At 44.2% G+C, this 103,269-nt stretch overlaps 1 protein-coding gene across 3 annotated transcripts; it reads right to left on the reverse strand.

Annotated features, from left to right (window-relative positions):
- Nucleotides 1-1,820: 1,820 nt before the first annotated feature.
- Nucleotides 1,821-102,065, reverse strand: tbcelb (tubulin folding cofactor E-like b). Of its 3 annotated transcripts, XM_068054198.1 has the most exons (9): nt 101,975-102,065; nt 86,453-86,606; nt 84,297-84,436; nt 60,725-60,906; nt 57,621-57,877; nt 49,443-49,569; nt 47,768-47,881; nt 42,193-42,380; nt 5,163-5,279 (listed from the first exon to the last, which is right to left on the reverse strand). In XM_068054198.1, exons 2-9 carry the CDS (start codon nt 86,583-86,585, stop codon nt 5,263-5,265), a joined length of 1,158 nt encoding a protein of 385 aa, XP_067910299.1. In that variant the 5' UTR covers nt 86,586-86,606; nt 101,975-102,065; the 3' UTR covers nt 5,163-5,262. The 3 variants fall into 3 exon arrangements, with proteins under 3 accessions (XP_067910298.1, XP_067910300.1, XP_067910299.1); XM_068054197.1 differs by lacking the exon at nt 42,193-42,380 and having other exon boundaries at nt 1,821-5,279; XM_068054199.1 differs by lacking the exons at nt 42,193-42,380; nt 84,297-84,436; nt 86,453-86,606; nt 101,975-102,065 and adding an exon at nt 66,796-67,215 and having other exon boundaries at nt 1,821-5,279.
- Nucleotides 102,066-103,269: the final 1,204 nt, after the last annotated feature.

Genomic DNA, 103,269 nt, shown 5'->3' on the forward strand with positions numbered 1-103,269 from the left:
CCCCAATACCAGGTCCAGTACGGCCCCATCCCTAGTTGGACTATCTACATATTGTTTCAAGAAGCCCTCCTGGATGCTCCTTACAAATTCTGCCCCATCCAAGCCCCTAGCACTAAGTGAGTCCCAGTCAATATAGGGGAAGTTAAAATCACCCACCACTACAACCCTGTTACCTTTACATCTTTCCATCTGTCTTCGTGCAGATGCTTCTATTTCTAATCCTCATCCTCTCTGCTAACTTAAACTCTACTTGGCGGAGTATTGGTCCCACATTAGCAACCCGGAGAGCAGGAGTTCAAATTCCACCATGGCAAATTCTGAAAATTGATTTGACAAATCTGGTAATTTGTCGGTCAGCAATGGAATGTGTCAGACTGCCATCAAAGAAATTCACTGACAATGGGACGTGCCACTCCTATTTGATTTGGCCCATACACGACTTTCGTCCATACAGAAACAGGCTGTTCGGGCCAACAGCTCTGTGCCGGTGTTTATGTTTATGAACCTCTTCCCACTCCATTTCATCTCATCATGACCTATTTCTCCTTCATATGCTTATCTCGCTTCCTCTTCACTGTATCTATTATTTACCTCAACTACTCCATGTGGTAACGATTTTCACATTCATACCACTGTCTGGGTAAAGAAGTTTCTCCTGAATTCCTTATTGGATTTATTAGGGACTATCTTATACTTATAGTCTGTCGTTTTGGACTCCGCCACCAGTGTAAACTGTACATCTTTTCTACCTCTACCATCGTAAGCCACTCAGCTCCTATGGCAAATGCATATCTCTTGTATCACAAATCCTGACTATTTGCCTGTTCAGAGGCATATTCCTCTGCTTTGACTGGGGAAAAGAATTAAATCAGTCAAAAATGCATCATTAAAAAAAAGACATTGATATTGATTCTTCATCAAAAGTGAGATTGAAGCTACATTTCAAGATCATGGAGGGGTTTAGCTATTGGAAAGGGGCTCATTTACTAGTGTGGAGGTATCTGATATAGGGAACTAGATCTGGGCATTGATATGCAAGCTCCTTGATTACCAATTGGCTACAAAGCATGAAGAAATTTTTGGAGGCTGCATCATATTCCAAGTGCTGCAGTGACAATGAGATCCAAACAAGCCTAATATTAACTGGCAATCCTTCTGAGAGGATACAAGGATTGTGACTATATATAATTGGAGGGACTATGATTTGCCCTCTTTAAGAATACTGCCTCAGAATCTAGCCAACTTGCACAAGTCCCTGAGTTTTGCAGCTTACCCCTTCTATCTCTCCTTGAAACATGGGCAGAATTTCTAGAATGTGACCAGATTCTAAGTATCCTCCCTGCACAGACCCTCAGGGCAAGCCCTGGAACCCACTCACAACAGAGAACCCAATGTGTGACATTAATTGACCAGTGTTTCCTACATGGGAACCAACATCTCCAGCACCAAAAAGTGACATACAACAGTATTCGTGACATCTTCAGTATGACTGACAGCAACTAAATCTTGGAGTTACGAGTGGCCATTATAGGATGTGTCAAGGGGCACTCACATGGGTTCCAGTATTTGTCTACTGTATTTTCAATCTATAAGTCTACATAAATACAACACTTCTGGATTCCCAGGCAGCAGGTTCGGAAATTTATAAAAAAAGGCTTATTTTGGTTGATGGTGTGATGGAGTGTAAAAGAGATTTATCCCCTTAGCAACAGAAACAAAATCTACAGGATTTAAAGTAAGGGAAACTGCACTGGTGTGTTTAACCACAATCCTAACACTCAAAAGATCAGTTGCAATCCTTTGTATTGAAATTGAGCTTTTTATTGAACATGATAATTCATTAAGCTGTACAGTACTTAAAATATTCCCTATAATTTCAGTCAGTAATTAAAATTGTAATATGCTCACTCCCTTACTAAAATTAAATTGATTTACATGCAGATAGTTGAGACTGACTCAATAATTCATTAAGGGAAAGCTTTAGATTAATGTTTCAGATACAGAATGAGTTAAGCTCGATTAACATGCAGGTTCTAGAATAACACAAGACAACAACATAAAATACCGAGACCAGTGATGAGACACAGAAATGGATACAGCAATAAAGGCACCTCGAAGAGGCACAGCAATGGATGTGTTAGAATCATAGAATGGTTACAGCATAGAAGGAGGAAGGGCACAAGTGGTATAGTTGCTCCTACTTCCAGAACCAGGACATCCAACTTATAGTAGTAACATCTATGAGGAAGGTGAGCCAAAAATTAAAAAAATTACAAGTTTTACATAGTAAAAGAAATGTTATAGTCTTCAAATCTCCAATTTCATATTATGACATTTACATTTCATCTGGTTAGTGATAGGAAAGAAATGGAAGCTGCTTGAAAGCTGTCTGATCCTTTGACCTATCAGCTCCCTTAACATTCTGCAAGCAAGAAGTAATGTTGAGTGTGAGAGGCTGCACTCAGTAGCAAGCAACAAGGTGATAATAACAGTAGAGTCAGATCCTGACTGGATTCTGGAGCTGAGGGAGGTTGGCTCATCATGTTACTGGACCCTGTATGGAGTATAACTCCAGTGTTCAGCCCAACTGGGAAAGTATCCATGAGGCTATGAATCTTCAGGACACTATAAAGTAACAGTTATTTTAAATGCTTTGAAAGTGCAGACCTTGCCCCTCACTTTCAATACATTAAAATTAACTGCTCAGAGTTATGCAAGCAGACAAAATACTACAATTGGGTGGACAGGAGTTGGACACCAGCTATGAATCAATACCATAACTACTGATTGCAGATGGATGGCTGCAGCCTTGATCTCTGCCAGTTCAGTATTAGTTGCTTGTTGGACATTTCTCTCAATTTTTAAAATTCCCCCTCTGATATCTAGTGACATCATTGCATCACAGCAGAAACCCTCAACATTTAAAATTTTCACAGAAGCAATCTGAGTTTACAGACCAATTCACCTTCAGAGTCCCAAAATGATTGAAATTCTTTCATATAAAGTATTTCAAACATCATTAAGGGGATAAAGTCATAACTATTTACACCAGGTTCCTGATTTCACACATTGTTCAAACAATAAGGTAGCAAATAAATCTTAAAGGTCACAAAAAGGAAAAGTTTTGTCACAGTTCAACATGTGCAAGTATATGGAATGAATTATTTCGGTTTGATCAATTTTATTGCAAACTGCAGCCAAATGGTGATTACTCACCTTAGGTGCAGTTTTCCTTTGAATGTAACAAATTTCCACATACAAACAGCATGTTCTGCATATCTGTATAATGGAAAAGCAACGAGGAACATTGCTCCTTTAACTCTCAATTGCCTGCTTAGGCATCCACCTTGACTTTGCTTTACATGGAGCCTCGCTCCAGAACACAATTCAGCTCCTTCCATTACAGCAAACAGAGTTCCATGATTTGATGAACAGTGACAGGGTAATATTGCAGCATAAACATCTCCCCAAGAAGGCCAAGGACAGCATTATAAAACCATGGGAGAAAATGAGTCTTGAGATGTGATTATCTACACAACAGTCATTCCCTATCAGATGATAACATGGGTCCACACCATCAGCCAAAAAAAGTTACCAAGAGAATTATATTTCTGTGAACAATACATTAAACACATTCGCAAGTAACAAAATACAATATTAAATGGAATAATACAACTTTTGAAGCACGTCCCAAGCCTTTAGCATTTGGTTGAAAATCATGGTGTGAAAACATTTGAGGTTTGTTCTTACCATTTATGGGACCATATGATTCTTTCAATACATTACTGCTCATATTATTAAATGTATGTGTATATTGCACAGTCTACACACTGAATGCAATGCAGAAACCACATACTGCACGTATACAACTTATAAAGTACTGCCGTAGTGTAAATGCAGTTTCTATAACATTGTGGCCAGTGTGTATATATTCATTATGTAGCATTGTGTTCAAGGTGCAGATTAATACTGACTGCCTACTTGGTAAACACTTAATTCAACTACTGTAAGTGCTAAGAAATGGATTCTGTTAAAATGAATTGCCAATGATTCAGAAATCATACTCATTCACGTTTTGGTAATATTAAAATGGTCACAGACAATACAGCACAGAAGAGGTAGCCATTCAGCCCATTGTGCCTTTGAAAGAGCTATCCAATCAGTCCTACTTCCTTGCTCTGTCCTCCAGCCCTGCAAATGTTTTCCTTTATAAGTGTATATCCAATTCCCTTTTGAAACTTACTGTTGAAATTCATAATGCAGTCACGTATCTAAAAACCTGTTTTGAAAGAAGGATAATTCCCTACATTGCTGATGGCAGGTGGTGATGCAACTGTGCGAAACTAATAAATGGTTTAACTTTAGGTCACTATTTCATGTATCAATGACAAGATATTATAAAGTTTTGACTACGAGGAAGAACAATTTTGTGCTCTGTTTCTTACCCCATCTTTCTAATATCCGTAGGTACGTTTACAATAAGCAAACATAAAATCTCACTTGTACTGCATGATACTGATGACTTATGTTCACAAAAGTTGAGTGATTGGTAGTTAAACAAAGTATCACAGGGTGTAATCCTAGATCTGTGTAACCTCATTCAACGTCGATCCTTCATTTCATACATTGCACAGTAATTAGTGATCCTTTACACTGCTGTTTTCAATAATCATATCACATGCCTCTAATGCCAAGAGTGATGGTGATCTCAGGATCTGTTATTACAGGGTTGTGTCATATGGGTTTCTGTGTCCTTCATAGAAACTTTCTTCATTAAAGGCAGGAACTTTGATTGTTTTGTGAACTAGTTCCAGCAATAATCAGTACCTATGTGTTGGATCAATAACCCCTTAACAATTACAGTTGTGAAAAAGCACTGTGACCCAGCAACACTTTCATTAACAACCAAAATACTTGTGTAAAAAGTGCAAAGATTGTGAGTAAATTCACAAGACTATTTTGTTTTTGGTTCTACATGAATCTCATCTCCGTCTCGAATACTAAACGAGTGAAGAGCACGCGTGCTGAATTTCATTTCTTCAGGCCCAAAAGCCTTTACCATGTCTTGATCAATGTAGTACAAGCGCATGTTATTGGCCGGTAACTGTACAACAGTTCGAAGTTGCTTCTTCAGATCAGCCACTGTCTGATCGAGACGAATATTCATGACTTCAACTTTACCTTCAAAGTGAACTTCAACCTTAGCACGGCTCTGGGGTCGAAGGTCAACCACTGCCAATGGTTCCAGCACACCATATTGTGTTACCAGTTCATGGTATCTAGAAAATAAATGCAGAGCAGTTAATTTCAGATGGTAAAAAACCTGCAGTATATTGCATTCAATATTCAAACTCACTGGGATCGAGCCCAAATGTTAGTGCTGACTATTTTAGAACATAATGGCCAATCCGTCACCCAAGGTGCAGCAATCTTCTTTTAAACTAATTTTGATCTACGCATTAAGTCTAGATCCACATTCAGTTTACTGAATCCATTAATAGCATTTGGAACATGTATAGGACAAATCTTTGACTGTAACTTCCTCCTTTACCCATATAAGGCTCTTTTTTAAATTCATTCATGGGATGTGGGCGTCACTGGCCAGGCCAGCATTTATTGTCCATCCCTAATTGCCCTTGAGAAGGTGGTGGTGAGCTGCCTTCTTGAACCACTGCAGTCCATGTGAGGTAGGTACACCCACAGTGCTGTTAGGAAGGGAGTTCCAGGATTTTGACCCAGCGACAGTAAAGCAACGACGATATAGTTCCAAGTCAGGATGGTGTGTGACTTGGACGGGAACTTGCAGGTGGTGATATTCCCATGCATCTGCTGCTCTTGTCCTTCGAGGTGGTAGAGGTCGCAGGTTTGGAAGGTGCTGTCTAAGGAGCCTTAGTGCGTTGCTGCAGTGCATCTTGTAGATGGTACACACTGCTGCCACTGTGCGTCGGTGGTGGAGGGAGTGAATGTTTGTGGATGGTGTGCCAATCAAGCGGGCTGCTTTGTCCTGGATGGTGTTGAGCTTCTTGAGTGTTGTTGGAGCTGCACCCATCCAGGCAAGTGGAGAGTATTCCATCACACTCCTGACTTGCGCCTTGTAGATGGTGGACAGGCTTTGGGGAGTCAGGAGATGAGTTACTCGCCTCAGGATTCCTAGCCTCTGACCTGCTCTTGTAGCCATGGTATTTATATGACTACTCCAGTTCAGTTTCTGGTCAATGGTAGCCCCCAGGATGTTGATAGTGGGGAGATTCAGCGAATGTAATGCCATTGAATGTCAAGGGGAGATGGTTAGATTCTCTCTTGTTAGAGATGGTCACTGCCTGGCACTTGTGGCGCAAATTTTGCTACACATTGTGAAGACATGAAGACTTAGATTAACGCATGCGAGTCTTTTGCAATTATTTGTGATAAGTCCACCGATCAGCAAGACAACTATGTGCTGCTTGCTTTGTTTGATTTTGTGTCTGGTAAGGCTGAAGTTGTATGGTCAGGAAAGCTAACGACAGTGCTCACAAGAACATAAGAAATAGGAGTAGAAGTAGACCATATGGCCCATCGAGCCTGCTCCGCCATTCAATACGGTCATGGCTGATCTTGGGCTTCAATTCCACTTTCCTGCCTGCTCTCCATATCTCTCGATTCCCTGAGAGACCAAAAATCTATTCCAGCCTTAAACATATTCAACATTGGAGCATCCACAACCCTCTGGGGTAGAGGATTCCAAAGATTCACAGCCCTTTGAGTGTAGCAATTTCTCCTCATCTCAGTCCTGAATGATCAGCCCTTATCCTTAGACCATGCCCCGCGTTCTTGATTCCCCGACCAGCGGAAACAATCTCTCAGTTTCTACCCTATCAAGCCCTTTCAGAATCTTGTATGTTTCAATTAGATCGCCTCCCATTCTTCTAAACTCCACAGAATATAGGCCCAATTTACTGCCTCTCATCATAGGACAACCCCCTGATCCCAGGGACCAGTTTAGTAAATCTTTGCTGCACTGCCTCCTTTCTTAAATATGGAGACCAAAACTGCACACAATATTCCAGGTGCAGTCTCACCAAAGCCCTATACAATTTTACATTGCTCGCAGACTGTGGACTGTGTCCACTTAACAGAAGCTGTTAATTACACCAGTTTTCCAAGTGATAAAACTGTTTCAAAATACGGTGCAGATTTTAACTAAGTGTCTGCTTTCATTAGTGACATTGCAACTTACATGACAAAATCTTTCAAATCTGAGCTCCAAGGTGTAATGCCTAATGCTGTCCATATTACATGCAATGCACATATAATTTCTCGTCAGTGAGCTGTGGAAAAGCGACTTTGGTAAAGTTGATAAACTGGACAGCTATTTTAAAAAATCTTCGAACAGTGCCCTAGCTGCTAGCTTGATACAGGCAACACACTACAAATGCGGCTTGAAATTGGGGAACAAAACATCGCCCTTCCTCCAAAGCCAGTAATTACAAATTGGAATTCTTGGTTTTAGGCAGTACAATATCATGCAGTTCACCTGAAATACTATTCAGACTTCATCTCAGAAGAGCTCACAGACACCGAAAACACAGGTTTTAATAGACATTGTAACCTTTCTAGATGATGCCCAGCTTAATGATGAGGTTCAGTTTGTTGCCAAGAATGCTACACACATGATGGACTTAATCATGTGGTTTGAATCTTTACATGTCACGATTCACAAAATTTACAATAAAGTAATGGATGTCCTGTTCTGGGCTGAAGCACAGTCAAATGAACAACACTCTGATGACGCTGAATTAAATGCCGTGCTCAATAGGTGTTTTCTTGCATGGAAAAAGAGCTCAAACAGTATTACTGCTGGAGTGAAGAGTCAAGTAGTGAAGAAAAAGTGGCTCAGAGTTTTCAACAACCTTCTGCGGTGTTCCTGAAAGCTGTGTGTATTGTTGACGCTGCACAAATGCACCTATTGATGATAGATATAAACGCGATTTGATGTGATTCCTGGCCTTCACCAGAACTATAGGCTGGAAATTCCTGCTTATAAACGCATTGCAAAAGAAGCAGATTGTACTTTGCCTGCAGTTTTGGAACTTTGTGGAATGCAGAATTCCCCCACCTTGCAAGGCTAGCATGGCGCTGTCTGACAATTCCAACAAACTCTGTAGATGCAGTGAGAGCTGTGTCTAAACACGGACAGGTGTTCACAAGCGCAGAGACAGGAAATGAAGACAAACACATTTGTAGGTTGCTCCGTACTCACATTCAACCACTGGTAAAGAATGTGACCTGCTTATAGTTAGCTTTTTACAATAGTTTTTGAGTATGAACATACGAACTAGGAGGAGTAGGCCATTCGGCCCCTTGAGCCTTCTGTGCCATTTGATAAGATCATGGCTGATTTGACTGTGTCCTCAACTCTACTTTCCTGTCTACTTGCTATAACCTTTGACTCCCTTATCAATCAAGAATCAATCAATCTCAGCCTTAAAAATATTCAATGATCCTGCCTCTGCTGCTCTCTGGGGAATAGAATTCCACAGACTAAAGACCCTCACAGAATCACAGAATAATACAGCGCAGAAGAGGCCCTTCAGCCCATCAAGTCTGCACCGATGCATTAAAGACACTGACCTGTCTACCTAATTCCATTTGCCAGCACTTGCCCATAGCCTTGAATGTTATGACGTGCCAAGTGCTCATCCAGGTACTTTTTAAAGGATGTGAGGTAACCCGCCTCTACCACCCTCCCAGGCAGTGCCAGACTGTCACCACCCTCTGGGTAAAAATGTTCTTCCTCAAATTCCCCTTAAACCTCCTGCCCCTCACCTTAAACTTGTGTTCCCTAGTAACTGACCCTTCAGCTAAGGGGAACAGCTGCTCCCTGTCCACGCCCCTCATAATCTTGTACACCTCAATCAGGTCACCCCTCGGTCTTCTCTGCTCCAGCGAAAACAACCCAAGCCTATCCAACCTCTCTTCATAGCTTAAATGTTCCATACCAGGCACCATCCTGGTGAATCGCCTCTGCACCCCTCCAGTGCAATCACATCCTTCCTATAATGTGGCGACCAGAATTTCACACAGTACTCCAGCTGTGGCCTTACCAAAGTTCTATACAACTCCAACATGACCTCCCTGCTTTTTTTTTTTCTTTTGTAATCTATGCCTCGATTGTTAAAGGCAAGTGTCCTATATGCCTTTTTCACCACCCTATTAACCTGCCCTTCTGCCTTCAGAGATCTATGGACAAACATGCCAAGGTCCCTTTGTTCCTCGGAACTTTCCAGTATCAGGCCATTCATTGAATACTTCCGTGTCACATTACTCCTTCCAAAGTGTATCACCTCACACTTTTCAGGGTTAAATTCCATCTGCCACTTTTCTGCCCAATTGACCATCCCATCTATATCTTCCTGTAACCCAAGACACTCAACCTCACTGTTAATCACTCGGCCAATCTTTGTGTCATCCGCGAACTTACTGATCCTACCCCCCACATAGTCATCTATGTCATTATATAAATGACAAACAATAGGGGACCCAGCACAGATCCCTGTGGTGCGCCACTGGACACTGGCTTCCAGTCACTAAAACAGCCGTCTGTCATCACTCTGTCTCCTACAGCTAAGCCAAATTTGAATCCACCTTATCAAGTTACCCTGTATCCCATGTGCATTTGCTTTCTTGATAAGTCTCCCATGTGGGACCTTGTCAAAGGCTTTGCTAAAATCCATGTAAACTACATCAACTGCACTACCCTCATCTACACACCTGGTCACATGCTCAAAAAATTCAATCAAATTTGTTAGGCAGGACCTCCCTCTGACAAAGCTATGCTGACTATTCCTGATCAAATTTTGCCTCTCCAAGTGGAGATAGATTCTCTCCTTCAGAATTTTCACCAATAGTTTCCCTACCACTGACGTGAGACTCACTGGTCTCTAGTTTCCCTCAGAAAAAATTTCTCCTCATCTCTATCTTAAATACGAGACCCCTGATTTTTAAACTGTGTCCCCCTAGTTCTGGTCTCTCCCATAAGGGGAAACATTCTCTCAGCATCCACTCTGTCAAGTCCCCTCAGGATTTTATATGTTTCAATAAGATCACCTCTCATTCTTCTAAACTCCAATTGATACAGGCCCAACTTGCCCAACCTTTCCTCATAAGATAACCCCTTCATCCCAGGAATCAGTCGAGTGAACCTTGTCTGAACTGCTTCTAATACAGTTACAGCCTTTAAGTAAGGAGACCAAAATTGTACGCAATACTCCAAATGTGGTCTCACCAACGCCCTATACAACTATAGCAAAACTTCCCTACTTTTATATTCCATTCACCTTGCAATAAATGACAAATGACCTGTGTACTAACATCTTGTGAATCATGTATCAAGACACCCAGATCCCTCTGTACCACAGAGTTCTGCAATCTCACTCCATTTAAATAATATACTGCTTTTCTATTCTTCCTGCCAAAGCCGCCAAGTTCACATTTTCCCACATTATACTCCAGCTGCCAAATTTTTGCCCACTCACTTAACCTATCTCGATCCCTTTGCAGACTCATGTCCTCTTCACAACTTACGTCCCTATCTTTATGTCATCAGAAACTCAGCAACTATAGTCAGTCCCTTCATCCAAAACATTGATATAGATTGTAAATAGTTGAGGCCCCAGCAATGATCACTGTGGCACCCCACTAGTTACAGCCTGCCAACCTGAAAATGACCCAATTATCCCGACTCTCTGTTTCCTGTTAGCCAACCATGCTAATTTGTTACCCCCTACACCATGAGCTCTTATTTCGTGTAGTAACCTTTAATGTGGCACCTTATCAAATGCCTTTTGGAAATTCAAGTACACCACATCTACAGGTTCCCCTTGTTACTTCCTCAAAGAACTCTAATAAATTAGTCAAACACAATTTCCCTTTCACAAAGCCATGCTGACTCTGCCTGATTGCATTAACCCTGCTATTACCTCCTTAATAGATTCCAGCATTTTCCCTATGACAGATGTTAGGCTAACTGGTCTGTAGTTTCCTGCTTTCTGTCTCCCTCCTTTCTTGAAAAAAGGAGTTACATTCACTATTTTCCAATCTCATGGAACCTTTCCAGAATCTAGGGAATTTTGGAAAATTGCAACCAATGCATCTACTATCTCAGCAGTTATTTCTTTTAAGACTCTAGGACACAGGCCATCGGGTCCTGGGGACTTGTCAGCCTTTAGTTTCCTCAGTACCCTTTCCCTGGTGATTGTAACTGTTTTAAGTTCCTCCCTCCCTTTCACCTCTTGATTGACAAGTATTTCTGGGATGTTACTTGTGTCTTTTACAGTGAAGATAAACACAAAATATCTGTTCAACGCTTCCACCATTTCCTTATTTCTCATTATTAATTCCAGACACTCTCTCCAGAGGACCAATGCTCACTTTAGTGACTCTATCCATTTTTACATTTCTAGCTAGCTTTCTATCATACTCTAATTTCCTTCACAATAAATGCCACTTGAACCCAGAAACCTCCTCCTTTTGTTTTAAATAGATTATCATGGTTTGTTGTAACACAGTGAAATTTATGATTTAATTGCTATGACAGATTGGGAAACATTACTGAAAGGGACGATGGTGGAAAGGCAATAGCAAACATTTAAAGAGTGCATGGATGAACTGCAACAATTGCTTATCCCTGTCTGATGCAAAAGTAAAACGGGAAAGGTAGCCAAACCATAGCTTACAAGGGAAATTAGAGATAGCATTAGATCCAAGAAAGAGGCATATAAATTCACCAGAAAAAACAGACCTGAGGATTGGGAGCAGCTTAGAATTCAGCAAAGGAGAACCAAGGGATTGATTAAGAAGAGGAAAATAGAGTACGAGAGTAAGCTTGCAGGGAACATAAAACTGACTGTAAAAGTTTCTATTGGTATGTGAAGGGGAATTTATTATCAGGAATAAAGAAATGGCTGACCAACTAAATGCATACTTTGGTTCTGTCTTCACAAAGGAGGACACAAATATCATACCAGAAATGTTGGGGTTAGTAAGAGAGAGAAACTGAAGGAAATCAGTATTAGTAGAGAAATGGTGTTGGGGAAATTGATGGGATTGAAGGCCGATAAATCCCCAGGGCCTGATGATATGCATCCCAGAGTACTTAAGGAAGTGGCTCTAGAAATAATGGATGCATTGCTGGTCATCTTCCAAGATTCTATAGACTCTGGAACAGTTCCTACAGATTGGAGGGTAGCTAATGTAACCCCACTATTTAAAAAGGGAGGTAGAGAGAAAGCAGGGAATTGTAGACCAGTCAGCCTGATGTCGGTAATGGGGAAAATTCTGGAGTCCATTATCAAAGATTTTATAGCACAGCACTTAGAGAAGTGATAGAATTGGACAGAGTCAGCATGGATTTACGAAAGGGAAATCACACTGGACAAATCTACTAGAATTCTTCGAGGATGTAACTAGTAGAGTTGATGAGGGAGAGCCAGTGGATGTGGTTTATTTGGACTTTCAGAAGGCTTTCGACAAAATCCCACATAAGAGATTAGCAGGTAAAATTAAAGCGCATGGGATTGGGGGTAATGTATTGTGATGGATAGAAAATTGGTTGGCAGACAGGAAACAAAGACTAGGGATAAATGGGTCTTTTTCTGAATGGCAGGCAGTGACTAGTGGGGTACTGCAGGGGTCGGTGCTAGGACCCCAGCTATTCACAATATATATTAATGATTTAGATGAGGGAACTAAATGTAATATCTCCAAATTTGCAGATGACAAAACTGGGTGGGAGGGTGAGCTGTGAGGAGGATGCAGTCAGGCATCAGGGTGATTTGGACAAGTTGAGTGAGTGGGCTAATGCATGGCAGATGCAGTATAATGTGCATAAATGTGAGGTTACCCACTTTGGTAGCAAAAACAGGAAGGCAGATTATTATCTGAATGGCTATAAATTTTTTTTTTAAAAATTCATTCATGGGATGTGGGCGTCACAGGCCAGGCCAGCATTTATTGCCCATCCCTAATTGCCCTTGAGAAGGTGGTGGTGAGCTGCCTTCTTGAACCGCTGCAGTCCATGTGAAGTAGGTACACCCACAGTGCTGTTAGAGAGTTCCAGGATTTTGACACATCGACAGTGAAGGAACGGCAATATAGTTCCAAATCAGGATGGTGTGTGACTTGGATGGGAACTTGCAGGTGGTGATGTTCCCATGCATCTGCTGCTCTTGTCCTTCAAGGTGGTAGAAGTCGCGGGTTTGCAAGGTGCTGTCGAAGGAGCCTTGGTGCATTGCTGCAGTGCATCTCGTAGATGGTACACACTGCTGCCACTGTGCGCCGGTGGTGGAGGGAGTGAATGTTTGTGGATGGTGTGCCACTCAAGCGGGCTGCTTTGTTCTGGATGGTGTCGAGCTTCTTGAGTGTTGTTGGAGCTGCACCCATCCAGGCAAGTAGAGAGTATTCCATCACACTCCTGACTTGTGTCTTGTAGATGGTGGACAGGCTTTGGGGAGTCAGGTGAGTTACTTGTCGCAGGATTCCTAGCCTCTGACCTGCTCTTGTAGCCACGGTATTTATATGGCTACTCCAGTTCAGTTTCTGGTCAATGGTAGCTCCTGGGATGTTGATAGTGGGGGATTCAGCGATGGTAATGCCACTGAATGTCAAGGGGAGATGGTTAGATTCTCTCTTGTTGGAGATGGTCATTGCCTGGCACTTGTGTGGCGCAAATGTTACTTGCCACTTATCAGCCCAAGCCTGGATATTGTCCACGTCTTGCTGCATTTCTATACGGACTGGTTCAGTATTTGAGGAGTCACGAATAGTGCTGAACACTGTGCAATCATCATCGAACATCCCCACTTCTGACCTTATGATTGAAGGAAGGTCATTGATGAAGCAGCTGAAGATGGTTCGGCCAAAGTCACTACCCTGAGGAACTCCTGTCGTGATGTCCTGGACCTCAAATGATTGACCTCCAACAACCACAGCCATCTTCCTTTGCGCTAGGTATGACTCCAACCAGCAGAGAGTTTTCCCCCTGATTCCCATTCATTCCAGTTTTACTCAGGCTCCTTGATGCCATACTCGGTCAAATGCTGCCTTGATGTCAAGGGCAGTCACTCTCAACTCACCTCTTGAGTTCAGCTCTTTTGTCCATGTTTGAACCAAGACTATAATGAGATCAGGAGCTGAGTGGCTCTAGCGGAACCCAAACTGAACATCACTGAGCAGGTTATTGCTAAGCAAGTGCTGCTTGATGGCACTGTTAATGAGACCTTCCATCACTTTACTGATGAGTGAGAGTAGACTGATGGGGCGGTAATTGGCCGGGTTGGACTTGTCCTGCTTTTTGTGTACAGGACAGACCTGGGCAATTTTCATCATTGCCGGGTAGATGCCAGTGTTGTAACTATACTGGAACAGCTTGACTAGGGGTGCAGCAAGTTCTGGAGCACAGGTCTTCTGTACTATTGGCAGAATATTGTCAGGACCCATAGCCTTTGCAGTATGCAGTGCCTTCAGCCGTTTCTTGATATCACGGGGAGTGAATTGAATTGGCTGAAGTCTGGCATCTGTAATGCTGGGGACTTCAGGAGGGGGCCGAGACGGATCATCGACTCGGCACTTCTGGCTGAAGATTGTTGCAAATGCTGCAGCCTTATCTTTCGCACTGATGTGCTGGGCTCCCCATCATTGAGGATGGGGATATTGGTGGAGCCACCTCCTCCAGTTAGTTGTTTAATTGTCCACCACCATTCACAGCTGAATGTGGCAGGACTGCAGAGCTTACATCTGATCCGTTGGTTATGGGATCACTTAGCTCTGTCTATTGCATGCTGCTTATGCAGTTTGGCATGCAAGTAGTCCTGGGTTGTAGCTTCACCAGGTTGACACCTCATTTTGAGGTACACCTGGTGCTGCTCCTAGCATGCCCTCCTGCACTCTTTATTGAACCAGGGTTGGTCTCCTGGCTTGATGGTAATGGTAGAGTGGGGGATATGCTGGGCCATGAGGTTGCAGATTGTGGTCGAGTACAATTCTGCTGCTGCTGATGGCCCACAGCGCCTCATGGATGCCCAGTTTTGCATTGCTAGATCTGTTTGAAATCTATCCCATGAGAGAGGGGAATATGTAGAGAGACCTGGGTGTTCTCGTACACCTGTCGCTGAAGGCAAGCATGCAGTTGCAACAGGCGGTAAATGAGGCAAGTGATATGTTGGCCTTCATAGCGAGAGGATTCGAGTACAGGAGCAGGGATGTCTTGCTGTAATTATACAGGGCTTTGGTGAGGCCACACCTGGAATATTGTGTGCAGTTTTGGTCTCCTTATCTGAGGAAGGATGTTCTTACTATAGAGAGAGTGCAGCGAAGGTTTACCAGACTGATTCCTCAGATGGCGGGAGTGACGTATTGAGTCGGTTAGGATTATATTCGCTGGAGTTCAGACAAGTGAGGGGGGAAATCGCATAGAAACCTCTAAAATTCTAACAGGACTTGACAGGGTAGATACAGGAAGGATGTTCCCGATGGTGGGGGAGTCCAGAACCAGGGGTCATAGTCTCAGGATTCGGGGTAAACCTTTCAGGACTGAGATGAGGAGAAATTTCTTCACCCAGAGAGTGGTGAACCTGTGGAATTCACTACCACAGAAAGCAGTTGAGGCCAAAACATTGTATGTTTTCAAGGAGGAGTTAGATATAACTCTTGGGTCTAAAGGGATCAAAGGGTATGGGGCGAAAGCGGGAACAGGTTACCGAGTTGGATGATCAGCCATGATCATAATAAATGGTGGAGCAGGCTCAAAGGGCCGAATGGCCTACTCCTGCTGCTATTTTCTACAACCATGTTTCTAAATACATGATATTCACAATTCTTTAAATGCTGTGACGGTGAAATTTGTTCAATATGATCGTGAATTTGGTAGATGTTTGAATGGGATGGGAACGAGAACTTCATTGGTTAGATGAGGACCAATCTCTATTCAAAACTTCATGTTTTTAAATAAATGTTGGATGCAGATTGATACAGGATTACCCCATGCAACCGAAAGACACATTAGGACCACCTCTCCTGTCAGTTGTCTTCATTTATTGTTAAACCTTATAATATGCCTTTTACTTGCTGCATTCACTGGATTTCCTTTATCAATGCATTCTTACTTCCTCAGACTCTTAAATTTGTCAAGCACAACTTGCCGTTTTCAGATCCATGCTTGCTGTTCCTAATTAGCAAATCTGAGGATTACATTTATCCCACACTATGGCATCTAAAAGCTTCCCATTAATGCCTGATCATTCCACCATCATAATCCTGAAGCAAAGTTATCATTTTGTACTCCAGTGTTAGTTGACCTCTCATAAGACTTCCAATTTATTTCTTAATCCAAACAATTCCTTCTCTTTTATCTGTTTAGAAATGATTTACTGTTTACCAGTATATACATCCTCATAGTCTCAAATTTGTTTCCCCTTCATATTTTGTATATTCCGCTTGATTTTCTTCTGTAATAACAGCTTTATATTTATCTATGCCTCTTTTTCAAGTTCCATTTCAATTTTTTTTATTCATTCATGGAATGTGTGCATTTATTATCCATCTATAATTGTCCTTGAGAAGGTGGTGGTGAGCCAACTTCTTGAATTGCTGCAGTCTGTGTGGTGCAGGTACACCCATAGTGCTATTAGATAGGGCAAGTCTTCGACAGCACCTCCATAACTGAGAAAATGTTACCCCTGGCTAAGGTATCTGCAATCCGGGGATCATAATTTCAGAATAATGGGTCAGCCATTTAGGACTAAGATGAGAAGAAATTTCTTCACTCAAAGGGTTGTGAATGTTTAAAATTCTCTACCCCAGAGAGCTGTGGATGCTGAGTCATTGAGCATATTAAAGAAAGAGGTCGATTGATTTTTGGGTACTAAGAATGAAGGGAAATGGATATAGTGTGGGAAGGTGGAATTGAAGAAGATCAGCCACAATCTTGTTGAATAGCATAGCAAGCTTGAAGGGCCAAATGGCATACTCCAGCTCCTGTTCCATATGCAAAAACTTTGGCAAGTTGCTGCAGTGCATCTTGTAGATGGTACACACTATAACCACAATCCACCAGTGCCACAGGAAGGTGAGTATTTAAGGTGGTCATAGAGTCATACAGCACAGAAACAGGCCCACCGTGTCCATGCCAGCCATCAAGCCTATCTATTCTAATCCCATTTTCCAGCACTTGGCCCATAGCCTTGTATACTATGGTGCTTCAAGTGCTCATCTAAATACTTAAATGTTGTGAGGGTTCCTGCCTCTACCACCCCTTCAGGCAATGTGTTCCAGATTCCAACCACCCTCTGGGTGAAATTTTTTTCCCTAAAATCCCCTCTAAACCACCTGCCCCTTACCTTAAATCTATGCCCCCTAGTTATTGACACCTCCGCTAAGGGAAAAAGTTTCTTCCCATCTACCCTATCTATGCCCTTCATAATTTTGTATACCTCAATCAGGTCCCCCTCAGCCTTCTCTGTTCTAAGGAAAACAACACTAGCCCATCTAGTCTCTCTTCATAGCTGAAATGCTCCAGCCCAGGCAACATCCTTCCTATAGTGTGGCGACCAGAACTGTACACAGTATTCCAGTCGTGGCCTAACTAGCATTTTATACAGCTCCATCATAACCTCCCTGCTCTTGTATTCTATGCCTTGGCTAATAAAGGCAAGTATCCCATATGCCTGCCTAACCCCCTTATCTACCTGTGCTGCTGCCTTCAGTGAGCTATGAACAAGCACACTAAGGTCCTCTGACCCTCTGTACTTCCCATGGTCCTACCATCCATTGTATATCCCCTTGCATTGTTAGTCCTCCCAAAATGCATCACCTCACACTTCAGGATTAAATTCCATTTTCCACTGCTCTGCCCATCTATATCATCCCGTAATCTAAGGCTTGGTGGATAAGGCGCCAATGAAGTGGGCTTCTTTGTCCTGACCCAGCACCTGGGAGTCTCTACCATGTACTCAAGCTATCGTTGCATTATCTTTTCCCGTGTGAATATATCTGGTTTGCACCCAAATCACCTCCCAATTCAACAATCTCATTCTTTATGTACTGTCGTCTCAATTTTTCTGGGCTTTGCTGTGTCTCAATTTTTGTGTCAAACCTGTTATGGCTTCCTAGATATTCCCCAATATCTGTTATATCACCTGCCCCACTTCTTTTCCTGGAACTAGATCGACCACTGCCTCCTTCCTCATTGGACTAAAAACTTTCTAATCGCGAAAGCAGTCTAGGATACATTGAAGAAACATTCCCTTCTTTCCTTAATTGCTTACATTACTTTACACTTTGGGTTCGGGAATTGGAAGTACAATTTCCAAATTTGTGGGTGACACCAAATTGGGGACTGTAGTTGATACAAAGGAAGATTGTGACAAAATGCAAGAAAACATTAACAAGTAGAATGGTGCATTTTTATATAAAGAATAAGGAGGCCACATACAGCTTGGGTAATTAGTCTAAATGGGGTAGAGGAGCAAATGGATCTAGGGGTACAGATACATAAATCATTAAAGTAGCAACACAGGTTAATAAGGCCATAAAAAAAGCAAACCAAGCACTGAGGTTTAATTCTAGAGGGATTGAATTGAAAAGTGGATAAGTTAGGTTAAACTTGTCGATCTGCAAAAGGTTAAACTTCTAATGAATGCTTTGTACCCATGAATGTCCTTCTCTAGCCTAAAGCTCCTCTCTGCTAACACTATATTATTCCCAGAGAAACTCATGTCTTTAGCTCACTAAATGTATTGACATTTTGTGCATTTACATTGATATATACAAACCCACCTTTTGCCAAAAACAAGTTTTAATCCTTCTTCCTTCTGATGGTTATCCTTTCATCTTTCCTTCATTACCTCTAGACTTGACTATTCCAACACACTCCTGGCTGGTCTCTCACATTCTACTCTCCATAAACTTGAGGTCATCCAAAACTCTGCTGACCATGTATTAACTTGCACCAAGTCCTGTTCCCCCATCACCTCTGTGCCCATTGATCTACATTGGCTCCCAGTCAACCAATATCTTGATTTTAAAATTCTCATTGTTGGTTTCAAATGCCTCGCCCCTCTCTCTCTAATCTCCTCCAACCTCACAAGCCTCCAAGATATTTGCACTCCTCTAATTCTGAGCTCTAATGCATCCCTGATTTTAAATCATTCTACCATTGGTGGCTGCGCCTTCACTTGTCTAGGTCCCAATCTCTGGACTACCCTCCCTACACCTCTCCACCTCGCTTTCCTGCTTTAAGACACTCCTTAAAACCGAACCCTTTGACCAAACCTTTGGTCATCTGGTTTAATATCGCGTTTTGTGGCTCGATGTCATATTTTGTTTTATAATACGAACATACGAATTAAGGTGGATTGTTTTTCGGTCGGCACAGACACGATGGGCCAAGTGACCTCTTTCTGTGCCTTAAATTCTAGGAGCAGGAGTAGGCCACTCGGCCCTCTAGCCTGCTCTGCCATTCAACAAGATCATGGCTGATCTGATTGTAATCTCAACTCCACATTCCCACATACGCCCAATAACCTTTCACCCCCTTGCTTATCAAGAATCTATCTACCTCTGCCTTAAAAATATTCAAAGTCTCTGCTTCCACCGCCTTTTCAGGACAAGAGTTCCAAAGATTCACGACCCTCAGAAAAAAAATTTCTCCTCATCTCTGTCTTAAAGGGCGACCCCTTATTTTTAAACAGTGACCCCTAGTTCTCGGTTTTCCCACAAGAGGAAACATCCTTTTCACATCCACCCTGTCAAGACCCCTCAGGATCTTATACGTTTCAATCAAGTCACCTCTTACTCTTCTAAACTCCAGCAGATACAAGCCTTACCCTGACCAACCTTTCAGCATTAGACAATCCACCCATTCTAGATATTAGTCTAGTAAACCTTCTAATAATGCTCCTCAAAAGCACCTCATCTCACTGTTTCTTTCTTTACTCCCATCATATTAGTTAAATCCATCTTACAACACTAGCGACTTTCATAATGAGGACATTGGTAAAGCCTGAGCATTCTGTACAGGCCACTGTTGCCAGCAATCTGCCCTTCCCTCCTGGACCATCTCTCCAGCCATGTATGTAAATATATTACTCTTACTATTTCTATGCTAAAGAGTAGCAAGAGCAATCATAGAATTCTGTACTTGCGGCAATTGATCACCTAATTATTGAAATTCCCTTTGCAGTACCCGAATTTATTTCTTCTGGTCAGTTCTTGCACAGATGCTGCCTGACCTGCTGAGTCTTTCCCAGCAGTTTGTCTTTATTTCAGATTTCCATCATTTGCAGTGTTTTGCTTATGTTTATGTATGATATTGTGCCATTTTCCTTGTCTCTTCAAAAGCATTTGTACCCTCCCGATGTTTTTCCCATTCTTAGAGTGGCAAGCCATGACAAGGTTTGCCCCTCAAAGATTGGTATTAGGATTACATTTCTTCCAAGTTTGCAAATAGAATGAAAGATGGAGGTACCAGTTAATGTCAGAGAGCAGAAATATGAAAAGGGCATAGATTAATGATGGAAGGTGTGGTACAACATGCAGTGAGACACCACTTTATACGAAAGAACAATAATTGAGAGAACAAACTAAATGGGGATCCAAGTGTGGGGTATGTGAGCAAAGGGGTTTAGAAATTTAGATACACAAGTCATTAAGAGGTAAGGTAAAGAATATAAAAGCAAGGAACGGAGTGTAATTATTCAAGAGGGCTGATCAGATGTCATTTGAAATGTGTTCAGTTTTAGGCATCCTGTCCTAGGAATAATATATTGATCTTTGTGAAAGCCATGGACTATTCACCTTGATATCTGGATTAACAGACCATATTTTGAGACTGGGAAAACATGGGTTATATTCCTTGTAAATGTGGAGGATGAACGGTAATCTGATCAAGGCATTTAACCTAACAAAGGGAGTTGCTAGAGTAGGTTAGAATATTCTTCCTTCTAGTAGGGAATGCAGGACAAGGGGAAACAATCTTAGAATTTGAGCTAAATAGCTTAGGAGCAAATAGAGGAAAAACTTCTTCACACAAGGGCTGAGAATGTGGAACATAGTACCCCATGATCTGCAAGTTAATTGAGGCATTTAAAAAGGGAGATAAATATTTAACTAGGATGTTAAGGAATATGGAGAAAAGGCACAAAATGGTTGAACAAGCATCCCAAACAGCCCTCGCATGAGCAGCACTGGACACTGGAACATTTCACGGTGAGAATGAGTCAGCCCAACAGGCCCCACACTAGCAATCACACAAACAGCCTCAAGACCCAGTTTCAGATACTAAGCACAGCCATAGTGACTGAGCAACTCTGATGTATCAAACAAGATTAAATAGGTCAATGCAGAATGCTAAAACAAAGTGATTTGTGGTTTATGAAAGGAATATAATTTTAGTAACAAATTTGTAATTGTCCAGATAATAGCTCAAAAGTTGAAGATTAGTCCCTGTGCGTTTTAAAGAGCAAGTGTGAGAATGAAACACTGTCTATGGAGTATTCTAATCTGTCCCTGTCCTCGAATAAGGCAATATGAGCAGTTCATGGGAGAATCTGCTTCATACATAGCTGGAACAGAGAGCTGTTGTTTGGCAGGAACATTCCAGCACCTGAGTGAATCTCTGGAGATTTGAACCTGACCGGCTTCACTTTCACTCCAGCAGCACTTCACTAGAAGAGTCAGTCCTAGTTAGAACCATTTGCAGTTTTGCACAATATGAGCTTTCTTTCCAACTCAAAATGGAGATAATCAGCGTCTGAAATGATACCTCAGCAAGCAGTAATTTCCAATTCTGTTAATCAAACCTACTTTGTCCCTTGGCTGATTGCCACTTTCCCAGACTGCTAGCTCTATACCAAAATTCCTAAAAGTGCAATGATCCCATTTGTACATGCATAAAGATTCTGAAAGCAATTCTCTGAAGCTGATTCAGTGCAAATGGAAAAATCTTAAAACAAAAGTGTCTGTGATTTAAAGGATCACTTGAACCATATGAAACAAGAGCTAGACATTTAGCACTGCAAATGCACGGAGTTAAATTGAATCAATCTTAATATCCAAACAAAGTACTAGAAAGTAGATGTCATGCTTTATACTCCAAAATTTGCACAGAGAGCAGGGGCAACTCAATCACAGGACAGTGTGCACCAAAATACAGAAGTCATTGTGCAAGGTTTCCTTGTTAGCGGGATAAGAGCCTGGCCTGCTTGGGAGAGGATACAGATGTGTTAAAAAGGACTAATAGGTCAGAGTAAGCAAGGTTCTAGGGAAACATGAAGCATGCATTACTTTAGCCTTATACCTATACCTTGGTTTAATGCATACTTTGGGTATAGGATGCAATTGATGAAAAGCTTTCTTTTGGCAGGGAATAAAACAAAATTAGGTTTTTTTTGACAAACAGAACATACCATTCTGCCCAATAACCTCATCCTTTACAGATATTAACCATACTACCCACCATTTCATTGCAGACCTCATTCTTTTCTCTTTAGAAAAAGAGATCAATTGTATGCTGAACCCATACCGCTGCTTTAATATTCTTACATTCTAACTTGTACCACAATTCTATGAACTTTCATGTGAAAGATCAGCCAAACTGCCCTTCTTATTCCTGATTTTGTAAACTGACTTGCGGCCCCTGATAATTGAACCATTCACTATAATGAACAATTTATCTAGATCAACTGCTATTCCCTTTCATCATCTCAAAAAAGAACTTCTAGCTCACTTAATTGTCTTTTTCCCCCACAGATAAAATAACAATGATCAAACATCAAGATCCGGCTAAACATCTGTGCTAAAAAGGACTGAATTAAAGGTTATAAGGACTGTTGGGATCATAGTGGAATATAGTCCATCAATGCAGAGCAATGCAAATAATATTTAATTGATACACAGGTGCTTCCATTGGATTGGAAGCAGGACAAATTCCCCCAAATCTTCTCTTCCAGAAGTGACCCCTGTACATAGTGGACATCTTCAGCAGATTAGATAAGTTCAAGCTCCATGACAGTACAAGTGGTAGGTGGTCTGCAGGCAGGAGCAATCTTAATGTGACTTTTATGTTCAGAGCATACATGAGAATAAACCAAGTGATTACAGAGTAGGCTATATTACCTGGTCCTCTGCCAGGCAGACACTGGGCAGTTGAAGTCCTCCTTCTCTAGCATAAGTACCTGATTTAAAGTGCATTCGAATAGTGTCCTGGATATCTGACCATTAAGTTACCATCTGCTCAATTGAAGATTGATTTATATCAGATGAAAATTGAAAAACTGCAGCACTAGACTGCTCCTAAATCCAAAGTGGCAATCACCTAAGTGGAGTTATTTGTTAATATGCAATATACTATGGTGGGGTTTTGTGGAGGGCGGGGATGTGCAAAAATGGGTACTGGCTATGAGACGATAATAGAAAACCTATTTCACGTTCTCTGGTGCCTTCACATTACAAGCCTCCAGTTCAGTTCGCATGCTTGACTCTGAACATCTGGTTACCAGCCATTTTAATTCTCCACCACACTCTCACTCCGATGTCAGCCTACTACACTTTTCTAATGAAACGCAACAGAAGCTTGAGGAACAACACCTCATTTTTCGATTAGGCACTTTACAGCCTTCTGGACTCAACAAAAGTTCAATAATTTCAGATCATAACCACTGCCCCCATTTTCTCAGACAGCAGCAATTGCTAATTATTCTGGAAGGTCAGTAATCTGAAACGTTAACTTTTTTTTTTTTTACATTGTTGGGGTCTCATGGTCCCTCAATTATTAAAACAAGCTTTTTGTTCCTTTCACAAGAAATACTTGCCCAAACTTATAAACAGCTATCAAATGTTTAACAAAACAGCTTTTCACTAAGAAAGCAGAGATTCTACCAACAGTCATAGCCTGTTCAATATAAATTTACTCGCAAAGACTGAGAAAAATTGAGAGTCACATTCCTAAGGTTAAATGTCAGAAGATGACATGTTGCATGACATTAGTATTTTACAATGAATCGTTCCTTTGTGCAATTTACAAACAGCCAGTAGCTGCAAAAGTCAGGATACATTACTTCAGCCAATTACTGTGCAATTCTACTCAATGATAAAGCAAATAATGAGGTGCAGACTTTAAAGATTTGGTAATATTCTGCATCATAAAAAAAGACTGAAACTATTCGTTCTTAAAGACTGTATTTTTCTGGGTTTGAGGGTATTTAGAAACTGTTGAGAGATGCAGGGTACCCAAGTACAAGAATTAGTTATTACTCTCAAGTTATACAGCAGTTCTATTCGAGTTTGATATGAACTACATCCCATTATCACTCACCATCTGCATCAATCTGAGTTATTCATTTAATAACTGACGCAAGAGTTATTTTGGATGGATGGCTAACTGTTGTTACAGGTTATAGTTTAAAAATTCTATTCAAGATCTTACAACCTAATGGTCAGTTAAAAAGACCCAGCATATTTTATCAACATTTCCAGATGTTTTGATGTGGGGCATATGCCACACACTCGTATATAACCAGCTGCTCACTTAGGTCAAAATGCTAATAAAAAACTTGCCACTGTGTGGAGGGGAACATCATGATCGGTATTGTATCAACCTGCTCGATTACATAATATTTGGAATTGGAGTTAAACGTTTATGCAGATAAGAAGGGTATTAGTAATCAGTAACAACCCAGAATTAATAGCATGACAGTAAGGAAGCATCTTGCAAACAGTAGCAATAACATGATAGAATTTGGAATTAAGGTCGAGCAGGAGAATCAAACACTAAACTAAGTAAGGTTGGCTTTGAAGGAATGAGATGTAAACTGAACATGTTAAACTGGGCTGAGCTGTTAATAACCCTAATCAAGCCTAACCCTGCATAAAAACAGTGGGAGGTGTTCAATTAAGTATTTAGACAAATCAAGAATATAGTAAATATTTTTATAAACGTATTAACAGGGGTAAAGGGAGATGCGGGCCATTAAAGATGCAGATACTGTAATAGACAGCAAGGTAATGGCAGATCTATTAAACAAGCACTTTGCATCAGTTTTCAAGAGAATAAATACAGTGGTAGAAGGGAAGTTAAAAATAAATTAAGAGGAATTGATCAGATTCAATAAAAGTTTTCTAAAAATTTAATTACGGGAGAAAATAATGGGACTTAGAATAGATAAATCTCCATGGCCAAATGGTTCTGGGTTTTCAGAGGTGAGGAATTTAGAAGCAGTCAAAGTCCTTTATGGCACAAGAGGAGGCCATTTGGCCCATGCCGGCTCTCCAAGGAGCTATACAGTCAATCCCACTCCCCCACTCGATTCCCATAGCCCTGCAAGTCTATTTCTCTCAAGTGGCCATCCAGCTTTCTCTTGAAGTCATGGTCTCCGCTTCCACTATCCTTGTGGGCACCGAGTTCCAGGTCATTACCATCCACTGCTTAAAAAAGTGCTTTCTCATATTCCCACTGTAACTTTTGCCCAAAAATTTCAATCTGTGATCCCTAGTCCTTGTACCATTTGTTAATGGGAACAATTTTTTCTTGTCTAACTTATCCAAGCCTGTTATAATTGGCATACTTCTACTGGGGGGAGATGGTGGTGTATTGGTAATGTCACTGGACCAGTAATCCGGAGGCCCAGGCTAATTCCCTGGGGACACAGGCTCAAATCCCACCACAGCAGCTGGCGGAATTTAAATTCAATTTAATGAATAAAAACCTGGAATTGAAAGCTAGTTTCATGTCACCATTACTGAAACTATCGATTGTTGTAAAAACCCATCTAAGGAACTCTGTTGTCCTTATCCAGTCTGGCCTACATGTGACTCCAGACCCACAGCAATGTGGTTGATTCTTAACAGCCCTCTGAAATGGCCTAGCAAGCCACTCAGTTGTCAAGGGCAATTAGGGATGAACAACAAATCCTGGCCTTGCCAATGACACCCACATCCCATGGAATAATTGAACTGAAATCTCCCTCAATCTCCATTGCTCTAAGGAAAATAAACCCAGCTTTTCCAACCTAACCGTATAACTAAAATCCTCCCTCCCTGGAATCATTCTGGTAAATCTCCTCTGTACCTTGTCAAGGACACTCACATCCTCCTAAAGTGTGGTGACCAGAACTGGACACAAGACTTCCATTGGGGCCTAACCAGAGCTTTATAAAGCTTCAGCATAACTTCCCTCCTTTTGTACTCAATGCATCTATTTATGAAGCCAAAGATCCCATATGCCTTATAAACCTCTTTCTCAATATGTCCTCCCACCTTCAAAGATTGATACACATGCACCCCCAGGTCCCTCTGTTCCGTTCACTCTTTAGAATTGTGCCATTAAGTATATATTGCCTCTCCCTATTCCTTCTGCCAAAATGCATCACCTCACACTTGTCAGTATTAAATTCCACCTGCCATCTCTCTGCCCATTCAGCGAGCCTATCTACATCCTGTTACAGGCAGTTCATATCACCCTCACAGTTTGCCACACCTCCATGTTTGAGGTCATCAGCAAATTTCGAGATTATACTCTGTAATCCAAGATCCAATTCATTTATATATAGCAAAAAAAAATACAGTAGTCCTAGCACAGACCCTTGGGGAACACAACTGTCTGCCATCCTCCGGTCTGAAAAACAACCATTTACTACAACTCGCTGTTTTCTGTCCTCAAGCCCATTTTTTATCCAATTGGACATTGACCCTCCTATTCCATGAGCCTTAATTTTGCTAACCAGCCTTTTATGTGGTACCTTATCAAATGCTTTCTTAAAATCCAAATAAACAACCACTGCATTCCCTTCATCAACCTTCTTTGTTACTTCATCAAAAAATTCAAATAGATTAGTCAAACATGATCTGCCTTTTACAAATTGATGCTGGTTATCCTTAATTAACTTGGAGCCTCTCAAAGTGTCCATTGATATTTTCCCCGATTGAACCTGACCCATCACTGATGGCAAACTAACTGGCCTGCAGTTACTGAGAGTCCTAACACCCTTTCTTGAATAAGGGTGTCACATTTGCCACTCACCAATCCTCTGGAACCTCCCCTGTATCGAGGGAAGATTGGAAGGTTATGGCAAGCCCTTCTGCTATCATCCCCACTTCCTTTAACAACCTGGGATGCAAGTCCCAAGCACAGCCAGCCTTTTTAGTACCTCCCCCCTCAATTTTTATCTTATTGTCTCGACTCTCTCCACTTCTGATATTTTGTCAGCTTCCATTTCCTTAGTGAACACTGAGATAAAGTACTCATTAAGCATATTGTCATAACCTTTTCAAGCTCTCTTGATTCATGAATTATGATGTTGCATTGGAAATTTGCTAACAACAACTTTTTTTTTTAAAAGAAGGGTGTGGGAAGAGAAAACAGGTAACTACAGGTTTGTCAATTTAACAGCAGTTGTAGAAAACTACTGGAATACATTGTTAGGGATAACTGTCAGGACAGACCCGCCAAAGACTTCATATGCAGGCATTAGATTTAAGCAGTAATATTTTGTAAATGCGGCAGTTTTAGCCATACTATCTTATGGGATTAGGGAATTTAAATTTTATTGAGTCAAATGCATGCAAGGGAATCACTTCATTTCTCTGAAGGATCTGCAGAATGCACCTGGCTGGCTGCCCTCTGTAGAGGCATTCATCTACACCTGGATTCTAGGTACAAAGGAAATGAGCCAATCCCAGCAAGTGAAGGCAGTTCATAACCTTGATGCATATCGCTCTGGACAAAGACCAAGTTGTTTGTTGCCTGAAATTTTTATTCCTAGAAGGTATCTTATCAAAGCTTCAGATGGAGCTGCTCCCAGTGAGTGAGGTGCTAATAGGGGTCACTTTGGCATAGTTTAGCTAGAGTTCCTAGTGCCCTGGGCTGAGAGAAGCTGATAATAAAAATCAACATTCCCCATCTTTACAGACATGACTGATATCTTTCCAATCCTTCATCTGGAACAGTGTATTTACTTTTGGTCTAGGCAATCCTCCCCCGTAGGCAGCTATTAGCACCAAAGCTGCAAAGCGTGTGAACATGGAATCCTGCTGTGAGGGACTGGCTGCAGCATTCCTGGAAGTGACCACACTCTCCAGAGTAGACTGCAGTGGTGATTCCAAGCAAAATTACACCACACAGGCTAGATTCCAGTGTAGTTCCAGTGTACAGGATGTTGACAGTAGTGAGGTCAGGGATAAGGTTAAGGTTACAAGGACGCAAGAGGGCACTGGCAAGCAAGAACTTGGTTTAAAGTGTGTCTACTTCAACGCCAGGAGCATCTGGAATAAGGTGGGTGAGCTTGCAGCATGGGTTGGTACCTGGGATCTCGATGTTGTGGCCATTTCGGAGACATGGGTAGAGCAGGGACAGGAATGGATGTTGCAGGTTCCGGGATTTAGATGTTTCAGTAAGAACAGAGAAGATGGTAAAAGAGGGGGGGGTGTGGCATTGTTAATCAAGGAGAGTATTACGGCGGCAGAAAGGACGTTTGAGGACTCGTCTACTGAGGTAGTATGGGCCGAGGTTAGAAAGAGGAGAGGAGAGGTCACCCTGTTGGGAGTTTTCTATAGACCTCCGAATAGTTCCAGAGATGTAGAGGAAAGGATAGCGAAGATGATTCTCGACAGGAGTGAGAGTAACAGGGTAGTTGTTATGGGGGACTTTAACTTACCAAATATTGACTGGAAATACTATAGTTCGAGTACTTTAGATGGGTCAGTTTTTGTCCAGTGTGTGCAGGAGGGTTTTCTGACACAGTATGTAGACAGGCCAACCAGGGGCGATGCCACATTGGATTTGGTACTGGGTAATGAACCCGGCCAGGTGTTAGATTTAGATGTAGGTGAGCTCTTTGGTGATAGTGATCACAATTCAGTTAGGTTTACCTTAGCGATGGGCAGGGACAGGTATATACCGCAGGGCAAGAATAATAGCTGGGGGAAAGGAAATTATGATGTGATTAGGGAAGATTTAGGATGCGTAGGATGGGGAAGGAAACTGCAGGGGATGGGCACAATCGAAATGTGGAGCTTATTCAGGGAGCAGCTACTGCGTGTCCTTGATAAGTATGTACCTGTCAGGCAGGCAGGAAGTTGTCGAGCGAGGGAGCCATGGTTTACTAAAGAAGTTGAAGCGCTTGTCAAGAGGAAGGCGGCGGCTTATGTTAGGATGAGACGTGAAGGCTCAGTTAGGGCGCTTGAGAGTTACAAGCTAGCCAGGAAGGATCTAAAGGGAGAGCTAAGAAGAGCGAGGAGAGGATCAAGGAAAACCCCAAGGCTTTCTATAGGTATATCAGGAATAAAAGAATGACTAGAGTTAGATTAGGGCCAATCAAGGATAGTAGTGGGAAGTTGTGTGTGAAATCAGAGGAGATAGGGGAAGCGTTAAATGAATATTTTTCGTCAGTATTTACAGTAGAGAAAGAAAATGTTGTCAAAGAGAATACTGAGATACAGACTACTGGGCTAGATGGGATTGAGGCTCACAAGGAGGAGGTGTTATCAATTTTGGAAAGTGTGAAAATAGATAAGTCCCCTGGGCCAGATGGGATTTATCCTAGGATTCTCTGGGAAGCCAGGGAGGAGATTGCAGAGCCTTTGACCTTGATCTTTATGTCGTCATTGTCGACAGGAATAGTGCCGGAAGACTGGAGGATAGCAAATGTTGTCCCCTTGTTCAAGAAGGGGAGTAGAGACAGCCCTGGTAATTATAGACCTATGAGCCTTACTTCGGTTGTGGGTAAAATGTTGGAAAAGGTTATAAGAGATAGGATTTGTAATCATCTTGAAAAGAATAAGTTCATTAGAGATAGTCAGCACAGTTTTGTGAAGGGTAGGTCGTGCCTCACAAACCTTATTGAGTTTTTTGAGAAGGTGACCAAACAGGTAGATGAGGGTAAAGCCGTGGATGTGGTGTATATGGATTTCAGTAAGGCGTTTGATAAGGTTCCCCACGGTAGGCTATTGCAGAAAATACGGAAGTATGGGATTGAAGGTGATTCAGTGCTTTGGATCAGAAATTGGCTAGCTGAAAGAAGACAGAGGGTGGTGGTTGATGGCAAATGTTCATCCTGGAGTTTAGTTACTAGTGGTGTACCGCCAGGATCTGTTTTGGGGCCACTGCTGTTTATCATTTTTATAAATGACCTGGATGAGGGTGTAGAAGGGTGGGTTAGTAAATTTGCGGATGACACGAAAGTCGGTGGAGTTGTGGATAGTGCCGAAGGATGTTGTAGGTTACAGAGGGACATAGATAGGCTGCAGAGCTGGGCTGAGAGATGGCAAATGGAGTTTAATGCGGAAAAGTGTGAGGTGATTCACTTTGGAAGGAGTAACAGGAATGCAGAGTACTGGGCTAATGGGAAGATTCTTGGTAGTGTAGATGAGCAGAGAGATCTTGGTGTCCAGGTACATAAATCCCTGAAAGTTGCCACCCAGGTTAATAGGGCTGTTAAGAAGGCATATGGTGTGTTAGCTTTTATTAGTAGGGGGATCGAGTTTCGGAGCCACGAGGTCATGCTGCAGCTGTACAAAACTCTGGTGCGGCCGCACCTGGAGTATTGCGTGCAGTTCTGGTCACCGCATTATAGGAAGGATGTGGAAGCTTTGGAAAGGGTGCAGAGGAGATTTACTCGGATGTTGCCTGGTATGGAGGGAAGGTCTTACGAGAAAAGGCTGAGGGACTTGAGGTTGTTTTCGTTGAGAGAAGGAGGAGGAGAGGTGACTTAATAGAGACATATAAGATAATCAGAGGGTTAGATAGGGTGGATAGTGAGAGTCTTTTTCCTCGGATGGTGATGGCAAACACGAGGGGACATAGCTTTAAGTTGAGGGGTGATAGATATAGGACAGATGTGAGAGGTAGTTTCTTTACTCAGAGTAGTAGGGGCGTGGAACAGTAGTAGACTCGCCAACTTTAAGGGCATTTAAGTGGTCATTGGATAGACATATGGATGAAAATGGAATAGTGTAGGTCAGATGGTTTCACAGGTCGGCGCAACATCGAGGGCCTGTACTGCGCTGTAATGTTCTATGTTCTATAGATGCAGACTCCTCCACAATCTCAGCCAGCCTGCTGAAACTCCTCAGTACATCTGGAGTTTTGAAAAAAAAAGGCAACAGAGACATCAGAGGAGAGCTGCATGGTGATTGGATGGTGAGTAGCAGCTGTTAGTGTAATTAAATATCTTTTTAAAAAAAGGGGAAAGTTTGTTTTTTGTTGAAAAAAACCTCTGGTTATAAGGTGAGTACGACTAAAGTGTTTTTTTGTTAAGGACTTTAGATTGGACTGGGGAGAACAAGGCCCCTCGTGTAATTAGTATTTTTTAATTAAGGGAGTAACTAATTAATCTTAAGGGTAAGTCATGACAGGAGAGCTCAGCCCTGTGATATGCTCCTCCTGCGCTATGTGGGAAATCAGGGATGCTTCCAGTGTCCCTGACGACCATGTGTGCAGGAAGTGTATCCAGCTGCAGCTACTGGCTACCCGCATTACCCAGCTGGAGCTGCAGGTGGATTCACTGTGGAGCATCCGCAATGCTGAGGACGTCTTGGATAGCACTTTTAGTGAGGTGGTCACACCGCAGGTAATGGCTGCACAGGCAGAAAAGAGATGAGTGACCACCAGACGGAGTAGTAGGCGCAGGCAGGTAGTGCAGGAGTCCCCTGTGGCCATCCCTCTCTCAAACAGATATACCGCTTTGGATACTGTTGGGGGGGGGGCGGGGGGGGGATGATTTCCTAGGGGAAAGCAGCAACAGCCAAGTTCGTGGCACCACGGAGGGCTCTACTGCACAGCAGGGAAGGAAAAGGGGTGGAAGAGCTATAGTGATAGGGGATTCTATCGTAAGGGTTGCAGATGGGCGTTTCTGTGGCCACAAACGAGACTCCAAGATGGTATGATGCCTCCCTGGTGCTCGGGTCAGGGATGTCTCGGAGGGCTGCAGGACATTCTGAAAAGGGGAGGGTGAGCAGCCAGAGGTCATGGTCCATATTGGTACTGACGACATAGGCAGGAAGAGAGATGCAAACTGAATATAGGGAGTTAGGCAAAAGGTTAAAAAGCAGGACCTCGAGGGTTGTAATCTCAGGATTACTCCCTGTGCTACGTGCTAGTGAGGGTAGAAATAGGAGGATAAGGCAAATGAAAGCGTGGCTCAAGAGCTAGCATTGGAGGGAGGGCTTCAGCTATTTGGAAGACTGGGATCCCTTCTCGTGCAGAGGTGACCTGTACAAGAAGGACGGGTTGCATCTAAACTGGAAGGGGACCAATATTCTTGAGGGGAGGCTTGCTAGTACTACTCGGGAGGGTTTCAACCAGTCTTGCGGGGAGGGGGGGTGGGACCCAAAGCAGTAGTCTCTCCGATGAGATAGTTGAGGCAAATGTAGAGGTTAAAGCAAGCAAGTCCAGTAGGCAGGCTGGGCAGGGGCAGGACAAAGAGCGTGGAAGGTCTGGTAGGTTAAACTGCATTTACTTTAATGCAAGAAGCCTTACAGGTAAGGATCGGTACATGGGATTGTGATATTATAGCTATTACGGAAACGTGGTTGAGGGACGGGCAGGACTGACAGCTCAATGTTCCGGGGTATGGATGCTTCAGGCATGACAGAGGTGGTGGTAAGAGAGGAGGGGGAATTGCACCATTGATTAGAGAGGACATCACGGCAGTACGAAGAGAGGATATCCCAGGGGGAATGTCCAGCGAGGCCATATGGGTAGAACTTAGAAATAAGAAAGGGGTGAACACTTTGATGGGATTATACTAAAGGCTCCCCAATAGTCAGAGGGAAGTGGAGGAGCATATATGTAGGGAAATCATAGATAGGTGTAGGAATTATAGGGTTGTAATAGTAGGTGATTTTAACTTCCCTAATATTGACTGGGACTGCCTTAGTGCTCAGGGATCAGATGGGGAAGAATTTGTTAAGTGTGTCCAGGATAGTTTTCTGAAGCAGTATGTGGATGGCCCTACTAGAGAAGGGGCTACACTCGACCTCCTCTTAGGAAATGAGGATGGGCAGGTGGTTGATGTGTCAGTGGGGGAGCACTTTGGGACCAGTGACCATAACTCTATTAGCTTCAAGATAGTTATGGAAAAGGATAGGACTGGTCCTCAGGTTGAAGTCTTAAATTGGGGGACGGCTAATTTCGATGGCATCAGACAGGAACTCTCAAAAGTTGAATGGGAGAGGCTGTTTACAGGTAAATGGACGTCTGGCAAGTGGGAGGCTTTTAAAAGTGAGATAGGAAGAGTTCAGGGCCGATCTGCTCCTGTTAGATGGAAAGGCAAGGCTGGCAAGTTTAGGGAACCTTGGTTGATGAGGGATATTGGGGGTCTGGTCAGGACAAAGAAAGAGGCATATGTTAGGTATAGGCAGCTGGGATCGAGCGAGTCCCTCAAAGAGTATAGGGGATGTAGGACTACACTTAAGGAGGAAATTAGGAGGACGAAAAGGGGCCATGAGATTTCCCTGGCAGATAATATAAAGGAGAATCCGAAAAGATTCTACAAGTATATTAAGAGTAAAAGGGTAGCTAGGGAGAGAGTAGGTCCTCTTAAGCATCAGTGTGGCAATCTATGTGTGGAGCCACGGGAAATGGGCGAGGCCTTAAATGAATATTTCTCATCCGTATTTACCATGGAGAAGGTCATGGAAGCTAGTGAGTTCAAGGGAGGGAACACCGATATCCTGGAGCATATCAACATTACAAAGGAGGAGGTGTTGGAGGTCTTGAAGCACATTAAGGTGGATAAGTCCCCAGGGCCTGACCAGGTGTATCCTTGGATGCTATGGGAAGTAAGGGAGGAGATTGCTGGGGCCCTGGCAGAGATTTTTGTATCATCGTTAGCCATGGGTGAGGTACCAGAAGACTGGAGGATAGCTAATGTTGTGCCTTTATTTAAGAAGGGCAGCAGGGATAAGCCAGGGAACTACAGGCCGGTGAGCCTATCATCAGTGGTGGGAAAGTTATTGAAAGGGATTCTGAGAGACAGGATTTATATGCATCTGGAAAGGCAAGGTCTGATGAGGGATAGTCAGCATGGCTTTGTGCGTTGGAAATCATGTCTCACGAATTTGATTGAGTTTTTCGAGGAGGTGACCAAGAGGATTGACGAGGGCCAGGCGATGGACATTGTCTACATGGACTTTAGCAAGGCCTTTGACAAGATCCCGCATGGTAGGCTGGTCCAGAAGGTTCAAACACATGGGATCCAGGGTGAGCTAGCAAATTGGATACAAAATTGGCTTGGTGATAGGAGGCAGAGGGTGGTAGTGGAGGATTGTTTTTCAGATTGGAGGCCGGTGACCAGTGGTGCGCCGCAGGGATCAGTGCTGGGCCCTCTGTTGTTTGTCATATATATTAATGACTTGGATGTGAATGTAAGGGGCATGATTATTAAGTTTGCAGATGACACCAAAATTGGTGGTATCGTGGACAGTGAAGAAGGTTGGCTAAGGTTACAACAGGATATAGATCAACTGGGAAAGTGGGCAAGGGAGTGGCAAATGGAATTTAATGCAGACAAGTGCAAACTGATGCATTTTGGGAAGTTAAACCAGGGCAGGACATATACAGTGAATGGCAGGGCCCTGGGGAGTGTTGTTGAGCAGAGAGACCTTGGGGTGCAAGTACATAGTTACCTGAAAGTGGCAACACCGATAGACAGGGTGGTGAAGAAGGCGTATGGCATGCTTGCCTTCATTGGCCGAGGCATTGAGTACAAGAGTTGGGACGTCATGTTACAGTTGTACATAACGTTGGTTAGGCTGCATTCGGAGTAGTGCGCGCAGTTCTGGTCGCCGCACTACAGGAAAGATGTGATTAAGCTGGAGAGGGTGCAGAAAAGATTCACAAGGATGCTCCCTGGTTTGGAGGCATAAAGAGAGATTGAATAGGCTGGGTCTGTTTTCCCTGGAGCGAAGGAGGCCAAGAAGGGACATGATAGAGGTATATAAAATTGAGAGAGGCATAGATAGGGTAGATAGCCAGAGTCTGTTTCCCATGTAGGGGTGAGTAAAACTAGAGGGCATAGATTTAAGGTGAGAGGGAGGAGGTTTAAAGGGGATCAAAGGGGTAAATTTTTCACACAAAGAATAGTGGGTATCTGGAATGAGCTGCCTGAGTTGGTGGAAGCAGGAACAGTAGTGACATTTAAGAGGCATCTGGACAGGTACTTGAATGAGCAAGGCATAGAGGGATATGGAATTAATGCAGGCAGGTGGGATTATTATAGATAGGCATTATGGTCGGCATGGGCGTGGTGGGCTGAAGGGCCTGTTTCTATGTTGTGCGACTCTATAAAACCACCTTTCAAGTCCAAAAAGTACATTAGGATTGAAGCCACTTACCGGAGGTGGTGCTAGAGCGTGTCCGACCTGGCCCTGCCGGACCAGAGCCAGAATGCCAGACCCAGAAGTGCAACCCGACCCGAACCCGACACGTCTAGTCCCGTCGGGCTCGGGTCGGGTAACTGGCCTTTAGCGTGCACCATCTATAAGATGCACTGCAGCAACTCACCAAGGCTTCTTTGACACCACTTTCCAAACCCACGACCTCTCCATCTGGAAGAACAGCAGCAGCAGTTGCATGGGAACACCACCACCTGCAGGTTCCCCTCAAAGCCACACTTGCTGTTCCATCACAGTTGCTGCATCAAAATCCTGGAATTCCCTCTCTAACAGCACTGTGGGTATACCTACATGTCATGGACTGCAACAGTTTAAGGCAGTGGTTCGCCACCAACTTCTCAAGGATAATTAGGGATGGGTAAGAAATGTTGGCCTTGCCAGGAACATTCACATCCCATGAAAGGAGGAGGAAAGAAATGTAAGTGGGACTTGCTGAAGCATGTTGTTTTGCTGTGCCTGAAACGATTATGCACAAAAAGGTACTTTGCATTATGTAGTGACATATCTGCAGGAGTTACGGGGTGATATAGCATGTAGTCCCAAAGTTTGTGCTGGAGCCACAGAGAAAGGATTTGTTGGCGGTTTTGGGACACTTGGCCCCTCTGCACAGAGCACGTAACAGGCTCCGAGGAGCAAGAGGCACTTGGAGTTCTGGGCTCGTTCACACTAAGAGCCTGGTACTTAGCAGTTCGGTGCAGCTCTGAGGTCAGAGATTGGGCAGGGTGGTGGGAGAGGGACATTAATGGAAAGACAGTGAGACAGACCCCTGCTCATAAATACTGACTGGAGTGGGTGGTGGGGGGGGGGGGGCTGGGGGGAATGCGACGACTGAGGCTTCCAAGAAGGACTTCTCATACTCCCACTAGGAGGAGAGCACCATGAAAAGAGACTCCCCATTGGTGTGAGGAGGCAATGTCTGAGCATCCCAGTTTCCCTGAGGGGCCCTAAGTCAGGCATTAAGCCCCTCCTTATTCTATGGAAAGGGCCAAACACTCATCTGAGGCAGCCACTCTGGAAGCTTACAAAATAGCCTGACTATATCTCAGGTTGGATGTTCTACAGGCGTCCTTGGGATGAAGGATTTTGGTCGCTGAAATTAGGCCTTGTTAACAAAGAACAAAGAACAGTACAGCACAGGAACAGGCCATTCGGCCCTCCAAGCCTGCACCGATCTTGATGCCTGCCTAAACTAAAACCTTCTGCACTCCTGGGGTCCGTATCCCTCTATTCCCATCCTATTCATGTATTTGTCAAGATGCCTCTTAAACGTCTTGGTACCTGCTTCCACCACCTCCCCCGGCAACAAGTTCCAGGCACTCACCACCCTCTGTGTAAAGAACTTGCCTCGCACATCCCCTCTAAACTTTGACCTCGCACCTTAAATCTATGTCCCCTAGTAACTGACTCTTCCACCCTGGGAAAAAGCTTCTGACTATACACTCTGTCCATGCCGCTTATAACTTTGTAAACCTCTATTATGTCGCCCCTCCACCTCCGTCGTTCCAGTGAAAACAATCCGAGTTTATCCAACCTCTCCTCATAGCTAATGCCCTCCAGACCAGGCAACATCCTGGTAACCTCTTCTGTACCCTCTCCAAAGCCTCCACGTCCTTCTGGTAGTGTGGCGACCAGAATTGCACGCAATATTCTAAGTGTGGCCTAACTAAAGTTCTGTACAGCTGCAACATGACTTGCCAATTTTTTATACTCTATGCCCCGACCGATGAAGGCAAGCATGCCATATGCCTTCTTGACTACCTTATCCACCTGTGTTGCCACTTTCAGCGACCTGTGGACCTGTACGCCCAGATCTCTCTGCCTGTCAATACTCCCAAGGGTTCTGCCATTTACTGTATACTTCCCACCAGCATTAGACCTTCCAAAATGCATTACCTCACATTTGTCCGGATTAAACTCCATCTGCCATTTCTCCGCCCAAGTCTCCAACCGATCTATATCCTGCTGTATCCTCAGACAATCCTCATCACTATCCGCAACTCCACCAACCTTTGTGTCATCCGCAAACTTAATCAGACCAGCTACATTTTCCTCCAAATCATTTGTATATACTATAAACAGCAAAGGTCCCAGCACTGATCCCTGCGGAACACAGGGCGGCACAGTGGCGCAGTGGTTAGCACCGTAGCCCCGCAGCTCCAGGGACCCGGGTTCGATTCTGGGTACTGCCTGCGCGGAGTTTGCAAGTTCTCCATGTCTGCGTGGGTTTTCACCGGGTGCTCCGGTTTCCTCCCACATCCAAAAGATTTGCAGGTGATCGGTAAATTGGCCGTTGTAAATTGCCCCTAGTGTAGGGAGGTGATAGGGAATATGGGATTACTGTAGGGTTAGTATGAATGGGTGGTTGTTGGTCGGCACAGACTCAGTGGGCCGAAGGGCCAGTTTCAGTGCTGTATCTCTAAATAAATAAAAACAAACACCACTAGTCACATCCCTCCATTCAGAAAAGCACCCTTCCACTGCTACCCTCTGTCTTCTATGACAGAGCCAGTTCTGTATCCATCTTGCCAGCTCCCCTCTGATCCCATGTGACTTCACCTTTTGTTAAGTCCAAATGTGGAGTACTATAGTTTTTGTGATGAGCTCTGACCTGTTAAAGAGATTAAGTAAGCCACTAAATGAGGTTTATAAACCAAGTGTCAATCTATATTGGTTTATTTTTGAAAAAAACCTCAATTTTTATAGAAATCTCTTCATTCTAAGATTTTGTCTCCTGATTTGAGATGATAGGGTTGGCATTACTGAGGTATGGTGTTAGAACTGGTGTCATAAACCATGCCAAAGGATGATGTAAATGATGGGCAGCATGTAGATGAGGAAAAAGAAAGTCAAAGATGAATAACAGCACAGATTTTGTTAAAGACAAATTGTGTTTAACTTGATTGAGTTTTTTTGAAGTAACAGAGAGGGTAGTGGGGTTGATGTTATATGGACTTTCAAAATACAATTGTATTGTATTTTAGCAAGGCGTTTGATAAGGTTCCCCATGGTAGGCTCATTCAGAATGTAAGGAGGCATGGGATTCAGGGAAAGCTGGCTGTCTGGATACAAAATTGCCTGGCCCATAGAAGTCAGAGGGTGGTAGTAGATGGAAAGTATTCAGCATGGAGCTCGGTGACCAGTGGTGTTCCACAAGGATCTGTTCTGGGACCTCTGCTCTTTGTGATTTTTATAAATGGCTTGGATGAAGATGTGGAAGGCTGGGTTAGCAAGTTTGCCGATGACACGAAGGTTGCTGGAGTTGTGGATAGTGTGGAAGGCTGTTGTAGGTTGCAACGGGGCATTGACAGGATGCAGAGCTGGGCTGAGAAGTGGCAGATGGAGTTCAACCTGGAAAAGTGTGTAGTGATTCATTTTGGAAGGTCGAATTTGAATGCGGAATACAGGCTTAAAGACAGGATTCTTGGTAGTGTGGAGGAACAGAGGGATCTTGGGGTCCATGTCCATAGATCGCTCAAAGTTGCCACCCAAGTTGATAGGGTTGTTAAGAAGGCGTATGGTGTGTTGGCTTTCATTAACAGGGGGATTGAGTTTAAGAGCCGCGAGGTTATGCTGCAGCTCTATAAGGACCTGGTTCGACCACACTTGGAATATTGTGTTCAGTTCTGGTTGCCTCATTATAGGAAGGATGTGGAAGCTTTAGAGAGGGTGCAGAGGTGATTTACCAGAATGCTGCCTGGACTGGAGGGCATGTCCTATGAAGAAAGATTGAAGGAGCTAGGGATTTTCTCATTGGAGCGAAGAAGGATGAGAGGTGACTTGATAGAGGGGTACAAGATGATGAGAGGCATAGATAGAGTGGATAGTCAGAGACTTTTTCCCAGGGTGGAAAGGGCTATCACCAGGGGGCATAATTTTAAGGTGATTGGAGGAAGGTTTCGGGGAGATGTCAGAGGTAGGTTCTTTACACAGAGAGTGGTGGGTGCGTGGAATGCGCTGCCAGCGGTGGTAGTAGAAGCAGATACATTAGGGGCATTTAAGCGACTCTTGGATAGGTACATGGATGATAGTAGAATGAAGGGTAGGTAGTTAGTTTGATATTAGAGGAGGTTAAATGTTCGGCACAACATCGTGGGCCGAAGGGCCTGTACTGTGCTGTTCTATGTTCTATAATAGACTTATTAGCAAAATTAAACTCCATGGGATTAAAAGGGACAGTGGCAGCATGGATACAAAATTGGCTGAGACACAGAAAGCAGAAGGTAGCAATGAACCGTTGTTTTTCCAAATTGGAGGGATTTATTCAGTGGTGTTCCCCAGGGGTCAGTGTTGGGACCACTTTTTGATATATATTAATGAACTGGACTTGGGTATGCAGGGCATAATTTCAAAGTTTGTACATGACATGAAACTTAGGAAATATAGTGAACAATGAAGAGGACAGTAATAGACTAGTGAAATGGGCACATACAGGGAAGAGAAGAGTGAAGTGATTCATTTTAGTAGGAAGAATGAGGACATGCAATCTGAACCAAATGGTGCAATTTTAAAGAGGTTGCAGGACTGGGTGTGTACGTACACAAGTCTTTGAAGATGGCAGGACAAGGACTCGAGAAGCTGGGATTTTCTCCTCAGAGCAGAGGTTTGGTGGAAGTTTGATAAAGGTGTGCAAAATGATGAAGCGTTTTGATTCAGTAAATAAAAGGAAACTGTTTCCAGTGACAGAAGGCTTCATATCCAGAGGACACAGATTTTCCCCCACAGCCAGTTGTCCTGATCTGGAATTCACAGCCTAAAAGGGTCCTAGAAGCAGATTCAGCAATAACTTTCAAAAGGGAATTCGATAAATACTTGGAAACATTTACATGCTATGGGAAAAGAGCAGAGAGTGAGACTAATTAGACAGCTCTTTTAAAGAGTCAGTAAAAGCACAATGGGCCGAACTGCCTCATCCTATGCTGTATGATTTGATAATTGGGCAACTGCAGGGGACTATGCAGCGCCCGGGAAAGCCATTTCTGGAGATCTGGTGTGACAGGTAGGAGTGGAACCAAAGTTAATATTAGGCGTTTACGATGTCAGACAGGCATTCCAACAGTCATAAGGTCAAGGTGGTAGAAGTGGGAAAGATAATCAACTAAATAAGGGCAGATTATACACTTTCGTCTCAGCCACAAAGGATATTGTTGCCAAGACCAGTGTCTTGGTGCTGGGAGCAGGGGATTCAAGGGACTCCAGGGAAAAAGGCAAGCTTGAAGCTCTGATACAGCATATACAAGGACTGCAGAGTTGAAAGGAAAGTTAAAGATAGTGGGTAGTTGCAGTTGACATGACAGGTGAAGAGTGTGTTTTTTTTCTTCATTGGGTGGGAGGGAAGAGGTAATTATAATGCATTTGAAAAAGGGAGCAAAACCTATTAGCAGGATATAGATCGGTTGGAGACTTGGGCGGAGAAATGGCAGATGGAGTTTAATCCGGACAAATGTGAGGTAATGCATTTTGGAAGGTCTAATGCAGGTGAGAGGTACACAGTAAATGGCAGAACCCTTAGGAGTATTGACAGGCAGAGAGATCTGGGCGTACAGGTCCACAGGTCGCTGAAAGTGGCAACGCAGGTGGATAAGGTAGTCAAGAAGGCATACGGCATGCTTGCCTTCGTCGGTCGGGGCATAGAATATAAAAATTGGCAAGTCATGTTGCAGCTGTACAGAACTTTAGTTAGGCCACACTTAGAATATTGTGTGCAATTCTGGTCGCCACACTACCAGAAGGACGTGGAGGCTTTGGAGAGGGTACAGAGGAGGTTTACCAGGATGTTGCCTGGTCTGGAGGGCATTAGCTATGAGGAGAGGTTGGATAAACTCGGATTGTTTTCACTGGAACGACGGAGGTGGAGGGGCGACATAATAGAGGTTTACAAAGTTATGAGTGGCAAGGACAGAGTGGATAGTCAGAAGCTTTTTCCCAGGGTGGAAGAGTCAGTTACTAGGGGACATAGGTTTAAGGTGCGAGGGGCAAAGTTTAGAGGGGATGTGCGAGGCACGTGTTTTTACACAGAGGGTGGTGAGTGCCTGGAACTTGCTGCCAGGGGAGGTGGTGGAAGAAGATACGATAGCGACGTTTAAGAGACATCTTGACAAATACATGAATAGGAAGGGAATAGAGGGATATGGGCCCCGGAAGTGCAGAAGGTGTTAGTTTTGGCAGGCATCAAGATCAGCGCAGGCTTGGAGGGCTGAATGGCCTGTTCCTGTGCTGTACTGTTCTTTGTTCAATATAAGTAAGCATTAGGCCCAGAAAGGTTAGTGGAGAGTTCAATGTGGAGCAGAACAGAAGCTGAAGAGGTTATGGGAGGCAGGACAAAGGAGAGATAATAGTACTTAAGGCAACTGCACCAGTGATCTCAATATTTGAAACACAAATGTCCACGAGTTCCTTGCACTTTGGTAGAGGGAAGGGTGAAAGTAGGAGAAGGGGTTTTTTGAGTCTCTAGTACTGAAAATAAATCATGGATTGTCCTTACCCTCCAAGATGATGGAGTAGTATGTCACAAAAATAGGGGTAAGGCAAACAGACAGGAGACTGTAGAAAACTTCAGGACATGACATTAGTGAAACAGCGATAGGTTTAATTTGATATGGAGAAGTATGAAGCAATACATTTTGGGAAGGAAAACTAAAGGCCTGCTCAGGTCTGGAAAAAAAACCCAACCTGAACCTGACAGAACAACATCGGATCCGAGCCCGACCCAGCCAGAGTCCTTCCATTTTTTTCCCGCGCCCGACCCGACTATAGTGCACTCACTGTACTTACCACTTTTGAATGGATGGAATGGAAGGAAGCTGCACTGCAGCAGCATGAGCGCGATGATATCATAGAGACGCTTACTCGCTCGCTGCAGAGTACTGTGTCCCCCCGACCCGGACCCGGCCCAATCCCGAAAGAGCGACCCGATCCGGACATGTCGTCGGGTCCCATCGGGTTCAGGTTGGGTAGCAGGCCTTTAGGGAAAACAAGCAACGGGAGTGTATACTGAATGGAAAAACACTGTAGGGTGAAAATGAAGAGACCCCTAGGCTTCAAATACATAATGCGCTGAAAGTTAGAGTGCAGGTAATTGAAACCATTGAAAAAAAGGTCAACAGCTTACTGGATTTTATAAATAGGGCGAAGAGTACAACAGAAACGAGGTAATGAAATGCATCAAGATCACAGTGTAGCTTCCACAGGGATGGAAAACTACAGTGATGGGCGGAGACTTGACACTATTGACATTATGTCCATTGGAGCAGAAAAGGAGATCTAATAGGAGATTTTTAAAATTCTGAAAAGTTTTGATGAATAGGAAAAGACCGTCTCTTACTGATGGATCAGTGATGAGTGGTCAATAATTTAAAATTGTCACAAAGAGTAAGTAGAGGGGTTAGGAAAAATTATCAGAGGGCTGTTGTAGAATCAAAGGTTTTGCCACAGGTATTAGCTGAGAGACTGCAACATTTTTTTAATGAAAAATGGATAAATATTTGAAGGTGATGATGCAAGACTATGGGGAGAGAATAGTTTTGAATTACACTAGTGAAAAGAGACAGCAAAGACACAACTGGCCACATGACAACTTTCTGTGCTGCAAACTTTTATAACTAAGATTTGGTGGTGGGAGAGGAAGGCTTAATATTGCACATGTTCATGTCAGACCTCTCTGTGGACAAAACCAGTCATGTGATAGGTGTACCTGAATTGAGAGATGGAATGATTTAGTAGAGACAAGGGTGTCAAAAACAGAAATGAATTATTTGTCTAGACAGTCAACAAGTGCAGCTAAGTCATTCAGTGCTAGAGGAAGGGGTAGCATGAGGCAAGTTGAGTTAGCTGGTGAGGAGCTAGGGAACAGCATGATGGTAATAGAATTGGAAGGAGGATGGCAAGGAAAACAAAGAAGTGGTCCAAGATAGCCTCATCACCGATCAAGACTACAGAGCTGATGAGATAGGAGGAAGGAGTCACATGTGGATGAGGGTGGGAGATGACGATGTAGTTAAGTAAGAAAAAGTGGGCAAAAAAATCAGAGTAGAGGGGACAAGGGGAATTGAGGTAAATGTTTAAACCACTGATGGGTAATCACTTGGTGCAAAAGTTAAGAAAGAGAAGGGAGATGTCAACAAGGAAATCACTGTGGGACTTGGCACAAAGTAAGCAATGAGGACTTTAAATAATGAGAATGGAAAAGCTAAGGTGCTAATATATATACCTGTGGAGGGACTTAATGAGAGCCATATCACTGCCGTTGGGGTGAGGTACACGTGAAAAAACAGCCATGGACAACTAGAGATTAGGCATAAAACAAAAAGAAATGGCTTACAAAAATGCAAAAAGCAGCACAGATCCAGCCAAATGGGATCGATACAAAGACCAGCAAAGGGTCACAAAGCAGCTTATAAGAGCTACTAGAAGAGATTACGAAAGGAAACATGCAAGAGACATCAAAATCAATAAGAAACTTTATAGTTACATAAAGGGAAAACGGGTGGTCAAGAGCAATGTAGGCCCACTAAAAGCTGAAACTGGAGATATGGTCATTGATAATGGGGAAATGGCAGACATGTTGAACAATTACTTTGCCTCAGTATTTACAGTTGAAAAGGAGGATAACTTGCCGGAAGTCTCGAAAAAATTAATAGCCGATAGGGGACAGGGACTTAATACAATTAACGTAAGTAAATCATCAGTAACAAGGAAATTAATGAAACTAAAGAGTGAGAAATCCCCAGGACCTGACGGTTTCCATCCGAGGGTGTTAAAGGAAGTAGGGGAGCACATTGTAGATGCCCTAACTATAGTCTTTCAGAGTTCCCTAGATTCAGGAATGGTCCCTCTGGATTGGAAAGTTGCACACGTCACTCCACTTTTTAAGAAGGGTGAAAGGAGGAAACAAGGAAATTACAGACCAGTTAGCCTGACATCTGCGGTGGGCAAGTTGCTGGAGTCTAGGTTGACTGAACACCTAGAAAAATTTCAGTTAATCAGGAACAGCCAGCATGGATTCATGACAGGAAGGTCATGTTTGACAAATCGCATTGAATTTTTTGAAGGTGATAGGGGAATGTTATTTATATGGACTTCCAGAAGGCATTTGATAAAGTTCCACATAAGAGACTGTTAACTAAGGTAGAAGCCCATGAAGTGGAGGGCAAATTATTGACGTGGTTAGAAAGTTGGTTGAGTAGTAGGCGACAGAGTGGGGATAATGGGCAAGTACTCCGATTGGCAGGATGTAACTAGTGGTGTCCCGCAGGGATCTGTGTTGGGGCCTCAATTATTCACATTATTCATTAACGACTTGGATGATGGCATAGTAAGTCATATATCCAAATTTGCTGATGATACAAAGTTCGGCGGTATTGCAGACAGTCTAGATGATAGCATTAAATTGCAAGGAGATATTGACAGACTAGGTGAGTGGGTAAAACTGTAGCAGATGGATTTCAATGCCGGCAAGTGTGAGGTTATCCATTTTGGACCAAAAAACGACAGAGCAGGGTACTTTCTAAATGGGAAATGCTGGAACCCACTCAGCAGGTCTGGCAGCATCAGTGGAAAGAGAAGCAGAGTTAACGTTTCGGGTCAGTGACCCTTCTTCGGAACTGACAAATATTAAAAATGTCACAGGTTATAATCAAGTGAGGTGGGGGTGGGGCAAGAGATAACAAAGGAGAAGGTGTAGATTGGACAAGGCCACATAGCTGACCAAAAGGTCATGGAGCAAAGGCAAACAATATGTTAATGGTGTGTTGAAAGACAAAGCATTAGTACAGAAAAGGTGTTAATGGACTGAATATTGAACAGCAGCAAGTGCAAACATGAAAAAAAACAGTGGGTAAGCAAACTGAACAAACTAAGATGAAATGAAATAAATGCAAAAAAAGGTTGCAAAAAATGTAAAAAAGAAAAAACTAAAAATGAAAGTAAAATGGGGGGCTGTCATGCTCACGTGTTGAACTCCCTCCTGCTCTCATGCTCACATCTCTGTACTGGGATTGCTGCAGTGTTCCAGTGAACATCAACGCAAGCTCGAGGAACAGCATCTCATCTACCGATTAGGCACACTACAGCCTGCCGGACTGAACATTGAGCTCAATAATTTCAGAGCATGACAGCCCCCCATTTTACTTTCATTTTTAGTTTTTTCTTTTTTTACAACCTTTTTTTGCATTTATTTCATTTTATTTTAGTTTGTTCAGTTTGCTTACCCAGTTTTTTTTCAGGTTTGCACTTGCTGCTGTTCAATATTCAGTCCGTTAACACCTTTTCTGTACTAATGCTTTGTCTTTCAACACACCATTAACATATTGACCTTTGCTCCATGACCTTTTGGTCAGCTATGTGGCCTTGTCCAATCTACACCTTCTCCTTTGTTATCTCTTGCCCCACTCCCACCTCACTTGATTATAACTTGTGACATTTTTAATATTTGTCAGTTTCGAAGAAGGGTCACTGACCTGAAACGTTAACTCTGCTTCTCTTTCCACAGATGCTGCCAGACCTGCTGAGTGGTTCCAGCATTTCTTGTTTTTATTTCAGATTTCCAGCATCCGCAGTATTTTGCTTTTACTTTCTAAATGGGAAGAGGTTAAGTACAGTGGATGTCCAAAGAGACTTGGAGGTTCAGGTGCACAGATCTTTAAAATGCCACGAGCAAGTGCAGAAAATAATCAAAAGGGCTAATGGAATGCTAGCCTTTATATCTAGAGGATTGGAGTATAAAGACACGGAGGTTATGCTGCAGCTGTACAAAACCCTGGTTAGACCCCACTTGGAGTACAGTGAGCAATTCTAGGCACCACACCTTCGGAAGGATATACTGGCCTTGGAGGGAGTGCAGCGTAGGTTTACAAGAATGATACCTGGACTACAGGGGTTAAGTTACAAGGAGAGATTACACAAATTAGGCCTGTTTTCGCTAGAATTTAGAAGGTTAAGGGGTGATCTGATTGAAGTCTTCAAGACATTAACAGGAAATGACAGGCTAGATAAAGAAACTATTTCCACTGGTTGGAGATTCTAAAACTAGGGGACATAGTCTAAAAATTAGGGCCAGACCGTTCAGGAGAGATGTTAGGAAGCACTTCTTCACGCAAAGGGTGGTAGAGGTTTGGAACTCTCTCCCACAAACAGCAGTTGAAGCGAGAACAGTTGTTAATTTTAAATCTGAGATAGATAATATCTTTGCTTAACAAAATCTAAGGGATATGGGCCAAAGGCAGGTATATGGAGTTAAGCCGCGGATCAGCCATGATCTCATTGAATGGCGGGTCAGGCTTGAGGGGCTGAATGGCCTACTCCTGTTCCTAACTTCCTATGTAGCCAGATGAGAAGGTTCAGTGAGGGGCAAAAGTAGACGCTATCTGAAAATCAGGTTTTTGTCAGCACCAGGATGTCAATGGATTTAATGAGGTCATGGATAGAAAGCAAGCAAACATTCCGGAGGGGGAGATACAATAAGTCAGCAGTTGATAACTTGGTGACAGGCACATTTGCTTGGCAATGCACAGCTATTAATAGCTGCATGCATGCAACTTAAAACCCAATTCAGTGTGGCTGTCTTCTGGCATTGCCTTCACATTTCTCAGTTTTGTCCCGTATAATCGTTGCTCTTCACAGGAGTAGCAATATGACAGGCAGTGATTTCATGTTTTTCCAACAAACATTTTATGCAACTATCATATTCAGAGTTCGTGAGTGGGATATTATATTTTACAATGATTGAACCAGTTGGCAGAAGTTCATGTCAAAATATTATTCCAACTCTAGGGTTACTTTGTCTACCTTGATAGTGTGATCTGGGAAGAGCACCTTTCATAGCAGAGACTGGCAGCATTCTCAAAGCATTTTCTTTTTCCTTCTATTTATTATTATTCTGCGTGCTCATAGGATGGCATTGTTTCATTTTGATGTTCTAGAAATGCCTGGATTGGTACCAAAGCCCGACTCCCGGGATAAAATTTGAGAGAAAATGGACTGGCGGATTTGGATATGAAATTAAGCGTGCAAACTGTGAAGAATTACAAGGATTTAATCTGAACAAACCTAGAGCTGGCAGAGGCTGAAACTTTGTCCAATCCAACAGTGCAACTCAAAGCATAGCTTTGTAAACTTACATTTCTATACTGACTTTGTACAGAAAGAAGTGTCAAACATTTACAGGATGAGGAGAAAGGTGTACACTGAGTAGCAAAGAGGGAAAACATAATGTCGTTGGATCAAAAATGTACGTGAAAAGGTAGGTTTTGAAGCAGTGAGGGAAGCAATAAGATAGAAGAATTTAGAAAGGGGGGGGGGTTTCAGGGAGCAGGGCAGTGAAGGCTGAGAATTTTGAATATGAATCACTTGCCTGTCTGGTAATTCTTCGTCTGGGTGATTTATATGGTAACGTACGAAAAATCGTTCAGCATCTATTCTCTCTCCTGCAACTTTGCTGCCATTTAACAGCGTAACAGATGGCAACCTGGTTAGAAAAATGAAACGAAGTGAACGTCTGCCAGGAAGAAAGGACATCAGTTTGTTTTTGATAAATTAACGATCTATAAAAATCAAACAAGTGACCCCATCCAACAAGGTGCAAAAGCACAGTTTTCTGTTCCGGGTTAGTGCGGCACAAGGACAGGGATGTGGCAAGTAGGTTTTTGGATTTCTTTACCCACTTAGCAGAGTTATAAAGCTAAACTCGTGCATCATTTCTAATAGTCAAGAAAATATGAATAAAAATTAAAAGACAATAATGGAGAGGTTTGAAAAATTAAGTTTCATAGAGGTTGGCTATAATTTAGAATTCTCTGCTCAAGTTTCATAAAGTTGAGCTGATCCAAAACCCTGCTGCCCGTGTCCTAACTCGCACCAAGTTCTGTTCACCCATCATCTTTGCTCGCTGACCTAAATTGGCTCCCAGTTCGATAATGCTTCAATTTAAACATTTTCATGCTGAGTTTTCAAATGCTTCCATGGCTTCGCCTGTCCCTATATCTCTTATCTCCTCCAGCCCCGAAACTCTCAGATCTCGGCAGTCCTCCAATTCTGACCTCTTACATATCCCAGTTTCAATCATCCACCATTGGCAGCCATGATTTCAGCTGCCTAGGCCCTAAACTCTGGAATTCCTTCCTGAAACCCCCCCTCTCTGCTTCTCTACCTCTCCTCCTTTAAGACTTTCATAAAAGCTTATCCCTATGACCAAGCTTTTGGCCACCTGTCCTTGTAGCTCAAGTGGCTCGGTCAAATTTTGTTTGATAACGTTCCTGTGAAGCATCTTGGGACGTTTACAATATTAATGATGCCAGATAAGTACAAATTGCTGTTTTACAATCCATAAATTCTTTTAAAGAATTAGGTAGTTGATTTAAAAAACAGGAACGTTGGAGATTATGGGAAGCAAGAATGTGGAATTAGATGCAGTGTTTCACCTGGAGGGGAAAAAAAATTATGAGCTGACTGATTGGAGTCTGTGCTACAATACTGTACGATTTTATTGATAGTGTGGCATTTGCTGGTCAGGTGTGCACAGGGACAGTAGATAACTGATCTGCAATGAGCTGGGTTTTGGGGGAGGAGCAGAATTTACACATTTGGGAACATTACAGGAAGCAGATGTGTGAGGGAACAGGGGAGACGATTATAAACTTAGAAATGCGTTAAGCTCCTACTTAAAACAAAACAGTGAATTTGAACTGCTTAAAATGAAACAGTTCTGCATCCAATGGGAACTGGCCAATAGAGAGAAAAAATAAAACATTGTAACTGAATTCATTTATTAGGCATCAAATATTTAGAAAGATCAATACCTTAGAGCAAGAATGGATACCAATAACCACAATAAATACACCATAGATCTTCCACCCAAACCTCCACACCTGCAGCCCGATACAAGTCCTCCACAGCCACCAACACAACACTCCCTGTGCAGCCAGATACAACAATTTGCAGCACAGACCCTTCTCCCACCCATAGGTTCAGATGCAACTTCCCCATGGCCCAATGCATATCCTTAAGACTGATCAAAAGATTATGGTTACCTAGCTATGACAAGCTTGCGTCGCTCCTCCTCAGAATAACTCTGCAGTAAGGGAATTCCTAGAAGCCTCACTTCATCCAGTTTAGGGAATGCTTTGAGTTTATCAATGTCATTCCATGAGCTTAGTCCTAGTGGATAACAGTGCTCTATTAACATTAGCAGTCATCATCTAAGCAGCACAAGTTTGCTTAAAGTATAACCAAACTTTAAAACTGAATTCAAATTCATAGCATCCTTTGTTAACTCACTTCCTATATTATCAGAGGAGGAGATTGCTTGGATTTAACACAAGTCAAAAAAATTACAGAGAATAATGGATCTTAAGATAGTGTCATGATTCTGTAGTTTTTTTTTTCGGAATATGCGGTTTGCCTTTAAGGCTTGCAAGGGATCAGTATTGCTTTAAGAACAAGCAAGCCTCAGGAGTTATAAGGAGGTGCATTTTTGTTGCCTTAGAAACAGCCATTGGGAGTGAGTCTCATGCAATACATTTGTTACAATTCAGTTTTGAACTGGCTTTGAGTTGAAGACAGTTTGTTCTAATAGAAAACACAGACAGGACACAGCTGTGATGTTCAGCACACCTGAAAAAGAGCTCGCAATCATTTAAATTGAAGGAATAGGATTTTAGTCTGTTTATCATCTCTCAAAATTCTAAGAAAAAGTCAAGCCAAAAGAGATATCTCTGGTCATTTAAATTGAAGAAAGGAAAGTTAGACTGTGACAATCTTTTATCCCTCAAAAACTCTAAAGTCAGCTGGATTCCATTGAAAGTATTTGCAAGTCGTTAATTGTTGAAATTCGCTGGAGAAGGAAAGCATTCTATGAAGACTGCAAGCAACATTGGACTGTAAATTTGCAAGGACTCTAATTTTTTCTAATTTAAATGTTGTTTAATCTTCATAGTGTTTAAGAATTTAGCTCTTCTCATTAAAGAGTTAATTTGTTGATTTAAAGACACCTGGTTTGGTTAGCCTCATTTGGGGGTTAATATAAGGTACAATTTGGCTGGGTCTTTAATTTGTAAAGTTTTAAATGATATATTAGCCGATCTGTGGAGCGACGGGATTGAATTAACAGTGCGTTGGTCCCACCACAATCAGAATCGTATATTTGATCGGGGGCTTTGACAGGAACAGTCAGTCATAACAATAGGCAAATCTTGAGGCCCGGATGGTTTCCTCCCTAGAGTTTTAAAAGTAAGTGAGGAAATTGCACAAGTTAGTCTAAATCCAAATCTCTCTAAATTTGGAAATTGTGCTTTTGGATAACAAAACTACAAATGTTATTCTATTATTTAAGAAAGGAGATAGAAACCAGGTAACTCCAGATCTGTTAGTCTAACATTTTGGAGAAATTAATGGAATCCATCATCAGGGATAGAGCGACTGAGTACTTCCAACATGCATGAGCTGATTAAAAAGAGTGTCAACATAGATTTGTTAAATAAAAACAGAAAATACTGGAAACACTCAGCAGGTCTGGCAGCATCCGTGGAGAGAGAAATGCTGTCAGACCTGCTGCGTATTTCCAGCATTTTCTGTTTTTGTTTCAGATGTCCAGTATCTGTAGTATTTTGCTTTCGGATTTGTTAAAGTTATCTTTGGCTAATCTAATTTAATTTTTTTTAATGAGGTCATTACCAAGTTGGATAAGGGTGTGGCTATGATTGTTGTCTTTTGGACTTCCAGAAGGCATTTGGTTGAAGGCACGAGATTAGAAAAAATGAAAGTGCATGAATTGGAAGTACCTTTGTGATATGGTGTGATAGGTTGCAGGGTTGGGAACAGAAAGTAGGGATAAAAGGAGTGTTCTCTGATTGGTGGGTTATTTCCCAGGGGTCTGTACTGATGCTTTAGTTTTTCACCACATATATTAATGATTTGGATGAAGGCAGAGAGAGTTGTATACCTAAGTTTTTGAATAAGCCTTAGTTGGGAAGGGCAGTAAGTACTGTAGATGGGAGCAGGAAGTTACTGTGGCAAATAGAGTTCAATGTGGGCAAGTATGAGGTCATCCACTTTGGACCCAATAAAGATAAATCAGAGTATTTTCTAAATGGTGACAAACTACAAGCTTAGAGATTTGGGATTCCAAGTACACAAATCATTAAAAGGCAGTAGGCAACTACAAAAACAAAATAGAAAAGGCTAATGGAATGTTATCAAGTTTGGCCTTAAATTTAAAAGGTTCAGTTGTGATCCAATTGAGATACTTAAAATTATAAAATGAATTTGATAGAGTAGATACAGAGAAGCTAATTTCTCCATTGGGGAATCCAGAACAAGGGGACAGAACCTTAAAATTAGAGCCTGGCCATTCAAGAGTGAAATCATTAAGCACCTTTCCCCACGCAAAGGATAATGGAAATCTGGAACGCACTCTCAAGTGGCTGTGGATGCTGGCAATTGGAGGGGGTGGTGGTGGTGGGGTGGGGGGAAAATCTACTGAGCAATTAATATGTTTATTAGGCAAAGTGTAAAGGGATATGGATCAAAGTACAGTTCAGTCATGATCTAGAAGAATGATTGAATAGGCTCAAGAGGCTAAATGGTCTACTCCTATTTCTATGTTTAATATGATCACCGAAGGAATTAAGGGAAAGATAGGGGAATTTTAAAAATAATACGCAGAGGGTTGTTAGGACATGAACTTAGCAGAACCAATGGTGGAAGCAGAATCTGTAACATCTGATCTGACAAAAGACTTTCTTCTATGCAGTAACATTTTATCAATGCATATACGATGAAATCAATTAGAAAGGCATGGGCTAAACAGAGACAGTGAGCATTGGTTTGCTAAGAGGTTATGATTGACTAATTGAAGTTTTAAAAAATAGGAAATAACAGTGCATAAAGGGAAATGTAACAGATGTACGTATGGTCATGAAGGAGCTTCCATTTTTTTTTTTTTGAGGACTTGTGTTTAAAAGACTGTGGAAAATACCTGAGAAGATGCCCGGACTTGGTTTTTTTTGGAAAGGGTCACTGGAAGGACACTTGGGACTTTGTTTAAAAACACTTATTGGAAGTCATATGTCTTAAGCTAAGTAAACAGCAGGAGCCTTACTGACTATTGGAGTTATTTACAGAGAAGCCACATGGCTAGATTTATGGTGGTCAGGAGTTGGTTTCATTTTTGAACTGTTTGAATGGTCAGTTGGGGTGTAAGCCTACTAAGAGAGTCAACCAGCTCATCCTGTTCCACCTCTGAGAAATCCTGAGAATCCAGTGAGAACTGGAGAAACTGATGCAGCATTTCTCCAGAGAAGCTTCTGCAAGACTTTCTCTTGACATCTTCTGAAAGATCCCAGTGACAACCACGTGTCTAGTGACACCCGTCTGTGTACCAGGGTGCCAGACCAAACGTCATCTGGAAAATTCTTATCTTATCCCTTTTCTTCAAGAATTAACAAGTATATGGCCAAATTTCTTTGTTTTTTGTAAACTTGATCTCTGCAGAGAAAGTTTATTTTTTCTTTAAATGTGTGTGTGGACGTGTTGGATTATTTAGAAGGGAATATATTAATACTTTCATATTTCAACCTGTGTGTTAATAAGCTTTGCATCTTTATTGAATGAGTCTTGTTTTATAAGAAATTAATAATTTTGTTGTTTATTAAAGAAACCTGGTTGGCAGGCTTTTATTCTGAAACTAAAATGGATGAAGTATACATATGGCCAGTTCTTCACTCGATATGGATTACCGATTGACAGCCAGTCGGATCAAGGTTCCAAGTTTTTGTTATGAGTAATCAGGGTATAACAGTTAAAGTCCTCAGCATACCACCCACAGTAAAAAGGGGCTTTAGAACAGTACCATCAGACCCTCAAAACAATGATCAGGGCATACTGTCATGAATATCCCCATGTTTGGGATAAAGGGCTAGAATCTTTGCTTGTCACCAGGGATTCACCTAATGAGTCAACTGGTTTTAGCCCTTAACTTAGTTTATGGACATGAGGTAAGAGGTCCTCTGAAACTAATCAAAGAAAGGGTTTTAGAACAGAGGGACGAACTTTCCATGTTAGATTATGTATCCGTGTTCCCGGAACGGTTCAGGAACACCTTAAAGCTTCCCAAACAAACATGAAGAAATGGGCAGACAAGCATGCCAAGACCCGAACATTTCAACCAGGGGATGATATATTATTATAATATAGTATAATGCTTTTACAGAGTGAACCACTGAAAGCACAGTTCATATAGTCAAAAGAATTGGTAAAGTAAATTAGATTGACAGCCCAGATCGTCAGAGAAAGAATCGGCTGTGTCACATCAATATGTTGAAACAATATCACCATCAGGAGGAGGATAAGCAAGCATTGGTATGTCAGGTAGTAAGGACGGTGAAGGATGAAAGGGAGAGTGAGGATGAGGCAGAAGGAGGCCTAGATAATTCCCAAATTGAACCTCCAGTTAGCTAACACCATGCTTTCATATTTCGATGCAAAACAACGAAGAGACCTAACAAGGCTACTCACAGCATTTAAAAAGGAATTTGTAGGGACAAACCAGGATGTACAACAGTAGCCATTCATGATGTGGATGTAGGAGATTCCTCTACTATAAAACAGCTTCCTTATCGCTTTGGTCCAGAGAAACAGGTTCAGGTGAAAGCAGAAATCCAAAACATGTTGGAAAATCACCTAATTGAACCCAGTCAAAGCAACTGGACTTCCCCAGTTGTATTATTGCATAAACCAGATGGTTCAACTAGATTTTGCATAGACTACAGAAAGGTTAATGCAGAAAGAAAGGCAGACTCCTACCCAATTTCTCACTTGCAAGACTGTATTGACAGTTGTCAGTGCCACATTTCTTAACACAATAGATCTGTTAAAGTTCCTTTAACACAGCAGGCTAAAGAAATATCGGCCTTTGTCACACCAGATGGTCTTTTCCACTGCCGAATGATGCCATATGGGCTAAAAAGAAAAAAAGCCCCAGCATCTTTCCAGAGATGAATGAACCAAGTAGTAGCCCGTGTTCCTAACTGCGTGGTTTACATTGATGATGTGCTGGTATACAGTGACACTTGGAAGGACCACTTGGAACTAGAAGCTCTGTTTAGAAACTTACAGTCAGCTGATTTGTTGATAAACCTTGCCAAAGGTGAATCTGCAAAAGCACTGGTAACCTACCCAAGCCATATAGGGCAAGGACAAGTGTTGCCAAGAACAGCAAAAGTACAAGCATTGGTGAAGTTCCCTGCCCCTAAGACTAAACGAGAAATCATGAGGTTTTTGGTGACGTGTGGTTTCTACCACGAGTTTGTACCAAATTTCAGCACTATAGCTGTTCCATTGACAGATTTGCTACAAAAGAAAGCCAAGGTAGTGTGGTCAGGAGAGTGCCAAGCATCTTTTGAGAGGCTGAAAGCAATTTTGATCAATGAACCAGTGTTAGCTACCCAAATTTCACTAAGCCCTTCAAGATAGCAAGCGATGCTAGTGACCTGGGGGGGTCGGTGCAGTCCTGTTACATGAAGCGGACAAAGAAAGGCCAGTGGGATACTTTTCCAAAAAATTAAATCAACACCAAAACAGATACTCTACGGTGGAAAAGGAAACTTGGAATTACTACTAGTTCAAACATTTTGAAGTATATGTCTGCCACGGCTACAGGGAGACACTGGTATATACGGATCATAACCCCCTAGCCTTTGTGGAAAAATTCAAAAACCAGAATGCCAGACTATTTCGATGGAGTTTATTACTGCAGCCCGAATTGCAGGGAAGAACAATGTAATTGCTGATGCTTTGTCTAGAATTTAACTTTGCTCTGAGTTATCTAAGTACAAAGATGGTACAGGGCATAACTGTGTCAGTTACAGGTAAAGAGTGAATGAGAATGATTGTGTAAATGTGTTTTAATTTTTTTTTTGTCCGCACTTTATAATGAAACACCTTTAAAAATGGCGTTTCATTCCTCCAAGGGTGGAGATGTCAGTGAAGGTGCTTCCATTATTAATATTTTTTTGAGGACTTGTGTTTAAAGGATTGTGGAAAGTACCTGAGAAGATGCCTGGTCTTGGTTTTGTTTTGAAAGGGTCACTAGAAGGACACTTAGGACTTTGTTTAAAAACACTTACTGGAAGTCACATATCTTAAGCTAAGTAAACAGCCGGAGCTTTATGGACTTTGGAACTGTTTGGACTTGGAGAAATCACATGTCTGGGTTTATGGCTGTCAGGAGTTCTGGTTTCATTTTTGGATATTGTTTGGAGTTCTGTTGGTAGATAGCCTAAGAGAGGAGCCACCCAACTCATCCTTTACCACCTGTTTTGAACCCACTGATGCAGTAATTCCCCCAAAAAGCCTGCAAGACTAGTCCTCGATGTCTCCTGAACAGAACTGCTCCAGAAAGATCCCAGTGACAGCTGTCTACATGGACCACGACGCCAGACCAAAAAGGCCATCTGGACCATTCCATATCTTATCCTTTTCCTTCAAGAAAAGACAGTAAACATGGCCAAAATAATTTTTTTTTTTAAGTTGATCTCTGCCAGTTTTTTCATTTTTCTTTATTTAACTGGTGCGCACGCGTGTGTGTATGCGCGTTTGTTAGGATATTTATACTTTCATATTTCAAACTGTGTGTTAATAAGCTTTGCATCTCTATTGAATAAGCTTTTTTTTATATTAAATCTACAATTTTGTTGTTTATTAAAGAAAACTAGCTGGTGGATTTGTATTCTGAAACTAATATAGAAGTATATAATTGGCCCGATTGGTAAGTGGGTAAAACATTTAAATATAGGTTATGACTAGTGGAACTAAAGAAAGTGCATTCCTCCGTCAGTCGTAATACATATGGATTTTCAGAAGGCAAGTGTTACTATGCCACGTATGTTACTTATGAAGATTTCAACACACAGTATTAAGGGGAATGAATGTGCATAGATAGATGATCAAGTGACAGAAAACAAAGGGTGAAGTTTTTTTTGGGGGGGGTGGGTGTGGAGAAATAAAGGCAGTGGTGGGCAGAGACCACTCTTCATTTATATAAACAGATTTGGATATAGCCACAGGGAGGAGGATACTAAAGTTTGCCCATTAAGGGGCATGACAAACTGAGGTAGAATGCAGGAATGTGCAGGTGGACTTAAACCAGTGGACTGGGCAGATAAGCAGGAGATGCAGAGAAGCGTGAAGTAGTACATTGAGGAAAACAACGAAAGGAGGTACACTAAAAAAAAAGATTCAGGGGAGGAGCAGAATGATCTGATGAAGATACATAAACAATTAAAGTTAAATGCAGGTAGAAAAGGACAGAGAATTGGGATTTCGATATTGACAGGGTATAGGATGATGGTCATCACTGGATGAAGGAAGAACTAGCAGAATTCATTCCCATAGGGGGTGATTAGAAGATTGACTGCTTTATCCACGAGTGGCATTGAGACAGAGGTTACAATATAATTTATTTATTTATTTTTTTTTAAGTGCAGGATAACTATATTACATCTGATCATTCCAGTTAAAGCACTAGCAATGACACAGGTTTCACAGGTCCAATAGCCTGTGCTGCAATTTCCACGATTCTTTGACTTCTAAATGGACAGTATTTCCCAAAACTAAATATATATAGACTTCTCAAAGGATAACCCGTGGGATTGATATTTCCAGGAGGATAGCTTGCCTGGGTTAAGATATTACTTTCAGCATATGCAGAAATGAGCTGTTAAAATGTTAGAATTTTTCGTTTTCCTATATCCCTTCAGTGAAATCTCGACTCCCTCTCTTCAGCCAATGGAATCTCTCACTGAACAGGAAAGAATAGAACTGCAATGGTCATTTCAGTAGGTATTCTGACTATCCCAATATTTCAAAAAACCTTTTTCCAATTTGGATGAAAGGTCATCAACCTGAAACATTAACTGTTTTGCTCTCCGTGGATGCTGCCCAACTGAGTGTTTCCAGCATCTTCTGTTTTTATTTCAGATTTCCAGCATTCAGGGTATTTTGTTTTTGTACTCCAAAGAATCTACTGGCTAACTCAAACATTCCAGTACAAAAAGAGAAATTATTCATACATGTACATAATCATGTGTACACGAGTCTAGATGTTCTCTGCATAAACACAAACAGTAATTAGAAATTAGTGTATTTCCAGTTTGCACAAAGTGTTTTGTAGTCTAAGCACAAATGTGAAATGGTCTAATTACACATCATACCCGAGTTATGAAGATTAATCGATCGTAGGTTTTGGAAAAGTCGTGCCAGAGTTTCCTGGGAATCTGTGATGCTGATCAGGTTGTTGTTTGCCAGGATTAATGTGTCCAGACCTGGGAACATCTGTCCAAGTTTGTGCACCTCTGCCCAGTCAGTGAGATTATTATCAGTGATATGTAGGAGTCGAAGTGATGGGTAGGAGCAGGGTGACAGTGACACTGTTCTGTAGTCATTAAAGCATAGGAACAGCTCCTCTAACCTGTATTGGAGAGGGGACAAAAGGAGAAACTTGAGTGCAAGAGAGATCAAGAGTAAGTGGGAGCAAAGTTTAAAGAAAAAGAAACAGGAAATGGACCAAGAAACAGGAGTGAATGGAAAATAAGGGAATAAAGTGGAAACAGTCAGTTTCATGAATATATATGATGTGTTCTAGTGATTTCACTTGTAGATTCAGAAATTAAACCCTTGTGAAAGCCCCTCAGAAAGCCAGAAATTTGATAAAACTGTAAATCCCAAGTTCTTTTTACACAAAAGCTGTGATTTGTACGTTCACATTTTTCACATCTGTAGGACATAAAAACATAAATAAGAGGCAGGTAACAGTTTCTATCTAGATTAGAATCCTGGAACTGAAATTATATTTAAGACAACGTTATACAGACATTTCAAATAATAAAATTAAAACAAAAGGTTAGAAGAATTATGGAATGAGTGATCAGACTGTACAGGCCTTTTGTTGAGAATCCACACTTGTTTTTTGGGAAATAAAGTTACATTGGAAACAGATTTTGCATTAATATAGAATTCTCTTGTTAAGGTTTAAACTGAATTTACACTATATTTTATACAAGTATCAGGAGTATGCATTCCAAAGATATACAATATCTGGAAACAAACTGTTTATATTTATAGTAATAGGATGGCTGGGCACTGCTGCAGGAGCCCAGAGCAGGATATTCACTATACAGAAATGAACTAACAAATTGTAGTGAACCAGGAACAGAGTTAGAGTACAGCTTGTAACAAATATCCTTCATCACTCTACACTAACAGGCATAAAGATACATCAGTCAAGCAATGTCATGCTACATTGCTAAATCCAAGCTGTCATTCAAGCACATTTATAAGTCACTGTTCTTATCTGCATATAAAAACTGCAGAAAGACGCAGTCATTCCCCCTCAGCAGAGCTAGGGGAATTAATTCTCCTCTTCACTTAGAATTACAGCTGAGGGGTGGAGATTGCACTGAAACAGAGCATCACTTAATACAAACCCACAAAGTAGCTAAATAAAAAGTTGACAGTACATGTTGCTAATCTGTAGATCACAATGCTCTGAAACACCAGGCGCTTGTTACAGGACAGTCACTTGTGCACCTCCTTGCAACATTGCAGGAGATCTGGAAGCTCATCCATCTTCGTATTCAAGTTTGGTGCACAGCAGGGAAAGACCAGGAAGAAAAGGGTAAAGAGCAAAATAAGAAATTCCTTAAAATAGGTCACAAACAAAATGTATTACAATTAGTAGTTAGGAAAATGGTTTTACAGTTTTATATTTCAGAAAAATAGTTAAATGATTAAAAATACCAAACTTGATTTGAAAACACTCCGTTTAAAAAAATCATTTTTAAGAGAAGGAAGATGATGAGATTAGATAGCAAACGCATTCACCACCTGACAGAGCAAACAGTATCTTGCTGTTAAGGAACTGGTCGATAGGAGATATATGAGACTGTCCTTGGTAGACCATCTCTCTGCCCTTCTTTATTACTTTTAGGGAGGTATCTCACTCATACTTAAAAGCACTAAGAGTTAAAACTGAAATAGGAAGCTACCTACATGAATACTGCAGTACAGGCCTAAGTCCTACTCTGCACCATGCAGCACATTAACTGCCATTAGATGCTGTAGCATCAGGATATTTGCATGTGACCACTCGACCTTTTTATCTACACAGGCTCATATCAGTGATGTTCCATTGTCAGGGGAAGACAAGGCGTAAAGTAACAGGAAACTGGCAGCATGCAAGCATTATGGCACGTTAGTATACTCAGGAGCTCATACTTGTACCCAACACCCAGAGGTCACTATGGGCCCAGCCAGAAATATTTGGTTGGTTAATCAGTTAAGAATTTGGAGAAAATTCAACAATCTCAATTTGCTAGAGTGAAGCGGATTTGTAATGCATGGCCATATCTGAGATACATTTGTGTATAGTTTATAAAACTCTCTGTATATAACGGTTTGAGCAGAATTATACTACATGGAAGATTCTGGACGAAATGAAACAAATCAAAGAAATATCTTTGTGCATTTTCCTGAGGCAAACAAAACAATAATGTATCAAACACCTCATATCGAAGTGATGTGTCCAGATATTTTTCTTTAAACACTGACATCTAGTGATGGAATATTGTAATTCATAAAGAAAACTTCCTGTACAATACAAAACATTGCAATAAATAAAACACACAATGATACCAAAAGTAGTAAATAAACTTCCCCAGAACTTTCATCGATATTTAAAGAGAGACAGAGAGCAAGATAGGGAAACAGAGCCAAGCGGGGAGCAAGAGGGGTAAGAGTGCCCAGAGGCAGGTGGGAAGGGAGACTGAGCCATGGAGGGGAGGGAGCTTTTGGGGAGGGGGTAGGGGAGAAACAGCCAGGATGGGTGGGGAGACAAAGCTTGGGAGAGCTGGCGGGGGTGGTGGTGGTGGTGGAGTGGAAAGAGAGAGCCAGGAGGCTGGGGAAGGGAGAACAGAGCTGGTTGGGTGCATGGGGTGGGTGGGGGGGGGGGGGGGGGGCAGCGAGGGGAAACAGAGTGGTGCAGACACAGAACAGAACGAAATTAATCAAACGAAAACAACATTTTGGAAAGTGTTTGCATCCAAGCGTAAGACTACATTATGTGACTGTAGGTGACTGGGGAAAAAAAACACCAGAAAGACTAACAAGGCTGCTAGGAGCCAAATAACAGTTAAATATTCAGTTGGCAATTAGACTTTTCAGTTAGAAAGTGAGCAAGATCATAAAGGAGAGAAGGAAGAGAAAAAGAGTAGAACAGTGAAAGAATATGCACAAACATGCATAAGTTCCGAGTCCCTACCCTGGTAACTCCTGCAGCAAAGTGTGAATGGTTTCCCATGAAACCTTGGTGTTGTTGAGGACGAGTCTCTGTATTCGAGAGAAAGAGGCAGCACAAGTAGAGTCCAAGCTGGCCTCAGTCAGAGGATTTGAGGTGAGGTTCAGAAATGTCAGCTTCGCAAGATTTGACACAATTTTACTGATCTGTAAAATACAAAAGGGCAGAGTAGCAGAAGATGGTGTCAGAATATGCAGTGACCAGTGACTAATTTATGGCTGTTAAAGGACAGCATATGTCTAACAAATTACCGAGTTAGCCAAATGTGGTAAAGCACCAAGGACCACTTCTCTGCCACTGCTGCCTGGGGCTCAGCCTTCCCAAAATGGGCCACTGATATAAGGATAGGGGTTTAGGACATATCAGAAGATTGTATTGTATTGCTGGTTTGTATTTTTGATTACCCACAGTACAACAGTGAATTAGCAGACTGCAGCCTTTCCATTTTAGTATCGATGTAGAAACACAGAAAATAGGAGCTGGAGTAGGCCATTCGGCCCTTCGAGCCTGCTCCGCCATTCATGATGATCATGGCTGATCATCCAACTCAGTAACCTGTTCCTGCTTTCCCCCATACCCTTTGATCCCTTTAGACTCAAGAGTTATATCAGTCCCGCCATCCGAGGAATCAGTCTGGTAAACCTTCGCTGCACTCTCTACAGCAGGAACGTCCTTCCTCAGATAAGGAGGCCAAAATTGCACACAATATTCCAGGTCTGCCCTCACCAAGGCCCTGTATAATTGCAGCGACATCCCTGCTCCTGTATTCGAATCCTCTCGCTATGAAGGCCAACATACTATTTACCCTTTTTACTGCCTGTTGCACTCGCATGCATACCTTCAGTGACTGGCGTACAACACCACCCAGGTCTCGTTGCATATTCCCCACTCTCAGTTTATAGCCATGCAGATGATAATCTGCCTTCCTGCTTTTGCTACCAAAGTGGATAACCTCACATTTATCCACATTATACTGCATCTGCCATGCATATTCCCACTCACTCAACTTGTTCAAATCACCCTGAAGCCTCTCTGCATCCTCCTCACAACTGACCCTCCCACCCAGTTTTGTGTCATCTGCAAATTTGGAGATATTACATTTAGTTCCCTCATCTAATTCATTAATATATATTGTGAATAGCTGGGGTCCTAGCACCGATCCCTGCGGTACCCCACTAGTCACTGCCTGCCATTCAGAAAAAGACCTGTTTATTCCTACTCTTGGTTTCCTGTCTGCCAACCAATTTTCTATCCAACGCAATACACTAATCCCAATTGCTTTAATACTGCATGCTAATCTCTTATGTGGGACTTTGTCGAAAGCCTTCTGAAAGTCCAAATAAACCACATCCATTGGCTCCCTCTCATCAACTCTACTAGTTACATCCTCGAAGAATTCTAGAAGATTTGTCAAGCATGATTTCTCTTTCGTAAATCCATGCTGACTCTGTCCGATTCTACCACTGTTCTCCAAGTGCTCTGCGATAAAATCTTCGATAATGGGCTCTAGAATTTTCCCCACTACTGACGTCAGGCTGACTGGTCAATAATTCCCTGTTTTCTCTCTACCTCCCTTTTTAAATAGTGGGGTTACATTAGTTACCCTCCAATCTGTAGGAACTGTTCCAGAGTCTATAGAATCTTGGATGACCACCAATGCATCCACTATTTCTCGGGCCACTTCCTTAAGTACTCTGGGATGTAGATTATCAGACCCTGGGGATTTATCAGCCCTCAATCCCATCAATTTCCCCAACACCATTTCTCTACTAATATTGATTTCCTTCAGTTCCTCCCTTTCACTAAACCTCAACATTTCTGGTATGATATTTGTGTCCTCTTTCGTGAAGACAAAACCAAAGTATGCATTTAGTTGGTCAGCCATTTCTTTGTTCCCCATAATAAATCCTGTTTCTGACTGGAAGGGACCTACATTTGTCTTCACCAATCTTTTTCTCTTCACATACCTACAGAAACATTTACAGTCAGTTTTTATGTTGCCCGCAAGCTTACTCCCGTACTCTATTTTCCCCTTCTTAATCAATCCGTTGGTCCTCCTTTGCTGAATTTTAAACTGCTCCCAATCGTCAGGTCTGTTGTTTTTTCTGGCGAATTTAAATGCCTCGTCCTTGGATCTATTGCTATTTCTAATTTCCCTTGTAAGCCATAGTTTGGCTACCTTTCCAGTTTTACTTTTGCGCCAGACAGGAATAAACAATTGTTGCAGTTCATCTAATGTACTCTTTGAATGTTTGCCATTGCCTATCCACCATCACCCCTTTAAGTAGCGTTTCCAAATCCATCATAGCCAACTCGCGACTCATACCTTCGTAGCTTCCTTTACTAAGATTCAAGACCCCAGTCTTAGAATCAACCACGTCACTCTCCATCTTGAAGAAGAATTCTATCATGCTATGGTAGCTCGTCCCCAAGAGGTCTCGCACAACTAGATTGTCAATTATGCCTCTCTCATTACACAATACCCAGTCTAAGATGGCCTGTTTTCTAGTTGGTTCCTCAACGTATTGGTGCAGAAAACCATCTCGTATACACTTGATGAATTCCTCCTCTACGGTATTGCGACAAATCTGATTTGCCCAATCTATATGCAGATTAATATCACCCATAGTTACAGATGTGCCTTTATCGCATGCCTCTAATTTAGTGTTAATGCCATTCCCAACATCACCACTACAGTTTGGGAGTCTATATACAACCCCCATTAACATTTTTGCCCCTTAGTGTTTCTCAGCTCTACCCATACAGATTCCACATCGTGAGCGCTAATATCTTTCCTCACTATTGCGCTAATTTCCTCTTTAACCAGCAATGCAACTCCACGGCCTTTTGCTTTTTGTCTGTCCTTCCTAAATACTGAATACCCCTGGATGTTCATTTCCCATCACTGGTCACCCTGCAGCCACGTCTCTGTAATCCCGACTATATCATACATGTTTAAATCTATTTGTGCTATAAATTCATCCACTTTATTGCGAATGCGATGTGCGTTAAGACACAAAGCCTTAAGGCTTGTCTTTTTAACATTACCTGTCCCCTTCCCACTAATTTTCACTGTGGCCCTGTTTGATTCTGGCCCTTGATTTCTCTGCCTATCACTTTTCTTATTCCCCTTACTTTCTTTTGTTCTCATCTTTGATACCCCTTCCTCTGACTCCTTCCAAAGTTTCCCATCCCCCTGCCATTTTAGTTTAAACCTTCCCCAACCACTCTAGCAAATACTCCCCCCTAGGAGATCAGTCCCGGTCCTGCCCAGGTGTAACCCGTCCAGTTTGTACTGATCTCACCTCCCCCAGAACCGGTCCCAATGTCCCAGGAATCTACAACCCTCCCCCTCACACCGTCTCTTCAGCCACATATTCATCCGATATTTCCTGCTATTTCTACTCTGACTAGCGCGTGGCACTGGTAGTAATCCTGCGATCACTACCTTGGAGGTCCTACTTTTCAACTTACTTCATAACTCCCTATATTCTGCTTTTAGGACATTTTTTTTTTTTAAACTTACGTTGTTTGTACCAATATGTACCACGACCACTGGCTGTTCACCCTCCCCCTTCAGAATGTCCTGTAACCACTGAGACATCCTTGACCCGAGCACCAGGGAGGCAACATACCATCCTGGAGTCTCGTTGCGGCCAGGAAACGCCTATCTATTCCCCTTTCAATTGAATCCCCACACTTTTTACTCCTCCCCTGTGCTGTCGAGCCAACTGTAGTGCAACGAAAAGGGCTGTGCTGCTTTCCCAAGAGGCCATTCCCCCCAACAGTATCCAAAGCAGTATACCTGTTTTGCAGGGGAATAGCCACAGGAGATTCCTGCACTGCATGCCTAGTCCTCTTGCTCTGCCTGGTGGTTACCCATTCCCTTCCTGCCTATGGAGTCTGAGCCTGCGGTGTGACCACTTCTCTATCCATGCTATCCATGATACTCTCCGCCTTTCGGATGCTCCTGTGTCCCCAGCCGCCGCTCCAGCTCTGAAATCCAGGCTTCCAGGAGCTGCAGCTGGAGACACTTCCTGCACACATGCTGGTCCCAGGCACTGGAATTGTTCCCGGCTTCCCATATAGAGCACGAGGAGCACACCACGGCTTTGAGCTCTCCTGCCATGACTTAACCTTTAAATTAAACCTTTTGGAAGATACTTAATATCAAATAATATCAATTACTCTAGGGCCCTTCTTCCCTGGTCCTCATTACTACAGAACTCCCTAAAAAACACTTACTCTATATGAAAATAAACTGTAGACCTTTCTTACCTTAGTTACTAACCCAGCTATTTAGAGCTATTCCCTAACAGCAGTGACTCACCAATCACCTTGCAGCTTTCCTGTGATGTCACTGACTTTTTTTTTTCAAACTCTGGCTTTTGGTCTGCTTGATTCACTTTTCAAAAAGACCAAGGTTTTCATGCACAGTTTCTACCAGATAAATGTCCCCACTCCAAAATCCAGCCTTCTCCACTCTCATATCTCTGGCACACGCTGAAATGGTTTCCACTGCTACCCAAAGAACAAAGAACAGTACAGCACAGGAACAGGCCATTCGGCCCTCCAAGCCCGTGCCGATCTTGATGCCTGCCTAAACTAAAACCTTCTGCACTTCTGGGGACCGTATCCCTCTATTCCCATCCTATTCATGTATTTGGCAAGATGCCTCTTAAACGTCATTATCGTACCTGCTTCCACCGACTCCCCTGGCAGCAAGTTCCAGGCACTCACCACCCTCTGTGTAAAGAACTTGCCTTGCACATCCCCTCTAAACTTTGCCCCTCTCACCTTAAACCTATGTCCCCTAGTAACTGACTCTTCCACCCTCTCCAAAGCCTCCACGCCCTTCTGGTAGTGTGGCGACCAGAATTGCACGCAATATTCTGAGTGTGGCCTAACTAACTACCTGTTCCAACAAAATCAGTACATCTCCTGCTTTGGTTTCTGGCTCAACCTCTCAGTCATCCAAGCGTTCTTCAAGCACCCAATCTTTTGATCTACATTGCTGTCCCTTGGCCACATCATTTGCAGGCACAGAATCGGCTTTCACATGTATACTGACTACTCCCAACTCCCTCTCACTGCCACCTTCAACTACTATGGTGCTATCCAACTACATAGCAATCAACTCCAGGTGAAAAAAAACTTCAATTCAATAGCAACTTATATTTATATGGTGCCTTTAAAGTAATAAGATAGCCCAAGGTGCTTCACAGGAGGATTATAAAACAAAATATGACACCGAGCTACATAAGGAGATATTAGGTCAGATGACCAAAAGTTTTCAAGGAGTGTCTAAAAGGAAGAAGGTAGAGAGTCAGAGAGCTGTAGGGAGCGTATTCCAGAGCTTAAGGCCTAGGCCAGGGTTGGCCAACATACGGCCAGCGGGCCAGGATCCGGCCCACGGGATTACAACTGTTCCCGGGGCCACTCCTCATCCTCACCATGACTGGAGATGAGAAAGTTCCCTTTGTCTTCTTACAGAGCAGCCTTTTTTAAAACATTGCACTGTCAGTTTCACAGCCGACAGCCACTGACATTGGGAACAGCCGTTCCCTAACAAACTCGGGGTTTTCCGGTGGGTTCCGAGTTTTTTTTTAGAAAAACCGGCCGGAAAGCCCCCGAGTCTGTTGGAAAACGGCTGTTCCCACTGTCAGCGGCTGTCACCTGTGAAACTGACAGTGAGATGTTTTAAAAACATCTGCTGAGGATTCCACTCTCTGCAACTGAGAGAGAGAGAGACAGACAGAGAGAGAACCGAGGGTGGGGTGGGGAACACCAGAGACACAGTGGAGAAAGAGAGGCGGGAGAGAGATACAGAGAGCGGGTGGGTGGAGAGGGTTAGAGAGGGGGGGAGGAGATAGAGAAAGTGGGGAGAAGGAGACTGGGTTTTTTTTTTGGGGGGGGGGGGGGTGAGAAGAGGGAGAGACAGACAGACACAGAGAGGGGGGGAGGCAGAGAGAGAGACACAGACAGACAGACAGAGGCGGGAGGGGAGAGGGAGATTCAAAGTGTCATTTACTTACGGTACAGAAGGAGGCCATTCTGTCCATCGAGCTCTTCACGGAGTTATGCAGTCAGTCCTACTCCCCAGCTCGATCTCCATAGCCCTGCAAATCTATTTCTCTCAGGTGGCCATCCAACTCTCTCTAAGTCATTGATCATCTCCACTTCCACGACCCTTGTGGGCAGCGAGTTCCAGGCCATTCCCACCCAGTGCGCAAAAAGTGCTTCCTCATATTCCCCCTGCATATTTTGCACAAAACTTTCAATTTGTGTCCTCTGGTCCTGGAGGCGGCGAGGGGTGGGGTGGGGTGGCAGCGGAGAGAGAACGAGACACACACACACAGCACGGGGAGAGGGGAGAGAGAGATCAAGGTCTCTCCTGAAAGATGGACATCTATCCAGAATACTCTGCATCGCTACATCAAGCATGCAGGCAGAGATTGACTACTTATGCAAGCAAAAGTAATGCCAGGTATGTCACTGAATCAGTTTTCAATATAGTGATGAGAAAGTAAGTCAATAAATTAGTCTTGCTCATGTAAAGATTCTGCACATTTGTTGTTTTTATTAGTACGATGACTTTATTTTTCTAATTTTGCTCACCAGCTCCCCTGGGCCGCGCAGAAATCGTAATGGCCCTCCACCCAAAAAGGTTGGACAACCCTGGCCTAGGCAACTGAAGGCATGACCACCAAAGGTGGAGCAATTAAAATCAGGGATGCTTAAGAGGCCAGAATTAGAGGAGCGCAGCTATCACAGAGGGTTGTGGGGCTGGAGGAGATTAGAGATAGGTAGGGAAGAGGGCATGGAATGATTTGAAAACAAGGACGATAATTGTAAAATCGTGATGTTGCTTGACCGGGGGTCAAGGTAGGTCACTGGGCACAGGGGTGATAGGCGAATGGGACTTGGTGCGAGTCAAGACACGGGCAGCAGAGTTTTGGATGACCTCAGGTTTACGGAGGGTAGAATGTGGAAGACCAGCCAGGAGTGTACTGGAATAGTCTAGACTAGGTAACAGTGCACAAAAAGCAGAACAAATCCGACCTGGCCAATTACTGCCCTATCAGTATACTCCTGATCAGCAGCAGTGTGACAGAAGGGGTTGTCGACAGTGCTATCAAGTGACACTTGCTCAGCAATAAGCTGCTCACTGATGCTCAGTTTAGGTCCTGCCAGGGCCACTCAGCTCCTGACCTCATTACAGCCTTGATCCAAACGTGGACAAAAAAGCTGAACTCCAAAGGTGCAGCGGTTCAAGAAGGCAGCTCACCAAGCTCTCAAGGGCATTTAGGGTTGGGCAATAAGTGCTGGCACAGCCAACACCCACATCCCCCAAACGAATTTTAAAAAAAAACTGAAATGAGGGTTTCAACAACAGATGAGCCGAGACAGGGGCGACATCAGGTGATGTTACGGAGATGGAATAGGCGGTCATTGTGATGGCACAATTGTGAGGTCGGAAGCTCATCTCAGGGTCAAATGTGACAATAAGGTTGCAAACACACTGGCTTAATCACAGACTGTTGCCAGAGAGGCATAGAGTCAGTGGCTAGGGAACAGAGTTTGGAGCGTGGACCGAGAACAATGACTTCAGTCTTCTCAATATTTAATTGGAGGAAATTTCTGCTCATCCAGTCTGATAGTTTAGGAAGAGTGGAGGAGTTGAGAGGGGTGATGGTGAGGTAGTAGCTGGGAGTTGTCAGTATTCATGTGAAAATTAATGCTGTGCTTTTGCATGATGTCACTGAGGGACAGCATGTAGATAATAGGAGGGAATCAACGATAGGGAAACACCAAAGGTAACAGTGCAGGAGCAGAAAGAGAAGCCATTGCAAGTGATTCTCTGGTTATTAGACAGATAAGAATGGAACCAGGTGAGAGCAGTCCCACCAGCTGACGACAGCGTTGAGGTGGATGGTGTGCTCAATCATGTCAAAGGCTTCTTACAGGTCGTGAAAGACGAGTGGAAAATGTTTACCTTTGTCAGTCACATAGGGTGTTGCCCTGCAAGCCCCCACCTGCCAAGAATGAGGCATTATTAATTTTGCCACATGAATATTACATTTGAAATTGTTGCTAGGAAAAACAGAAGGCCTGTTACAACGACTGCTAGTTAACAGACAGTGCTTGGAAAGGACAAAGGACCATTCCCTGACATACAATACACAGAACCAAAACATGGTCAGACCAGTTAGTCCATGACTAACCTGCTTGGCAACCTGGGGGTTTCTGAATTGTACAGTTTGAGCTGAGAGCCTGCAGAAAGCAGAATGCTCCTGGACTAAGAACTCTCCTGGATGGCTCGCCACAGCCTCTCCTGACTGATCCCATCTTTCTCACCAGCTTCCGAATCCACTGAAGACACATGAAGCACACGAGAGAAGTCTCCGACAGCGAACAAGGTTTAAGAAGAATACTGGGCCCCAACGAAAACCAAGATCTACCTACAATCAAGGACCCTACAGTGAGCTTGAAGACCCGTAACAAAAAACCCCCTCAGATATTGCCTCAAACTTTTCCACTTTATTTCTTCTGTTTTCTTTCTGACTATTTGCATGTGTGTATCAAGTGTGCATGCTATCGTGGGCGCGTCATGTATCCATAGGCGTTAAACTTAAACTCTAATTAGGTTAATAAAATTTCACTTTTCTTCTTTAAACCTGAGAAAACCTGTTGTTCTGGTTTCTTTGCCTTATAATTGGAAAGTGGTGAACAAGGATTCACCACGGGGGAGCTAAAAACACGGTGTGTTTAAAATTAAACCCTATTACAGCAAGACCAGGTGAAGGCTTAAAGGGAACCCTAGACCTCTTTCCCACCTGGTCTAACAATGTCATTTGCAACTTTGTTGATAGCTGTTTCGGTACTGTGTCAGGGGCGGAAATCTGATTGGAGGGATTCAAACATGGAGTTCTGGGTAAAATGGAAATGGATTTGGGAGGTAATACAGTTTGCAAGGATGGTGGGATCAAGGGTTGGGTTTTTGAGAAGAGGCATGATGATGGCAGATTTAAAAGGGGAGAGGGACAACACCTGAAGAGAGAGAACGGTTAACATTATTGGCTAACATGGGGACCAGGAGAGGACGTTGGATGATCAACATCAACAAAACCATATTGCTTGGCTCTCTAAGTCTCTGCACTTCAAGTCCCAATTTTCATGCCAGTGCACAACCTCAATGTTTGCTTTGCACCAATTAGAGCTTTAAATAGTAGATTCTAGATGAACATTGTCCATTTACACCTTGCCTATCTCTACTCCTACCTTCTCACTGCCACCCAGTGAGCAAAAACGCTTCTCTATCCTTTTCACAATCTGCATTTGAATGCTCCAATACTCTCCTCCCACGTTTTGCCCTTCACAAACTGCAACTCACCCAAAATACTGTTGTTCACATCCTACCCCGTATGAAGGCCAGCACTGTCCTCGACAACCTTCATTGGCTTCCTATTTCTCAATGCATTTATTTCAAGGTCTTATCCTCATCTTAAATCCCTTCATAGTTTTATCCTTCCCTCCTTCTGCAAACTCCTCCAGTCCTGGGTCCCTACAGGCACTGTGTATTCTTATTCTGGCTTCTTTTGCATCCTCGTTACATCTGCTCAGTCTTCAGCCACAGGGCGGAACTGTCTTAGCCCAAGACTTGAACTCTCCCCACCACATTCTACCGTGCTACCTTGCTCCTCTCCTTCAAACATTTAAAAACCTACTGCTTTGATTATGTAGTTGGTCACCATCTTATCCTTCTCAATGTCTGGTTATTTTCAAAGCACTTTGGAATTCTTGTTACAACATAGGAACAGAAAGGAGGCCATTCAGACCCTCAGGCCTGTTTTGTTATTCTGTTAGATCATGTCTGATCTTTAGTTTTAACTCCATTAACCCTCCTTGGTTTCGTAACTCTTAATATCCTTACCCAACAAAAATCGATCAAAGTTTTTGAAATTTTCAATTCACTGCCAGCCTCATCTTTTTGGGGATAGGTTTGCCACCTTTCCACTACCCATTCTGTGAACACGTGCTTCCTGACATAATCCCGCAACAGCTTAGCTATAATTTTAAGATCATGTCCCTTATTCTGGACTCCCCAGTGAAAATAGCTTGCTTCCATCCACCCTATAAATGTATTTAATCATCTTAAATATCTCAATTAGATCAGCCCCTTAATCTTCTAAATGCAAGGGAACACAAGCCTCGTCTCTGCAGCCTGTACTCAATTTAACTTTTAGCCCTAATCATTCTAGTGAAGCCGCGCTGCACCCCATGTGCAAGGTGATGGTGCATTCATGCATTATTAAAGGTTATGGACAGGAGTAGTGGTATACGCACAAGAAAGCACACACTAACTGGAAGAATTTCCTGGTAGCCTTCACTACTACTAGCCATCTTCTCTCTTGCTGAGCAAAAAAAAGATCAGATTCAAGCACACATTCCTGTACTTGCCAATGCACTGACCCAAATTCCCAGGCACGCACACTGCACTGAACCTTTTGGTTTATCAGACAATGAAGGGAACAGATTGCGTTTCAGTTAAATAGGTCAGGGAGTACCAGGGATCACAATTCTAAGTTGCATAAGGCCAGATCTTGGTTTGATGTCAGGAGGTGGTTCCTTTCCCAGAGAAAGGTGGGCCTTGCTGGCTCATGTGGTAGATACTGACTCCCCAAAATCTTTCAGGCAAGAGCTGGAGCCGTTTCTGGTTGGGGCACTCACCAACTCTTAGAAAATGTAGGTATTGCAGGAAGTTGAGGGCCAATGAAATCCTGGACTAGTTTGGATTTCGTAGATGGTTCAGAGAGGAATTTCTCATTCCCATCCCCCAAATTGACGCAGGTTTTTATCTGTAATTTTGCCTCTGGAGATCACATGGTTTTGGGTGGGGTGGAGAGGTTTTTTTGTTATTGAGATGTGATCATCGCTGTCAAGGGCAACATTTATTGCCCATGCCTAATTACCCTTGAACAAGTGGTGGTGAGTCACCTTGAACCATTGCATTCTGTGTAGTGTAGGGACACCCACAGTGCTGTTAGGGAGGGAGTTCCAGGATTTTGACTGAGTGACACTGAAGGAGCAGCGATATAGTCCCAACTCAGGATGATATGTGGCTTGGAGGGGAACTTGCAGGTGGTGTTGTTTGCAGGCATCTGCTGTCTTTGTTCTTCTAGGTGGTAGAGGTATGCAATACCAACTTGTAATCACTTGTGATACTCATTGGCCAGGATCTTTATCATCAGGTACTCTGAGGTTTTGCATTACTAGTCCGATGGCTCTGTCCTAAAAGTGATCAGCAGTAGCCTGCCTTTGGCTTTCATATTATTTTGGTTGTAGGTTCTTCGTGATGTTTAGCCAGGAGAGTTATGAGCGGCATGGACAGAGTGGATAGTCAGAAGCTTTTTCCCAGGGTGGAAGAGTCAGTTACTAGGGGACATAGATTTAAGGTGCGAGGGGCAAAGTTTAGAGGGGATGTGCGAGGCATGTTTTTTTTTTTTACACAGAGGGTGGCGAGTGCCTGGAACTTGCTGCCAGGGGAGGTGGTGGAAGCAGATACGATAGCGACGTTTAAGAGACATCTTGACAAATACATGAATAGGAAGGGAATAGAGGGATATGGGACCCGGAAGTGCAGAAGGTGTTAGTTTAGGCAGGCATCAAGATCGGCGCAGGCTTGGAGGGCCGAATGGCCTGTTCCTGTGCTGTACTGTTCTTTGTTTGAGAGATGGGCAGCTCCTGTCTGGGATTGCTTCATTCTTTTAGATATTCAATTGCTTTTTAAGTTTAATATATGTATAGGCTGAGAACATGAGGCAAATATGTACACCAAATTTTTCAAAAAATTTTAAACACTGGAAAATGCAATAAGACGACATTCCTGTCACCTAAATAATTTAGGCATCATAATTTAGTACTCAACACTAGCAGAGGCTAGATTTTATATTCCAGTATTGAAAAGTTTTTGCAAATGTTGGTATGGACATTTTCTCTCAACTGTAGAGGAACTAGATACTTCTGGTGCAAACAATATATTTGTATTGGTCACTGAGTGACCAAGAGACCAACAGCCAAGAGCAAGGAAAACAGACCGCTCTGCTAAAAGTCTAAATTTCAATATAGCAATATAATCCTTTATTTCTGCTTTGTCCTTGCCAGCTTTTAAAGCTCTGAATTTACTTTTTTTTTAAAAAATTACTGCTTTACAGAATACAATTGGTCTTTTGGTTTTGCCAAAGAGTGTAATCAGCAGTGAGCCTGAAAATAGCTTTTGCAGCTTTGATTTGATTTTGCTTCTTATTGTATGACATGTTCTAAAAAAATTAGCTGGATTGCGCTCTCTCTCATGATCAGCCAGTGCTGATCAGTGTGAATAATCTACAAATTGCAATGGCTTGGAAGAAGTCAACACATGTTCAAAATATAGGCTTTGAGAAGGCTTCTAATGGTGGAAAGAGGGGTAACAAGATGAATGGTTTAAGGAGAGACTTCCAGAGGACTAAGACAGATTAAAGCTCCAATAAGGAAAGGGGGAAGAAATGGACAAGGGACTGTTTATTTCCAGTACAGCTTAAGAGACTGGGAAGAAAAGCGTTGAACAAGTTGAGGCTGGAGATGAACATACGAATTAGGAGGTGTTGGCCACTTGGGTCCTTGAGCCTGCTCCGCCATTCAATAAGATCATGGCTGATCTGATTGTAAACTCGACTCCGCATTCCGCCTACCCCCGATAATCTTTCACTCTCCCTTGCTTATCAAGAATCTATCTACCTCTGCCTTTTGAGGAAGAGAGTTCCAAAGACTCACCATCCTCAAAGAAAAAAATTTCTCATCTCTGTCTTAAATGGGCGGCCTCTTATTTTTAAACAGTGACCCCGTAGTTCTAGATTCCCCCACAAGGGGAAACATCCTTTCCACATCTACCCTGTCAATACCCCTCAGGATCTTATATGTTTCAATCAAATCGTCTCTTACTCTTCTAAATTCCGGCAGATACAAACCTAGCCAGTCCAACCTTCCCTAGTTAGACAACCCGCCCATTCCAGGTATTAGTCTAGTAAACTTTTTCTGAACTGCTTCCAACGTATTTACATCCTTCCTTAAATAAGGAGACCAATACTGTACACCAGATGTGGTCTCATCAATGCCCTGTGTAACTGAAGCATAACCTCCCTACTTTTGTATTCAATTCCTCTTGCAATAAGCAATAACATTCTATTAGTTTTCCTCATTACTTTCGGTACCTGCATACCCAGATCCCTCTGCATCTCAGAGCTCCACAATCTCTCACCATTTAGATAGGCTTTTTTATTCTTCCTGCCAAAATGGACAATTTCACATTTCCCCACATTATAGTCCATTTGCCAGATCTTCGCCCACTCACTTAACCTATCTACATCCTTCGTAGCCTCATGTCCTCTTCACACCTTGCTTTCCTACCTACCTTTCTCTCATCAGCAAATTTAGCTACCATACCTTCGGTCTCTTCCTCAAAGTCAATTATATAAATTTTAAAAAGTTGAGGCACCAGCACTGATCCCTGTGGCACACCACTCATTACATCTTGCCAATCAGAAAATTACCCATTTATGCTTACTCTATTTAATTAGATTAGATTAGAACATTACAGCGCAGTACATGCCCTTCGGCCCTTGATGTTGCGCCGACCTGTGAAACCATCTGACCTACACAATTCCATTTTCATCCATATGTCTATCCAATGACCACTTAAATGCCCTTAAAGTTGGCGAGTCTACTACTGTTGCAGGCAGGGCGTTCCACGCCCCTACTACTCTGAGTAAAGAAACTACCTCTGACATCTGTCCTATATCTATCACCCCTCAACTTAAAGCTATGTCCCCTCGTGTTTGCCATCACCATCCGAGGAAAAAGACTCTCACATCCACCCTATCTAACCCTCTGATTATCTTATATCTATGACTCTATGACTCTATATGTCTCTATTAAGTCACCTCTCCTCCTCCTTCTCTCCAACAAAAACAACCTCAAGTCCCTCAGCCTTTCCTCGTAAGACCTTCCCTCCATACCAGGCAACATCCTAGTAAATCTCCTCTGCACCCTTTCCATAGCTTCCACATCCTTCCTATAATGCGGTGACCAGAACTGCACGCAATATTCCAGGTGCGGTCTCACCAGAGTTTTATACAGCTGCAGCATGACCTCCTGGCTTCGAAACTCGATCCCCCTACTAATAAAAGCTAACACACCATATGCCTTCTTAACAGCATTAACCTGGGTAGCAACTTTCAGGGATTTATGCACCTGGACACCAAGATCTCTCTGCTCATCTACACTACCAAGAATCTTCCCATTAGCCCAGTACTCTGCATTCCTGTTACTCCTTCCAAAGTGAATCACCTCGCACTTTTCCGCATTTAACTCCATTTGCCATCTCTCAGCCCAGCTCTGCAGCCTATCTATGTCCCTCTGTACCCTACAACATCCTTCGGCACTATCCACAACTCCACCGACTTTCGTGTCATCCGCAAATTTACTAACCCACCCTTCTACACCCTCTTCCAGGTCATTTATAAAAATGACAAACAGCAGTGGCCCCAAAACAGATCCTTGCAGTACACCACTAGTAACTAAACTCCAGGATGAACATTTGTCATCAACCACCACCCTCTGCCTACTTTCAGCTAGCCAATTTCTGATCCAAAGCTCTAAATCACCTCCAACCCCATACTTCTGTATTTTCTGCAATAGCCTACCATGGGGAACCTTATCAAACGCCTTACTGAAATCCATATACACCACATCCACTGCTTTACCCTCATCCACCTGTTCGGTCACTTTCTCGAAAAAATCAACAAGGTTTGTGAGGCACGACCTACCCGTCACAAAACCGTGCTGACTATCGCTAATGAACTTATTCTTTTCAAGATGATTATAAATCCTGTCTCTTATAACCTTTTCCAACATTTTACCCACAACCGAAGTAAGGCTCACAGGTCTATAATTACCAGGGCTGTCTCTACTCCCCTTCTTGAACAAGGGGACAACATTTGCTATCCTCCAGTCTTCCGGCACTATTCCTGTCGACAATGACGACATAAAGATCAAGAACAAAGGCTCTGCAATCTCCTCCCTAGCTTCCCAGAGAATCCTAGGATAAATCCCATCTGGCCCAGGGGACTTATCTATTTTCACACTTTCCAAAATTGATAACACCTCCTCCTCGTGAACCTCAATCCCATCTAGCCTAGTAGCCTGAATCTCAGTATTCTCCTCGACAACATTTTCTTTCTCTACTGTAAATACTGACGCAAAATATTCATTTAACACTTCCCCTATCTCCTCCGATTCCACACACAACTTCCCACTACTATCCTTGATTGGCCCTAATCTAACTCTAGTCATTCTTTTATTCTTGATATACCTATAGAAAGCCTTAGGGTTTTCCTTGATCCTATCCGCCAATGACTTCTCGTGGCCTCTCCTTGCTCTTCTTAGCTCTCCCTTTAGATCCTTCCTGGCTAGCTTGTAACTCTCAAGCGCCCTAACTGAGCCTTCACGTCTCATCCTAACATAAGCCTCCTTCTTCCTCTTGACAAGCGCTTCAACTTCTTTAGTAAACCACGGCTCCCTCGCTCGACAACTTCCTCCCTGCCTCACAGGTACATACTTATCAAGGACACGCAGTAGCTGCTCCTTGAATAAGCTCCACATTTCGATTGTTCCCATCCCCTGCAGTTTCCTTCCCCATCCTACGCATCCTAAATCTTGCCTAATCGCATCATAATTTCCTTTCCCCCAGCTATAATTTTTGCCCTGCGGTATATACCTGTCCCTGCCCATCACTAAGGTAAACCTAACCGAATTGTGATCACTATCACCAAAGTGCTCACCTACATCTAAATCTAACACCTGGCCGGGTTCATTACCCAGTACCAAATCCAATGTGGCATCGCCCCTGGTTGGCCTGTCTACATACTGTGTCAGAAAACCCTCCTGCACACACTGGACAAAAACTGACCCATCTAAAGTACTCAAACTATAGTATTTCCAGTCGATATTTGGAAAGTTAAAGTCCCCCATAACAACTACCCTGTTACTCTCGTCCCTGTCGAGAATCATCTTCGCTATCCTTTCCTCTACATCTCTGGAACTATTTGGAGGTCTATAAAAGACTCCCAACAGGGTGACCTCACCTTTCCTGTTTCTAACCTCGGCCCATACTACCTCCGTAGACGAGTCCTCAAACGTCCTTTCTGTCGCTGTAATACTCTCCTTGATTAACAATGCCACACCCACCCCTCTTTTACCATCTTCTCTGTTCTTACTGAAACATCTAAATCCCGGAACCTGCAACATCCATTCCTGCCCCTGCTCTACCCATGTCTCCGAAATGGCCACTACATCAAGATCCCAGGTACCAACCCATGCTGCAAGCTCACCCACCTTATTCCGGATGCTCCTGGCGTTGAAGTAGACACACTTTAAACCAGGTTCTTGCTTGCCAGTGCCCTTTTGCGTCCTTGTAACCTTATCCCTGACCTCACTACTCTCAACATCCTGTACACTGGCACTACATTTTAGGTTCCCATTCCCCTGCTGAATTAGTTTAAACCCCCCCGAAGAGCACTAGCAAATCTCCCCCCCAGGATATTGGTACCCCTCTGGTTCAGGTGAAGACCATCCTGTTTGTAGAGGTCCCACCTACCCCAGAAAGAGCCCCAATTATCCAGGAAACCAAAACCCTCCCTCCTGCACCATCCCTGCAGCCACGTGTTCAACTCCTCTCTCTCCCTACTCCTCGCTTCGCTATCACGTGGCACGGGCAACAACCCAGAGATAACAACTCTGTTTGTTCTCGCTCTAAGCTTCCACCCTAGTTCCCTGAATTTCTGTCTTAAATCCCCATCTCTCTTCCTACCTATGTCGTTGGTGCCTATGTGGACCACGACTTGGGGCTGCTCCCCCTCCCCCTTAAGGATCCCAAAAACACGATCCGAGACATCACGAACCCTGGCACCTGGGAGGCAACATACCAACCGTGAGTCTCGCTCGTTTCCACAGAACCTCCTATCTGTTCCCCTAACTATGGAGTCCCCAATGACTAATGCTCTGTTCCTCTTCCCCCTTCCCTTCTGAGCAACAGGGACAGACTCTGTGCCAGAGACCTGTACCCCATTGCTTACCCCTGGTAAGTCGTCCCCCGCAACAGTATCCAAAACGGTATACCTGCTGTTGAGGGAAACGGCCACAGGGGATCCCTGCACTGCCTGCTGGTTCCCTCTCCTTCCCCTGACGGTAACCCATCATCCTACTTCTTTTACCTGAGGTGTGACTACCTCCCCATAACTCCTCTCAATAACCCCCTCTGCCTCCCGAATGATCCGAAGTTCATCCAGCTCCCTAACGCGGTTCTCGAGGAGCTGGAGTTGGGTGCACTTCCCGCAGGTGCAGTCAGCAGGGACACTCTTGGCGACCCTTACCTCCCACATTCTGCAGGAGGAACATACAACTGCCTTAACTTCCATTCCCTCTATTCTAAATTCCCAACAAATCTACTGAAAAACCAAAAAAAAAAGTCAAAACTTGTTAGGTTAGCAATCCAACGGACAGAACTTCTTAAATAAAAAGCTTACCTTATCAACACAACAGAGTCCTTTTTTTTGGTTAAAGGTGGAGGGTGGGTGGGAGACACGACACGTGTAGTGTCTCGGGTACAGCCACCACCCAAATATATAGTTTTTACTTACCCAGCAGTCCCTGGTCCTCCGAAAACAAAAGGGAATTAACTTTTAAACTTCCACTGAAATTGACTTCCCAGCTGTAAGCTCGCTTTCGCACCTTCGCTACTGTCAAGCTGCAGTCACCAAAACTAAAAGTACTCTGTTTCTTGATAGCTAGCCAATCTTCTATCCATGCTAATACGTTACCCTCTACACCATGAACTTTTATTTTCTGCAATAACCTTTGATGTTGTACCTTATCAAATGCCTTCTGAAAATCTAAGTACAGTACATGCATCAGTTCCCCTTTACCCACAGCACATGTTACTTCTTCAAAGAACTCCAATAAATTGGTGAAACATAATTTATCTTTCACAAAACCATGTTGACTGTCTCATTACCTTGAATTTTTCTAAGTGCCCTGCTATAATGTCTTTAATAATAGCTAACATTTTCTCCAAGACAGATGTTAAGCTAACTAGCCTCCAATTTCCTGCTTTCTGTCTCTCTCCCATTTTGAATAAAGGAGTTACATTTGCTATTTTACAATCCAATGGAACATTCCCTGAATCTAGGGAATTTTGGAAAATTAAAACCAACACATCAACCATCTCACTAGCCACTTCTTTCAGGACCCTAGGATGAAGTCCATCAGGACCCAGGGACTTGTCAGCCCACAGCTCCAACATTTACTCAGTACCACTTCCACGGTGATTGAAATTTTCTTGAGTTCCTCCCTCCCTTCCATTTCCTTATTTACAGCTATTTCTGGGATGTTACTTGCATCCTCAATAGTGAAGACTGATGCAAAATACCTGTTCAATTCATCTGCCATCTCATTTTCCCTCATTAATTCCCCAGATCGCTTTCTATAGGACCAACGCTCAGTCATTTTTTTTTTTAAATATTCTGTCCAGTCTTCTGACCTGCCACCTATCTTTGCACAATTATATGCTTTTTATTTAACTTTCTTTAAGTTTGATACCATCTTTAACTTCTTTAGTTAACACAGATGGTGGGTCCCCCCCTTGGAATTTTTTTTTCTCATTGAGATGCATCTATTCTGTGTATTCTGAAATATCCCCTTAAATGTTGCCACTGCATCTCTAGTGACCTATCCCTTAACCTAATTTGCCAGTTCACTTTAGCTAACTTTGCTTTCATGTTTAGTTTAGATTTAGTTTAGAGATACAGCGCTGAAACAGGCCCTTCGGCCCACCGAGTCTGTGCCGACCATCAACCACCCATTTAAACTAATCCTACACTAATTCCATATTCCTACCACATCCCCACCTGTCCCTATATTTCCCTACCACCTACCTATACTAGGGGCAATTTATAAAGACCAATTTACCTATCAACCTGCAAGTCTTTGGCATGTGGGAGGAAACCCACGCAGACACAGGGAGAACTTGCAAACTCGTAATTGCCCTTGTTCAAGTTTAAAATACCAGTCCTGGACCCATTTTTCTCTCCCTCAAACTGAATGTAAAATTCAATCATATTATGATCACTGCTACCTAGGGGCACCTTCACCATGAGGTCATCAATTATTCCTAACTTGTTGCACAACACCAGGTCTGGTAGGCTCCAGAACATGCTGTTCTAAGAAACTATGAACTCATCTAGGCTACCTTTGCCCAGCTGATTCTTCCAGTCTATTCTTTTGTTCTTTGGCCTCCTTGTCTCAAGAGACAATGGGTAAGTGCCTAGAGGCAGTCAGTGGTTTGGGAGCTGCACCTGGAGTGGCTATAAAGGCCAATTCTAGAGTGATCACTGGCAACTGACTCCCACGACTTGCGGTCAATGTCACAGGAATTCATGTCGCGTTTGCAGACGCCTTTAAAGCGGAGACATGATCGGCCGGTGGGTCTGATGCCAGTGACGAGCTCGCTGTACAATGCGTCCTTGGGGATCCTGCCATCTTTTATGCGGCTCACATGGCCAAGCCATCTCAGTAGGGTGTATATACTGGGGATGTTGGCTGCCTCGAGGACTTCTGCGTTGGAGATACGGGTCCTGCCACCTGATGCCAAGGATTCGTCGGAGGCAGCGAAGATGGAATGAGTTGAGACGTCGCTCTTGGCTAACATACACTGTCCAGGTCTCGCTGCCGTAGAGCAAGGTACTGAGGACACAGGCTCGAAACACTCGGACTTTTGTGTTCCATGTCAATGCGCTATTTTCCCACACCCTCTTGGCCAGTCTGGACATAGCAGCGGACGCCTCTCCCATGCGTTTGTTGATTTCTGCATCGAGAGACATGTTATTGGTGATAGTTGAGCCTAGGTAGGTGAACTCTTGAACCACTTCCAGAGCGTGGTCGCAGATATTGATGGATGGAGCATTTCTGACGTCCTGTCCCATGATGGTTGTTTTCTTGAGGCTGATGTTTAGGCCAAATTCGTTGCAGGCAGCTGCGATCCTGTCGTTGAGTTTCTGCAGACACTCTTCTGTGTGAGATGTTAATGCAGCATCGTCAGCAAAGATGAGTTCCCTGATGAGGACTTTCTGTACTTCGGTCTTCGCTCAAAGACGGGCAAGGTTGAACAACCTGCCATCTGATCTTGTGTGGAGGAAAATTCCTTCTTCTGAAGACTTGAACGCAAGTGAGAGCAGCAGTGAGAAGATTCCAAACAGTGTCGGTGCCAGAACACAGCCCTGTTTCACGCCACTCAGGATAGGAAAGGGGCCTGATGAGGCACCGCTATGCTGAATTGTGCCTTTCATATTGTCATGGAATGAGGTGATGATACTTAGTAGCTTTGGCGGACATCCGATCTTTGCTAGTAGTCTGAAGAGACTACGTCTGCTGACTAGGTCAAAGGCTTTGGTGAGATCTATGAAAGCAACGTGGAGGGGCATCTGTTGTTCGCATCTGTTGAACTCATCTAGGGTACTTTTGCCCATCTGATTCTTCCAGTCTATATGTAAATTAAAATCCCCCATGATTATCGCCATACCTTTCTGACAAGCTCCCATTATTTCATCCTTTGTGCTCTGCCCTACCGTGAAGACTTTTAGCTTATGCACAAGCTTCTTGATGCTTCAGTGAAACTTGCACCATAAGCAGTTCAGTCACACAGACCTGCTAGGTCCCTGGCTCAATTTCTGGTCTGCGCTGAGTCAGCTGGTCTGACATGAGATGCTGATAGGGTTGCTATAATTGGCCTCAGCACCTGAATTTGAAGAGAAAATCTCAAAACTTCTGCTTCTGATCATATCCAGCAATCCCTGCTGGAAGGATGTATTTGTGCAAACATTATGTGAAGACAGAATTGAGCTTAGTTGTGATGCCACTGTGCAGTCAAATAGCTGGCCATCGATATTTATAAAATAAATAGGAGGATAGACCATACGGCCCCTCGGGCCCGCTCCGCCATTCAATAGGATCATGGCTAATCCTTGGCCTCAACTCCACTTTCCCGCCCACTCCCCATATCCCTTGATTCCCTGAGACCAAAAATCCATCAATCTCAGCCTTACATATATTCAATGATGGAGCTTCCACAAGCTTCTGGGAAAGAGAATTCCAAAGAGTCACAACCCTTAGTGAAACATTTTCTCATCTCAGATCTAAATGAAAGGCCCCTTATCCCAAGGCTGTGCCCCTGTGTTCTAGATTCCCCAGGCAAGGGAAACAACTTCTAAGTCTACCCTGTCAAGCCCCTTCAGAATAGTGTATGTTTCAATGAGATTATATTTCTGAGTTTTTATCACAATAATGGAGCACAAGAAATAGGAGCAGGAGTAGACCATATGGCCCATCGAGCCTGCTCCGGCATTCAATACAATCATGGCAGAGCTTAGGTTTCAACTCCACTTTCCTGCCTGCTCGCCATATCCCTTAATACTCAGACACCAGAAAATCTGTCTATCCCAGCCTTAAATGTATTCAATGAGGGAGCAAACACAACCCTCTGGGGAAGAAAATTCCAAAGATTCACAAACCTTTGAGTGAAGTAATTTCTCATCACAGTCCTAAATGATTATCCCCTTTATCCCGAGACTGTGCGCCCGTGTTTTAGATTCCTCAACCAGCAGAAACAATTTCTCAGAGATCACCTCTCATTCTTCTAAATTCCAGAAAGTATATGCCCAATTTACTCAGCCCATCATAGGACAACCCCCGCATCCCAGGAACCAATAGTGAACCTTGGCTGTATCCACCTCCAATGCAAATATATCCTTTCATAAATATGGAGACCAAAACCGCACAGTATGGTCTCCCCAAAGCCCTATACAACTGTAGCAAGACTTTATTATTCTTGTACTCCAATCCTCTTACAATAAAGGTCAACATGCCGTTTGCCTTTCTAATTGCTTGCTGTTCCTGCACACTAACTTTGTGTTCCTTGTACAAGTACACCCAAGTCCTCCTGAACATCAACATTTACAAGTTTCAAGCCTTTTAAAAAATATTCTGCTTTCTATCCTTATACTCCATCTGCCACCTTTTTACCCACTCAGCCTGTCTAAATCTCACTGCAGCCTGTGTCCTCTTCACAGTATGCATTCCCACCTAGCTTTGCATCAGCAAATTTGAATAGATTAATCTCGGCCTCCTCGTCTAAGTCATTAGTATAGAGTATAAGTAGCTGAGGCACTAGCACTAATACTTGTGGCACTCCACTAGTTACAGCCTGCCAACTTGAAAATGCCCCGTTGATCCCTACTGTTTGCTTCCTGCCCATTAACCAATTTTCTATCATCCTAATAAATTACTCCCAACTCCACAAACCCTCATCTTGTGAATTAACTTTTTGTGTGGCTCCTTATCAAATGCCTTTTGGAAATCGAAGTATACTACATGTACTGGTTCCCCTTTATCTACACTATTAGTTAACATCCTCAAAAAACTAAAAATTAGCCAAACGCTATTTTCTTTTCGTAAAACTATGTTGATTTTGTCTGATCATACTATGATTTAAGTGCATTAAGACTTCCTTAAAAATAGATTCCAGCGTTTTCCCGACAACTGATGTCAGGCTAACTGGCCTGTAGTTCTGTTTTCTCTCTCTCTCCCTCCTTTCTGAAGAGTGGTGTTACATTTGCTAACTTCCAATCCATTGGGACCATTGTAGAATCTAGGGAATTTTAGAAAATAGATAGTGAATGCACTATCTCCGCAGCTACCTCTTTTAGAACCCTAGGATGTAGGCCACCAGGTCCTGGGGATTTGTCAGATTTTAGTCCCTTAAATTTCTCCAATACTTTTTCTCTGCTGATATTAATTACCTTAAATTCCTCACTCTTATTAGTCCCTTGCTTACCCTCTATTTATGGTACATAATTTGTGTCTTCAACAGTGAACTACTGGGACAAGGCACCAGATGAACACAGTTCTGAAGGAGGATTTGCCTATTAGATTTCTAACGTTTGCCAGTTCTGATGAAAGGTCACAGACCTGAAACATCAACTCAGTTTCTCGCCCTACAGATGCTGCCAGACCTGTGTATTTCCAGCACTTTGTTTTTACTTCTGCACTTAAAAGGTTAGCTTGCCACTTTTCTCCACAAATGCTAACTGATTTGCTGAGTTTCCAGCATTTTCTGTTTTGTATGACAGCTACTGCCTTGGAAATACATGCCATCAAGGAGCCATTGCCTGTAGGAAAGGGGGTGAAACTGGGAAAACCAAAGGAAAAAACAGAGATACAGAGTAAATAAAACAGGGAAAGGTAAAGATGATTAATCTCGGGACTAAAGTTTTTAAATGCACTGGTATCTTTTCAGTGAAATAGTTCATGAATGACACAGGAACACTTAGACATGGTGCGTCGGACCTACCATCTGTGTTTAGTAATTCTTGGTTCATAACCTATTTACCTCGTACCAGTCTTGTAGATGGTTATCAGACAGGTCGAGTTCAGAGACATGAGAGCAGAAGGCATCAATATCACTTTCCCTTCCAGCAGTGGTAATTCCACAACCATCCAGCACAAGGATAGTTGGGAGATTCAGACGTGCTAAAGGAAATTAAACAAAAATTCAGATTAATTTTGAGCAAATGCAAATGTGTGGGAAAGCAGAGAATGGGAAAGTCAAGCAACTTGAAGGTTTTACGTATCTTTAAATATTACCAGAAGCTGCCTGCAAAAGAATCACTTGTAATAAGCTCGAAATGACAACAATGCTAGCAACCTAAGTATACAAGAGATGTGTAGATATCAGCATATGGGAAGATGCATTTGTATATATTTCAGTTAGCCTATACTTCAGTGTCAACTCATTCTGTAGGCACAGTATATAGAAATGTTGAACTTGCTATGAATGCCACAACAAAACAGCTCCTATGCGAGATAGTAATAGGCATTTTGATTATACAAAGACTAATATCTCTGGTATATCAAATGCACAGTAGCTGTATGTATGGGAGCTCTCCTGGTTATTCCATATATATGCTAGAATTACCACGAATACTAGAATTTGACATTCAAGATTGTGGCAGATTTATTGCCACTACATCAGTGGCAACTTTTATGAACATTATTAATTGCTTGCATGTGGGAGGGCTCTAGCGAACACTGAACTGTTGCGCAACATCATGGAGAGTGGGGAAATCAGTGCTAAGATTGTCAAAAAAGTTGCCTATGCCCCTTACATGAGGGCCTGGATTAAGTAATTGGCAATGAGTAAGCCCGGCATACTTGAGACTTGTATATCTAAAGTATCAAGGTGCCCATCATACTGTATAGGCCATTACACGTAATGCAGGCTGTCATTGTATTGTGGATGAGAAAATTCTGATGCGTGGTATACCAGTTGCTTCAAGTACATTACCTGGAGGCTGGGGGTGAGACCATTCCCCCATATCTAGGGTTTGATGTCCATAATACTGGGATACAAGCAATTGTGAATCGAAGTTCCGAACTTCCAACTGGTGAAACTGGCAATTAGTGAGACTGTGCATGAAGATGGCAGCAATGTACTCATATTTTATAGTGAGTTGTGCTGTTTGTAATGCCGTGCCCGAGGTGACCCTGAAACTGCTGCTAGTGTGTGCATGCATGTACATGCTGCTTTCTATCAAACTGCACCTAAGCATTCTTGACTTAGGTAAAATGACATTCAAACTGGTATGTTCCCAAAGGGAGAAGGGGTGAATACTGGGCAAACAAACAATCTCTGCTGGTATAGATTTCTGCAAAAGTTGGTTCAGGATTCAACCACAGTGTTTTTCTATTCTTTCATGGGACGTGGGTGACGCTGGCAGGTCATCCCTAATTGCCCTTGAACTGCATGACTTGCTAGGCCATTTCGGAGGGCAGTTAAGAGCCAACCACGTTACTGTCGATCTGGAGTCACATGTAGGCCAGACCATGTAAGGACAGCAGATTTCCTTCCCTAAAGGACATTAGTGAACCAGATGGGTTTTTACGACAATTGATAGTTTCATGGCACTATTACTGAGACTAGGTGGTATTTAGATGAGCACGTGAAACGCCATAGCATACAAGGCTACGGGCCAAGTGCTGGAAAATGGGATTAGAATAGTTAAGTGCTCGATGGCCGGCACGGACACGATGGGCTGAAGGGCCTGTTTCTGTGCTGTATAACTGACTCTAGGTTTCAATTCCAGATTTTTATTCATTCATTTATTAATTGAATTTAAATTCCACCAGCTGCCATGGTGAGATTTGAACCCATGTTCCTGGAGCATTAGCCTGGGCCTCTGGATTACTAGTCTAGTGTCATTACTACACCAATGTCTCCTAATGCGATGTGCTCCTGCCTGTCATAAAAAATGATTTAAATAGTGCAACTGGTGTTCTGAAGACTTTGGGGCCCTGATGCATTTCAACATGATTAAACAATTGAAAAATCTGGGATGGATTATAAAAAAAAAAAGAGAAATCTCATGGGGGTTTTCCTATCCCACCTCCATTTCTTTTAGTTTCTGGATCCCAGTAGTAGCAAATTGGTCACACCCAGCAGGAAAGTGAGTGAGGTGTGTTTCAAAGCAAGTATAAAGTCTCCCTCACCTTTCAACGGTGAACCCTGTGGCTCTGCAGAGATGTGGATGCCAATACCCATTCCTCGTCGGTATGGGAAGTTTTCTGGGCTGTACTTCTCACAAATAACCTCAACAAAACTACGTCCACGGGTGTGACTCATCTTCCAAATGGAGACAGCAATCTGCAGATTGTAGGGACACAAGAAACTTTTAAAGATACTTCTGTCCAAACTGGCTAATGGAACAGAAGCACAACTTTAAAAAGGGACCAAATTACCAATTTAGTATTTAAAATGCTACATATTGATCCATCATGTGTGTGTCTGGGTGTAAGTACCATCCATCATATACAAATGATAGAACAGATTGCATGATTTCTATGTACACAAGATGCTTTTCTAGAACAGTATGTTGAGGAATCAACTAGAGAACGGGCTATTTTAGATCTGGTATTGTGCAATGAGAAAGAGCTAGCTAATAAACTTGTTGCAAAGGAACCTCTAGGGAAAAGTGACCATATAATAAAATTTTACATTTAAATTTAAAAGTGATGCAGCTCAATCTGAAACTAGGGTCTTAAATCTAAGCAAAGGAAGCTACGAAGGTATGAGGGGCAAGTTGGCTGTGGTAGATTGGAAAACTACATTAAAAGGTTTGATAGTAGACAGGCAATGGCTAGCATTTAAAGAATTAATACATGGTTTACAACTAAGTTGCATTCTTTTGAGACACACAAACTCAACAGGAAAGGTGATCCAACCATGGCTAACAAGAGAAGTTAAAGAATGTATTAGGTATGCCCTGTACACAAAAAGCAGGACAATTCCAACCAGCCCAATTACCACCCTAGTCTCCTTTCCATCATCAGTAAAGTGATGGAAGGTATCAAGTGGCACTTGCTTAGCAATAACCTGCACAGTGATGCTCAGTTTGGGTTCTCAGGGCCACGCAGCTCCTAACCTCATTACAGCCTTGAATCAAACGTGGACAAAAGAACTGAACTCAAGAAGTAAGGTGAGAGTGACTGTCCTGGACATTAGAGCAGAAGCTGACCGAGTATAGCATCAAGGAGCCCTAGAAAATATGCAGTTAATGGGAATCAGCGGGAAAACTCGCCACTGGTTGGAGTTATACCTAACACAAAAGGAAGATGGTTGTGGTTCTTGGAGTTCAATCATCTCAGCCCCAGGGTAGTGTCCTAGGCCCAACCATCTTCAGCTGCTTCATTCATGACCTTCCCTCCATCATAAGGCCAGAAGTGGGGATGTTTGCTGACGATTGGTCATTGTTCAGCATCATTCACGACTCCTCAGATACTGAAGTAGTCTGCACAGAAATGCAGCAAGACCTGGACAGTATCCAGGCTTGGGCTGATAAGTGGCAAGTAACATTTGCGCCACACAAATGCTGGGCAATGACCATCTCAAAAGAGAGAGAATGTATCCATCTCCCCATGACATTCAATGGCATTAGGATCGCTGTATCTCCCACTATCAACATCCTGGGGGTTACCATTGACCAGATACAGAAATGGCTTAGCCAAATAAATACCGTGACAACAAGAGGAGGTCAGAGGCGAGTAACTCACATCCTGAATCCCCAGAGCCCATCCACCATCTATAAGGCACAAGTAAGGAATATGATGGATTAATCTCCACTTGCCTGGATAGTTGTAGCGCCAACAACACTCAAGAAGCTCGACACCATCCAGGACAAAGCAGCCCGCTTGATTGTTCGTGGATAGGGTGCCATTCACTCCCTCCACCACCGACACACAGTGGCAGCACTGTGTACTATCTACAAGGTGCAATGCAGCAAAGCACCAAGGATCCTGAGACAGCACCTTCCAAACCCCTGACCGTTACCACTTAGAAGGACAAGGGCAGCAGATGCAAGGGAACACCACCACCTGCAAGTTCCCCTCCAAGCCCCACACCATCCTGACTTGGAACTATGTCGCCATTCCTTCAATGTCACTGGGTCAAAATCCTGGAATTCCCTTCCTAACAGCACTTTTGGTGTACCTACACCCCAAGGACTGCAGCGGTTCAAGAAGGCAGCTCACCACCACCTTCTCAAGGGCAATTAGGGATGGGCAATAAATGCTGTCCTAGCCAGCAATGCCCATATCCATGAATGAATAAAAAAGATCAAAGAGGCTTGTAAAGTTACCAAAATAGTAAGCCTGAGGATTGAAAACATTTCAGAATTCAGCAAAGGAGAACATGAAAAGCAAACTAGCGAGAAACATAAAAACAGACTGCAAAAGCTTCTACAGGTATGCAAAAAGGAAAAGATTAGCATATGTACTTACGAATTAGGAGCAGGAGTAGGCCATTCTGCCCCTCGAGCCTGCTCCACCATTCAAGATGATCATGGCTGATCGGATTGTAACCTCAACTCCACATCCCCACTTACTCCCTGATAACCTTTCACCCCCTTGCTTATCAAGAATCTATCTACCTCTGCCTTAAAAATATTCAAACACACTGCTTCAACTGCCTTTTAAGGAAGAAAGTTCTAAAGACTCACACCCTTTGAGAGAAATAATTTCTCCACATCTCGGTCTTAAATGGGCGACCCCTTATTTTTAAACAGTGACAGCAAAGACAAATGTCGGCCCATTACAGGCAGAGACAGGGGAATTTATAATGGGGAATAAGGAAATGGTAGAGAAACTAAACAAATACTTTATGTCTGTCTTCACAGAGGAAGATACAAAAAACGTCCCAGAAATACTAAAGAACCAAGGAACAAGCAAGAATGAGGAAAGAAATTAGTCTTCGTAAAAAAGTAGTACTGGAGAAATTAATGGGACTGAAAGTTGATAAATCCCCCAGAACTGATGATCGACATCCCAGAATGTTGAGAGAGGTGGCTGTAGAGATAGTGGATGCATTGATCATCTTCCAAAATTCTATAGACTCTGGAATCGTTCCTGCAGATTGTAATGTGGCAAATGTAACCCCACTATTTAACAAAGGAGGGAGAGAGAAAAAGGGGAACTATAGACCTGTTAGCCTATCAGTAGTAGGGAAAATGCTACAATCTATTATAAAGAATGCTATAACTAGACACTTAGAAAATGGTAGGATTGGGCAGAGTCAACATGGATTTATGAAAGGGAAATCATGTTTGAGAAAGCTATTGGAGCTTCTTGAGGATGTAACTAACAGAATAGATAAGGGGGAACCAGTGGATGTGGTGTATTTGGATTTTCAGAAGGCTTTCGATAAGGTCCCACACAGGCTCGTAAGCAAAATGAGAACACATGGGATTGGGGGTAATATACAGGCATGGACTGAGAATTGCTTAACAGACAGAAAACAGGGAGTAGGAATAAACTGGTCATTCTTAGGTTGGCAGGCTGTACTAGTGGGGTACCGCAAAGATCAATACTTGGGCCCCAGCTATTCACAATCTACATCAATGATTTGGATGAGGGGACCAAATGTAATATTTTCAAGTTTGATGACACAAAACTAGGTGGGAATGCAAGTTGTGGGGAGGATGCAAAGAGGCTTCATGGGGATTTAGACAAGCTAAGTGAATGGGCAAGAATATGGCAGATGGAATATAATGTGGAAAAATGTGAAGTTATCTACCTTTGGTAGGAAAAACAGAAATGCAGAGTATTTCTTAAATGGTGAGAGATTGGGAAGTGTTGATGTCTAAAGGAACCCGGGTGTCCTTGTTCATAAGTCACTCAAAGTTAACATGCAGGTGCAGCAAGCAATTAGGAAGGCAAATGGTATGTGGCCTTTATTACAAAAGGATGAGAGTACAGGAGCAAAGCAGTCTTGCTGCAATTGTATAGAACTCAGGAGAGACCATAGCTGGGGTATTGTGTAGTTTTGGTTTCCTTACCTAAGGAAGGATATACTTCCCAAAGAGGGAGTGCAACGAAGGCTCAGCAGATTGATTCCTGGGATGGTGGAATTGTCCTATGAGGAGAGATTGAAGAGACTGGGCCTACATTCTCTAGAGTTTAATGAGAGGTGATCTCATCGAAGCATACAGAATTCTTACAGGGATCAACAAGATTGATACAAGAAGGATGTTTCCCCTGGCTGGGCAGGGTGGGGGTTTTAGGGGTGGGGGGTTCTAAAACCAGGGAACACAGTCTCAGAATAAGAGGTATGCCATTTAAGACTGAGATGAGGAGGAATTTCTTCACTCAGAGGGTGGTGAATCTATGGAATTCTCTACCCCAGAGGACTGTGGAGGCTCAGTCATTGAGTATGTTAAAGATAGATATCTAGATATTAAAGATATCAAGGAACATGGGATAGTGTGGGAAAATGGCATTGAGGTAGATGATCAGCCACGATCTACAGTCAGAGAGATACAGCACTGAAACAAGCCCTTTGGCCCGAGTCTGTGCCAACCATCAACCACCCATTTATACTAATCCTACATTAATCCCACATTCCCTACCACATCCCCACAATTCTCCTACCACCTACCTACACTAGAGGCAATTTACAATGGTCAATTTACCTATCAACCTACAAGTCTTTGGCTGTGAGAGGAAACCGGAGCACCCGGTGGAAACCCATGCGGTCACAGGAAGAACTTGCAAACTCCACACAAGCAGTACCCAGAACCGAACCCAGGTTGCTGGAGCTGTGAGGCTGCAGTGCTAACCACTGCGCCGCCCTGGTTGAATGACAGAGTAGGCTCGAGTGACCAAATGGCCTACTCCTATTTCCTATGTTCCTTTGATCTTAAAGGCAGTAAATTAGGGATTAAGCACAGAATTTCTGACCAGTCTACAGCGTGGGGCCTTAGCCCCAATGCTGATCGTATTTTCTCTTTTGCATATTGTAGGATCCTGTAATAAAAGCAACAAATGGGTGTCACTAGATACATTTTATATTGACCATGCATATTAAATGGGAACTTTATATGGTTTTAAATAAACATAAATATGTGCAATTTATTGACTATGAACAACTTCACAGTCTGCAAGTGGAAAGTAAAAAAATTAAAATCTGAAACTATTAATTGCTGTCAGGCCACTCAATATTTTTAGCCATAAATTATTGAAATTATTTTTCTTGAACATGCATTTCACATTTGCATAATCACTCCTTTGATTGGATATCTCCTAGCGTTCAATATACTATAAAACTCCAGAAGAGAGTTTGCATGCTGAAAAAAAAATCTTTCATTGCAATAAAATGCGTGCAACAGAAAACACTATTAGGTTAGAGAACCAATACAGTCTTGCAAATAATCAGATACTACCAAGAGACGTACCTGAGCTCTGAAAGGGGTGACTATATGACAAAAGAGGCTGATAAGTAAAGTGACCATACTTTAGTAACCCTACTTTCAATAGCGCGAAACCTACAACCATGCAAACCTAGAGCTTTCAACTAAAGGGCAATGTTGGGAACGTCATTTAAAACTGCAGATGCTGGAACATGAACAAAATTAGAGAATTGCCAGGGATATAGATCGCCACCATCTGAAACACAACAGACACCTTTATATTCTAAAATGTGAAACTGTTACTTTTATGTGCAATAGTAAGGAACCTATACTTTCTTCCATTTTTGGGGGGAGAAAAAGATCCTGAATTTATAACACCTTTCACGTTATATAGAATATACAGCACAGAAACAGGCCACAGTGGCGATTATGCTCCACTTGAGCCTCCTTCAATCCTTCCTCATCTATCAGCATAACCCACTATTCCCTCTAATATTTGTCTAGCTTCCCCTTAAATTCATCTATATTATTTGCCTCAACTACTCCCTACTCGTCAGCAGACATGGTCTCTTCAGACTACTAGCAAAGATCGGATGTCCAAAGCTACTAAGTATCATCACCTCATTCCATGACAATATGAAAGGCACAATTCAGCATAGCGGTGCCTCATCAGACCCCTTTCCTATCCTGAGTGGCGTGAAACAGGGCTGTGTTCTCGCACCTGCACTGTTTGGGATCTTCTTCTCACTGATGCTCTCACAAAAGCAAAGACCAAAGTACAGAAAATCCTCATCAGGAAGCTCCTCTTTGCTGACGATTAACATCCCACACAGAATAGTGTCCGCAGAGACTCATCAACAGGATTGCGGCTGCCTGCAACGAATTTGGCTTAATCATCAGCCTCAAGAAAATGAACATGGGACAGGACATCAGAAATGCTCCATCCATCAATATCGGAGACCACGCTCTGAAAGTGGTTCAAGAGTTCACCTACCTAGGCTCAACTATCACCAGTAACCTATCTCTCGATGCAGAAAACAACAAGCACGAGAAAGGCGTCCACTGCTATGTCCAGACTGGCCAAGAGAGTGTGGGAAAATGGCGCACTGACACGGAACACAAAAGTCCAAGTGTTTCAAGCGTGTCTCCTCAGTACCTTGCTCTATGGCAGCGAGACCTGGACAATGTATGTCAGCCAAGAGCGATGTCTCAACTCATTCCATCTTCGCTGCCTCAGACGAATCCTTGGCATCAGGTGGCAGGACCGTATCTCCAACGCAGAAGTCCTCGAGGTGGCCAACATCCCCAGCATATACACCCTATTGAGCCAGCAGAGCTTGAGATGGCTTGGGCATGTGAGCCACATGGAAGATGGCAGGATCCCCAAGGACACATTGTACAGTGAGCTCGTCACTGGTATCAGACCCACCGGCCGTCCATGCCTCCACTATAAAGATTACTGCAACATGACTGTACACGTCTGCGACATGAAGTCCTGTGACATTGACCACAAGTCGCAGGAGTCAGTTGCCAGTGATCGCCAGAAGAGACTTAGCAGTTGGCAGGAAAAAAGACAGAAGTGCAAGGAGAGAGCCAACTGTGTAACAGCCCCGACAACCAATTTTATCCGCAGCACCTGTGGAAAAGTCTGTCGCTCTAGAATTGGCCTTAATAGCCACTCCAGGTGCAGCTCCCTAACCCTAACCACCTCTAGGCGCTTACCCATTGTCTCTCGAGACAAGGAGGCCAAAGACGACGACAACTCCCTACGGTAGCATGTTCCACATTCTTACCACTATCTGGGTAAAGGAATTTCATCTGAATTTCCTGCTGGATTCCTTGACGACTATCTTGTATTGATGGCCTCTAATTTTGCTCTTCCCCACAAGTGGAAATACTCACCGTCTATAAAACCTTTCATAATATTAAAAGACCTCTATTAGGTTGCCTCTTAGCCTTCTCTTTTCAAGAAAATGTTCATCCTTTCCTGATAGGTATAACTTTGCAGTTCTGAATTCATCTTTGTAGATCTTTTGTACCCTCTCCAGTTCTCTGGAGGTTCTAAATTGCTTCACAGCCAATGAGTTACTTTGAGTGTACAGTCATTTGTTGTGCTACCAGTAAGCCAAGGCTGACACTCTGTATAACAGATCTACTTCCAATTATTTTATATGAAGGTAGATCAGTAAGTTTGTTCAGCACCCTAAATAAATACTTCAACTGGAGTTTTTTTAAAAAACCCTAAACATGTACCAAACGCATCTGAATTTTTCTATTTGCCGTGGAAGTCAACAAGTTAAAAATGGGAAGTTACAAAATTCCGACAAATTTAGTCAATCCATGCACAGGCATCAACAGGAAAGATAGGCACATAACATTACATTTACAACGCCCTTGCAGGAGGGTAATGGAGGGCAATGGAATTGCATTTTCAGCAGCCCGATGGCTTGCTCAGTGGTTGTCCCAATGCCTGCATCACCTCTGTCTGAGGCTCCCATACAGGGGTTAGTAGTCATCTCTTCAAGGGATTTCCCTTGTCCCTTAGGATCTATCCACGCACTTCAGGGGTTGGAGTGAAGACCTGAGACAACTTGGACTGCCAAAGGATGAAGGAGTCATGGCAACTGCCAGGAAGGTGTGCACACACTTGGAGGAAGCTCTTGTAGTCGCAGACTAGTTAGAAATTGAGCCAGTGGAAGCGCTCCCTATTGATGGATTTCACTGACTGGTCACTGGGTGCCTTGATGGCCTCAGGGGTGCAATCAATGATGCCCTGCACCTGACGGAATCCATTGTTGAAGGTTAAACCTAATGCCCTCTGTCACTGCAAGGCCATGTCTGTCATTAAATGAATATGCTGTCCAGCTCTGGCACTGGTATTTTCCAGACCCCACCCACATTCCCCCCCAACTCCAGCTCCGTTACTGCCTTCGGGGGGCCCTGAAAATTCAGCCACAAGTCTCACTGGGAGCAAAGCCACAGCTGGGTTGTGTGCAGCAACTCCTCATAACTGGTGTGGGAGGAAGAGGGAAAGAAATGAGAAACTTTCAATTAAAAAGAAAATCCACTGTTGGATAGCTGGCAACACAACCTCTGCATACAGCAGCTCCCATTGAGTTAGGCATAGACCTTGCAAAGTCACATCCATAACAAAACAAAGAACAGTACAGCACAGGAACAGGCCATTCGGCCCTCCAAGCCTGCGCCGATCTTGATGCCTGTCTAAACTAAAACCTTCTGCACTTCCGGGGACCATATCCCTCTATTCCCATCCTATTCATGTATTTGTCAAGATGCCTCAAACGTCGCTATCGTACCTGCTTCCACCACCACCCCCGGCAGCAAGTTCCAGGCACTCACCACCCTCTGTGTAAAGAACTTGCCTCGCACACCCCCTCTAAACTTTGACCCTCGCACCTTAAACCTATGTCCCCTAGTAACTGACTCTTCCACCCTGGGAAAAAGCTTCTGACTATCCACTCTGTCCATGCCACTCATAACTTTGCAAACCTCTATCATGTCGCCCCTGCACTTCCGTCGTTCCAGTGAAAACAATCCGAGTTTCACCAACCTCTCCTCATAGCTAATGCCCTCCAGCCCAGGCAACATCCTGGTAAACCTCTTCTGTACCCTCTCCAAAGCCTCCACGTTCTTCTGGAAGTGTGGCGACCAGAATTGCACGCAATATTTTAAGTGTGGCCTAACTAATTGGGAACTTAACACTTCACAGAATTTCCAAAGTATCAATAACTCTTCACAATATAGAGATATTTACTGATATAGGAGGCTGTTATGGGGTAGGTACAAGTAACCATGGAGGGCAATTGCCCCTTTCAAAAATCCACACAGTTGATGTGACAATTAGTACCAGCTGGTGGACAAAGATTCTTGTCCTGGTGTCAGAAAACTTCATAATCCTGAAATGATGCTGGCCATGCTCCTTCTGCTAAGGATTAGTAGACACTAGGAACAGTATACAACACTAGAAACATTACAAAAAACAAGGCAGACAAAAGTATTTGATGGTAATCCCCTTCCCAATTACCTATGACAGGAGAGGAAGCATTGCCTAACTGCACCAGAGCACTTGGAGAACAGTGGCAGAATTGGACAGAGTCAGCATGGATTTACGAACGGAAATCATGCTTGACAAATCTACTAGAATTCTTCGAGGATGTAACCAGTAGAGTTGATGAGAGGGAGCCAGTGGATGTGGTTTATTTGGACTTTCAGAAGGCTTTTGACAAAGTCCCACATAACAGATTAGCCTGTAAAATTAAAGCGCATGGGACTGGGGGGCAGTGTATTGCGATGGATAGAAAATTGGTTGGCGGACAGGAAACCAAGAGTAGGGATAAATGGGTCTTTTTCCGAATGGAAAAAGAGGAGGGAACTAAATGTAATATCTCCAAATTTGCAGATAACAAAACCGGGCGGGAGGGCGAGCTGTGAGGAGGATGCAGAGGCTTCAGGGTGATTTGGACATGTTCAGTGAGTGGGCTAATGCATGGCAAATGCAATATAGTGTGGATAAATGTGAGGCTATCCACTTTGGTAGCAAAAACAGGAAGGCAGATTATCTGACCGGCTATAAACTGAGAGAGGGGAATAGGCAGCGAGACCTGGGTGTTCTCGTACACCAGTCGCTGAAGGCAAGCATGCAAGTCCAACAGGCGGTAAAAAAGGCAAATGGTATGTTAGCTTTCATAGCGAGAGGATTCGCGTACAGGAGCAGGGATGTCTTGCTGCAATTATACAGGGAAGGCCACACCTGGAATATTGTGTGCAGTTTTGGTCTCCTTATCTGAAGGAGGATGTTCTTGCTAGAGAGGGAGTGCAACGAAGGTTTACCAGACTGATTCCTGGGATGGCGGTACTGACGTATGAGGAGAGATCGAGTCAGTTAGGATTATATTCGCTGGAGTTCAGAAGAGTGAGGGGGGGATCTCATAGAAACCTATAAAATTCTAACAGGACTTGACAGGGGAGATGCAGGAAGGATGTTCCTGATGGTGGGGCAGTCCAGAACCAGGGGTCATAGTCTAAGGATACAGGGTAAATCTTTCAGGACTGAGATGAGGAGAAATTTCTTCGCCCAGAGAGTGGTGAGCCTGTGGAATTCGCTACCACACTAAGTAGTTGAGGCCAAAACATTGTATGTTTTCAAAAAGGAGTTAGATATAGCTCTTGGGTCTAAAGGGATCAAAGGATATGGGGCGAAAGCCGGAACAGGCTACTGAGTTGGATGATCAGCCATGATCATAATGAATGGCGGAGCAGGCTCAAAGGGACAAATGGCCTACTCCTGCTCCTATTTTCTATGAAATACAAAAACAAAATACAGAGTAAAACTAAAAATAATGGGGGCCAGTCATGCTCTGAAATTATTGAACTCAGTGTTCAGTCCAGCAGGCTGTAGCCTGCCTAATCGATAAATGAGCTGCTGTTCCTCGAGCCGGCGTCGTTGTTCACTGGAACACTGCAGTAATCCCAGGGTAGCGATGTGGGCATGAGAGCAAGAGGGTGTGTTGAAATGGCAAGCGACAGGAAGCTCGGGGTCATGTTTTCGGACTGAGCGGAGGTGTTCCGCAAAGCGGTCACCCAATCAGCGTTTGGTCTCCCCAATGTAGAGGAGACCGCATTGTGAGCAGCTGATACAGTATACTATATTGAAAGTACAAGTAAATCGCTGCTTTACCCGAAAGGAGTGTTTGGGGGCTTGGATTGGGAGGATAGAGGAGGTAAAAGGGCAGGTATTACACCTCCTGCGACTGCATGGGAAGCTGCTATGAGAAGGGAAAGAGGTGTCAGGGGTAATGGAGGAGTGGACCAGGGTGTCGCAAAAGAACGACCCCTCCTCCCCTCTCCAGCACCCCCCCTCCTCCTGCTGCTCTCTCCAGCCCCCCCTCCTCCTCCCCCCCCCTCCAGACCCACCCCTCTCCAGCCCCCGCCTCCTCCTCTGTCCAGCACCCCCCTCCTCCTCCTCTCTCCAGCCCCCCCTCCTCCTCCCCTCTCCAGCCCCCCTCCCCCCTCTCCAGCCCCCCCTCATCCTCCCCTCTCCAGCCCACCACTCTCCCCCCTCCTCTCTCCAGCCCCCTCCTCCTCCTGCACTCTCCAGCCCCCCCTCCTCCTCCCCCCTCTCCAGCCCCCCCTCATCCTCCCCTCTCCAGCCCCCCCTCATCCTCCCCTCTCCAGCCCCCCCTCATCCTCCCCTCTCCAGCCCCCCCTCATCCTCCCCTCTCCAGCCCCCCCTCATCCTCCCCTCTCCAGCCCCCCCTCATCCTCCTCCTCTCTCCAGCCCCCCCTCATCCTCCTCCTCTCTCCAGCCCCCCCTCATCCTCCTCCTCTCTCCAGCCCCCCCTCATCCTCCTCCTCTCTCCAGCCCCCCCTCATCCTCCTCCTCTCTCCAGCAACCCCCACTCCTCCTCCTCCTCTCTCCAGCACCCCCCAATCCTCCTCGTCCTCCTCCTCCTCTCTCCAGCACCCCCCAATCCTCCTCCTCCTCTCTCCAGCACCCCCCAATCCTCCTCCTCCTCCTCCTCTCTCCAGCACCCCCCAATCCTCCTCCTCCTCCTCCTCCTCTCTCCAGCACCCCCCAATCCTCCTCCTCCTCCTCCTCTCTCCAGCACCCCCCAATCCTCCTCCTCTCTCCAGCACCCCCCAATCCTCCTCCTCCTCCTCTCTCCAGCACCCCCCAATCCTCCTCCTCCTCCTCCTCTCTCCAGCACCCCCCAATCCTCCTCCTCTCTCCAGCACCCCCCACTCCTCCTCCTCTCTCCAGCACCCCCCACTCCTCCTCCTCTCTCCAGCACCCCCCACTCCTCCTCCTCTCTCCAGCACCCCCCACTCCTCCTCCTCTCTCCAGCACCCCCCACTCCTCCTCCTCTCTCCAGCACCCCCCACTCCTCCTCCTCTCTCCAGCACCCCCCACTCCTCCTCCTCTCTCCAGCACCCCCCACTCCTCCTCCTCTCTCCAGCACCCCCCACTCCTCCTCCTCTCTCCAGCACCCCCCACTCCTCCTCCTCTCTCCAGCACCCCCCACTCCTCCTCCTCTCTCCAGCACCCCCCACTCCTCCTCCTCTCTCCAGCACCCCCCACTCCTCCTCCTCTCTCCAGCACCCCCCACTCCTCCTCCTCTCTCCAGCACCCCCCACTCCTCCTCCTCTCTCCAGCACCCCCCACTCCTCCTCCTCTCTCCAGCACCCCCCACTCCTCCTCCTCTCTCCAGCACCCCCCACTCCTCCTCCTCTCTCCAGCACCCCCCACTCCTCCTCCTCTCTCCAGCACCCCCCACTCCTCCTCCTCTCTCCAGCACCCCCCACTCCTCCTCCTCTCTCCAGCACCCCCCACTCCTCCTCCTCTCTCCAGCACCCCCCACTCCTCCTCCTCTCTCCAGCACCCCCCACTCCTCCTCCTCTCTCCAGCACCCCCCACTCCTCCTCCTCTCTCCAGCACCCCCCACTCCTCCTCCTCTCTCCAGCACCCCCCACTCCTCCTCCTCTCTCCAGCACCCCCCACTCCTCCTCCTCTCTCCAGCACCCCCCACTCCTCCTCCTCTCTCCAGCACCCCCCACTCCTCCTCCTCTCTCCAGCACCCCCCACTCCTCCTCCTCTCTCCAGCACCCCCCACTCCTCCTCCTCTCTCCAGCACCCCCCACTCCTCCTCCTCTCTCCAGCACCCCCCACTCCTCCTCCTCTCTCCAGCACCCCCCACTCCTCCTCCTCTCTCCAGCACCCCCCACTCCTCCTCCTCTCTCCAGCACCCCCCACTCCTCCTCCTCTCTCCAGCACCCCCCACTCCTCCTCCTCTCTCCAGCACCCCCCACTCCTCCTCCTCTCTCCAGCACCCCCCACTCCTCCTCCTCTCTCCAGCACCCCCCACTCCTCCTCCTCTCTCCAGCACCCCCCACTCCTCCTCCTCTCTCCAGCACCCCCCACTCCTCCTCCTCTCTCCAGCACCCCCCACTCCTCCTCCTCTCTCCAGCACCCCCCACTCCTCCTCCTCCTTCCAGCACCCCCCACTCCTCCTCCTCCTTCCAGCACCCCCCACTCCTCCTCCTCCTTCCAACCCCCCCCACTCCTCCTCCTCCTTCCAACCCCCCCCACTCCTCCTCCTCCTTCCAACCCCCCCCACTCCTCCTCCTCCTTCCAACCCCCCCCACTCCTCCTCCTCCTTCCAACCCCCCCCACTCCTCCTCCTCCTTCCAACCCCCCCCACTCCTCCTCCTCCTTCCAACCCCCCCCCACTCCTCCTCCTCCTTCCAACCCCCCCCACTCCTCCTCCTCCTTCCAACCCCCCCCACTCCTCCTCCTCCTTCCAACCCCCCCCACTCCTCCTCCTCCTTCCAACCCCCCCCACTCCTCCTCCTCCTTCCAACCCCCCCCCACTCCTCCTCCTCCTCAACCCCCCACCTCCTCCTCCCCACCCCCCCACCTCCTCCTCACCCCGCCCCACCTCCTCCTCCTCTCACCCCCCCCACTACTCCTCCTCTCACCCCCCCCCCACTACTCCTCCTCTCACCCCCCCCACTACTCCTCCTCTCACCCCCCCCACTACTCCTCCTCTCACCCCCCCCCCACTACTCCTCCTCTCACCCCCCCCCCACTACTCCTCCTCTCACCCCCCCCCCACTACTCCTCCTCTCACCCCCCCCCCCACTACTCCTCCTCTCACCCCCCCCCCCCACTACTCCTCCTCTCACCCCCCCCCCCACTACTCCTCCTCTCACCCCCCCCCCCACTACTCCTCCTCTCACCCCCCCCCCACTACTCCTCCTCTCACCCCCCCCCACTACTCCTCCTCACCCCCCCCCACTACTCCTCCTCACCCCCCCCCACTACTCCTCCTCACCCCCCCCCCACTACTCCTCCTCACCCCCCCCCCACTACTTCTCCTCACCCCCCCCCACTCCTCCTCCTCCTCACCCCCCCCACTCCTCCTCCTCTCACCCCCCCCACTCCTCCTCCTCTCACCCCCCCCCACTACTCCTCCTCTCACCCCCCCCACTCACTCCTCCTCTCACCCCCCCCACTCACTCCTCCTCTCACCCCCCCCACTCACTCCTCCTCCTCTCACCCCCCCCACTCACTCCTCCTCCTCTCACCCCCCCCCCCACTACTCCTCCTCACCCCCCCCCACTACTCCTCCTCACCCCCCCCCCACTACTTCTCCTCACCCCCCCCCCCACTACTTCTCCTCCTCACCCCCCCCCCACTCCTCCTCCTCTCACCCCCCCCACTCCTCCTCCTCTCACCCCCCCCCACTCCTCCTCCTCTCACCCCCCCCCCACTCCTCCTCCTCTCACCCCCCCCCACTACTCCTCCTCTCACCCCCCCCACTACTCCTCCTCTCACCCCCCCCACTCACTCCTCCTCTCACCCCCCCCACTCACTCCTCCTCTCACCCCCCCCACTCACTCCTCCTCTCACCCCCCCCACTCACTCCTCCTCCTCTCACCCCCCCCCACTACTCCTCCTCACCCCCCCCACTACTCCTCCTCACCCCCCCCCCACTACTCCTCCTCACCCCCCCCCCACTACTTCTCCTCACCCCCCCCCCACTACTTCTCCTCACCCCCCCCCCCACTACTTCTCCTCCCACCCACCCCCACTCACTCCTCCTCTCACCCCCCCCACTCACTCCTCCTCCTCTCACCCCCCCCCCACTACTCCTCCTCACCCCCCCCCACTACTCCTCCTCACCCCCCCCCCACTACTTCTCCTCCTCACCCCCCCCCACTCCTCCTCCTCTCACCCCCCCCCACTCCTCCTCCTCACCCCCCCCCCACTACTTCTCCTCCTCACCCCCCCCCACTCCTCCTCCTCTCACCCCCCCCCACTACTCCTCCTCTCACCCCCCCCCACTACTCCTCCTCTCACCCCCCCCCCCACTCCTCCTCTCACCCCCCCCCACTCACTCCTCCTCTCACCCCCCCCCACTCACTCCTCCTCTCACCCCCCCCCACTCCTCCTCCTCTCACCCCCCCCCACTACTCCTCCTCTCACCCCCCCCCACTACTCCTCCTCTCACCCCCCCCCCCACTCCTCCTCTCACCCCCCCCCACTCACTCCTCCTCTCACCCCCCCCCACTCACTCCTCCTCTCACCCCCCCCCACTCACTCCTCCTCTCACCCCCTTCCCTCTCCAGCCCCCCCGCCACCGTTCCGTTCCGCCCCGCCCCGATTCCGCAGCTCTGCTGTTGGAAGGTTTCAAGTCCTGGCGGAGGCGCTACCCTCGCCAGTAACCGCGACATCCCTCCAAGGCACCGTACTCTGCCCTTCCGTTGGGGTGCCGGCGCCGCTTTGAGGCCTCGGTAGAAGCCGCGGACTCACCCGCTCACTCTCCCGCCTCCGGCCCCGGTTTGTTTTGCTGCTGACAACGGCCGCGAGAGCGCGCTTCCCGGGAGCGCGCCGGAGGGGATGACATCACAACGTCTTTAAGAGACACGTGATCTGCGTAAACAGCGGCGGCACGTGACCGGCTGCTGCGTCACCATAGCGACAGAGGCCTGGACGACAGGCGCTTGCTGTGGGAGATAGCCCGTCTTTAAATCATTACACACAGACTAATCGGTAGAATTAATGCCATTATGCAAAGGAACGCCCTTGGTAACACACAGACCGACTCTCAAACAATTATTTCATACATGGACTGATTCTAGAACATGTCCCAGAATCCGTGCACTGACTTTGCACTGCGTCACGTTGACCGCGGATTGACCTTGGAACGGGTCAGATTGTCCTGTTGGTTGCCCACAAAGTATGGGCTGTAAAAAGGTACAACTCGCCCCCAGCTCTTAAAGGCCTTTTTAAATTGAAGCTGCACTGGATCACAGGCGGCTGTTGCTGAATTATATTGCAATTCTAACCAAATGAAATGGAGCACCAGAAAAGGGACTCCCAGGTCCACAGATGCGGCGCCGGAGTTATTAGTAATGGAGATGAACAGAAGGAGGGAGGCCACGTTTCATGGGGGTGGGGGTGTTGGTGCCAGGAGACCCTCAAGGCAGACCGTCCAAAGTGGGAGCAAGTAGCAAAGATGGTCTGTTATTCTGATTCTGAGGATAGTGCCTGGAGTCTGCCCCAAGGACCCGACAGCAGTGCTGGAAGAAGTTCAGTGACCTCAGGGGATCGTGGTGGCACTGGTAGAATTTAAATTCAATTAATTAATTCAATTAATAAAAAAATACGGAATTGAAAGCTAGTAATGCTGCGATGAAACTATCATCATTTATCATAAAAACCCATCTGGTTCATTACTGTCCTCTAGGGAAGGAAATCTAATGTCCTGACCCAGTCTGGCCTGCATGTGACTCCAGACCACAGCAATGTGGTTGACTCTTAACTGCCCTCTCAGTTGTCAAGGGCAATTAGCGATGGGCAACAAATGCTGGCCTTGCCAGCATCCCATGAAAGAATTTTTTTAAATGCATGGTCACGGTCAGTGAATGTATCTTCACAGGACATCTCATGCCCACCAAACAATCAACCTCTCATGTTGTTCTGTGCACCACACCCACCTCCAACTCATCTATATACACTTTCCAATGATGTCAACCTCACACCTATCTCTCGCTGCCTCAACATGCATTCATCCATACCAGGTATATCACCCAAACATAGTGCAG

Source organism: Heterodontus francisci, chromosome 22, assembly GCF_036365525.1.
Source record: "Heterodontus francisci isolate sHetFra1 chromosome 22, sHetFra1.hap1, whole genome shotgun sequence".
Classification (NCBI taxonomy): Eukaryota; Metazoa; Chordata; class Chondrichthyes; order Heterodontiformes; family Heterodontidae; genus Heterodontus; species Heterodontus francisci.

Excerpts from the sequence above, each read along its gene's own strand:
- tbcelb (XM_068054197.1), bottom strand. The coding sequence starts at position 86,585 with ATGAGTCACACCCGTGGACGTAGTTTTGTTGAGGTTATTTGTGAGAAG. Across the intron at positions 60,907-84,296 it reads ATCTACAAGACTGGTACGAG|ATCAGTAAAATTGTGTCAAA; the intron begins GTAAATAGGTTA and ends TGTATTTTACAG. Across the intron at positions 49,570-57,620 it reads GATTAATCTTCATAACTCGG|GACTAAGCTCATGGAATGAC; the intron begins GTATGATGTGTA and ends GTTATCCACTAG.